Source organism: Acomys minous (assembly GCF_964271855.1).
Source record: "Acomys minous genome assembly, chromosome: 19".
Lineage (NCBI taxonomy): Eukaryota > Metazoa > Chordata > Mammalia > Rodentia > Muridae > Acomys > Acomys minous.
In genome coordinates, this window is record NC_140499.1 from 19,523,878 (window position 1) to 19,645,412 (window position 121,535).

At 43.6% G+C, this 121,535-nt stretch overlaps 2 protein-coding genes across 3 annotated transcripts; both read left to right on the forward strand.

Annotated features, from left to right (window-relative positions):
• Positions 1-25,422: 25,422 nt before the first annotated feature.
• On the forward strand, positions 25,423-100,834 carry INTU (inturned planar cell polarity protein). 2 transcript variants are annotated; one of them, XM_084768505.1, is made up of 16 exons: positions 25,423-25,524; positions 46,469-47,016; positions 57,140-57,225; positions 63,899-64,102; positions 67,010-67,128; positions 70,375-70,464; positions 71,004-71,081; positions 75,580-75,769; positions 83,391-83,444; positions 86,754-86,816; positions 87,787-88,008; positions 88,677-89,144; positions 90,246-90,343; positions 93,565-93,754; positions 95,894-96,051; positions 97,493-100,834. In XM_084768505.1, exons 1-16 carry the CDS (start codon positions 25,436-25,438, stop codon positions 97,602-97,604), a joined length of 2,769 nt encoding a protein of 922 aa, XP_084624631.1. In that variant the 5' UTR covers positions 25,423-25,435; the 3' UTR covers positions 97,605-100,834. The 2 variants fall into 2 exon arrangements, with proteins under 2 accessions (XP_084624631.1, XP_084624630.1); XM_084768504.1 differs by lacking the exon at positions 25,423-25,524 and adding an exon at positions 34,864-35,101.
• Positions 100,835-105,886: 5,052 nt separating this feature from the next.
• Positions 105,887-118,234, forward strand: SLC25A31 (solute carrier family 25 member 31). Its single transcript, XM_084769111.1, has 6 exons — positions 105,887-106,237; positions 110,966-111,093; positions 113,186-113,303; positions 114,273-114,427; positions 115,293-115,418; positions 117,387-118,234. The coding sequence occupies exons 1-6, from the start codon at positions 106,003-106,005 to the stop codon at positions 117,585-117,587; spliced, it is 963 nt and encodes a 320-aa protein (XP_084625237.1). The 5' UTR covers positions 105,887-106,002; the 3' UTR covers positions 117,588-118,234.
• Positions 118,235-121,535: the final 3,301 nt, after the last annotated feature.

Consider the following 121,535-nt stretch of genomic DNA (forward strand, 5'->3'; position numbering starts at 1 on the left):
TCTGTCAATATTTTTAAAAATCCCACACAGATATTAACAATTACAAGCACCTCAGAATTTGATTTATATAAACAGTAAAACATGAATATTATAATAGTACTAGATTCAATGTAAAATTGGTCACTGCCCTACAGGGAAATAAAATCATAACTTTGGGGTTATCTTCTTTACCAAACAGGGGGGAAAAAAGCCTAGTAAATGTAATCTCCTCCTCACATCCCACAGGGTAGCCTCTAGCTTTTCACCAGGCCATAAGATGTTTGGCCTTAATCCAACTGTAGGCATCAGTCAAGCCAAGTCTCTTTTACAGTTGGGAGAAAGACAGAAGACCCTCAGACTGACCAGAAAAATGCTGGAGCAGGAGCTAAAGTCAGGCTTTTTGCCTTATCTCCAAGTTTAGCATGGATTTCCTAAACAATAGACAATGGTGCCCTTCTGGACTAACAGAGGTACCTCAGATTTGCTTCCCACAGCTGTAAAAACAATGTTTTACAAATACCCCCAACAGTCCCACTATTGATGGACACGAGGGTTTGTTTCCAAGGTTCTGGACACTGCTGGTTCAATATCTCATATACATGCCTCAGGACTAATAATTCCATCCTGGAGAGCAGAGACAGCCAACCAAAGCAGTAGATGCTGTAAGCTAATACTCCTCCTTGCTGTCTTGTAAGCACTGTCTTGGGATGTAGTCCTGTGTATATTTGTAACCTAGTTAAAATAATCCTACCAGAATTGAAGACATTGATATGTGGAAAACTATTGCCATCCCAGGAAAAGATACCTGCGTTTTCTGCCAAAAAGAGAATGGTAGTGATTACTGTGGCTTTGTTCATGATTGATGGGCAGGGCTTTGTAAAAGGAGCACATCCCCATTTACCCTTCTATGCACCCCAGGAGCCACATGAGCTTACAGCATGAGGCCTTCATCAGATGAGGTGCCCAAGCTGGAACTTCCCAGAGTCAAGAACAGCCTCAAAATAAATGTCTCTATATAAATTATTAAACCTTGGGTTTTCTGTTATCACAACAAAAGCAGACTAGTACATCATATGACTCAACAATTACACACCTAGGTATATCTTCAAGATAAGGAAAAAGTACACACACACACACAGAGAGAGAGAGAGAGAGAGAGAGAGAGAGAGAGAGAGAGAGAGAGAGAGAGAAAGCAAACCTCATGCATAAGTGATCACAGTAAGATACAAGGGTCAAAAGGTAGAAACAACCAGATGAACACCTGACAGGTGCATGGACAAGATTTGATACAGCCATACAGTGGAAGTATGGAGTTCGCATCATCAAACCCACATACATGCCAGGCTGCCTGCCTGTAATCCCCGGGAAACAGAGACAGGAGATTCCCAGAGCAGGCTGGCTGAGAACAGTGTTATCTGGGAACTTCGGGTTGGATGAGACAGTCGGTTTCAGTGCGTGTGAAAAAGTCTGCGGATTATAAGTTTCCTATGAGTGGAATCTTACAATGTGACCTTTCTGTCTTGCTTTGCTCACGCAATGTTATGTTTTCATGGGTTATATCGTATCAGTGCAGCCTAAGCTCTTTTTCTTTTATGAACCGTGTTACGTATTAAATGATTGTCCCAGCATGAAACTGTCCCTCTATAGTCTGATGTGGAGCTCTGGGGCAGAGACTCCGCAAGCTGTACTCTGCCGCTGGTTACTCCATCCTGGTTTTTTGTTTTGTTTTGTTTTGTTTTTTGTTTTTTGTTTTTTTACAACAGGAAGTAGAAGGGAGTGGCACACGGCTGGAGACAGAGTGGGCTTCACCCTGCTGTCTATCGGGTCACTCTCTGCTCACTGGTCCCTTGAGTGTCGCCTCCCAAAGCCTGGTCAGCCCCACAGCAGCAGCTCCTCTCCGTGGCTGGAACTGCATCTTGCTTGTACTTTTCTAACATGTCCAGAAACAGCCAGAGATGCTCTCAGACTCTCAGCCCCAGCTTTCTCAACACCGCTGCCTACAAAGGTCTGAGCTATGCCTCTGTCCCGCTCCGTTTTCTATACTTTTAAGACGCCAACCTTTCTTTCCAGCCCCAGGGCTGGTGGTGATGGCTTCATGAAGTCGTCACTTCCGTGGCACCCATTCCCGTTTTCAGTTACCAAGTTAGCAAGTTTATATCTAGCTCACCATTCTGTATTTAGAGTTCCTCTGGTCCAAGAACTTGGATGGTTCATCGACACGGTCACGTGTTAGCAGCTCTTTTTACATGTGTATAATACTCCTGTGTGTGTAGGGTGTGTGGTCTCACTGGAAGGTTGGGCTGTTTGCATCTATCGGTTACTGTAAACGATGCGGATGGGAACTGACACATCAAATCCGAAAGTCCACACACGGTCTGAGTCAGCTCGTAAGACATCTCTGGAAAGGTAAATCCTTGTTGAATACTATGTGGTGATTTCCGAGGGTCAGAGATGGAAATCAGAGGGGAGCAACTAAACAGGTGTGAGGCTTCCTTCTGGGTTAAAGAAAATGTTCTGGACCCGGGCAGGATGACTATAGGATACGACGAAAGTCGGACTAGTTTATAACAAGTCTAGTTGGCATTAGTAAGCACAAACGAAGGGTATGTCTTCTGTGCCTTGATTGGATGTTGTAAATGAAGTGTATGTCTTCTGTCTCTTGATTGGACATTGTAAACGAAAGTGTATGACTTCTGTCCCTTGATTGGACGTTGACTAATGCGTGAGCCTTTCCTCCAAAAACAAGCTCACTTTTGCAATCTGAAGCATGGTGCTTTCGCCAGCCCTTGTTATCTGCAGTTCTTGTTTTCCACTCTTCCACAGGTGGCTCATTGTCTTGTCCTGGGTGGGGGGTGGGGGGCGGGAGACCCGTAGAATAGCCACACGGCACTATTTTAGTTTTGATTAAATGGAAGCTTTGGTTCTGCAGTGGCGTGACCACACTTGAAGTGCCATTACCAGTGGCTCTCGACTAGTCCTGAGCAGCACAAGATGTTTCCATCCATGCAAAAAGTTGTAGAATCTGATCTGCACCTCACTGGAGTTCTTCTGCCGTACAGCCTTCAGACCGTTCAGCATATTCCTTCAGAACCGACATGCGGGGGGGGGGGGGGGGGGGATCTCAAGACCACAGCATCACACTTTTAGTCACTTAATTCTCTCATTTCTTTAGCCCAGGAAACTCAGTTCTTACCAGTTGTTCTCTCCCTACATGCATCTCTATAACTACACAACTGTTTTGATTTCACATTAACTTTTCCTATAAAACCACACACTACGGGCTGACTTATATGATTTTTTTGTTTGTTTGTTTGTTTGTTTGTCTGTTTGTTTTTAATGGCTCAGAATGTAAAGCCCTTAGAACCTGAGACTGGATCCTCAGACGCCAGATGGAAGTGCTAGGCCCTATGGCACAGGCTTGTTCTCCCAGGGATGGTGAGGTAAGAGGTGGGCACAGGAATATCCCTAGAGCGCTCTGCTTGGCTAGTCTAGCCTGCTTGGCAGTACTCAGGTCAACAGGAAACCCTGTCTCAAACAAATGTGGAAGGCACTAGAGGTTGTCCTCTGACCTCCACATATGCACACACACACACACAGACACACACACACACAGACACACACACACAGACACACACACACACAGACATACACACACACAGACACACACACACACAGAGACACACACACACACACAGACATACACACACACAGACACACACACACACAGAGACACACACACACACACAGAGAGACACACACACACACAGAGTAACGTGTGTATACTCACACAGATACATACACGTATGACGACTCTAGGGCAAAGAATTGAGTTTGTCGTGCACGCTCCACTGTCCAGCAACAGATTCCTTGAACACTCACCAGATAGTTTGTTGGTTGAACATCTGAAGAAGCTAGTTTTAGTTTCAAGGGATCAACCTCAAACCGAACAAACAGAGCCTCCGCCAGCACAGTGGTCTCCCCAGCCTAAGTAAACAGGGGTGATTTGCAATGTTCTGCTCCTGTGCTTCTGGATTTAGATTTTTAATGAGGATACCACTTCAAACGCATTCCTAGTGGGTACAGTCCACGGGCTCCAGGAGAAGACAGTGAGCTCCCTGACTAGAGCCAGGCCACACTGTCCTTTGCATTTCTGGATCACAGATCAATTCCAAAATCAACCCAGAAGGGTACAAAACAAGCAATACCCTCCCAGAGACATCCTGTTGTGGCTTTCAGAGAAACCCCCCAAAATCAAAATGGAAAGTTCCAGTTGTCCAGCAGATGCTCAGCAGTCTTGAGTGAGTTTTTGTAAATGCACTCATATTTTAAAACATTATTCTGGCAGACACCATCAAAATCCTGTCTTCTAGCTTTCTGAGATGCACAGTACGCAATTATCATCTACAGTGTTTGCATTAATTTAGGCTCCGTGTAATGAAGTCATTCTTCCAGCAAAAAGGCAAGAAAAGCTCATTTAATGGTAAGAGTTGGGAACACATTCACAAAGTTAAGACAGAAGGTTTGCCACGAGCCTTTGGCCTCGTTGCACATAATGTATTATGTGCATAAAATATCAATAGATAAGTGTGTGAGCAGATGATGAGACACCTTGAAGGCCCAGTACCAGCTCTTGGATCTTGAACCAAACCTCGCTGGCACAGGCTCTCTTTCCTGTGCTCTCAATTACTACCTTCCCTTGCCAAGCTTACAACACTTCTTTCCTCTTTCTTTAAGCCATGTTTGGCCACCTTTGAGATTGGTAAAGTCATTATAGAAATCCAAGAGATAAACTGAGCAGATGCATATGGTCTATCAGAGCCCTCACACACCCCTGGCTGATCATTTCTGGGCCCAGTCTCTGGCCTCTGGCTGTTTCATCTGAAGATGCATCTTTCTGACTAGAGATCCTCTCCAAGAACAAAAGAAACAAAAGACGAAGAAGAGGAAGAAGAAAAAAAGAAGAAGAACAAGAATGGGGAAAAAACAAAGACAAAAAAAGAGGAGGAGGAGGATCAGGGTATTAGCTCATCTTTGCGTAGCTGTGATTATATCACAGAAACTACCGAGCAGGAAAACAGTAGAACTGAGCTTACAGTACCAGAGAGTGTAAGTCCATCACAGTGAGGAAGGCACCATGAAACAGCCCAGTCAGTGGCAATAGGGTGTGCAGCGCAAATTGCTCACATCATGACAGACAGGAAGCAGGAAGTAAGGCAGAGCTAGGATAGAAATAATGAACTCCCAGAGCCCCACCACCACGAGTGTCCTGCACTTGCCAAGCAGACCAGCCTCCCAAAAGAGCACCACTGTCTGGGGAGCAAGCACTCCAGGCAAAATCTTGAGGAAGAGACACTGCAGATCTGGCCCTAGCACTCTCCGTAAATGAGGCCCGCACCACGGGCAATGACAGTTGGTATCTGATACTCAGTTCGCTCATCCCTCCGCTGAGATACTTTAAGATATATCTTCTACGTGGCTTCCAGAATTTTCCCGTGGGATTACTCGCCAGCTTTTGGAGAAGGTGCACAGGCTCCCTTTCTTCGCTTTCCTCACTTCTCCACTGGAGTTTAACGGGGTTGCCTCCTAGATAAACTACTCTTTTGAACTCTGCTTCAAGAGCTTTTTCTGTGGACCCCAAATTAAGACATCTGTTAATGATGATTATTTGTTAATTTGTCAATAATAGGTCATGCCAGAGACAGCACTCTAAGAGCTTCGTGCATAATAATCGACGTACACCTCACACTATTAGAGAGGGTGGACGCTACAGTCACTGTTTTTGTGCCTCTGGGAAAAGCCTGGAGCACAGAGAGCTGAAGCAGCCACAGTCTGACCCTAGTCAGCAAGGCCTGGCACCTGTGTGCGGATGGGGCGCCGTGCTGTTCTGCCTCCGACGAGTCTTTGCGAAAAAAACAAGTCATACAGATGGACAAGGGACAAAATTGGATATCTTCAAGCCACCACGGCTGATTCATAAATCCTGACAGCAGAGGAAGAACTCTCCAGAACACTTTACAGATTCCATGCAGGGAATAGTATGCAGATGGTGGGAGGCATACCCCTAAATAAGATAAATAGATGTATGCCAATCCTGCACCTGACCTGTGCACACACACATGTGTACAACACATGAACACACACACACACACACACACACACACACACACACACACACACACACACACACTCTCTTAAAAAAATAAATAAAAACAAATCTTTTTTAAACATGGCCCAGCAGGTAAAGAAGCTTGCTGTGTGAGCCTGGTAAAAGAACACAAAGTAGAAAATAAGCCAAGAGGGCGGAGCTGTCTGCAGAAAGAGGATGAAGACAGCTCTACCTGCAAAGAGAGCTCTTAAGTCTAAAGAGCCATGAATGCTCCCCACACTGTGTGCCTGCTGGATGTTTAGAAAACACATGCTGAATGCCCGCTGCACGCCAAGCCACATGCTGGAGATCTGGTGGTGTCTCCTGTGAGTTACACTCTCTGGGAGTTTACACAAGCAAGCTGGCAAAATCAGAAGGGAACGTTGTCTCAGGAAGGCATTGGAGGCGCGCGGGGTAGCCAAAGGATTCTGGCAGCTGAAGAAAAGTTAATAAACTGCAGTTTATCAAGTGTAAAAAGAGAGAGAGCGAAGTGAGAAGCTGCAGATAGAGAGTAAACACCTGCAAAACACCTGGACAGCGGGTGGCGCTGTGAGGGACAGCAGGCATGTGAGGGCCTGGTGAGATAGCTGCTGGGTGCCCAGAACGCCCATTAAACATGCTGGGTGCGGTGCTGCACATTTTCAATCTCTTCAATGGTGAAACGGAAACTGGAGACAGGCAGATTCCTGGAAACTCACCTGTCAGCTATCCTAGACCATTTATAATACTCTGGGCCCATGAGAGCCCCTGTCTCAAAAAGGTAGATGGTTTCTGCAGACCAACACCAGAGACTATGACACACACACACACACACACACACACACACACACACACACACACACACGCATGCACGCATGCACACACACACACACACACACACACACACACACACACACACACACGTCAAAAATGAAGGGCAGAGGAGGTCATCGTCCACTTGGAAGAAAGCTATCAGTCTGAGTGGATACCTGCCATTTGCTGGACAAGAGAAGTTGGCGCCTGTTGCAGCTTCCTGTGCACCCAGGTGGGTATGGATGATGGAGAGCGAGCCCTGCTCTCCTTTAAGAAAATATCTCCACTCTTTATTGGCAACAAAGTCATTGCTTTACAAAGAAATCCAGGAGGGCAAGCAGGAAGCCAGTCGCCAGCACCTCAGTCAGTCAGGGACAAAGCCGGATTCAGAACCATTTCTTCTAATTCCAAGGCCGACTCTCCCCGAGGCCAGCTGTGCCTCTCCCGCTAACAGCTTCGGACAGCCTTTGGCTAACAACTCCATAGAAAGCTGGGCTGGCAGGGGGGAGACTCGTGATTAAATTGATCAGCCCCACCTCTCATCGTGTGGGCTCTGAACACTAGTTTGGACGGATAAACCTTTTGAGTTCATACGTGGAAAACTGCATTGCCTTTGGACACTGCCTTTCATTAATAAAGCACCAAGTGCTCTCAAGTACACTTGATCCTCACCCAATCCTGTGAAGCAGTAAAGCCTGGCTTTGCTAAACCCATTTATTTAAAGATGACGCTGGGGAGGAGAAGCGGCTTGCCAAAGATCATATGGTTTATAGTGGAGGGAAGACCGAGATGTGGAGTCACATTCTCTATTGGCAGCCTCTCTCCCCTCTCTCTTGTCCTTTTTATGTGTTTGTGTATGCGTGTGTGTGTGTGTGTGTGTGTGTGTGTGTGTGTGTGTGTGTGTGTGTGCATGCAAGAAAATGCTTGCACAGACTTGCCTACCGTCCGATCTGATGAAGGTAATTTCTCGACTGGGGGGATCTTTCTTCCCTAGTGACCCTAATTTGTGTCCAGTTGACAAAACTAACCAGAACACCAGCCCAATATCTTGTTTTATTTTTTGAGACCGGATCTCACTTGTCACCCAGGCTGGCCTTGGATATGTGATTCTCTTGCCTCAGACTCATGAACGCTGTGGTTCATGTTCAGTCTTATTAATTATTTTACATGTGAAAACATTTATATGACTAACTACCCAGAGTGAGGTTGTAAGCATTGCCCTGGATTTGCCTCTCTGATGACCAACACCAGGGATCACCACCGCTGTAGACAGATACTCCGCAGCAGACAGATACTCCACAGCAGACAGATACTCCGACGCTGTGCCCTGGCAGCCCTTTGCCCTCAATCTACACTTCTGTCCATCAAGCCCTTGCTCTCCTGAGGCTGCTCAGCTTTGTCCACAGTCCTCTGGAGCTAACTTTTCCAGTCGATGGTTTGCTTGCCTGGTGCCTCTATCTTTCATTTTTCCCTGTGGGATTCTGTAGTTTGAATTCCCCACACCTTGTTCATCAAGTCTCCTCCTACTGAACATGGGCTTTGCTTCCTATTTGGCACTATCCTAAGCACAGCATCAGTAGATTTTCGGGGACATATTTCCTGAGCTACAGGCGCAAACCTCCCCTAGGTATGAAAAAAGTAATGTAACCACTGGGTGAGAATTTACACATTTTCAACATCATGTCAGGCTTCCAGGTTTTTGTACAATGTGTTGTTTAACCGTCAGTGTATAAGGGCTTCTGCTTATATGTGCCTCGCTGTGGGAAGTATAAACTACCATCATACCTCTTCGTGGTTCTGTCTTGCATTTTATTGATTGCTGGTTGGGTTGATTATCTTTTGGGCCATTTTTGGTTATTTCTGGATTTTTTTTCCTTTTGTGTGGTGCCTAGTTATGGCATTAGCCCAGATTTCTGATGTGTTGTTTGCCTTTTCCTTAACAGTATTTCAAAGGGATTTGTATTTATTTGTCAGTGACTGATGTTTTGTTTTGTTTTGTTTTGTTTTGTTTTGTTTTGTTTTTCAAGACAGGGTTTCTCTGTGTATCCTTGGCTGTCCTAGACTCACTTTGTAGACCAGGCTGGCCTCGAACCCACAGCAATCCGCCTGCCTCTGCCTCCTGAGTGCTGGGATTAAAGGCGTGCACCACCACACCTGGCCCAGTGATCCTTCTTACATTCTTTCTTTACAGATTGGAGAATGATTACTATTGCCACGCTTGCCATTTAGAATGAGTGAATTTATTAAATACAAAGCAAACAAAAGTAAAAGAATAGAAGATAGAGAGGAGCAGTAGGTAAATAGCAAAACACCATCAAATTGGGAGTATACAACACTGAGAACAGATGACAATAGGCCGTTTCCTCAATTAAATCATAAGGTACAGTGTAGGCTTTGTCAGAACAATGTTTGATTTCTGTATTCACATCCACACTCAGATACATCTTCTTAGGGTAAAAGGAAGTGGGGAAATGTACAGGAGACAGTTTTAAGTACTTGGGTCTCAGGCTATTAAACCTTTTACAATCTAAGTTTTGAGTAGAGAAGAGTTAAAGGCATAAAAAATCGTAAAGAAAAGTAATATTCCTAATTGCCCCACAACTATCATGACTATTCTGTGTGTAAATGTATAGACATATATGACATCTACATATATTTTCTTACACACATATCACCACAGTACACTGTGCATCTTTATCTATAGGAATACAGCCCAACATTGGTTTTAATGAATAAGTAGTACTCCATGAAACAAACGAATTAAAACTTACCTTACCATCAGTTTTATCGCACATTTGAGTCATTTCCTTATCTTTACTGTCAGAACTATTCAATGACTGCTTCACCTTTACCTCTGTGTTTATTTTTTCTGTTACTTCATGGGTAAACATCCATAAATGTGGTTTTGTTACCTCTGTTTTATAATTTGCAAAATTCCATGGTCTTTGGAATCTTCCAGATCATTTACTTGCCTGAAAAAAAAAAAAAGAAAGAAAGAAAGATAGGTCAAATTCTTTCGACACAGCCACCCCCACCCTGATGATCAATAAATTCAAGTATTTCCAAAGTTGTAGAGTGCCGAGAAATATTTAGCCAGGTGCGGACAGATAAAGAACTCTCTAGAATCCTTTGGGATGTATACATAGCAGTCTTCTCCCACAAGGAAAACAAGACAAAGACACGGCAAAAATTCAAAGAAAATTATGCAAGACTATTAACCTGCTATTTTTTGGGTTCCACATGCCACAGAGATTATTACATCGTTTGCGAATGATGATTTAAGCTATTCTGCTCAGATAACACATATTTCTCCTCTCCAAAGACGATGACTTATATGTCTTCCCACTTGGCTTTCCTTAAAGTGCTGTCTCTGGAGACAGGAAAACAATTAAACAGGAGGCTGATTTCTGGCAGAACAGTGTGGCCTGCACTGGTCACCGCTAAGTGCACTCTGCCTTTTTTCCTCACCCCCAGTGCATAACTCTTGGGGGGAAAAACAACTAAGAGAATTATTCTCCTTAATCTTGTGTAGTTTAATTTGGAAGCATTCCTAGCTCAACACGGCACAATAATTCAGGGAAAGTGAAAAGCGTGCTGTTGACCTTGACCAAAATTCAAGTAACTACTCAAGGCTGGCTGTGACTAAAGACAGCACATGGCAGTGGGGCCAACAAGGAAGAAAGGCTTCCTCACCCCGACCTCCATTATGTGGGCCGGGACTGGATGGTTGGATGGGTCAGGGGTTTGGGATCAAAGAGTGGGCTGGTATCCTAAAAAGAACGATAAATGAGATTATAATGGCTTTGGTTTGTGGCCTCAGACCCGTCAGTTCTGACTGTCAGCTTGGAGCCCATTTTCCCTCAGAAGCAACAGGGCCTCAATAGCCTGGACGTTGGAGTCAAGCAAAGGGAAAGGAGAGAATGTTTACCTAAATTCAAGCAGCCTCGACACTAAAACTGTCAACACAAATGTACAACTTTCACTCAAAGGGAAGAAGAATTTATTCTGGGGGCTGAAGAGATGGATTGGTGAGTAAAGCGCTTGCTGTGTGCAAGCATAAGGACCTGAGTTCAGATCCCCCCAAAACCAACACAAAAGGCCAGACATATAGTAAAAGCATCTCTAATCCCAGTGTTCCTGCAGAGAGATGGAAGTAAAGACAGGAGAACCCCTGGTCACTCAGGAACCAACCAGGTTTGCATGCAAAGAAGGAAACAGCAAAGAGACCCAACACCCAAGGCTGTTGTCTGGCCTGCCCCCTGCCCACATGCACTATGAAACGTGTGTGCCCACACTCATGTGCAGCATTGTGCCAACTGTTTCCATGAATAATGACAAGAGCCCTGGGTGCTCCAAACAAACATGTGCATGAGCACGCGCGTGCGCGCGCGCGCGCACACACACACACACACACACACACACACTTAAAAGGAAAAAGAAACAGTTATAAACACGACAGTCATAAGGAGGGACGCTTATGATGGCAGGCATCCTTTTACATGTGCCACTGTGGATCTATCAATGATGAACATAACTGGTTTCACCAGCCCTTTACTTAACGTTATTTGTCTACATTTTTAGGTAGAGTAGAGAAATAATGTGCAAAGCTGAAGTACGCCCACCAAAGGACTTTTTCAGCCCAAAGAGAAAAAGCAGAACATCACGATAGGGGAACATCAGGGTAATGGAAAGCCGTGGTCACTTAGAACAGTCATATCAGCCCCACGAGGCATGGAGATCAGCCATGCGTTCCGTGTGTACGGAATGTCTCCTACCTAAACAGCCTTCTTGTAGGTCTAATAGTCACTGTTCTCGTTTCAAAACTCCAGAGTCCTGCCTACGTTACTTCTGCAGCCCACTTAGAAGACACAAGCATGTTCACCCGCTATTTGAGGTCATATTTCATAGACTCTTTTTACACACCACAGTGTACCTAGCAAGTTATTCACACACACACACACACACACACACACACACACACACACACACACACACACGATTATGCAGCCCAGGCTAGCCTTGAATTGACAATCCTCCTGCCTCTATCTCTTGAATATTGAGGTTATAGGCATACACACTTGTGTGTGTGTGTGTGTGTGTGTGTGTGTGTGTGTGTTTCAGTTATATATATTTTTAAATATTTAAAGTACTTTGTATAATTATAATAGAAACACTAAAAGTGTTTAAAACACAGAAAATGCATTAAATATGCATAATCTACATGAAAATGTTCTGTTACATACACACACACACATACATGTAGGGTATACACATAATAGGGTATACAGTATTTGCTATAATTTTTTTCACTTGACCACGGACATGAACTATCCCAAAGGAGTGCACACAAGCTCTCTGTGTAATCTCACCCGCAGTCCTGAAACCCAGTCTAAGGAATCTGTAAATTCCAATGAAGAATGTACAGGAGTAATTTTCTGTCATGGTGTTCAGAATCTTTGTGCTACTACAGTGGAAAACACATAAATGACCATGTGTGTACTAGTTTATCCTCATGTAAGAGAATCCCTGTACAGCTGAGACCTTAGTTTTTGTTCTTCCTCAAAAACGGCATCAGGCAAGTTCCATATTCCTGACGACCTTTCTGATATTGACGTGACATAAAAATGTAAGCACCTCCCATGGCTTTACAAACGAACTGGCAAAATCAATCTAAAGGCCAGACGGCTTCCTGGAATGACAAGGCCCTTGGTCCAGCACAATACTTTTCAATTTATAGCCATCACTTTTAGGACATTGATTTTCCTGTTATAGGAAGCGCATATATACTTCTTAGAAAGAATTTTAACCGAAGCGATAATGGAAAAAGAAACATCAGTAACAGTGTAATGACTCAAGAGACCAAAAGGAGACACAGCCAAAGAGGTCTGAATTTCTCACCAGGCTGGGAATGCCTGTAGTGAGCTGGCTGGGTCCACAATGTTGCTCTAGATATTGCTGATGTCAGCGTGAGGCCAGAGGCATGTTGCAACAAACATCAGTAAATATTCCTCCTCCAACTCCACCCCCTCCCTAAAAAAATTTAAATTTATGCAATTACTAGTAACTGATGGTTTGGGAGGTTTTGGTTCTGCTTTGAGATGGAGACTCGTTCTGTTGCCCTGGCTAGCCTCAAACTCATGTGCTTTAAGCATTCAAATCATCCTCCTGCCTCATCCTAATGGGACCCCAGGTTCCTGACATGTTCTACTGAACAATGCAAAAAGCACATTGTTTTAAATCTGGTTTGGAATGTTAGCAGGCTGACCTCCATTTCTGTCTAAGATGGTTTATCCTTTATCTTGTAACGTGGCGCTGGTCTATAGACTAGGAAGCCGGTTATAATGGGGCCAAGGGAAGAAAGCAGTGGAAGTTGCGGAGGGTGGTAGGTGACTGTAAGCAGATATCCCATCCACAAAAGTATGAGACCCAAGAGCCATAAGTGTTTCATTGCACTTCTCTCCCACCTGTTGGCCTGGTAATGTTGCATCAGATAAACCTGCCGCATTGGCGTCTGCCGTTCTCCGGTTCCTCTTATCTGATAGAGCTGCCCTTGCTTTTCTCTTCCTGCTCTCTATGGCCTCCACCTTCTGCCGTGCCTGGACCTTCTCCACTGGCCAGGCCACCATTGCTCAGGAGAGAGCTCGCCGGAAAATGGGGTGCTGTCAAATGGGTTGTCCTTGTTTTTACAACCAAATGCACTCAGCTGCCAGATGCCAAAAACGGCAACTCGAACCCCCAAATGACAGCCTCCTCCGTGAATCAGCATGTCTTGACAGTTTCTTAACCTCCATTAGGTTTCCACCTATTCTGAAAAATGAATCCCTAAAGGCCAGGAAGGGATATGTTCATATCATAGCAATCAAACTTGGATAAAATGTATATAAAACCACAATAATTCAAGGATAAAAATGTGAAGAAAACCTTGATTTCCTCAGCTCTTTGTTAAGCAATGTCGTTTTTTTTTTTAGAAGAGCAATGGATGCCCTCTAGTGTTTGTTGGAATCGATGGTTTAAGAACCGAAAGATAAACTATTCAAATAAGATTTCAAAACTACTTTAAAAAATAAGTATTGCCAGATGTGGTGACTCACACCTGTAAGTCCCAGTGCAGGGGAAGCTGAGGCAGGAAGATCACTAGTCCAAGGGCCAGGCTGGGCTACCGAGTTGGATGAGGGCATAGGCTATAAAATGACACTGTCTCAAACAAACAAACAAACAAACAAACAATAACTCATAAATATTAAAAACCTGAATAAGTAAAATGTTTTACATATTATAATAAGCAAGAAAAGCAAGACAGGTTGTCTTGCTCAAACAGTAGATATTACAGTATCATATGCAAGGCGGTAAAGATCAGAGCTGTACCTAAGATGTGTTTGAATATATACAGTACACACTTTGCCTCCTCTCTAGCTAACACCACTCTAAAGGAGGGTACAAGACTCATTCTCAAAGGAGCAAGATGCAGAGTTAGTCTCAAAAGCATCCCCTGTGTGTGCCTACAAAGAGCTTCTTTCTCTAAGTATAACTCCATCTCCATGGGCGTCTACTGTCCCTGGGGAGCGAGTGCCCTTGCTGGTAATGGCTGCGGTGGAGGGGAAAGAAAATGGGAAATGGATATGACTTACCTGGGCAGGTGCTGTCTCGCCTCAACTCTACATAGCAGCAGTCTTTCTAAGATGTCATGCCTAGACTAAGAAACGCCAGCCTCTTGGAGCTTGATAGCCAGTGTCCAGTCTGCCTTATGTGGAATATTCAGTCAGGGGTCACATAAGCACGTAGAGATGTTATCCTGACTAAACTCCTTCATGGCATCTCTGGAGGTAAAGAAAGCAACCGTCACAGACAAAGGGGACGCTGACAAGTGAGGAGTAAGTCAGGCCATTGGCACTTGTTATGCTCCGACCAGCATCACTTAGCTTCTTCCAAGGGGCTGCCATCTCCTGAAGGACCAGTATTTTGTGGAAGATATTTCACAATCTGAGGACCAAGGGATGGGCACAAAATACAACCTCAGTCAGGGTTTAGTTAGCCCAGGAGTATAAAGCTTGGACAAAGAAAAGGGAGGGAAAAGGATGTTCCTTAGGTGGCCTGAGCTGGCTGCCCTGCACTGTCCCCAGGACTCCTGAGAGTCCCAGCTTGTCTCTCTCTCCCTCCTTAGATTAAGCAGGATACAATACCGAGCCCTATACAATAAGGCCGTCCGTTTCACATTTGCACGAGACACGAAGAGCAATGGAGTGCTATCGTTTTGTGTTCCAATTACAAATGAATAAATCATGCAGAATCTAATATCATCGAGATTATTAGCCTTAAGATATAATTTGTAGAGATAAATTATTAGCGTGTGTTTTCTTTAAAACTATGAAAGAATACCAAAAAAAATTTTTTATTAGAGAAAAATGCTATTCGTTGCTGTCTACAGACAAAGATGTCTCCTTTCATTATTAGCTCCAGTGGTCAGGAGGTACCACCCTCTACCACTACTTTTCTGTTTCTTCCAGGACATTCACCCAATTTAATTCACACTTACTTCATCTTAACCTTTCAAATAGGAAGGGAAGAAAGGTCAATAGTACTATTTAAATCGTTGATTCAGAATATTTCAAAGAAATCTCTTGAGTCCGGCATGGAGGCTCACCCTGTAAGCCTAACACTTAGGGGTGTAGAAGCAGCAGGTCAAGTCAGTCTCAGCTACACCGTAAGTTCAAGGCTAGTGTAGCCTGCAGTGCAGGGCGAGGGTGGAGAAAGAATCAATTTTCTCTCAACATATACTGCAAAACATTCCCAATAAAAAATTAAAACACCTATCTCAGAGCCCCTATGCTAGGTGCTTGGGGACAGCAGCCCAGGGGAGGCGTGGCCTAACCAGGAGCCTGAGAAAGGAAGCATTTCAGAGGCAGTAAGTGATGACCTTATTGTCAAGAGTGGTTTCCCCACCACAGACAGTGTGAAAGGAAGGTGTAGAAGAGAACTTTCAAGAACTTCCAACACTAAAAACCAAGATCCCTTCCCCTCCAAAAAAAATAGATAATTCATAAAATGGACTAACTCCACATGATTCAGGAATTGCATGTAGAGGATTCCAAACAGCGAATGGAAATAGGGCAGTACTCCTTTTCACCACAAGGTGGAGCTCTTTTGCCTTTTTAAAACAGAAAGGGAGCAATTTTTCTTAATTTAACACGGGGTTAAGCTAATTGTTTGAAAGCTGTTAAATCATCTTTTAAAATTACTTGAATGGCTTCACATCACATTTTCAAACTTTTGTGAACCTGGTTTTCCCTCAGTTACCACAGACTGATCAAATTGCAATTTTTTTAAGTCGACAAGACTAAAGACATAATTAAATCACTAAAATAAAGTCATAGAGAATAGTGCTTTTAAAATTAATTTTTAGGGTGACATAAAAAGTAATGGATTCATCGTGGCATTTCCATCCATAACCCTTTGCTCTTACTTCTGCCCCTCCCCCGCTCTCTGTCTTCCCTTAACTGGCCCCACTTAATAATACTACTATATGTCTAATTTCTACTTCTTTTTTTTTTTTAACAAAAAGCTGAAAAATCCATTTAATCCTCATATTCAATAATCACTGGGAACACTGTCCCAAATCTTCCCCTTGCTTCATAATTATTCTCTGTTCTCCGAATGCGTCCTGTATAGGAAACCTACAGCTTTAAAACCAGACTTGAGGGCACACATGCGTGTGTGAGTGTGTGCGTGCGCGTGCACGCATGTGTGTGTCTGTGTGTCTGTGTGTATGTATGTGTGCTTGTGTGCGTGCATGAGTGTGCATGTCTGTGTGTATGTGTGCGTGTGTGCATGTGTGCGTGTACATGTGTATGTGTGCATGCATGTCTGTGTGTCTGTCTGCATGCGTGCGAGAGTGCGTGTGTCTCTGCGTGTCTCTGTGTGTCTCTGTATGTGCATGCATGCGAGCATGCTTGCGTGCTTGTGTGTGTGTATGCCTGCATGCATGTGTGTGTGTGCATACACCTATGTGCACTCTCTCTCAGCACCTCTGTTCTGTGGACCAGGCCATGGCTCCAAACTCAGGCCCTCACGATTTGAGGAAAGCACTTTTTGATCAAACTGTCTCCCCAGCCCAAGAACCATATTTTTAACAACCTCTCTGTGCCCATCCCCCAAAGGAGGCAGCACCGAACATTAACACTGTTCACGCTGCAGACCAGGACCTAGACAAGGAGATGGTGACAGCCGGAGTGTAGTTTGTTGTCTGTGCCTCAGGATGCTTTCACTGTCCTCTCAGGGAAAATGTTTTCAAGAGTGCTGTAATAATAACACCAAAACATAATAAATAAGAATAAAATCAGTGATACAGTTAATAACTGCACGTATCATGAGGTGCAGTGTAAGAGGCTGCTGCATCTGTCCTCGTCTGTTTCCTGTCGCTGTGACAGAATCCTGGCCAGAAGAAACTTGAGGAGGAAGGGTCTCAGAAAGACACAGCTGGAATCTAACAGTTGACCCGATCCAGGAGATAGGAAAGACCTTGCCAAGAAGTAACATGCCACATGAGAGTGGAGTGTGCAACAAAAAAAAGGTGAAAACCAGGGTTTTGAGAAGGAGGAATTTGTGCTTACAGCGACTGGTAGGTAAGGACATCAGATTCTACAAAGTGGACATTTTCAGCCCACCTAACCCAGCTGGGGAAGGGTGACTAGCATACCTTGCCTCCTGCTACTGTAATAAACACCATGGACAGAAGCAACTTGAAGAGGAAAGGGTTTATTGGTTACAGGTCACAGTCCACCATCCTGGTAAGCCAAGGCAGAAACTCTGGGCAGGAGCCTGGAGGTAGGAACCTGGAGGCAGGAACTCAGGGCAGGAACAGAAGTTGGAAGCACAGAAACACCACTTACTGGCTTGCTCCCCACAGCTCGCCCAGCCTGTTTTCTCATACTATCCAGGCCCATCTACTCAGGGCCGACGATGTCCACAGTGAGCTGGACCTCCCACGTCAATCAGTAGCCAAGAAAATGCCCTACAGACTTGCCTATAGGCCAGTCTGACGGAGGCGTTTTCTCAGCTGAGGTTTCTCTTCCCAGATGATTCTAGATCTAGATTATAGGAGTAGATAACACCAAGTTGACAGACGCTAACCAAGACAGTGAACACACAAGATGGGAGGAGTCTGTGAGAACCAGACTGCCAAGGGTCTTCCAACAAAACTAAGAGCCATGGGAAATGTCCGCGGTCTGAGTTAAACAGAAAGGATGCAGTAATCAGCTCAACATCCAAAGGAGCAACATGCTGGAAAACCGGGAATGCCCACTCAAGATAAACTGATTTGACGGGACCCGTTTGGTTTTTCTTATCCTTTAAAATAATAGCCAGAGAGAAGGTTCTGCAGTCGACAGCAACTGACTCACCACATGGTGTTTCACAAGCCCCTGGAACTCCAGTTCCAGGGGATCGGATGCCCTCTTCTGGCCTCCACAGGTACTGCATACAGATGGTGCACAGACTTACATGTAGGCAAAGTGCCCATACACATAAAGTTAAAACAACAGTAATATTTGACTGTCAATAGGCTGAGCTCAGGAATTCTGTGGAAGAGTGGGAAGAAGGAAAGAGGAAGCCGGAGAGGTCAAGGACACCACAAGAAGACCTACAGAGTAAACTAACCTGGGCCCATGAGGGCTCACAGAGACTTAGCCACTAACCAAAGAGCATACATGGACTGGACCTAGGCCTCCTACACATATGTAGCAGATGTGCAGCACTCAGCATGTGTGTCCTCTAACATTAGGCTCTGTCTCTGACTCTGTTGCCTGCTGCTGGATCCCTTTCCCTTAGCTGGGCTGCCTTGTCAGGCTCCAGTGGGAGAGGATGCATTTGGTCCTGCTGTGACCTGAGGTGCCTGCCTGTGTGGGTTGATACTTCTTGGGGGGGGGGGCTCCCCTGTTCTGAGAGAAATGAGAGAGGATTAGGGGTGGGAGACATGAAGGCAGGACCAGGGAGAGGAGGGAGGGGGCTGGAATCGAGGTGTAAAGAGATTAAATTAATAAATAAATTGAAAAAATCATTTTTTAAAAATGTTTTTATTCCTTATACATCCCGACCATAGGCCCTCCCGCCTCTCCTCCCGGTCCCACCCTCCCCTACTCCTCAGATAAGGGGAGCCCCACCACCACCAACACACAGCAGCACATCAAGTGCCCTCAGGATTGAACGTATTTTCTTCGGCAAGCCACCCTGCCAGAGGAAAGTAATTGAAAAGCAGGCAACAAAGTCCATTCAGAGACACCTCACTCTTCCCTTTCAAGGGGACCCACATGTTGGCCAAGCTGCCCATCAGCTACCTAAGCGTAAGGGGCCTAGGCCAAGTTCATGCATGGTCTTTGGTTGGTGCATTAATCTCCATGAGCCCCCCTGGGCCCAAGTTAGTTGGTTCTGTCGGTCTTGCTGTAGAAGCTCCTGTCCCCTCCGGGTTCTCCTGTTCTCCCTGTCCCCACTCTTCCACAAGACTTTCTGCACTCTGCCCAATGTTTGGCTGTGATCCCAGCATCTGTTTTGATCCTTTGCTGGGTGGGGCCTCTCGGAGGACAGCTATGCGAGGCTCTCATCTGCAAGCATAGCAGAGTATGTTTAAGTGTCAGTGGTTGGCTCTCTCCCACGGGGTGGGTTTCAGATTGGGCCAGTCACTGGTTGAACATTCTCTCAATCTCTGTTCTATCTTTATCCCTGCCCATCTTGTAGGCAGGGTAAATTTTGGGTTGAAGTTTTTGTGAGTGGGTTGGTGTTCCCCTCCCTCCACTGGGAGATCTGTCTAATTAGACGGTGGCTTCTTCAGTCCCCATGACCCCTGCTACTAGGAGTCTTAGCTAGAGTCACCCCCGTACTCTTCCAGGAGCCTATTCTCCCAGAGATCTCCACTTTGCCTCCGTGATGCCCCCACCCTCAGTTTCTGGTCTCTCTCCATGCTGTCTGACCTCCCACTCGCATCTGATACCCACCCTCATTTCCCATATCGAGACACCAGATTCAGACTCAGTGCGTGTGCCTCTTCATTTTAATGAGTTTCCCCCTCTCAACTCCTTTTGAAAAGTCTGAGCCTCTCTCTCTCTTCTTGGTGTAATACTTTCTTGTCCCATACCCTTTAAGTTAATGACTAGTTTAAAGAGACTGATGTTTCAATATTTCTGTTTCTGAAAATACTAATTTACTCAATACATTTCTAATCAGGACATTTCTTATGGAGTTAAGTCTCGTGTTTGTTTCATGCGTGGGTGGCTCACGAGCCCTCTGCTCTGTGCATCCAAGAGATCTGTGCTCTAGGGCTGGTGGTGCACTGGGAAGACTCCTGAGGGCTTCAGAGCACCATGACATTCACTGCACTGTGACATTCACCTTGTATTTTGACCTGGTCTTTTCACATTATTCTAAACGTCACTCTTAAGTGCAAATAATCATGAGTCCCTTAACATTAAAAATGACACATGCAGAGCAGAGAGAAAAACTCCTTTAAAAGAATGGCTTCCTGGGGGTTGGGCATTTAGCTCAGTGGTAGAGTGCTTGCCTAGCAAGTGCAAGGCCCCCAGTTTGGTCCTCAGCTCTGGGGAAAGAAAGAAAGAAAGAAAGAAAGAAAGAAAGAAAGAAAGAAAGAAAGAGAAAGAAAAGAATGGCTTCCTGACACTCCGGGCAACCACTGCCCAGGCACCTCTTCTCCAGCAAGTATGTCTAATCAATGTGTTACATTGTGTGGACGATCCATATTCATTTACTTTCAAGCTGTTGTTTATTATTAACATTTACAACTGTTCAGCTGATTTGTTTTACTTTGTAAAAAAAAAAAAAAAAAAGAAAAGTGGTTTTCATGAGTTGAAATGCTGTGGGGTTTGTTGTTGCTGCTGTTGTTGTTGTTGTTGTATCATTTTGTTGTGTTTTGTTTTTAGAATTCACTCAGTTTTTAAATCTTATGGTGCGATTTTAATTTAACAATAGTAGTTTTCAAGGATGAGATAACGTCACCAAACATCATGAACGGGATCAGATCTATTGAGGCATTTCACTATTGTGTCTACAAGGAGGTGCCAAAAAAAAGTGGTATTAAGCGGAATAAACTGTTAAATCAACTATTGTGGAAGTCACAAGATTACTTTGAAAATAAACCTGAAAACCTGATCATCTCAGTAACTTCCCAGGAAGACACAATTTACCCAATCTGACTCCAGTGGAGACAGGATGAGAAGAAAGGAACAGGTTGCTAAGAGATAAGTGATACCCTAAATCCTATGGAAAATGCCATGACTTCCTTAAATTTAGAAACACAAAACACAAAGGCTGGAGAGACATTAAGATTGCTTGCTGCTCTTCCTGAGGACCCAAGTTAGAGTTGCAACACCCACATCAGATGGCTCACAGCTACCTGTAACTTCAGCACAAAGGAATCTGGTGTCCTCTTTTGTTTTCTGGTGATGTCTGATATGTACACGTGCGCGCGTGCGCGCGCACACACACACACACACATAATTTTTTGATTAAAAAGAAATGCAAAACACAGATACCAGTGTTTCCCTTTTATATTGACAAACATGACTTCTGAGCTTACACTTTAAAAATACAAGTCAAGAAAAAACTAATAATATCCTATTTTCTGGCCATCTGTCCACACAGTAGACCTTACAAACTTCCAGCCAGTCATCTTTGTGATGACTTAAGCTGTCTGTTTGGGAGCAACCTCTTGTTTCTTTATTATCTTATTATGGAGTACGCATCATAGCTGTGCACAGAACCAGGTTATGTCATGATTTTGGCCTAAGGTAGATAGGGCAGACTTTATTTTGTAGCCAAAAATCAATATCTTGTCTAAAATCTCAAATTTCTGGACTATGCATATTGAATTAACCTCTGAATTCCTTTGCCTCATTCATGACAGAGGTGCATAGATAAAACCCAGTGTAAATTAATTTTGTATGAATTTTCCATCAGAGATATGATCATGCCTTGTCTCTTCACGCAGTCACCAGCTTATCCCGTGGCTATTAGATTTCTAGATTGGCTAGTGACCAGCAGAATCTTTATATCCATCATGGCCTGTGCAAGTTGTGGGGCGCCCACTTCCCGCTTCCTTTGTTGGAGGCTTCCGCAGGTCACAACTCTCTCCAGAGACTTTCAGTTTGTGTGTGTAAGGGTCCTCTTCCCAGTTTTTCAATTCCTCCTTCATCTCCTTTTCCTATTGTAACACCCATGGGAGTTGAATGAAATGTTTACTTGCACAGTAAACCTTCTCTTCTGTGCCTGTGGTCCCTACTCACATGTGCACCACCACAGCAAATACATAAGTCAGCGGAGATAAGAGAAATAGCCTGTGCTATCTTCCACCCAAACTCTGAACTCTGAACTCTATTATCTGGCTAGCAGTCAGACAGCTGCTTCCTATGCAGCCACTGCCTTGTCGCAGCTTGGATTTCTTCTCATTTCTTTAATTCTTAGTTAAATGAATACATGGCCCTTATGTTTACCGCTCCCTGGTGTCATTAATGACCTCCGGGTCTTCAGAGAATGAAAGCTGTTCAGCAAAGGTGAGGTGAGGCACCTCCTGCGGCACCTGTCCACCCACCCCTGCCTCCTACACAGGTTCCAAGTCCATGTGAGGGCCTGAAGGGTAGTGTGACAGGCGGCTCTGCCTACTATGAAATAGCATCCCTGCAAGCAGCTCACACAGATGCTCAGAAGCCAAACCTGGTTAAAGCATATGCGACCCTGTGCATTGAGAGTGATTCTATCAAGCAAGAAGCTGGCAACATCTAGCTTTTACTGTTCTTTCCTGCATAAATAAGGGGTTGTGAGAGCAGGCTGAGGCTTTGAAATTAGGAGGTGAGAGGGGACCAAGAGTTACTGAGAAAGGGCACAGGGTGACAAAAGACACTGGTAATACAAAAGCAAAAAGAAGGCTATGTGGAGGAAGAAAAGCACAAGGGGCAGAGGAAGCAAGAGAAACAAGACAAATCTTGTTTGAAAAGAAATGCCGTAAGAAAACCTGACTCTATGCTAAAGAAAATAAATTAAAAAGAAACTAGAGGCATCATCAGTAATCCTTTATGCCACTGAGCTGATCTCCAGCTGCTAAAAAGAAGAAGTAATTAAAAGGTCAGCAGAGAGCTCTTCCCACCTATTTTGTTCTAAAGACTTACGCACAGAAAGGATCGGATCCAGTGCAAATCATGTAACCTGTTTCCCATCATCTTTATAGGCCCCTCCCTCTTTTTCCTCCCTCCCTCCCCCCTCTCTCCTTCTCTCTCTCCCTCCCTCCCTCGCTCTCTTTATGAACATTAAATATGTAGGATGCCTTTCATTAGTCTTTGAAGTGGTAATGGTGCAACAAGAGACTGCTAAGCTGTAGAGATGCAGGTGCTCCCGTTTGGTACAAGAGTGCAAACACCTTAAGACAGGGTTTAGCACATCAGAGCTAAACGTCACCTCCTGGGAAAGACTGAGATGCTCAGCCTTATGGGGGGCTGAAGATGGATCCACACACCTACCCTAGTTAAGAAGGCGGAGATGTAGCTATGTGATAGGCGCCCTGAGGAGCAGTCCTAAAGGTTAAGGCAGCAGTGCATCCTCAAGAGTACTAATTAAACTGGGTGTGATGACGTAGCATCTGTGCCCAGGACTTGGGAGGTAGAGACAGGAAGATGGCCAGTATATATATACTGTCCTTTCAGGAGACAGGCACAACTGCATCCACACATAGAGAGAAGTCAGTGGTTAGGACACCCGCAGGCTTTCGTTTTCCTTGACTGTGCTGGGACAGAACCGGAGCTGCGCATGCGCCAAGCAAGTGCTGCCCCACTCGTTGCCCCTCTGCTTTGATTCAATATTGGACTCCATGGTGCAACATCCAGATGTTGCTATAATGTCGATAAAAACCCTCTGGTACAGGCTAGAAGACCACGGCCTAGCCCCCTTCCTCCACCACCTCCTCTTCCTTCTCTCCTCTTTCCCTCGTTCCTCTATGTTCCCTTTTGTCATTTAAGATAAATTGTCTCTCTCTACCTCAGAGTTTGCCCTCTGATCTGCCCGCCTCCATCTCCTGGGTGCCGGGATTACAGGCATGCACCACCACATATAGGCTTGTGAGCTGCTTTTGTGTTCAGTTAGAGACTGTAGAGTCTGTCTCTAATCCCTCCTCATTACCATTTGCCCTTTCCCTCAGGAACCATCCACTTCTCCTCCTGCTGAGGACACTGACAGCTGAGAGTCTCTGCTGAATCCCTAGCAACAGCCTGCACTGGACAGAACCACCTAAGCCAGTGTCTTCTCTGGATGCAAGGACCCGGCCCACTCCTGCGTTCAGTTCAGGACTACACTGCAACACCATCCCCTGCCGAGCACAGGGAACTGGCTGAAGATCTGCTGAGACTGTATTGTAGTTTAACTGTTCCTCCTGCCCGTGTGATTCCTTCAGTCCCCTCCTCCACCCACTGCAGCTCTCAATAAACTTCGTATGTGGAAGCTCCTGTCTCATCGGCCATTGCTGAAAGACCATCTGTCCCAATTGTAACTTCGGAATATAGGTAGTCTATGTCTACGTCATCAGCGAGAGACCACATTTAAAAACACCTTCCAGCTTCTCCATTCACTCTCCCTGTTGTTCTAATTTTCACTGGGGTTCAGTACCGAGCCTGAAGTCACTCGTGGGCCACCCCTCCAGCGCTCTCCCAATTGGACATTTAACTTCCATTTCCTCTTCCACTTCTCTGCCTCCCAATCATGGGGGGCATTTTCAGCCCAATTACCCAAGGAGGATAGAGGGCTCCTGTTAATCAGGCCTGCAATCACCCTCCATATTGTACCCACGGATGTGGTTTCTTGTTTTGATTTCTATGTGTTTGTTTTGGGACAGGGCCGTGTTATGTAGCCCTGACTGGCCTGGCACTCCTTAGTAGAGCAGGCTGGCCTCCAAGTGGTAACTGTCCTCCTGCCTCAACCTATGGGGCCCGAGAAAGAAAGGAGGGGGCCACCAGCACAGCTCGCGCATGGTTAAAGTGTTTAAATTCCCACCCGCTGGGGCATCTGGCTCCTCTTCCCAACTCACTCTCTCAGTCTGCAGCACAGCCCCAGGGCCTGCGCATGTGTCCAGCAAGCGCCTCCTCGCCTGGCTCCTTGGTGGCCTCAGGTGGCAGTGTCCTTCCCTGGGGCGGCGCCTGGACACCAGTGTCCTCGGTTGGGACCGCCTGAGCTCGGCAAACTCCGAGTGAGGCGCGGAGTGCGCACTAGGCGGCGAGAGAGTGCCCCTGGAGCGTGGTGTCCAAAGCCCCCTCTTGGGGATCCCGGGCACTGAAAGAGGTGCGCGGGGCCCTGGGAAGCCGGCGGCGCCACCAGAGGGCCCACCTGCCGTGACCCAGGGAGAGTCCATCGAGCGACTCAGGAGAATACGGACCCACGGTGCCACCCAGACATTCGTATCCTCCATCCCCATAGGAAGCGAGCGGCTCTGGGGACCCGCTGACTCGCGCCGCCGCCAATCGGAGGCGGCTCCCCACGGGTATGTTTCAGGGGAACAGGACCAGCATCCCTAAGCCTGCGCCTCGCAACCTGGAAGACCTGGACTCGGTGCAACGCATCCTCCTACACAGGTCAGTGCGGCTACCGGGATGTGGCCAGGCTGGGTGGGAAGGCGGCATTCGGCTAGGTGCTGGGTGCCCTCCTGGAGTTGGTGCTGAAGTGCCCGGGGTCGCTGTGACTCCAGCCCCGCGCCAATCAGCTCCACGAGGCTCCACTTTATAAAGGGAAAAGACCCTGTGAAGCAAAGTTATCCCTCAGGCTACCGTGCACTTTCTGCAGGGGGGTTGGAGAAAGCTGGGAGCTTTGCCTGGACTTCATGGGTGGAATTAGAAGGAATTTCTTCTTTAACAAATCTAGTTTCAACCCACCCCCTTAGCACCGCGGAACCTTAACTACACAGCTTAGGAGCTCTCCTAAAGAAGAGAACCCCAACTTTCCATCAGCTTATCCAACTATCTTTTATTCAAAATACACTAGCAAAGATTAAAGCCCACGCCGAAGGAGATGAGTTTATGGGTGAGAAAAGAATTCACGCGGAGAACAAATTTGACTTGTAGAGTGAACGGATGAAACGCATGACAGTGAACGTTGCTAACTCGGAAGGCCTGGCTTTATTGAGATATGATGAAGGGAGGCTCCCTCCGAATCAGAAGTAAATGAGTTTCCCTTGAATACTTTCATGGCTAGGAAGAGTAAGCCTGCTTGGCAAATATCTGCCAGGGAGGTTTACGTGAGTTCTGTCATCTGTAAACGTTTCAAGTGACCCTTTTAAGTTTTTATTCAAAACCATATGAGCTGTAAGGGAGCGTGAGGGAGGAGGGCCGCATTAAGCAGGGGGGTTAAAAATTAGATTTCTTCTTCTGAAGCTTTCTGGACCCCCGCACTCCGCCCTGCAAGACAGCTGTGACCGTGTAAAATGAAATACTGTCAAATGAGAAGCTAACTTTCCAAGGGCGATTCCCCCTTGCCCTTGATAAAATTATAGTTCAGGAGTGATCTCCAATAGTGCTCACTGTAAATTCACTCAGGGAAGTCATGGGTTCTGCCAAGCTGGGAGGGAAATTCCTTTTAAACACCCAAGATTCCACCAAGGTTTCTTCATATATTTCTTGTTTGAAATGTCAAGTAGAAAAAAAAAATCCAAACCGATTAACACTGCAGGGCCTCAAATCCAAAGCGCAAGTCGGCCTGAATGAAACGGGGTGGGGGTGGGGGGGGTGGGGGGGGATGGGAAGGGGGAGGAGGGGTGGAAAAAGTTTAAACTCTAGTCCTCAGACTGAGGTGGTCTTTTCAGAACGAATATTTCTGGAATACACCTGCTCAGCATTAGAATGAAATGCCACTTCACCCGAATTACATATAACTGCTCCCACCTGAGGGAGCAGCCAATCGAATAGGTAGGTCAGACGGTCAGTGCATGGCTAACAAGTGTCTTCTCCTTAACAGCACATGAAAATCTTTTTATCTTTGCGTTGCATTGATTTAATGTGTCCTATTATTTTGTGTTTTGTTGTCGTTTTGTTTTCAAAACACCTGTTTAAAAATTTGTGACATGTCAAAGTTTCTTTCTCATTCAATGAAGGTACATTTTCACACACATCCATACTTTTCAAGTGTCTTTTGCTTACATATATATGAAGGGTGCATGGGTCTAATAAAAACACCCTTTTAATCATATCCATTCATTTATCATCATGGTCATGACCCAGACTAGTGCATAATCTGTGTTTTAAAGGTGTTTTGGCAGCATTTTTATGTTTTCCTTTTAGAGGCATCTCTCGCTTATGCAGGCAACCCAGTGGGTCACACACACACACACTCAAAGACTTGGAAGTAGAGGGTTTTAGCAGGGTGATAATAGGGGTGAATGGAACTAAAATGCATTATATGCTTATGAAACTATTGAATAAAAAGAAATAAAGACCTTGTTAGTCACCCACAAAATCTTGACAATTGCTTTAGAGGGACCAGGGCCATAGGAAACTCAGATTGAAGAAAACTGCAGTGTATTTCATCTTACTCTTATGTTTAAATTTGAAAGCTAGGCCTTCCGGGTGTTTGTTAATTGCTTGAGTATTTTTCGTTGCAAATATGATTTTCAAAACCTAAAGCACTGAGTTGCTTTACTGTTGAGACAGATACATTTCTAGAAGCAAACACGCCAGTTCTAAACTGACAGTCACTCAGCAGTGAGTGGAGAATTCAGAGAGTCTATTGGATGGGCAGTCAGATTGTCTGTCAGGAGGAAGGACTCAGGCTTGCCTTTCTCGGTCATTTTTACTTAAGCAAGCTAATGTTTCTGTGTCAACTTGATGATTTGCAGTGTCCTTTAGTATTTTCCAAACATTTCAAAACAGCTTATGCACATGGCTTGTGAATTTAACCATCTTCTCAGAGTGGTGTTCTGGTGCAGAGTCGTGGAACTTGGTGATGTAATAACTTATTCTTCCGTGAAGTGGGTGACATCCATATCATAGGATGGTACTCTGAATTTCTGATGACACGGCAATGCTCTGTGAACATAAAGTCCCATCAAACATATGGAAGGGTATTAGTTGCTGTCCCCTGAGCTCTAAAACAAAACACAGGCGGGTGGCTGTTCTTAGAGACTCCTAGAAATTCAGTGAAGTCAGTTTGTCCAAGGCCTAGTGGCTAATAAGTGGCATTAAACATAGATCGATGATTTTTGTGGACACCTAAGACAGCAGAAAGGTGAAAATATTGGATAAAGTTCATACCCTTGCCAAGAGCAAAAATATGTATATTCAAAATGTATCAAGTATATAGAGCTTGTCCTAACATAGTACAGGATTTTTAAACGCTGAAAGTAAAAACTAAAATAAATAATAATAAAATCAAAAGCTTAGGATAATACAGTGTAAAATGTATACTGCTTGATTTTTAAGTTGTTTCTTCCTTTTCTCTTCACAAGTGGATTGTGGGCCAACAGGAATTCCCCAGGCTTGGCATTCCTATGTTAAAGATCTCCTTTCCTTTTGGTTGGCAAATACTGGTCTTGGTGACAAAGCAGCTCACCAAATCCATTGTAATTTGTAGGTAGAGATAGAGAGTGAAAACAAGTAGGAATAAATGGATTAAGCATGGGGCTTGCGTGATACGTCATCTATATAGTTCCTGGGTGTCCACATCTGAATGGGAAATAATATGATCCCATCCTTGGTTTTTGCAGAAGTGGGATTGAGCCTGCGATCTTAGCATGTTAAGTAATTAATTTACCACTGAGCTGCCTCAGTCTGGGGCTGCTTCTAGAACCTCCTCACTGTTCTATTTTCATCTAAATGATCTTGGAACAATTAAGTCCTGTCCATATGAAGGAAGGACTCCATTTTCATGTGAGAAAATTGAAACTTCAGACTGTAACTTTGTTACATAAACTTGGTATTGCAGAAGTTGTCTTTTGTTTGTTGTGATTCTGTCTTAGATTTTGGAAAACTCCGCATTAGAAAGTAGTAGTGTTTTAAATGATATTTATTGGTCTAACATCATTTTAGAAAATAGCTACTTTAAAATAATTTTTACAGGTATTTTGCTCAGTTCATAAAATATTATTCCTATGTTCACATTTAGGGCAATATTGCTTCGTTTCTGAGAACATTCCACTACATAAACTTTTGCCCTGTGCTTTGAATGAACATCATCTCCAGGGCTCTGTCTTCTTTTAACCCTCGTTCTAGCTTCTCCTGCTACTAAATAAAGAACCTTGAGCCTGCCACCACAATAAATATTTAATTATGTTCTTATCTGGAGTATTTTGTGTCTGAATTGTACTGTTTGCCTAATTGAGATGGCAGTCAATGGAAATAGGGACCCTGTGCCTCTTACGTATTAAACTAAACATTTTGGGGCTTCAGTTTTTATGTAGTTGAAAATAGAAAATGAGAACATACCCCAGTCTAAATCTTTAAAGGTTATATATAATCATTAAGCCCTTGGACTAACGAGAGTATCTTCACAAAGGCCTGAAATACTATTTTCTTTTTCTTTCTCCATCCTTTCCAAAAACATCTAAGAATATTACCTAGTAATAAAGTTAGAAATACAATTTGCTGATACCGTAACCCCAAAATTAAATAAAAAATAATTGTTGTGATATATATGAGAGTATATGAAAAGATCAAGCAAAGAAGTTACACACATATTCTCTGTCTCTGTCTATGTGTCTCTGTCTGTCTCTGTCTCTGTCTCTCTCTGTCTCTCTCTCTCTGTCTCTCTGTCTCTCTCTCTCTCTCTCTTTTCCTCCTTCATAAAATTTAGTTAGCCAGGGATGCCAACAAACTGAGAATCTAGTGCAGAGACTCTTTCTTAGACAATATACTTTTATAAGGATCTTTCTTTTTTTCTGAGTCAAGTTTGTGAAAGAAGAACCATCAAGTCATTTTGTCATGTCTCCAAGAGACTGTCATTCGGTGGCACATATGTTTATGCATACACACACATACACATATACATACCTACACACAAATAAATATGAGGGACAGCTATTCTCTAATGAGAATTTCGTGAGCTATTTGAAGAAAGATAGAAAAGGGACTTCTTACTCCGGTAGAGATGTGTCTAGAAGGCTTTTTAAAGACAGCTATTGTGTCTTAAAGGGAAAGTCATGCTGGATTTGAACAAATGTGTTCTGTAGAAGCATCAAGAGAACTTCTTACGTCCACAGCATGGCTCAGTCTTTGCTTGCAACTAGACATGTTACATGCCTAGCTCACAAGACTCCAGACACTCCCGAACAGTAGAGGCCGCTACCTGAATTTACAGAACAGCAAAGTCAACCTAGAAGAGACTGATACAGAGGTGGGACAGATGTGGATTCTGTGGAAAGATTCCGAGACAGGTCAGCCAGGCTCAAGTTCACCAAGCGAGGGTGGTGGTGGTCGAGTACTCAAAAGTGCCAGCCCTCCCGCTCCAAAGTCATGTGGGGCTGGGGCAAACCTTAGGTCATGACTTCCCAAGACTGAAGAAGCAATGTAGGGGTAAGGGGAGGACCCTCATTCAAAACAGAGATTTGGGGGCTGGAGAGAGGGCTGGTGGTTTAGACTACTTGTTCTTGCAGAGGACCCACTTTGATTCCCAGCACCCACATGGTGGTTCACAGCCATCTGCAACTCCAGCTTTAGGGGAGCCAATGCCCTCCTCTGACCTCCTCAGATACCAGGCATGCGCGTGGTGCATATACATACAGGCAAGCCATGTATTTATATGCATAAGAAGAGATAAATCGTTTAAAAACAACAAACAAAAAATTCCCTAGAGATTTCTAGGCTTCTCTGCAAAGTCTGACCCTGTTGATTTGGTAAGCCCTGGGTGATTCCATTTAATCAGACAAGTCAGACATACTTGCTTAACTTGGTTAATATATAATAGGAATTAAAGTACCTAACTCCTAGCTGATGCTCAGTTATTTGATTTGGGGAAAATGTTTTTGAGACTGATTTCATAAACCCCAGATGGCCTCCACCTCTCTACATAGTCAAAGATGACCCTGAACTTCTGCTCATCCTACCTCTATCTCCCTAGGGCTGGGGCTGCACATATGCACCAGTATGGCTGGCTTATGTAACGCTGAGGATTGAACTCGGGGCTTCCCGTATGCAGCACAAGCACTCTACCAAGTGAGCTGCACGCCCAGCCTGAACCGGGAAAACCCTTTTAAAGACTATGCAGACTGAGGACTCCATTTTCTAGTGAAGGAACATTGGAGGTTTATGAGCATGATGTAATATTAACAGATGCTCCTAGAAATAAATTATAGGCTGCTGCTCATGGGAAGAAAACTGGACATTTTGCTATTGACGATGTCTTTTACGAGGCTGGAGAAATGGTGGTTAAGAGCATTTGCTTTTCTAAAGGACCTGGGTTAGATAGAGTCTCAGAACCTACATGGCACCTGGAACTCAAGTTCTAGGGAGTCTGCAGCCCTCTTCTGACCTCTGAGGACACCAGACATGCACATTGTCCATGGACGTGCAGGCAAAACACCCACATACATAAAATGAAATATTTTTAAATGTCGTTGACATTTTTCAAGCTTCTAATGATAGGCTGCTTTTAGAAAATATGAAGAAATACAACCAGGTATAATGCTGTACATCTTTAACCAAGCCCTTGAGAGGCAGAGGCAGGGCAATCTCTGTTAGTATAAGGCCAGCCTGGTCTACATAGTGAGTTGTAGGCCAGCCTGGGCCACATCTTGAGACTCTGTCTAAAATAAGAAAACAGACAAGCAAATAAATGGCTACCTTATCAAACAGGTGTCTAAAGCACTTTTATTTTACAGTGTAGTCTTGAGTAAGTTTTATTGTTTCAGACTATAATGGTGAGAAAGTGTATATGTTTTATAAGAAATACAATTTAACAATTATGGAAAAATCCCCTTATTAGAGTGACCCCCCTCTGTCTGACAGTGGGCCATAAGACACTTGTCATCTCAGAAGGGTCCCGCCCCATCCCTAGGAGGAAGAAATGCAAAAAGAATAGATACACCCAGGCATTGCTGAGTCTTCCCACTCAGCCTGCTATGTGACCACTTTTCCATAAGGACCCAAAAGGACAAGGTTCAGAGAACTTCCAGATTGATGAGCATGTGGTGGCTCCTAGAGACAGTGAACACTGAAGAAAGTCGCTGAAACTGCATTCCCCCTCTCACCTCACCTTGTGTTTCTCCTCATCTGTAATCTTTGTAATGGTCTACAATACAATAGTAACTGTAAGAATGTCCCTGCATCTTTGAGCTGCTCAAGTAGATTAGTCAAATTCAAGGAGTTATGGGAATCTTATTTTGTAGACAGTAGACAAATAAAAACAAGCTGGGGCTTGTGACTGCCATCTTAAAGTGTACAGTCAGGAGTAGCAGTCCTGGAGAATGATTCTTCAACGTGTGGGGTCTGATCACTGGGGTAGATGTCTAGTGGGTTACATAGACGTTGCTGATGTCCACTGGATCAGATGGACACTGTTGATGTCCACTGGGTTACATAGACACTGTTGATGTCCACTGGGTTACATAGACACTGTTGATGTCCACTGGGTTACATAGACACTGTTGATGTCCACTGGGTTAGATGGACACTGTTGATGTCCACTGGGTTACATAGACACTGTTGATGTCCACTGGGTTAGATGGACACTGTTGATGTCCACTGGGTTACATAGACACTGCTGATGTTCACTGGTTCAGATGGGCACTGTTGATGTCCACTGGGTTACATGGACACTGCTGATGTCCACTGGGTTACATAGACACTGCTGATGTCCACTGGGTTACATAGATACTACTGATGTTCTCTGGTTCAGATGGATACTGTTGATGTCCACTGAGTTACATAGACGCTGTTGATGTCCACTGGATTAGATGGACACTGCTGATGTCCACTGGATCGGATGGACACTGTTGATGTCCACTGGGTTACATAGACACTACTGATGTTCTCTGGTTCAGATGGACACTGTTGATGCCCACTGCTTGTTTGCTTGTGGGAAGAAGTCTCCCTATCTTTTGAGGTCACGAGCATCTTCACTGGTGATATTAGGTGAATAATTGAGGCTTTGTAACCCAGTGTTGCTCATCCTTCTTGAATACAATCTTTGTGGTACTTGGTGGCTTACCTTCTAGCCAGTCAGCTACTGTAAGTGACTAATGGGTGAGTTAGATATACAACGTGCACACACTGGACAAAGAGAAGATTTACACCACATACGATGGAGCAAGACTGTGTGAGAGTTCACCACATGACTGACCCAGAGTGACGTACATTCTAGAACACATTGGTCACTTCTGGAACTTAACATTTAATTAATACTTTCTCACCTTGGCAGATCTTGGAAACCGTGACCACAGATAAGGGGAGTATTTCCCAGGAAGAGGTACCTTATACACTTTACAAGACAACTATTTTAAACTGTGGAGATGTTGTCCTCTTATGGAAATGAGTAGATAGCAGAAAGAGGAGCCTCCGCTTAAGACATTCTCTCAAGACCTCAGGGTATTCATGCTGTATTTTTCTATTCATCTTCAGGGTTTTCTGTTTCAAGTTAGAATTCCTGGTAATACCATGAATGAGTTATTCTGAGTCACACTATTTCTTTTCTTTTCTTTTTTTTTTAAAGGAATCTAGCCCTGTTGCTATGGATTAATGACTTCTTTTAAAAGCCAGTGGTAACTTACAGTGAGTGACTGGTAGTGGAAGGATTCAGCCACTATGTACCCAAAGGCCATCTGTAGTTTCAGGGTAACATTTTATGTGTAGTTAGAACTAGCAATTACAAATAATTGTGACCACCTTCAACCATCAGTATGTAACATGGTTTTTTTAGTTGTCATTAAAAGTTAGCAAAAAACCCTGCTTAAGTCCTTTCTAGAAGCTTAATAGAATACATTCTTAAAGTTAAGGTCAGTCTGGTCCACAAAGAGAGTCCAGAACAGCTAAGGTTATACAGAGAAACCCTGTGTCAAAAAAACAAAAATGTAATAATATCAACTTTCTGTAAACACTGCTTTTGTAAATACTACTTTTATGGTATACTGTAATGATTTATTTCTTGATTGACTTTGTTGCCTGCTAGCTGCATAACCATTGTTACCTCACTAAGCCTCAGTTTCTCATTTAAATATAGAGAACTATTTACTTCATTGCATGCAAATATTTATAATATTTATTTAATATTATTAATATTAATATTTATTTATTTATTTAGAAATATTTATGAATGCAGACCGGATGTAACTGAGTCAGAATGGATGACTCAATGACAACTATTATGTACCTTTAAAATATTTGATGTAAGCATTCACAACTCACAAATAATTTTTTTAAATTAAGGTATTTGCAATAGCACCTAGAGGTGCATGAATGCAGAGTCTCTTTACCTCTAAGGCTCTGTCAAACAAAACAACCGAACAAAAACTAGCCAAATGGAACCCATCCTTTTGGATCACAATTAAAAAATCATAATCATAGCTGGGTGTGATGGCACCCGCCTTTAATCCCAGCACTCAGGAAGGCTGAGGTAGGGGGGGCGTCGCTGTGAATTCGAAGCCAACCTGATCTACAAAGCGAGTCTAGGATAGCCAAGGATACACAGAGAAACCCTGTCTCGAAAAGCAAAAAAAATTAACAACAGCAACAACAACAATAACTACAACTACAAGAGAAAGTACAAACTGCAAAAGACTCAATAGAGAAAGAAAAAATAAAAAGGGAAAAAGAATCTCTGCCAGCTTGCCTCCTGGAAGCCCTAGGGAACTGCCAAGCAGCTAAGTTTGCACAGCTTGTGGAAATGGCACTCATTGGCTCCCTTCAAAGCGCCGCGTCTTTACCAGGACGCTTCTCCGTCTCCCGGGCAACCGGAGCCCCAGCCAATCGCAGCTGAGCATCGGGGTCACGTGGCCCTGCCTGGGAAAATGGCGGTGCAAGTGGAGGTGCGGCTGGCGCGCTCTGGGGTCTGAGTGTCCCACCCCGGAGCTCTCGCGACCGTGACTATGGCGGAGCCCACGTGGAGGGACTCGCGTGGGCGCCCGGCCGAGCTTCCCGAAGACCTCTCCTCACAGGAGGAGGAAGAGGAGGAGGAGGGCGACTCCGACGCCGGGGCCAGCGGCTGGGGCTCCTGCTCCTCAGCCAGCAGCGACACGTAAGGCTCCTCGGTCGGTCCGCGAGCGCGCGTGGGGAGCGGGGCGCCAGCCTGCTTGCTGCGGTGTCCGGATAAGAGGGTCCCCGCCTCCTGGTGGGTTCTGTGCCCTGTGAAGGATGTCTGTGGTGCTCCTGAACCCATCTGCCTCACTTGTGGCTTAGACTCCAGAGCATTCTTTAAAAGGGTTTGTTTTTATTTTATTTTTTTACTATGTGTACCTGTGTGTCTTTGTGTGGGTGCAGTGCCTACAGAGGCCAGAAGAGGGCACTCGATCCCTGAAACTAGAGTTTCCAGTGGCTGTGAGCCACTGCTGTGGGTGCTTGGAACTGAACTCCAGCCCTCTTCAAGAGCAGCAAATGTACCTTTTTCGTTGCCATTAAAATAAGGGCGGGCGGGGAGGGGGACCCCGCTTAAAGCCATTCTAGAAGCTTAATAGAGATAGATTGTAGAATATCATTTTTTTTTGTAAGCTGTTGTTGTCATCTTGAAAATGATTTTAAAATCTGTGGTTTGTTCTAGTTTCATGTCTCTTGCTAGGATAAGAAGTTATGACCAAAGGCATCTTTATGTGTGCCTGTGTGTGTGTGTGCCTGTATGTATGTGCCCGTATGTGTGTGTTTACGTGTATGTGCACATGCGTGTGTCCTTGCTCACAGTTGCCCTAACACAGTATGGAGGTCAAAAGACAACTTGGAAGAGTTGATTCTCTCCTACCACATGTGTTCAGGGCCTCAAACGCAGGCCATCAGGCTTGGCAGCAAGTGCCTTTACTTGCTGAGCCGTTTCTCACTCTTGTAGTAGATTGTTTTGGGGTTCTTATGGTAGAAGGAGGTTTTAGATGGAGGATGCCGTCGTGTCTAAGCCTGGCGTGGGGGTATGACCTCAGAGAGGCTTCAGAGACAGAACTGCGAGGGAACAGGGTTAAAGGGGCCACTCAACGCTTCAGAGCTAAAGTGCTGGGAACCAGGTATTTCCTTAGCAGGGAAGCCAGGCTTCTTTGCCTTGGTCTGCAGGTACCGTTCATTGAAGCAACATTGATTAGTTCATGTTGGCCAGAAACTGTCAATTTTATGACATCGATTTTTAATTTTTAACTGATTTTTTTTGTCATTGTTAATTTTATAACTAGGCCTGATAGGCAAGAACAGGGTGACTGTAAAATAGATTTTAGCTGAAAAAAAAATCTGAGAAATTTTTCTACCTAAAATAAAATTTGCTAAAGAAGAAAGCACATACTTCCTTTAAACCTTGCTAGAGATTTTAAACCACTTTATTGAGGCATATGTGAAAACCTGCACATACAGCCGTAAATGTAACACATTATATCTCACCCAGATATTTCCCCACATGTCTAAGACTGTGTGTTCACTCTCTCCCCATACCACTTGCTTTCTGCCACTCTACATGGCTTTGTATTTTCCAGAGTTTTGTAAAAATGCAGTCATTGAATCTTTCTTTTCTTTACCTTTTTTATGTTGTTGCTATAGTAATTCAAATCTCTTTTTTTTTCTGATTAGAATTCCATTGTTTGTCTAGATCAGTGTTTAACATTTTCTTGGGTTTTGCTATGAACAAAATGACTTACAGGATCAAATTCATGATGTCATATTATTATACTCTGTTCAAGGTAATATTTTCCCCCTCCTCCTGTTATGAACCCAGCTTTTCTTTTAACTAGTTCTTTTATAAGCTTATGTAGTTTAATAAAATAAGTAGCTTGGCAGCTGGTTAATAATGAAAATGGTAACTTCCAACTGCCACCTCACGCCACACCTAGCTCGCTGTGTTAAAGAGGATTCTCTTCCTTCTTTCTGGTCCATCCTCTCAGCGCTGTTTTCTTGCTTTCTGTCTTTAGACTTGATTGCTGTGCTCTCGCCCTTTCCTGTACCCCAGCCCTCACTCCTCTCCCTCTCCACACTGCATTACCACAGAGGTTTACCCACCCACCCCCCCCCCAACGCGCACGCGCACACACACACTCACACCATGGGCGTCACTTCTAACAAACCTGGATTCTCTGCCTCTATTTCCAGTCATTCCTTCATCCCGCTGCAAGAACTTACTTTCTCAAACACAATACTAAAGATTGGAGGGATGAGTCGGGCATGGTAGTGCACTTGGGAGGCAGAGATGGGTGGGTTGCTGTGAGTTCGAGGCCAGCCTGGTCTACAAAACAGGTTCCAGGACAGCCAGAGCTGTTACACAGAGAAAGAAACCCTGCCTCCAAAAACAAAAACAAAACAAAAGATTGGGTGGTTCAGTGACTCCGAGCACAGCAGCGTGACATGTACTGCTCCATGAGAGGCCCAGAGTTTGATTTCTAGCATCCACCACAGGCATAGTTCACAGCCATGTGTCACTCCAGCCCCAGGGAGATCTGACGCCTCTGACTTCAGCAGGGACACACACATACACACACACACACACACACACACACACACACACACAGAAGTCCCCCTCATTCTCCACATTAGTGATCCCTTTCTGGTTTCCTGGATTCTGCAGGCACTACAACAGATCTAAAGCTTTGCCACTGAGACCTATAAGATCAAGCGAGTTGCCAGATGTGGTGGCGCACATCTTTAATCCCAGCACTCGGGAGGCAGAGGCAGGCAGATCACTGTGAGTTCGAGGCCAGCCTGGTCTACAAAACGAGTCTAGGACAGGCAAGGCTACACAGAGAAACCTTGTCTCAAAAAAACCAAAAAACAAAACAAAACAAAGATCAAGCGAGTTAACATTCCAGCATGGAGGTGGAATAGGTTCATGAATCCTGACCCTACTGAGCTGCTATGGTTGGTTGATGGTTTCTGGGGAAGGGTGTGAGCCTTCTGGGGAAGGTGGACTGTGCTCCAGTGGATGGCTCCACATCCAAGAATGTATAGCAATATCTTGATGGGTTCTTTTGATGATTATGATGATGATGATGATGATGATGATGATGTTATACAGGTGAGGGTGGATCTGGGAATAGTTAGGGGGAGAAGTTGGAGTGAATATGATCAAAACACCGTTATGTGAAATTATCAAAGAATTAATAAAAGTGTAGTTAAAATAAATCTTTAAAAGATAGCACACTTCTAAACCATTTTTCCTGCTCTACTCAAAGCTCAGTGGCTCCCCATCCTTAGCTTCCTTAGAATAACTTTTCCTGGCTTATATCATCATCTTTGTTATGTGTGGTGTGGTGTGTGTCCATGTGTCCATATACTCACTAAGACCAGTGGTGAACATTGGGTGTCCTGACCTATCACAAAGGGCCTCTCACTGAACCCAGAGGTAGGCTAGCCGTCAGCAAAGCCCAGCAATCCTGTTTATTCCTTACAGTGCTGGGGTTCTGTGGTGGTTTGCATAGGTGCGGCCCCATAGACTCATGTGTCTGAATCCTTGGCACTATTAGGAGGTATGTTGGAAGCCTTGTCGGAGGAAGTGTGTCACTGTGGGGGTAGGCTTTGAGGTCTGCTATCCTCAAACTGTGCCTACTGTGGCACACAGTCTCCTTCTGTGCCCATGAATCCTGATGCAGAACTGTCAGCTCCTGCTCCAGTCCCATGTCAGAGGCCACCTAGCAAGCCACAGAACTTGGCAGTTCTCACCACATGGTTCTGGCTTTAGAGTCAAGGAGAGGAAAGTGGTTGTGGAATCTCCTCCAAAACTACGGAAAGCCACTGAGGCCAGGTGGAGACTCAGAGAGGCCATTGCATGAAGCTGTGAAGGTGAAGCCTGGGTTGCCTTGGAGACCCCAAGAGGCTAGAGATGCCAGAGCCGTGGGACACCTGCTGAGGAGAGCTGCTAACAGGTGTGGAACCAGCCCAAGAGAGAGAAGTGTGCTGCAGTCAGCAGAGATGAAAGGGGTTGGAGATCTGAAGAGCACTTTGACATCGGACATGGAGATGCAGAGTTTACAGTTTCTCAGCTGGTTTTTGGTCTTGCTTTAGTCCAGTCTTTCTTCACTATGCTGCCTTTTAGAAAACAGTAATGTATATCCTGTGCTATTCGTATATGAATTGCTTTTTTATTTTGATTTTACACTTCAGATATTGCATGAATCTCAGAAGAGACTTTGAACTTTGGACTTTTAAACATTACTGAGACTGTGATAGTCTACGGGGACGTTTGCAGGTGGACTAGCTGCACTTTGCATTATGTTATGGGTACAAGCCTATGTGGGCCAGGGAGTGGAATGCAGTGGTTTTAAATTGTATGGCCCCGTAAACCCATGTGTTTGAATTCTTGACCCATAGGAAGTGGCACTGTCAGGAGGTATGGCCTTGTTGAAGGAAGTGTGTCACTGTTGGGGTGAGCTTTGAGGTCTCCTATGCTCAAGCTACACCCAGTGTGGCACACAGTCTCCCACTGCCCACAAATCCAGACATAGAACTCTCAACTCCTTCTAGAGCACCATGTCTGCCTGCATCCTGCCTCACTTCCCACCATGATGGACTAAATCTAAGAAACTGTAAGCCAGCACCAATTACATGTTTTCTTATTGCTGTTAATTTAAAGATGTAGCCTAATAAATGTTTTTTATCAGCCCTATAATTTTCATTACATCGGTACTTTCTAACCCGCCATCAGTCAATAAAAACACAGACACCTGTTATCTTTTAAAATAGCTTTGGTTCACCTGGGGCAGGGCAGATATTAATCCCCTAATCTACTTCCCATGTTGGGGCAGGTATCCCATACCCTGCCCCAATCCCATGCCATCTGCTTCTGCTAATTTCTGTTAAGCTGCCTCCCATCCATAGTCCCAAATACTTGCCGATTCTCTTTGTCTGGGCCGAATCCTCCATCCATGCCCATTAAGTGCCCCCACCTCCACCTAACCTGTAGTGGCCTTCTTCCTCTCTTCCTCTCTCCTCCTCCTTCCTTCTTCCCAAGATCCTTCACTTCCCCAGCGCCCTCCTCCGACCCCAATTCCCCGAACTTTTGCCTTGCCTACCTTCTTCCAGCCCTGCCCAGGTATCAGCTTTCTATTGGTCAAACAGGGAGGCAAGGTTGCAAATATCATTTTGAGGTAAGTGAGTGTCTGCTCATTTTGGCAGCAACCAGATCTTGAGGGACGATAATTAGCATCAGAACACATAGCACCAGACCAACCCCCAACATTTATAAGAATTGCCATGGTCATGGTGTCTCTGCACAGGAATAAAACCCAAACTAAGTCAGGCTCCAAGCCTGAGTGGTCACACCATCTCCCCCGCAGCTCCTTTGGATTCAAATTCAGGTCTTCCTGCTTGTGACGCAAGCACTCTCGTTCACTGCCCATCTCTCCCCCAACACCACTTCATTTTCTAAGCTACCTGGGCTCCACTGCACAGAATTGTCTGCCTGCTCGTTCATGCCTACAGCTGTGTACACTTTCTTCCTTGAAACCTCTTTTCCCTCTCTACTTGTCAAAAATCACTGGAGGGGCCCACCCAAATGCTACCTTTTCCTAGATCCTAACTGGCCTCTAGTGTGTGTGTCGGCGGGGGGGGGGGGGGGGGGGGGAGCTGTTGCTGCTGTTTGATTAGCTCTCTGTCTCAGCTGATATCTTCAAAAGTATAGGAAGGCCAAGCTTGGTGACCCATGTCTGTAATCCTGACAACTCTGGAGGCTGAGGCAGGAGAATTGCAATTCTAAGCCTGTCTTGTGCCACATAGCAAGATTTCATCCCCAAATGAATAAAATAAGATACAGCAAAGCCTTAGCATAAGCACAAATGTGCTACTGGTCTATGGTTTTTATTCTGCCCATATTAGGTTATAATGTAACCTAGCATTATGTAGGTGTGCCCCATTGGCTGCAGGGTGAGCGGTGAGAAGGGGGTCATTGCCGGCATTGCTGCAATGCTCCTGGTGCAGAAATTAGGCTACATGCCCTGAGTAGTCATGGCTCAGCTGTCTTCTCTGGCATGTCTTTCTGTGGTTGCCATGGCGATGAGGCTAATAGAGCATCAGCACAGCTGAGATTGACACATTCTAGCTGCTACAGCATCTAGTATGGTGGTTTTCCTTTAGAAGACTGTCAGAGGTGAAATCCAGATGTTATCAGGAGACAGAGGACCAAGGAGACAGAAAAGATTAGGCAGACTGGTGCCCACTGAACATGTGTTAGATAGATTTCATATTGATTTCACGATATATTAGCTACTTGTCTCACTACTGCAACCACACACCTGATAACTTAAGGGAGGACAGGTTTGTTTGGCTTATAGTTTGAGCGTAGAGTCCATCATGGAAGGCAGGTCATGGTAACATGCACTTGAGGCAGCTGGTCTCATTGCCCACACGGTCCAGGATCAGAGATCAATGACTGCGCTGCTAGCTTTCTCCTCTTTGTTTAGTCCAAGCCCCCAGCCTATGGTAATGTTGCCATCCACATTTACAGTAGGTGTTTGCACATCAGTTAACCTAATGCGGATGATCACCCAGAGGCTAGTCTAGTCATTCATAGGCATGACTGGAGACTTGTCTCCTAGGTGATTCTAGCTCCTGTTGTGTTTTGAATATGAATTGTCCCCTATAGGCTCATGTCTTTAAACACTTGGTCCCCAACTGCTGATCCTATCTGGGGTGGTTATAGAATCGTTAGGAGACAGAGCCTTGCTGGAGGAAGTATGTCACTGGGGGGGGGGGGGGAGAGCTTGAGGGTTTATGGCATGACCCCATTTCCTGTTCTCTTTCTGCTTCCTGTGTGCAAATGAAATGTGATCCACCAGCTTCCTGCTCCTGCCTCTATGCCTTCCTTCTTGTTGCCATGGCATCCCTCTCTGATCGACTCTGTCCCTCTGGAACTGTGACCAAAGCAAACCCTTTCTCCCTTAAGTTGCTCTTTGTCAGGGTGTTTTATCATAGCGTCAGAATGGTCAGAGTGCATCTAGGTAAGACCTCACCCCCACCCCCTCATCAAGTTGACAGTTGAGATTAACCATCGCTCTGTCAGTTGTTGGTGTTATTGTTTCCATTCTGTGTGGTTTTTCTCTGTGCCTAGGATTGTCCTGTGGTTACACCTGTAATTATCACGTACGTACATGGTGACTCCTTTGTAAAACACACTGTGCTTTTTTCAAAAGGAGGATGAGGATATAATTATTTGGGATAGTGCATGTGTCTGTTTTAAATGGGGAAATGTATGGGTCAGGCTCCATACTGTGTGGATGATCTTGGGGTGGTTAAAGAAATTGCCATGCTATTTTAGGTAATGAAAAAAAAAATCCTGCCGTTAATGAAAATGAAGGCCTAAGAGAGTTGTGTAACTTTCAGAAAGGGAAAATGAGAGGTTTCCTATAAACCTAGGGTTTTGGAATACATTAGGAATTGGCAGCTATTAACATCATCTCAAGTTGGTTTCCTTTGATCCGTTATGGTACAACCGTAAGTGAACGTATTGGTTTTCACATTTTCTTCTTCCTCCTGGCAGTATGCTGCTCCTGTGTACTTTATCCCAAGGGTCTTGGAAACCAATCAAAGAACCCTCAGACCTTGTAAGCAGCTTGTAAACCTAGGTTGTTTCTGACTAGAAAGAAGTAAAATCAACAACGGTGACTTTTCAGAAAACATTAACATGGTGAGAACGTCCTAGCTTGTACTGTGGAGTCTCAGGGGTATTAAAGGTATGCTACTGCTGACTTGAGATCCATGCACTACAAAACTGTGAATTTAGTTCCTTTTCTAAAAGAATTTTTTTTAATTTTTTGACTTATAGAAAGTGGCAAAGGTACTCCTGTGCTCCCATAAAACCGTTCCCCCCATGTTAACGTCTTACACAGCTGTTACTCGCTCGTCAGTAAGACATTAATGCTGGCCTCTGCGCTGACTCCAGACTTCATTTGGATGTTGCTGCTCTTCTGTTACTGTTCCGTTTGGGTTCCAGGATTCCACCCAGCGTGTCGTGTTGCTGCTCGTCATCAGTTCTTCTTATTCCCCTGTGGTTTGTGTAACAGTTTCTCAGCCCATGCCTGGTCTCCCAGCATCCCTCTCTTGGTTAAGGCAATGTCTGCGCTCTGCCCTGTTCTGTGAAAGCCAGTTGTTAAGTACTCTTTTTCTCTTTGGCTCCCTAACCCTCTCCCACCATTTGTCCTTTATGCCTCTGACTTGTACCTACCATATGCAGCTTCCCAGTTTTTCTTCCCCATAGAGCAAAGGTGTTTATTTTTTAACTTTAATTTTATTGTATTATTATTGTGTTTATTTGCAAGTGTGTGTGTGGATGTACATATGTACCATGTAGCATGTGTTGAGAAAAACAACTTTGTGGAGTCCGGTCTCTGCTTCCACCATTCGGGTCCCGGAAAATGGACATAGGTTGTCAGGCTTGGCAGCTAGCACTGTGATCTGCTGAGCCGTCTTGCTATCACAGCAGAGGTGTTTTTATTTCCCACAGTGGCGGGCCTTGTGTATTTGCTACATTCTGCCCACATGGATCTTTAAAGCATAACCAAAAGGTGAATTCATACTTAAATTGTCATGATTAAGATGAAGCAGCCTTATATTTAGCGAATGGAGCGGTGCTCATGAATCTAAGATGTCTTCATGGCAAACCGAAAGGGTGAGGTGGTGAAACAGACAAACCATGTGTTATTGACGTTGACACGAAGCTCAGTTATTAAGCGCCAGTCACTTTTCAGCACTCGACAAGTAGTTAAGCGAGGAACAATTTATTTTGGCTCCTGATTTCAAAGAAATGTTTTCCTTTCTCTGTTTCGGGACCTGTGGGAGAAGCAGTACATGATGGCAGAGAGAAGCTGCTCTCCTCGTGGCAGCCGTGAAGGGAGGGGGACAGAGTGTAGTTTGAGAGCATGCTCCTAGCAGCCCTGCCATCTGGGAATTCGTCAGTGGATGGGACCTTTGTGGTCTCCTCTCTCGAGCCCACTGCCTGGGAAGAAGCATTAGCACATAAGTGTTTTGGAGACACCTCATAGCCGAGCCACAGTATGCCAGTTAAGGTCACCTAAAGGCTTGCAGTAGGCACACAGTTATGTGAATCTTCAGAGTAGAGCTACAGAATTGTTCAACACTGATTTCTGTGAGGCTAGAAGGTGAGGTTGAAACTGTGGCGTATGTGTCTGGTGACATGTGGTGAGTGACCCTAGGCATCTAAAATGATGCCAAGTTTTGGAAACCAAGTAGACCAGTGAAGTATTAGTTTTGGCATTTTAAGCCACCTGTGTCTTTCTTTTTCTTTTCTTTTCTTTCTTTTTTTTTTTTTTGACCCATGAACACTTGAATAATTAAATTATTAATTAGCTATATAGACCAGGGCAGTAATAGGATAGGATATTTTGGGAATTAATTTTCATGATATTCAGAAAGCATCACTTGACAGAAATTTAGGTTAAAGAGCCAGAGCTGCTAATAAATACTTTAAAAGGCAGAGAAAGCCTTACTGTTTGGTTGAAAGATCAGGACACAGATTATACTGGTGGCTTTCAACCTCTGGGCCGTGAGCCTCTCACAGGGGTCACCTAAGACCATTGAAAAACACATATTTACATTACAATTCATAACAGTAGTAAAATTACAGTTATGAAGTAACAATGAAAATAAATTTATGGCTGGGGTCGTGGGGGGTCACCACAGCATGAAGGACTGTATTAAAGGGTCACAGTGTCAGGAAGGGTGAGAACCACTGGCTCGCGAGGTGCTCAGCTTCAGGCTGTTCCCACATGGTGGGTTCACAAGACAGGCGTCACTTCAAAGAGCATCAGCTCAGAAGGCAGACTGTAGCTCCAGACAGGACACAGTGTGAGCAGGGAACTGCCACAGTATGGATGTTGTTGCTATTTGATGCTGTTTCAATAATTTGAATGGCAATAATTTGGGCTTTTAATAGCCAGCGCCCCATCTATCCTCTTTTACAGCCACAGGGTGAAGTATGTAAAGTGTTGGCTTTACTTTTCTTCCTATTACTGCTAATGAGGAGGTGTGCAGAAATTATACGTTACAGCTAGGTTCGTTATGAACTACGATTATAGCTGGGTTGTTTCAGCTGGGGTTGCAGTTTGTGGAAAGGTGAATGCTGCTTTTCTGAGAATTGTACCTGAACACAGTCCATGATGTGCTTAGCCTTGTTCGAGCCTGAAGCTGTCCTAGTAACTCACCATGCAAATGGGATGCTTTCCTGTGGTTTCCATAGAACTGGCTTCTATGGATGCCATCACACTCTCAGTGGCTAATATGAATTCTAACATGTCCAAAATGAGCTGTAAGCACAGAATGGCCGGATTCGTGGTGTGTGTGTGTGTGTGTGTGTGTGTGTGTGTGTGTGTGTGTGTGTGTGTGTGTGTGTGTGTGTGTTCTATGTACATGTGTGTGCTTGTGGATGTAGATGTGGTACTGGACTTTATTGCACTTTACCTTTTTTGAGATGGAGTCCCCACTGAATCTGGAGCTCACCCTTTAAGCTAGACATGTGCTACTGTGTTGTCATGTGAGGGGGTTTTCTAGGAAGACACTTATATACCTACTCGCCCAGAAGGGGGAACCCATGGTAGAGTAGACAGCAGCATCTAATGTGGTAAATCAGTGAGGTTTCGCTGGAGTTAGTAAGGAGTTCCTTACAAGGGACAGGGACAAGTTAAAAGCCAGTGTGTCACCCCAGCAGTGGTGAAGCCTCAGCCCTAGAGCCCTCTGCACAGCTTGTCGCAGCTCCGTAGGCCCAGGCGCGGGCTCTCTGCAGCAGCTGGTCAGTGCCTCTTCCCAAAAGTGCCTGCTCCTTCTGTAAAGCTGGCCTTCTAGAATAGTCAGGTTTTCACCTTTCCAGATGTGTGACATTTTCTTTATCTCCTGAATCTTAGGGTCCTCCCCTTCCCTCCCAGAGGGGACATTTCAGTTCAGAGGACACTAGTATGCAACGTCCTCCCCAGTCTGTCTTTTCTGTGAGTGCTGGGGGTCTGAACCCAGGTCCTCACGGGTGTGCAGCAAACTGTTTGCCCATCCAGCCATCTTCCCAGACTCTGAGGTGGTTTTGCTGCTGCTGTTGTTATTGTTTTGGTGTATTTTGTTCTGTTTTCTGAGGCAGAGTCTCACTCACTCTGTAGCCTGAAATTCACTTGTAGTCCAGGCTAGTCTTAAAGTCATGCAGTCCTCCTGCCTCAGTTTCCTAAGTGTTAGAATTACAAGTGTGAGCCCGAATAAGTTTTATTTGTTTTTTTTTTTAATACAGCCTTCTGCACTATAAAGAAGGCTCTCTCCTTCTCCCCTTTCACTGATTTTCTTTGGTATCACTCTGCCTGTTTGATTCCTTCCCCCCATTCTTTAAAACTCTACAAAAACATCCCCCTCCATCTCGACTACCAGTCCGTCCCCCCCCCAACAGGGAGAGGAAGCTGTCTTCCTGGTGTTGCATGACCACTCAGGTGACCTCTTCTCTCTCACACAGTGACCTGGAGCCTGAGTGGCTGGACAGCGTGCAGCGGAACGGAGAACTGTTTTACCTGGAGCTGAGTGAGGGTGAGGAGGAGAGCCTCCTTCCGGAGGGCCAGGCCGTGAACCATGTGAACCACGTGAGGTTCAGTGAGAAGGAAGTCATCATCGAAGAGGACGATTCCAGAGAGAGAAGGAAGTATGAACCCAAGCTCAAGCGCTTCACCAAGATCTTGAAAAGCAAAAGACTTCTGCCGAAGCGCTGCCACAAAAAGGACAGCAACGACAACGGGCCAGTATCCATCCTGAAGCACCAGTCCAACCAGAGGCCCGGAGTCACCGTGCAACAGCGGTACAAGGATGTGACTGTCTATATCAACCCCAAAAGGCTCACTGTCACCAAAGCCAGGGAGCAGCTCAAACTCCTGGAGGTGCTGGTGGGAATCATCCATCAGACCAAGCGGAGCTGGAGACGGGGCGGGAAGCAGACGGATGGAGAGAGGCTCGTGGTGCACGGCCTGCTGCCCGGAGGCTCTGCCATGAAGAGCGGACAGGTTCTGGTCGGTAAGTGCCGCAGCCAGCTCCAGGCCTCGTTCTCAGACATACGTGGTCAAGGGCAGCGCCTGTGAGCGACAGGGTAGGAGACAATTTACAGCCTCCAGGTAAAGTTGGTACAAATGGTGCCCCACGTGCCCTGGTGTCAGAAGAAGTGCTTCCGTGTCCCAAAGACACATGCAGCTAGCAGGGGACAGCCAAGCTAGTCTCCAAGTTTTGAATAATATAATTTTATTTCGCCTTGCTTATTCTTGCTGACAAGGAGAAGAAAGTTAGTTGATTATACAGTGATCATTTATGCTGTAACAGCTGTATCCAATAACATGATACAAAGTGTATAATTTATGAATAAAAATACTTTTAAATTGTATGTTTGCACTTGAGGACACCAAGTTGTTGGAGCACTGCAGACTGTTTCAGCTGACCTTCTTAAGGACAGCGGTATTATACATAAGCTCCTTTGTAAGGGCGCTTGTCTAAAATAGGCCACCGGTGTGGGGCAGAAAAATACAAGTTATTTTGAACACATTGAGTAGTTTTACATTGCTGATTTTAAGCTGTGTGATATAATGTGTGAGTTAATTAGCAACTTTATTCTACTTTATAAATTTAAAGACCAATCAAACATGAAAATATATTCCTTCTTATATTTAGTTATTTATTTGTGCCTGGGCACATGTGCCTGGCCATGTGTGGAGGTCAGAGGACAGCCTGGGGCGGCGGGGTCTGGGCGTGGACCTCAGCTCACCAGGCTTGTTGGCAAGTGTGTCTGCCCAGAACATCTCCCTGGCTCTGAAGACACATTCTTAGCAGAACTTCAAACGTGTAACCATCCTAAAAGGTGCCAATCTTTTCAACAGACCCAACCTAAGACAGAAATTTTAGAAACATTTTAACATGTGTCTGACATGACGTCTGCATCTCAGGGTTCGTTCATTGATCCAGACCACATTTGAGCATCTACCAAGTGTCAGGTGTACACAGATTGCGGTGATGAGCCGACTGCTGTGTGAAGAGCTCACATGATAGTAGAAGAAGCACGTCAGAAGTAGGCAGACAGTATCACAGCGTGACAGGCAACATGACAGATCATCACAGAGGTAACCCTCAGGAGACATGTCTGAAGCATCTCTGGCAGAGCTGGGTTCCAAAATGTATCTCCACATCACCATGCAGTGAGATGTGGCCTGGCCCAAACAGCAGGCATCCAGGCCAGTGAGAGGCCCTTGTCTGAAGGCAGTAAGGCAGAGGGTGATGGAGGAAAACAGCCAGCTTCCTGTTCTGGCCTCTGCATAGACAGGAGCAAACACCCACACACTCATGCATCTCTCTCTCTCTCTCTCTCTCTCTCTCTCTCTCTCTCTCTCTCTCTCTCTCTCTCTCTCTCTGTCACACACACACACACACACACACACTCATACTTCTCATGGGGAAAAAGCCACACAAGAACGGCAGAACACTGAATTCTGGGAAAGCATTTGCCTTGCAGGGCTCCATTTGTCTGCCCTGGCACCCATTCCTCCTGATAACAGTTCTAGGAGCTTTTAATGCATGAAAGCCTCCTTGCCGGGCATCCAGCAGAGTTACTCACTGCTTGTGACGCGCATGGCAGTATACATAGACACTGTGGCAACAATAGTGCTGTCCCGTCATCATTGCTGTTCTTCCAGGCGTGTGCTGCATGTGGAATGGCTTTCCACGTACTCAGGGGAGAGCTGAGGCTGGGAACATTTAGTGCGGAATGCTCGTGTTGGTACATGTGGAGTAGAGGAGCTTCAGAAACAGCAGCCCCATGCAGAGACTGCATGTGAACTCCAAGGGCTGTGCCCTAAAATAAGCCATGTTCATCACGATTCAAGACCCTCAGATGCACTCGTGATCGTGAAGGAGGGCCACATCTTAGGGACAACTGCCAAGCTGTTGTCCATAATCTATCCTTGTAGTATCCTTCTTTATAACCCAGATATTCTTTTTAGCTTTCAGGAGGTTTTGTATTTGATTCTTTGGCTATTTTTCGCTCTACTATTTTAAAGTGGCAACAGTGTTTTATATGGTTTATTGGGTTGGTTGTGTGTGTGTGTGTGTGTGTGTGTGTGTGTGTGTGTGTGTGTGTGTGTGTTTATGTTCCAATACACTCTTATCCATGATCTCTAATCCTAGAGGTATAAATTATATAAATCCCCTTAGAAAGAATCAATTCATTAATTTTCACAGTAGACTCCAAGGGAATGTGTTGTTACTAAGTTAGTTTCACATGCAAAACATTGGATCATCACATGTGTACCCAGTGCTGGCCTTGAACTCCTGATTCTCCTGCCTCCACATCACAAAAGCTAGGATTACACACATGCCATAAACCCTGGCTCAGATTTTCCTTAACAAATATAAAGGTATCGTTTTCCTATGAGGTTTCCCAAGATCCCAGCTCCGTCCGTAAAGGACTGTCGGCCTTGTTATTTCAGATGACCACAGTTAGGACACCACACAGCTACTGACTGTGGTGATGTGCACGTAAACACCCTGCTTTCTGGCCTCTCTTTGTGAGTGTGGCCTGTCTGCTCACAGCTGTTCTAACTGTGCCTGTCATTAGTAAGACAGGCAGACCAGTGATGTTCTCCTTACAGCCTTTTATGACAGCAGAGCCCATCCTGCGTTTTCTTCGCTCAGATCCTGGAGACTTGCTGCCCTTGCAGGATGGTGCCAGTTTTTGCTGCTCCCATACATATCTATTGCTGAGTATTTTCTTAAAGTTTGGCAGTCAGCTGAAAGCAGGAGCCAGCTGGCATCTCCAGACTAGAGCGAATAGAATTTACTCTTTTACCTACATCATGGAAGCTGCCTGTTTCCTTGGTAGGGCTTTTTTCTTCAATATTATTCATTTTTGGTCATCATAACTGGGTTCCCCTGCCCAGGACTAAACATGAGTCTATTGGCCATGGCTCCTTGAAGGGTGTATTAGTCAGGGTTCTCTAGAGTCACAGAACTTATGGAAAGAATGTCTGTCTGTCTGTCTGTCTGTCTGTCTAGCGAATTTATTGGAATGACTTACAGACTTCAGTCTAGCTAATCCAACAGCGGCCAGCTATGAATGGAAAGTTCAAGAATCTAGTAGTTGCTCAGTCCCACAAGGCTGGCCGTCTCCTACTGGAATCCTAAGGACAAAGGCTCCAATGCCAGTGAAGGAATGGATGTACTAGCAAGGCCAGGGCAAGTAGGCAGAGGGCAAGAGCTTTCTTCTTCCATGTCCTTATTTAGGTTTCTGTCAGAAGGTGTCTTTCTGCCTCAAGGTCTGCATTAAAGGCGTGTGTCTTCAAAAGGTCAAACCATCTTTCTGTCAGGCCAGCTGCTTCAGGATGGTGGGGAACATGGTAAAACCAGTGGAGTCCGTCATCATGGGCCCACTGTTGGCCGTGAAGTCAGTTCCCTGGTGGTCAGAAGCAGTACTGTGCAGAATACCATGTCAGTGAGTAGGCATTCTGTAAGTTCATGGATGGTGGTTTTGGCAGAAGCATTACATGCAGGAAAGGCAAATCCATAACCAGAATAAGTCTCTACTCCAGCAAGGACAAACTATTGTCCTTTCCCAGAGAAAGTGTCCCAGTATAGGCAGCCTACTACCAGGCCACTGGCTGGTCACCCCGGGAAATGGTGCCATATCTGGGGCTCAGTGTTGGCCTCTGCTGTTGGCAGATCTGGCACTCAGTAGCAGCTGTGGTTATCTCAGCCTGCATCAGTGGATGTCCATGTTGTTGAGCCCATACAAAGCCTCCATCTCTGCCACTATGGTAACATTGTTCATGGGCTACTGGGCATGACGGGGGAAAGAGGCTGACTGTCCACAGAGCAGGTCATCTTGTCTACTTGATTATTGAACTCCTCCTCAGTTGAGTCACTTATTGATGAGAATTTACATGGGGCGCAAGTATCTTCACATCCTTCGCCCATCTGGAGAGATCTGTCTATATACTTTTTCCCCAGATGTCTTTCTCACCAATTTTCCAATCCAGCTCTGTCCAAGTCCCTGTTCGTCCAGCCAATCCATTGCCTATAGGCCATGAACCATTGAACAATGGCACATCTGGCCCCTCAGGACAAACTGTAATACCATGCGTACTGCCTGAAGGTCTGCCCACTGTGAAAATTTCCCTTCGCTACTGTCTTTCAGGGTTCTTCCAGAAAGGGGTTGTACTACACTAGCTGTTCACTTCTGCCTACATAACATAGAAAATCATCAGTAAACCAGGCCCTAGTCTTCTTTTCTCAGTCAGACAGTCATAGGGAACACACAGTGAGGCCTCAGCACGCTTGGCAGCAGATAGCATTGAAGCAGGAGTAGAAACCATAGGCACATGGGCGACTTCTTCATGTAACTTGCCTGTGCCTTCAGGACCTGCTCAGGCCCAATCTTGGATATACTACTTCCCTCTGAAACTTCACAAGGCAGGCCTCCATCCTCTGCACTGCTCTCAACATTCTTATTTTCCCAGCTCCTACAGAACACCCCACTGAGCTCTCAACACTCAATGGCTCTTCTAGCCCAGAGTTCCAAAGTCTTTCCGTGATCCTCCCCAAACCTGGTCAGGCCTGTCATAGGAATACTCCACTACACTAGCCACTGATACAAGTCCACACCATGGTAGACGAACTTGCAGGAGATTTGTTTCCTCTTCTGATTTATGCCCGCCGTCTTGCTGCTGCTGGATGGGTGTGAGTAACTGGAATTTTTTAAGAATAAGAAGAGAGAAGGAAATGATACATTAGCTAGCTAGTTAGATATCAATAATTTTATTTTTTTAAGACAAGATTTCACTTTAAGTTCACAGGCTGGTCTCAAACTTTTCATTCCCTTGCCTCTGCCTCCCAAGTGTTGGAATTTCAGATATTCACCTTTGTGCCCATTGCATACATTCATTCTTCAGATTAAGATTTTAATTCCATGCTGTTCTTTATAGTTTAAGTCCTCAACTGTAGATTTGTTTTCTATGACATACGTGGAGTTTTTTGTTTGTTTGTTTTGTTTTTTGCATTTTCTTTAAAGTTTTTGAAGCTGCATGCTCACTTGGCAGAAATATTTTTGAGGTATAGCATTCATTCATAAGTGTACATTGATCATTTTGATGTGTGCTTTGTACTGTTTGCCTGCCTCCTTGGATCAGGAATCAGCATTTTCAGTACCCAGGTCAGTCAGCATCCTTCAGCCTTCTGTGAACAAAGTGGATTTAGCTTGTTCTTCAATTTCACGTGAATGGGGAGTGTGTGTGTGTGTGTGTGTGTGTGTGTGTGTGTGTGTGTGTGTGTGTGTGTGTACATATATCTGTATTCTCTTGTGTCTCATATATTCTACATCTTTTCTTAACTTTTTAATGGTTCTTTGTGAATTTCACATTATGCACCCCAATCTCCCTCTCTCCTTGCACCCACTATCCACCATTACAACCTCCCCTGTAATGGAGGGGGGAAAATCTCATTGTGGAAGCCCTAGTGTGTCACAGTGTGTCCCACAGTGTACCTTTTTGTGCACACTTCTTTGCTTGCAAATGTTCATTGCAATGAGTCATCAGTCTGGTTTGAGGCCTCTGGCTTCTGCTACACTACCAATACTGGAGCCTCACTGGGACTCCTCTCAGATACCCTGTTGTTGCCCTGTGTCCTGGAGGTCCTGTAGTTTTGGATCTGCAGGACCGGCTTTTTCAGGCATTCCAGCAGATCATCGATGGGGTAGATGTTGGGATGGGCCAATTCAAAGCTCTAGATCTGGGCCTGAGAGGTATCTGAACTTCTTAGCCTGGCAGCTCTCCCGCTCTCATGCCCCCAGGGCTAGCTTACCTGCAACCCCCACGACCAGACCCTGCTCTACTCTGCAGCTAGCTAGGGGCAGGATCAGCCCTCCTGAGCCCAAGCAATGGTGGGACCAATACTCTCAGACATCAGCAGTCCCTGGGCAGGAGCCCAGACCAGGGAAGTCCACCTGGCCTTTGGTGGTAACAGACCCCTGCTGCTGCAGGGTATGGACCCAGGTGTGGTCCCCAGTGGCAGCACAGGCCAGGACCCCTCTATGGTTCCAATGTCATCACTGGCTACTCACATTCCTGCCTCTCTTCACTGAGCCCACATTCTTCTGTTTCTCTTCCATTTCTCCATCACTTATTTGCTCCTCTCAACAGTGCCTGGGGTCTCTGAGTGTCTGTGGTTACCTCAGGAGTGCTATGCCCTTCTTGTGTATTATGGTGCAGGTCAGGGGTCATCTCGGACATGGTCTGCCTCCCCCCCCCCCCCCCCCCGCCTCCCACCCCAGCCCTGCATGGTCCTGGACTAGTGGTCATCTCAGGCTAGCCCCCTGTCCGGGCTCTATGACACCAAAGTGGTGGTCATCTCAGGCTCCCTTTCTTCAGGAAGTGTGAGACTACTAACAATTTAGCCATCCACACGACAGAACACTGAGTGTAGACAGCCTTTGTCCTCTCTGCCACCTCCTGGTGTACATGTGAAGCCGCAGCCATGCCTGCCGTGCCTCTGGGGGCAGTTCTGTGCCTTTTCCTTAACTCAAACTACATCCAATGAGAAGTGTTCCTGTTGGGCTAGGGAGGTGACTCAAAGTTCTTGCTTCCTAAGGTCCTGTGTTCAGATCCCTAGCGCCCATGAAAAGCCAGATGCAGTCATATGTGCAGGTAATCTTAGTGGCCCCATGCGAGGAGGGGGGACGAGGCAGCAGTCCCTGGAAGCCCACGGGCCCGTGAAGAACAAGAACCCTGTCTCAAGCAAAGCAGGCTAGGACCAATCCCCAGATGCTGTTCTGTGCCCTTCGTGTAGACTGTGGCCTGCATGCTGCCCCTCACCCACCACACAAAGATGCCTTTTTTTTTTTAAAGAGAGAGAAAGGGAAATTCCATGTGCCCGGCATGTAGAATTCCTTTGTGTTGTCTGTTCTGGTGTTTTCTTGAGACGGGTTCTCATCGTGTAGCCCAGGCTAACCTAGAATTCACTCTGTTGCATAGGCTGATCCCAAACCTACAGTCCTCAAGCCCTGGAGTGCTGTGATTACAGGCATGTCCACCGTGCTCGGCTAGTATTCTGTTCTATATAGACTACTTTTTCATTCCGTTGTTGAACTTTTTTTTTTTTAAACAACTAAAATATTTGAAAAAAAAATTTTTAAGGTGGGTTTGGTTTTTATAAACTTGAATGTGTTACTTTCTAGATATGTTCACTTTCTCTTTGGAATAGATTTTTATTTCCCCATTTGTACTCTTTTTCTTTTCTTTTTTTTTTTTTTTGTTTTTTGTTTTTTGTTTTTTGTTTGTTTGTTTGGTTGGTTGGTTGGTTTTTTTGTTTTTTCGAGACAGGGTCTCTCTGTGTTGCCTTGGCTGTCCTGGACTCATTTTGTAGACCAGGCTGGCCTCGAACTCACATCGATCCACCAGCCTCTGCCTCCCAAGTGCTGGCATTAAAGGCGTGCATCACCACGTCCAGCCTCTTCCCGCGTTTCTTGTGGGCAGTGTCTCTGCTGCGTTCAGTCTCCCACCAGTTTCCTTCTCTTGCCTTTCTGCTGTCAGAAGGAGGCTGGAACCCAGAGTCTCTTGGAAGGACAGAGTTATAGTGCGTCCTCTCTGGGAAGCCGCTGCTGCATGTATTTTCCTCTGCAGAAGTGGACAGAGGGGTTAACAGCTGCTACTCGGGGCAAACTGCTTGTTACAGGTAGACCTGGGCCCATGAGTTCTCACTCCCACTCAGACTCTCTGACCTGCTGGCTTGGTTGCTTCAGTGGACAGAGACAATACTAAAGGACTTACTTCTCATTGATGAAAAAAAAGAAAATTTTCACTCTATTCAAAATATAATTTAGACATAAGTATCACTCTGCAACCGTGTATAATTTGATCCCGTCAATTCATTCCTGGACATTTATCTTGAAAACCCATCCAGAGCTGGCAGGTCACCTCAGGCTTACTACCTGCGTTTATATCACCGGTCAAAAAGGCTGAAGTAATGCATAGCATAGGAAAAGTATTTGGAGCCCAAACAAAATATTACGGCACACAGCTTTACCTGTTTATCTGTTGTCTGGCTGAGTTCAAGGTGGATCTTGTGGGGAGTGTTGAGTTAAACACAGAGCATTTATCCACCGAAGCGTGACATGTTTTCTGTATGATCCTTAACAGAAAAAGTTTGCTAAGCCTAGATCAAAACAGGAAGGGGAAAAAAAAGGAGCTGGGGACATGAAGCCCTGAGTTCAAATATCCAGGTTCTGCGTTCTTATATAATATGTACTGGCTCCAAATTCAGTAAGAGTCTGACACAAGGTAATATGGCAGAGTGTGATAGAACATCAGATTCCGTCCTCTGTCCTCTTGTTCACATGAGCACACAGACCAACATATATGTGTGCATATATCACACACACACACACACAAGTGGAGGAAGAAACATTATGGGCATAAAAATGTTTATTGAGACATTTACAAATTAGTGTTTTAGAGTTTTAAAGAATTAAAGTGTTAAGCACGTGTATGGACATTTACGTTATGTCATTTGACCAATAAAATTACAATTCTATAAACTGTGTAATAGCACAAGCATTTCCACCATGTGAGAGGCTTAAGAGAATAAAGACGTTTTATTCTTCATACTGGTGGACATAGGAAGGACCAGACTTAGTGTTCAGGAACAGCCACAGCCTTGGCGATAGGGCAGCGGCCGTTTCCAAGGACCTGTGCTCAAGAGAGAGACATTTAAGCTGCTTGCTGTACAAATATTCTTGAGAAGGTGACAGAATACAGGCCCAGTGGCTTGGTCTGTAAGACACGCTGGCACCTAGGGGACCTGTAGAGAATCATGCACCATGTTGTTTTCCCACATGCATGTTTACTGAGCTTCCTGAGAGTAGAGCACTGGTCCTGATCCTCTGCTGCAGTGGTTTTAGAACAAGGCGTGGCTTGTACAGAGAGAGTGCACTGAATGTATTCATGTTTCTGTTAACACAGCTCACTGGGGCTTTGACAGCACTTTTAGTTATGTTCTTGTAAACTGGAGATCCCAGAAAAAATGCTACACACCTTTGGCCTAAGAGTCCCCAAGGCCCAGGCCAAGTGACTGCTTGGAACTTGATGATTGAACAGATTTGAGATGTCACAGATGCAGACCTGAGTTATCTTAGATGGTCATCACCCACCCCTGTATCTGTCTTTTAGGCTCACATAACTTTCCCACTTCGAGCCTTTTGACAGTCAGGTAAAACTTGTGAAATAATTTCTTAGCCAAGCATCAGCGTCCAGCAGCCCCACAGTTCAGACTAACCTGATGCCCTTGGAGGCTTGCCCTGGTGTGCTAGCCCACCTACTGGGATCCTCACCAGGACAGTCAGTAACTGTGCTGCTTTTCAACTTCCTTACAGTCTAGCTCACATAACCACTTCCTCAGCAGAACATGTTTGGGGCTCCCTTAATCCTGGGTTGTGATCAATCATTTGGCTCAAGAATAAACTGACTCTTACTCTCTCTGGGGTGAGAGCTGTGTTTTGTATCAAGAGTTTGAAGTAAAATTTCATTTTAATGGTGACCCTGATTTTGAAATTGGATGAATACAAGCATTTGAAGAACAGTCATGGGAAAGAAGATTTTGACTGAAATGTGCCAGAGACATTGATATTGTCGGAAGCTGTGATGCAAAGCCTGTTGTATAGACACCAGGGAGTGACGGTAGCAAATAGCACAGTGCATTGAGATGTACCATGTGGACTTAATTAAAATTTTGGCTGGATTTTTTTTAAACTATTAGTCTGAGTGGTTATATTCAATTTTGGTAAATGCAATCCTTGGTTTATGCTAAAAAAAACTTTTCATTTGTCCTCTGGGTTCACATAACTCTCCCAGTTATACCAATACTAGAAATATTCATATATTAAAGTATTCATGGGTTTCAGAGAGTTATGGCACAGTGTTGGTCAGCATAACAGATGAGTTGGGAGATTGGCTGTGTCACAAATGTGTGGTATAACCTTGGATAAGTCCCCGAATGTACCACATTTTCCATTATATCCTTGAGGAAGTCTGGGTAGCTGTTTTCTCATGTTGCAGTTCTGGAGCTCTTTGGTTTGGGATATTCACACAATTATCCTTTGTTTTTCTGTTTTTAGGCGATGTCCTTGTTGCTGTGAATGACGTAGATGTGACTTCTGAAAACATAGAGAGAGTTCTGTCTTGCATCCCCGGCCCAATGCAGGTTTGGACGTCCCTTCCCATACAGTATATAGTGTGCGTGTGTTCTGTGCTGTTGTTTTGTTCTGTTTTTTGTTTTTTTACATCTTGAAGTTAACTTCCTGAGTAATGGGTGAGTAACACCAGTGCTCGAGCACCAAGGGCGGTTTCACTTCTTGCTAACACTTAGCTTTGGACATTGTTCTAAAAGGAGAGGGGTATCTACAAATAAGACTCACCTTAAGTAAAGAAAGCAGCAGCGGTAATGAAAGTACACATGATTGCCCGCTTACCCTTAGAGCTCCTATGTTTGCCAACCTTTAATGTGTGTGAGTTTGAGGCCAGTCTGGTCTACATAGTAAGTTCCAGGACAGCCAGGACTATGTTGTTGCACGGTTTTTCCTCCCTGCCCCAAGCTCCTAGAATAACAACTCAAACTCAAAATATATTTACAAATACCTAGGCCATGCAGCTAGGCTCATTCCCTGACTTGCTCATAACTTAATAACCTATTTATTCTAATCCAAGTTCTGCCATGTGGCTGGCTACCTCTGCTCAGGCGCCATGCATCTGTCCTCTATCATGTCTTCCCGGGTGCCTGTTGGATGTCCCACCTTCTATTCTACCCTTTCCCATTGGCTGTAGGTTTTTTTATTTGACAGGTGTTGCAGGCATACAATGCATGACATATTATCTCTACATTATGTAGAGACCCTGTATCAAAAAATAAGTAAGTAAATAAACAAGCTGTGAACTTTGTATTCTAAAAACCCCTCATATTAAGAAGTTTTTGGGTGGGCATGGTGGCACACGCCTTTAATCCCAGCACTCAGGAGGCAGAGGCAGGTGGATCACTGTGAGTCTGAGGCCAGCCTGGTCTACAAAGTGAGTCTAGGACAGCCAAGGCTACACAGAGAACCCTTATCTCGAAAAAAAAAAAAAAGGAAGTTTTTGGTTTTTTGACTCTCTCTCTATGTAGACATAGCTGTCCTGGAACTCACCGAGATCTGCTGTCTCTGCCTCTCAAGTACTGAGACTAAGTATGTGTGACCATGCCCAGCTGGAAGGGCTTTTGTTGTTTCTTAATATAGTATTGGTTATTTCAAAACCTAAGTGTAATATTTTCTCTGAGGCCATGCAACCCAGGAGTTTATGGAGTCAGGGGAGTAGAAAGAGCACGTGCTCCTCTTGACAGTCAGACAACCGTCTGTGTGCACTGCTGATGTCACTTCCTGTCAGCTTTGTGTCCCGTGACACAGTGTCTCAGGACAGCAACTGTGAAGGTGGGAAGAGTCATCTTGGCTCACTGGTTTCAGAGGTTTCAGTCCATGGCCACTTGGCTCTGGTGTTGGTTTGTTTTGTGGGAGAGGACATGAGGGGAGCTTCTTTGAGGAAGGCAGAGCCTTGTTGTAAGGGATAAGCACTAGAACAAAATGGCTGACTTCCTGACAGCCAGGAAGCAAACATTCCTCCTGTGACCCACTTCTCCCCATGCCCTTAACAGGCAGCACCACCTCCCAGCGGGGCCGAGTACTGGCAGCCAGTCTTCAGCATGTGAACATGGGGGAGGCATTTAAGGATACATAACATTATGTCCTGTATCCTCAGGCATGTGCCCATGTTACAATGCAAGTGCAGTTAGTCCATCTCCAGAAATTTCCAAAGCTTTAACAGGTCCTCGTTGCTCAAAAGCCTGAGTCTACATAGTCCTCAAGGCCTAATGAAAACTCAGTTGTGAGCACCCATCAAAATGAGAGTCAACTGCTGTTTTCCAGGTAATGCCATATGCACTCTCATTCCATAGGAAAAGACAGGGAAAGAATGAGGAATTATCAGGCCTAAGCAAGACTAACACTGAGCAGCCTGGCCTGCCACCTGGGATATGCAGGGGGCACGGTGTCCTCCAGAGGCCGTGGCAGTCCTACCCCTGTGGCCTCGCTGGCTGCAGCCCACGCAGCAGCTGTCTTCTGCTGGCTCTGCTGGCTCTAGTGACCGTCTGCAGCTTCCTTTAGTCAACGTTCCATGTTCCTGGTGTCTCCTGCTTTCTAGGTCCCCCATTTCGGCTTTGGCTTCACTCTCCTAACTTCATGCTCACCTGTCAGGGCTACCCACGGGGACTACGAGTGTGCTCCTCCACACAGTACGGCCTCCAACTTTGAAATTTTGGTTGAAGCCTCCAGGGCCCCACAAGCCTAGCGTTCTGCACAACTACAAAACTAGCGTCGCACGGTCTGCCATCCTTCACAATCTTGGTAGGCCCGCTTGAGCCATGGCTGCAGTGGCTCCTGCGTGTTCTACCAGCCGAGCAAGATAAAGAACCCTAGTCAAGCAGTACCCTGAGCATACCTGAGCACTCTGGGTTTTCAGAGCTGTCCTCTGGAAAGGAGTTGTCATTTTACCCTTTTGAGCTAGCGGGTAGGGTGTAGGGTTAGGAACGGGTCCTGGTCAATTCCCAAGATGTCCTCAGAATGTTTTCCCTACTGTCCCAGCATAAAGTCCTTGGCCTCTTTTTAACAGTACTGATCTCTCCATATTTATTGGCAATAACTTTAATTATACTTCTTTTCTGGCTAAAATACAAGTCTTTAAATGTTTGTGTTCCATTTCTTGCTCCCTATTCTCACTGTTAATCTGGCGAAAATCAGCAAGCAGCGCCCATGCCCAGCCTGAGTGCCGTGTGGCCGTGAGATTTCCTGTTGGATGAATTAGTGTGCTCCCTCTAAACACGGCCTCTCACAAAGTTTTCATGTATAGGTAAAATGTATCCGTGTGTTCCCCGCCACATAAACAGGCTGATCTGTCACCCAGTTACCAATAGCATCCTAATTTCTGCCTGAAACCTAATTAGCCTGGTCTTTGCTGCCTGCGTTTTCCATTTCTGTCAGACTTCTGGTTTTCTAAGCCTTTAGCAGAACTGCCTACCAAGCTGCTTAGAGAAACCAGGCTTCTTAAGTCTCTTCCTCAGTCACTTCCCGTGAAACAGCACCCCGGGCTCCTGAGACACGTCAGGTATAGTTGTCACAGTAAAGAACTACTTCTTTTTAATGTTGCTTAATTAAAAAAAAAAAAAGAACTATTCTTTAATTATTTTATAGATGAAAAACCATGTGTTTTTCATCTCATCCTAGCCTAGTCTCCTCCCCCCCAATCTTCCTGGACTCCCCCGCACAGCGTATCTCCCTCCTGACCTCATGCCCCTCCCAGTCCAATGAGAGGTGCTTGCATGCGCATGGATGTGAAACATGGTCAATGCACTATGACGCACACCAATGAAGAAAGACGGCTCTCCCTCCCCCAGTGGCCATCAGCTGCCTGTAGCTCCGCAGGGAAGAGTGGGGTCCTTGTGGCTCCTCTCTCATCCACATGGGCAGAACAACATGAACCCTAACTACTCAAAAATCTGAAACTTTTCAAGCACCACATTGATGCTCAGAAAGTCTGGAATTTGGTCGGTGGTGGCACCATTAATGCCAGCACGTGAGAGACAGAGGCGGGCAGATAGATCTCTGTGAGTTTTAGGCCAGCCTGGTCTACAGAGTGAGTTCCAGAACAGCCAGGGCTACACATAGAGAAATCATCTTTAAAAAAAAAAAAAAAAGTTTGGAATTTTACAGCATTTCAGATTTAGAGAGACCCAGGAACTTTCCAGGCTTTGCCTTAAGCAGCTTGGCGAGATTGCCCAAAAGGAGAAGAGGTGAAGGAGAATTTGCTGAGCCAATTAGTCTAATTCCTTGAGCGTTATTCATGAGGAGTTTTTGAAGGCCCCTGTCACCTGCCAACTGAAAGAACAGGTAAGCCAGCAGAGAGCGGTGGGGCTGTGGGAAGGGCTGAGCTGACTCCCGGGTGCACGGCAGGCCACCTTGGCCATGGCCTCAGGTCCTCAGGGCCCCACAGTGTGCAGCTGTGAGGAGGGCTGGAGCTAAAGTGAGAGGGGGCTGTTTGATAGAGGATGAGGATGGATTGCTTTTTGCATGGCGTGGGTTGAAGACAGAAGTGGGGAGGAGATAACCAAAGCCACAAGTGACGGGAACCAGGCCGTCATTACCGAGCCTGGAAGGGACAAGGATAGGTTGGGCAAGTTGCACAAGTGAGGAGGAGGCAGGAGATGTGAGCTAATGAGCGTAAAGCGTGTTAAAGGCTGTGGAAGAACAACAGAACTAAAGGGAGTTTCAGATAAGATTTATTAGATATTACTTAGAAACGCTTATCCCTATAATCACATAGTGCCCTTAGTACTTGGTTTATAATAATCCTCTTTTTTTATTTCCTCATCTTTTTATTTAGTTATACTCTTATCATGTTATCAAGGCCACTGAATTTCTCAGTAGTAATGGTTGCTTACACATAGCACTTTAGAAATGTCTTTCTGAAGTGTAATTTTCTTTGCATGACAGACCCAACCCTTTAAAAATCAGGATGGTGCTAAAACAGCCCCTTAAAGAATTTCAATGGACAATCCCATGGGAATGTTTTTGTTCGCGTTTGTGTCCTGGCAAGGTGTAAAGGTCCTTGTACCACAAAAAAGAGGGGGTGGCTTTTGCAAAGTATAGTATCTAAGCTAGTTTTAAAGCACATATGTCAGTTTCCACAAGCATGGTGACATGGTGTTAAATTTTAGGTCATTGCTTCTTCCTAGAATATAATGAGTGAAATGATCAGCCTACCACCTCATTTCCCGTTTGTCACTTTTTTGTGAGTCACACCCAGTCTTTCAGTCTTCCCACCCACAGCCACCTCAGCTGGAGAAGATTCCCCAGGGTATGAGCCGTGGCTCTTTCTCTGAGACCCTTTCTGTGAGTCCTCCTGCCACAAGCTACTCCCCCACCCCCACCCCACCCCCCAGTAATGATCAGCTTTGACACTAAATACTGCTTACTCGTGTGGTCTGTTTGTGACTGAACCACAGACCAAGTCTTATTTTTGTAGCATTTGTTTATTATGCACATTCATTGGGGGGCCGGAGGTGACTTGCAAGAGTTGGTTCTCTTTATCATGTGGGTCTCAAGAATCAAACTTGGGTCAGCAGACATGGAGGTAAGAAATGCCTTTACCCACAGAGTCCCAAAATATTAATTTTACATCTAGGATGACAATTAAACTGTACACTCTCAACTCTGTCTTACATTAATTATATGTTATTTTTCATCAGCTTGAAAAATAAAAAAACCTTGATCATTCTTACATAGGGTTGTTATTTTTTTTAATTTTTGTTTAGTTTGTTTTCTCTTTCTCTAGCAATACATTAATTTTCTCCTCAGCCTGTTTTGATAGTGTCCAGGTGCCAGTGTTAGCCTTCTTCAGCTTTCCTAGCACTGTACATCCAGATGAATCTGAACCCTTTTTTTGCTACATGTAGATGAGCATCTGTAGCTATAATAAATATCTGAAGCATTGACTTATGAAAAGGTTACTTTGGCTGGTAGCTTTAGAGGGTCTAGTCTATGGTCAGGTGTATTTGTTATTCATCTCACAATTGGGACAAATACCAGACCCAACGCAGCTTATGGGAGGGAGGTTTGAAAGGGGTAAGTCCATCACCGCAGGAAGTGTGTGGCAGAGTTCATGGCCACACAAGTGTACCAAGAAGAATCTTCGTATCTGGGCAGGAAGTAGAAAGACAAATGTGGGAGCTCAGCTGCTTTTTTTTTTCCTTCCCTTTTTATTCAGTCTGGGACTCAGTCCCATGGGATGGTGCCACAGGGTGAGTCTCACTGTACAGTCCTGACTGGCCTGGAACTTTCTATGTAGACCAGAGCTCCACTTGCACCTGTAGGGATACAGGGAACAGCCATCATGCCCAGCTTACTCTCATTTTGAAAGGTATCGTTTGACTCTAAGTTTAAAAGTGTATGAATTATTCCCTTTAAAGGAAGCATTCCTTAAATATAAACATTCAGAGCCCTGTGTGGCTTCCCAGCTTATGATGATGCCGTCATTACCCAGTGCTCATTAGGTACTCACACTGGCGTATCTTTGAAATGAGCATGTTGTCGCTGGCTGGCCGGCCCTGGGCATGTGTCTCTGTTTCCAAGGGGAGGTACCCGAGAGGTGGAAGGTGTCTCACAGCCAAGAACACAGCCCCACAGTCTGGATTCTGACCAATCTTGACGTCAGGATGTGAAATTTAAACTATCCTGATAAAACTGAGAGATGATCTCCTTGAAGGTGCAGAGTCCCTCGTGCCAGTGGCTGTCCGTCTGCTAGCACTGTCTTTGGCGCTTCTTCAAAGGGCTACAAAGACTGTCTGAGAGAGGAACATTGGAAACCTGTCACATTTGGAAGGAAAGGCAGTTCCCGATGTATGAGGTTGCCCTTGGTCCCCAGTGTCTGCCTCTTCACTTCACGTGATGAGTCAGCGCTGTTAGCATGCAAGATGTCCTCTGTTCTACACTCAGGTGTGGATTCCTGTTCTTCCGTGGCGCTTTTTCTTTGTGTTGTCAGTGGCTGTGTTCTCGTAAATGAATTATTGCATGGAGCATTGTACTTTTCACCCAGTAAACATTTGTTATTCTATATGTGTGCCCAGGTAGATACAGATACAAGCAAACCCCTGTTCTCACCATTCGCCCTTGCTCTGAGGTGCCATGTCCATCCTGTGACTCCTACTGCATGTGTCAGCACATGCCTTTCTTTGTTTAAAAAGATAAAAATTATATTTGCCGTGTTGAAAAACCAACCCCCCCCCATTTTTTTTTCAGGTGAAGCTGACATTTGAAAATGCATATGCTGTGAAAAAGGAAATGGCCCAACCAAAAAAGAAAAAGACACAGTCGAGCACAAATGAGATGGTGAAACTCCTCTGCGGGTTAGAGGCTGAGGGTGGCCAGCACAGTACCCTGGATATCCCGCACATCACCATGTACCTCACGCTGCAGATCCAGTCAGAGGCAGCCCGGGAGGAGGTGAGTGTCAGCTCACGCGTGTGAGGAAAGAGGGAGACCTTCCGTCCTCCCACTGCAGACTTAAAGAAGCAGAAGGGAGTTAGCTGTACCTTACCATGTCTACATACCGTGTTATGCTGGATATTGTATGAACTAGCTTGCCTTATCACCCTTCTCTGTGTATCACATGGTTTCCCAGGTGTTTTAAAACAAAGGAGAAAAACGTGGATGCAGTTTTCAGCTATTCTAAGCAATAGGGAAGGACCAACAGCTTCCTCCGTGTCCTTCTGTGATGTGAGGCATGCATTTCCTTACACTGTTTTCTGTCCGCTTAGTATGAAATTGAATGGTAAAGATTAGGTTAATTGCAGATGTACTTATTCCTTGGCATTTTCTGTGTCCTGGAAAATACATAGACACCCAGCGGTAATAATTCTAATTTCTTACACCTTGCTGGCCTTTTAGAACAAACTAGACATTTCAGCATTTATTTTTTAGTCCTCCTAAGTTTGAGGGTCCCATCCTGACCCTTTGTAGTTGGGAGGCTACAGAGCACACATGTCACTGCCTGTCTTTCCCTGGGAAGATGTGTGAATGCCTCGCAAATAAACCAGTTCTTGTCTGTGGCCAGTTCTGTGTCAAGATCGTAATTAGGAGAGGGTCTTTATTCTTTCCACACAGAGTAGCAGCTTCTGTAAGTGTAGGCTGCTAACAGGGCTTTAAAATACAGCTAATTAAATCGGCTGGGCGCTGCAGAGCCTGCCAGCCCTTCAATACCAAGGCTCTTAAGCCGACTATGGAGACATCTTTAAATGGCCTTTTCTTACTAGTATGTTACTGTACAATGAAATGTCGCAGGGTCATTTCTTTCCGTGAGAATACATAGTCGATACAGAGCTTGCCTCCAAATTACAACATTCGCAATGGAAGAAACAAGATGGAGAATTATAAAAAGCTGGTCTAAGACTGTTTAAAACAGCATTTGGTATCTTTAGAAAATAGAATGAAGTATTTGTTGGACGTGGATTAAATTTATTAAGTCTACATCGCAGAAGATTTTAAACTCATGTTTGACTTAATTTCTAGAGATAAATAATAAAAATTTAATAAAGTACATCTATTTTCACAGTGAAAATTGAAATAAAATTTGAATCATTATTCAAGTGTATTTGGCAAACATCCCATGGCATATATTAAATAATTTGCACATATTAGGTGTTCTTAGTAAGTATAAACAGTGGGCATGCACAGTGTATCATCATCCTTCTGTGACAACTTAACTATTTCTCATAAAGACGCCTAATTTAGTCAGAGAGAGGACCAAGGAAAGCTAGGGCAGTGTAATACAGTGGGAGTTTGGACTTTCTGTTGTATCAATTATAGCCATTAGAGCAACTGGAAGTTACTCTGAACTCTTCATGGTTTCTATCTTGAAGTTTTAATTTTGTCCAATCTTAATTTGCCGTGTGAGAAAATAGATGCTGCCTAAGTATCAGCAGGAAGAGTGAGGCTCACACTGCCCATCCTGCTGTAGGAGTGTGAGCACACTGTGGGTCCCACTCACTCACACTGCCCATCCTGCTGTAGGAGTGTGAACACACTGTGGGTCCCACTCACTCACACTGCCCATCCTGCTGTAGGAGTGTGAACACACTGTGGGTCCCACTCACTCACACTGTCCATCCTGCTGGAGGAGTGTGAGCACACTGTGGGTCCCACTCACTCACACTGTCCATCCTGCTGGAGGAGTGTGAGCACACTGTGGGTCCCACTCACTCACACTGTCCATCCTGCTGGAGGAGTGTGAGCACACTGTGGGTCCCACTCACTCACACTGCCCATCCTGCTGGAGGAGTGTGAGCACACTGTGGGTCCCACTCACTCACACTGCCCATCCTGCTGGAGGAGTGTGAGCACACTGTGGGTCCCACTCACTCACACTGCCCATCCTGCTGGAGGAGTGTGAGCACACTGTGGGTCCCACTCACTCACACTGCCCATCCTGCTGTAGGAGTGTGAACACACTGTGGGTCCCACTCACTCACACTGCCCATCCTGCTGGAGGAGTGTGAGCACACTGTGGGTCCCACTCACTCACACTGCCCATCCTGCTGTAGGAGTGTGAACACACTGTGGGTCCCACTCACTCACACTGCCCATCCTGCTGGAGGAGTGTGAGCACACTGTGGGTCCCACTCACTCACACTGCCCATCCTGCTGTAGGAGTGTGAACACACTGTGGGTCCCACTCACTCACACTGCCCATCCTGCTGTAGGAGTGTGAACACACTGTGGGTCCCACTTGGAGATTAATTATTTCACTTCTGTTAAAGCTCTCTGTTTCCTTGAAATAGGGTCTTACTGAAAATAGAAAACATTAATTATTTTGTAAATTATCCTGTAAATTAGCTTTTTCTGTAATTTAGAATAAAATGTGCCTTCCCATGTAGATTAATTTGTGCTGTTTAAACCCTCCCAGAATTGTCAGAGATTTTATAATCTTGTTATATTTTTCTTCCTATTTGTACTTTTTCAGTTTAGTATTCTCACTTTGTAAATATAATTACATATTTAATAACATTACCAAAAATGGTGATTATCTTTTAAGATTCAGTATGAAAGAAATGAAAGACTCCTAGGGGTTATGTGTGGGGATTAAAGCTTAAAATGCTACTTGAAATCAACTGTTTCAGTTGCGCAGACTTTGCTCTCCTGGCTGGTGTAGTCTCTAACCTTACTTTCAAGTGTAGCATTTGAAATGCTTGTTGAAGTGTTAACATACCAAGCATAGTTCTGTCCTTGGGTTTGAATGAAACTGACTAGAGCTGAAAGGATTCCCGTTTTGTTCTTGGTACAAAGTCTGAACTTTCCGGAGAATGTTGGTTGGAGCATCTGGGAGGCTGATTGTCTGTTTCCTTTCCCTAACAGCAGGAAATTCTTTACCATTACCCAGCGTCAGAAGCATCTCAGAAGCTCAAGAGTGTGAGGGGGATTTTTCTCACACTCTGTGACATGTTGGAAACCGTAACTGGGACACAAGTCACTAGGTAAGAGTGTTCCACTCTTTCTTCACGTTCTCACCTTTACTTATCTGTGGTAAAAACTGTCCCTATCTGTGACAGCGCACTATTGAGCCGTGCATTTGTTTCAGCCAAATGTTGATTTTTATCTAGAGTGTATGTTTTTAATTCAGCTACACGTCTCAGATTTCCCAGCACTATTTAATTAACAAATATGGCTGTTGACCCGTGGTTATAATTCTTAATGAAAATGTTGTCTTTGGGATGGCAAGATGGCTCCTGGGTAAAGGTGCTTGCTGTCAAACCTGTCAAGCTGAGGAGAAAACAGACTCCTATAAGTTGTCCTCCAAGCACCACACTCAAGCTGTGGTACATGTGCACACTTGTGCACACCATGTACACACACATGCACACACACACTGTAATTACTCTAAAAGAAGGTTTTATCTTTTATTTTGTTTTGTTTTCCTGGGACAGGGTTTCTCTGTGTAGCCTTGGCTATCTTGGACTCCCTTTATAGATCAGGCTGGCCTTGAACTCACAGAGATCCACCTGCCTCTGCCTCTGAGTGCTGCAGAGTTTTATCTTTTAAACATGGTATTAATATGCATCTTAGTGTCCTTGTGTTTTTACTGTGATTGTCAAGCCTCTAAGAAATACGCTGAAATTTTCACATGGTTAGAAAATATCATAATTTTACAGTAATGATAGAGAAATACAGAATGTGCCTTAGGAGGGATATTCAGAACTCAGTGTCAAGTGAACTTTATATGGCAGAAAGACCAGTGAAACTCTAGTCTGCACAGGGTCAGTGGCCTTGGGTGCATCACTAGCGCTGAGGGGAGGAGGCTGGGCGGGGAGGAAGGAGAGGAGGGAGAGGGAGGACGAACTCAAGGCACCTAGAGAACGCGCTCCACACTGACTTCCCCGACCTGACTTGGATGCCAAAGCTAAGTTATGGCATGAAGAGCCCAGAGCTTTTGAGTTTTGTCTTTCATAATTATTACAAATAATTTTTCTACTTTAATATTTTAGTCATCTAAACTTTACCAAAAAAAAAAAGGTTTGTTCAAATTTTAAGAGCTCCTGTGTTACTGATAAGATCTGAAATGGGAATTTCCAGATTTTACCTTTTGTTTTCCCATTTCTTGGTAAAAATTACACTTAAAAGTTTTAGAAGGTGTAGGATGTATAAAATAATGGAAAGAATTTACTTGTTTTCCTAAATAAAAGTTAAGCATAAATCTGACTTTTTATATATAGATAAACTGATTACATATTTGAAGACAGTGGTACTTGAGACTTCATTTCATACGTAAATTTAAAATATAAAAGCAGCTTTGTCAGACCTCTATTTATTTATTTGTTTGGTTATTCTTTCATTTGTTCATTGCAGGGAGCAAAGTACTAGACCTGCCAATTAAATACTATATGCCACTGAGCTATGCCCCAACCTCTCTTTTTATTTTTTTGACAGCTTCATTTAGCTATAGTTCATAATTCATACAATTTACTGAGGCTTAAAGTGTATAAATAGAAACTGGAGAGATGGTTCAGAGGTTAAGAGCACTGGCTGTTCTTGCAGGGGGCCTGGGTTTGGTTCCCAGGACCCACACGGTATCTCAAATAATCTGTAATTCCAATTCCATCTTGGGGACACCAGGTGAACATGTGGTTACACAGACATACATGGAGGCAAACGAACCATACACATAAAATTAAAAAACAAACAAACAAAACAAGTAAGTCTGGGGTTTTGTTGTTGTTGTGTTGTTTTGTTTTGAGACAGAGTTTCCTTAAAGAACCATTTTGGCTGTCCTGGAACTCTCTCTGTAAACAAGGCTGGCGTTGAACCCACAGAGATCCACCAGCCTCTGCCTCTCAGGTGCAGGGATTAAAAGGTGTATGCCACCACACCCAGCTAGTAAGTATGCTTTGTTTTTGTTTTTGTTTTAAGTGTACAAGTAAAAAGTTTAAAGTATATCCATAAATAACGGCCATGGTCAATGCCAAAGTATTTTTATCACCTTAAAAAGAAACTCTGTGCCCTTTGTCAACCTGTAGACCACAGCTCAAGCCCTTGGCACCTCCTGGCTTGCTAGCCTTGCCTCATAGATTTCTGCAGTAGCCATTTCAAATGAATGAAATCATAAGATGAGTGCTCATTGATTTTTTTTAAATTTTAAAATGTTGTGTTTGTGTGTGCCTTTGTGAACATGAGTGTAGGCGTCTACAGAGGCCAGAAGCCTCAGCTTCCCTGAAACTGGCGTTAACAGGCACCTGGATGTACCTGACATGGGTGCTGCGAACAAAACTCACCGTCTGGGAGAGCAGCAAGGGCTCTTAACTACCAGGCCATCTCTGCAGCCCTTACAGTAATGGTCTTTAGAGAAGTTTAAGGTTTTTCATGTAGGCTTGTTCTTTGTCTTTCTCCGCTGTGTAAGTTAGATGCTGTTTTACTTAATAGTTAGATTTTGTCAATAATGGTAACACATGAGGTAACTATGTGCAAGCAGTAAGGGCAGCTAGGCAAGCCTTTTTGAGGAAACAATAAATGAAAAATGTTATCTTCAGAGTTCTTTAACAATACGTGTTTCTTGCTGCATATTCTTTTTTTTAAGTTGTAATATTATTACTATGATATAAAAGAGGCTAATATTTGCCTAAACATAAATGTACTTTTAAACCTTAACATAAAAATAAAGTTTGAAAAAAATCTGCTTAATAATTCATATTTAAAGTAACACTTGTGTTCTCCACATTTCCATAATTGGTCACTGTTTTCTTTGTAATCTTCTTCGTGGTCATGTCTATACATGGGCAATCCCACAGGGCCTATGGAATTAATAAGCTAGGATGGAAAGTCTTTTAAAACTACTAAACTGTGCGTAGGTACAAAATGTTTCACACACAAGCGAGTTTGAGACAGGGTCTCACTGTGTAGCCCTGCTGGCCTGGAACTCCGCATGTCCCTCAAACTGGCTTTGAACTCATAGCAAGCCTTCAGGCTCAGCCTTGTGAGCTCCAGGGTTGTAGGCATGTAATGCTTCTACATTTGTGTGTCCTGGGGGTTTGGAGATAATTCCAAATGTATTCTTTGTTGTCACAAAGCCCTGTATTGTCTGTGTGGTAGTGAGATATGTGCCAAGAATTTTGCTTATTAAGCAATTCAGTTCTTAAATTATACCATGTGTAACCTTTTAAGGATTTTTTTATAACTTCATAACACTTAAAAGATATTCTAACCACATACTGAATTTTTGTTTTTCTTAGCTCATCCCTCCATTTAAATGGGAAACAAATTCATGTTGCTTACTTGAAAGAATCTGACAAGTTGTTGTTAATCGGCCTGCCTGCTGAAGAGTGAGTTGCCATCTTTTTGTTTATCTTTAAATAACATTTCTGTAACTATGGTAACAACAAAAAGGCAAAATAATGATAACAAAGCCTGCCTCGTTACAATTATGCCACATTTATCAAAAAGCAAACTCCTGGAGGTGGGTTCATGATCTCAGGGTGCCTGCCACACTGGGGAAGTAGTGACCAGTGTCTTTAGGGCTGCATTACACACAACAGAGGTAGCTGGGTGGGGCGTTTTCTTCTGCTTAAACTTTACAAGAATGTGGTTTGGGTTTCGTGTGCTCACACTGTATTCAAGCTAGAGAATTTGGGGGTCAAGGCTCAGCACAGCCCAGATGTTCAATATCTTTGGTAATTAATACAGTGACTCTGCAATGTCGAAGTGACATCCTGCCCCTGGGTGACCATTCACTAGTGCTGCGAACACCCTCTACAGCTGACTAAACTGTACACAAACATATAAGCATAAAGGCAGCTTGCTCCTTTGGGGTCTGTGCCATTCGATCATGTCACAAATGAATGACTGCTTTTTTTTTTTTAAGAGTTCCTCTTCCTAAGCTAAGGAACATGATTGAAGATGCCGCCCAAACCCTAACGTTCATGTACGGTTCTTTAGACAGGTAAGTGTTCCTCTGGAGTCTATTGTGTTGAGGCATGGTTCTGTGTCTTCCTCTGTGCCTGGCAGTGCTTCTCGCTTAAGAAACAAGGCTTTTGGTTTCCTCGTGTTTTCTTCCTTTCTTTCATTTTTAATTATTTTCATTCCAGACAGGGTCTCTCTCTGTGTAGCCCTGGTTGTCCTGGTCCCACTTTATAGACCAGGCTGGCCGCGAACTCACAGAGATCTGCCTGCTCTGCCTCCTGAGTGCTGGGATTACAGGTGTGTGCCACTGCAACAGGCTTCACTTTTTATTTTTTATTTAATTCAATTTTGAATTAATTTCTGGGCCAGGATCTTGCTGTGTAGCTCAGACAAGCCTGGGCCTTGCTCTGTAGCCTGGGACGATGAGAGCTTGTGATTACCAGGTGCTGGGGCTGTAGGTGTGAACTGCCACACCTGGCTTTCAGGGGCCCCATGAAGCTATTTCTGCTTCCACGTTATACTCCATAGTGCACTGTGTGGAAACTCATGAAAACAACTAATTACTACAGGATATAGTGATTACAAGTTCTATATTATGAAATACAGTAACCAGTACATACTGGTAGTAGGTGTTCTCCACTAACAGAACGAGCCAATTCAAGCTGAATTAAAGGTATAAAAGCAGGTTTATTTGGGGCCACTCTCAAGTGGACCCAGTGGCGTCAGAGAATAGGGCCAGGGAAGCCACCATGCAGACGAGATGGAGAGATGTGGCACAGAGAGAGAGAGAGTGCATGCTCAGAGAAGAGAAATGTAGGAAGAGAGAGAAAGAAAGGGCACCTGGTGCACCTGCAATAGCAGGTGATGATGTAAGCAGTTGCTAGGTTTCTGAGAGCAGGCCAGTGGAATTGCCTGTATACTAACAGGTTTACAGTTAGTAGTCCCGGGTTTGAAATCCAAACAACCAGTTCCTTTCTTTAGAGGCAAATATAGGATATTTCTGTATAGCATATAGACAAGACTAAAATTTTAGGTACATTTTTGTGTTTTCTTTGCTATTTTACTTTCCCCAAAATGTTTCTTTATTCAAAAAAATTAATTTAAAATGTACATTTAGCTGGGCATGGTGGCTCACACCCATAAGCCCAGCATTTGAGAGTCTGAGGCAAGAGGATTACCATAAGCTCAAAGCTGGTCTAGGCTTTGTAAGGAATTTCCAGGCCAGTCTGAATTATAGACCTTGTTCCCCCCCCCCCAAAAAAAAGCAAAACAAAGTAAACAAAGCACCGTTAGTAGAAATCAAGAACACAGTGTGGAATGTTAAGGTGCTGTGTTGTGTGTCCCTTCACGTATCCTCTGTGAAACATGAACGTACTTTCCAATTTATGCATACTTTCTGTTGCTCCTTGTCCGTTCTTTCTCCTTTGGCAGGGTCATAGGTCTGTAGTCATGTTCAATCCTCATTACTCTCCCACCTCCTCCTCCTTCTCCTCCTTCTGAACCCCTCTTTCCTCCCAACAAGCCCTTCTTACTTTCATGTCTTTTGGGCAACCCACTGAGTTTGTTAGGATTGCTTGCAGGAGCATTTGCTGGGAACTATTTCCTAGAGCACGGGCAACTGATCAGTGGCCGTCATCTGCCAGCACTCCCTCAGGGCACCGCCCAGCTAGGCCCAGTCTTGTTCAGGCCTTGTGCAGGTTGAGTTGAGGCAAGGTCACAGGTGCCGTGGCCCTGCTCTGTGCAGAAGACGACGGCTTTCCGCTGCAATCTCCCCCCATGCCCTCTGACTCGCACATTCTCCTGAGATGTCTAAGTCCTGGAGGGAGGGATGATATAGATGTCCCATATAGGGTCGAGCATTCAACCATCACTTTTTCTTTGCACTGTAGCCTATTGTAGGTGCTTCTTGGTTTTTAATCTTACAATATAATGTGATACATATTTCCTTATTTGAAGGGAAAAATTGAGGTAACTGTTAGTCATGAATGTACAGTTATGACTCGAAAATATTTTCTCCAGTGAAATTTCTTCAGGCTTTAGTGCCTTTGGGGCCTTAGTGATACCTCTGCTGGAGTATACTAGTATAGAAACTAAAAGACAATTTATGCCTTTTTCCAACATGGTGGTATCTCTTTCTGATTCTCTGTGGTGAAACCTCATTGGTCGCTGTGCTCAAAGCACCATAGATGAACTTCTGTGATTGTGTCAATCTAGAATGTCATTTTATTCATCCCATTCTCTGCTGGAGGAACCTGTGAGGAGGCAGGTCTCTCCCAGGCTTGATTGTTTACCAGGAGCTTCCAAATGAATGAGGTGCAGAAGGCTGGTCCTCCAAACACAGCACCTTGTCCCTTTACTAGTAGGATTTTAATCAGTGAGGAATGAGATGGTGGTGTTAATTGCCTTTTTAAAGTTATGTTAGTGTGACAAACGTTGCTGAATTATGCCCTAGTTGAGCTGTTTCCACAAACTGAGATTATCAGATATTAACTTTCTGCAAGAGATTGCATGCATGTCAACAAACTCCTGAAGTTGTTGTGTGGTCCCCAGAGTACGTTGAAGGCAGAGGGACCTTGTTTCTCTGAATTTCACCTTCTATTGATATGAAAATATCTCTATAGCCTCAACAAATTTAATTAATTTTTCCTTGTTAAAGCAGGACTTTGAAGGGCAGACTAAGGAACCAAATGGAATATGGCTGTGCTCTTTAAGAAGCACAGGGATGGAAGCAGTTACTAATAGACATTTGGTAATGACTTCTAATTGAGCTTTTTTCTATAAAACAATTTCAAAAAGGTTTTTAGAGGTCCAAAGTCATAGTGATTAATTAAAAGTTGGGAGCTAGTTCCTGTTAGTGTTATGATCAAAATACAGCTGTATTTCCTTTCATTGTCCCCCACTAATCCATCAGCAAGTCCCAATCTCTGTGTCTGAAGTGCATCTCCACTCGGTCCATTCCTCTCTGTGTACCATCCTCCTGCTCAGCAGCTGCTCCATGGTATTACCGTAGCCTGCTGCTGGGTCCCTGGCTTTATTCCTGCTACAGTAATAAGCTAATGTGAAGCAGGTAGAATGGCCAACATTATATCTGGGCCCTACCTACATACCTACCTGATCAGATCTCAAGCCACACCCACCCCTCCCTTATACATTGACAGACTTTGCCCCGCCCTAGACTCTACATTTCCCTCCTGCTGGATCTTCTTCATACTGGGTTATTCACTTAAATGGCCACTTTTCAGTGTCTTTCTTAATCATTGACTCCAAACGGCAAACCGGCTGGGCATGAAGTTGCATATCTATAGTGACATCTCTTTGCGAGGCCGCAGGAACACGTGACCGCACAAGTTCAGGCAAGCCTGGACAGTGTCACAAGATCCTACCTTTAAAGTAAAAATATAAATAAAACGCCTGACCAGTCATACCACCTGTCTGTCATCGCCTTACTTCATCGGAATGCGTGCTCAACAGGGTTCATTGTCTTTTGTCTGATTTTATTGCTGTCCTACCAGCAAAGAGCACAGTGGCGGGAACAAAGTAGGCGCTTACATATTTGCAGGATGAGTCAGTGACTATTGCTTCAGCAGGATGTAAGCCAGGCATTGTTTCATCCTCTGAGCTGTTCTAAGGAATAGTCGTGATTAATGCTGGATTGCTTCTGCATGTCAGAAATCAGCTATTTTATCTCAGTGCCCTCCCTCTCTCTGTGTCCCCTTTTCCTTCTTCCTTCCTCCCTCCCTCTCTCCCTCCCTCCCTCCCTCCCTCCAATGCTTGTGCCCTCCATTGAAGAGAAGAAGAACTTAGCTCCTTATTTTGTATTTCCTGTGTACTCATAATAGGCACAATAGGATGTGTGCAGTGACTGTTAGGTGATCTGAAAGTCAGTTGGATCACGTTAACCCCAGCTTGACATGGAGACCAAAATTCAGAGAGGCCTGTTGATTGTTCTTAAGACAGCTGCCTAGTAAGGACTCAAAGCCAAATCCATTTACTACAGAGGTCAGAATCCCTTTCCTATCCTCTGTTACCTGAAAGACACTGGGAGTTGTAACTGACCAGAAGACAGAAGAAGGAAGTTTGTGCTTCAGCACTTCTCGTGCATGTGGCCTCTATGCTGGCCCAGCAATTCTTCCCTGCGGTCCTCTTAATAAATACAGGAAGTTCATTTCTTTTTTCTTTTAATTTTATGTGTGTTGGTCTCTCTCTCTCTCTCTCTCTCTCTCTCTCTGTGTGTGTGTGTGTGTGTGTTTGTCAGATCCTGGAGTTACAGTGTTGAGCAGCCACGTGGGTGCTGGGAATTGAACCTGGGCCCTCTGGAAGAGCAACCAGTGCTCTCAACCACTGAGCCTCCTCTCCTGCCCCCAGAAAGCTTATTTCTTAATGTCCTCCTTGAGTCACACTACAGCAGCGGCTGTAACAAGGAGAGCAGCAGGAAGAGGTGCCAATGCTGGGCAGAGGCAGCCCCCTTCAGCTAGTTAGCGCCTCAAGTCATGGACCTCTCCACAGGTTTTACTCACTTCCAGCTCCCGCTTCTCCAGTGCCTTTTGCCAGGTGGAGAACACTCCTCGCTTGGATCATTTCTTCAGCTTGTTCTTTCAACGAGCTCTTCAGCCTGATAAATTACATCTCAGCGCCAGCCCCAGTGCTCAACAGTATGACGCAGCCAGTGCCGTGCTTTTGGACAACCTCCCGGGAGTCCGTTGGCTCACACTTCCACAGGAACTCAAGGTAATCTTAGGGGTCCTAAGTAAGAGTCAAAGCTATCTGCCTTGTTCTAAGCTGTGAGTTTTCTCAGTTTTTTTTTTTAATTATTTTTTAAAATTTATTACTTGGAGCAGGCCTGCCACTGTGGTGTGTACAGATCAGAGGTTCCCTCCCTCCACCTCTGTCCAGGTTCCAAGATTGAACTCACTGCCCCGCCCCTGTGTGTCTCTCTGTGTCTGTCTGTCTGTCTGTCTGTCTGTCTGTCTGTCTGTCTCTCTCTCTCTCTCTCTCTCTCTCTCTCTCTCTCTCTCTCTCTCTCTCTCTCTGTGTGTGTGTGTGTGTGTGTGTGTGTGTGTTTCAGGGTTATAGGTGAAAACTCAAGGCACTATTCAAGTACGAGGTCCATGACATAAACTTCAACAAATGACCCTTAAAAATAGGAATTGGTTCTCTCATCATATTTTATATTTAAGCTTTCTTTTCAGAAATATAAGATGTATGTCTTACTTGGCAATTTTGTGTGTTTATGATTTTATAGGACAAGGTCAGTTTTTATTTCTGTACAGATGAAAGGAAGAGATATAGAGATAGATGATAGATAGATGATAGATAGATAGGATATATAGATATAGTTAGATGTATAGATATAATTTATTCACTTTACATCCTGATCATAGCCCCCTCCCTCCTCTCCTCTAAGCCCTACCCCCCCTTTTCTCTGTTCCCCCCCCCCTTACTTGCTCCTCAGAAAAGGAGAGCTTACCGCCACCACTAACGCACGCTGGCACATCAAGTCACATCAGGACTGAGCATGGCCTCTTCCCCTGTGCTTAGCAAGGCAGCCACGCCAAAGGGAAGTGATTGAAAAGCATGCAACAGAGTCCATGTCAGAGACAGCCCCTGCTCCCTTACTAGGGGACTCACATGAGGACTAAGCTGCCCATCTGCTACATCTGTGCAGCGGGCCTAGGTCCAGTCCGTGCATGGTGCTTCAGTCTCCATATGCTCCTGGGTCCTGCTTAGTTGACTCTGATGGTCTTGTGGAATTCCTGTCCCCCCCTTGGTCCTACTATTCCACCCCCACTTTTCCACAAGGTTCCCTGTGTGCCACCTAATGTTTGGTTGTAAGTCTCCGCATCTGTTTTAATATGCTACTTGGTGGGTCCTCTCAGGAGACAGCTGTGCTAGACTCCCATCTGCAAGCATAGCAGAGTGTTGTTAATATTGTCGGAGGTTGGCTCTCTCCCGTGGGGTGGGTCTCAGGTTGGGCCAGGCATTGGTTGGACATTCCCTCAATCTCTGCTCTATCTTTATCCCTGCACATCTTGTAGGCAGGGTAAATTTTCAGTTGAAGTTGTGGGTGGTTTGGTGTTCCCCTCCTTCCTCTAGAATTTCTGTTTGGCTAGAAGTTGGCCTCTTCAGTCTCTGTGACTCCCACTACTAGGAGTCTCAGCTAGAGTCAGCCCCACATCCTTCCAGGAGCCTACCCTGTCAGAGGTTTCCAGCTTGTCTCAGTGATGCCACCAGCCTCAGTTTCTCTTCATCTGATCTCCACCCTCATTACCCTCCACACTCCCTCTCCTACCCTGATCCCTCTCTCCATCCACTTCGGCTGTCTATTTCGCCTTCTGAGTGGGATTCAAGCATCCTCCCTTGAGCCCTCCTTGTTACTTAGGTTCTTGGGGTCTGTGGATTGCAGTATGGTTATCCTGTACTCTAAGGCTAATATCCACTTATAAGTGAGTACATACCATGTGTCGCTTTAAAGGTAGATTTCTCTTGGACAGAGAAGCAGCTGTGGAATACTACTTCTTCACTTGGTGCTAGTAAAAAACTGTGACTAAACAAATTCTTTGATGATCGCCATTAACTAGCATTTATTCTTAAGAACACAAGGTCATCCAGGCATGGTGGTGCACACCTGTAATCTTACCACTCAGGAAGCAAAGACAGGTGGATCTTTGTGAGTTCGAGGCCAGCCTGGTCTACAAAGTGAGTCCAGGACAGCCAAGACTACACAGAGAAACCCTGTCTCAAAAAAAAAAAAAAAAAGAAAGAAAGAAAGAAAAGAAAAGAAAGGAAGGAAGGAAGGACAGAAAGAATACAAGGTCCACTGACAGCAAAATGATTCTTTTGTTTGATGCTGGGGGTTGAATCCTCACCCTCTTGCATCTAAAACATGTGTTCTACCACATCTACAGTTCCTTTCCATGAGCATGTGTGTGTAGCTTTTGGTTTAGGGTTTCATGGTGGTTAGGTGTTTTGCATTTGACTTCACCACTGCCCACCAGAGACAACTCACACAACTGTCATGACTACTTGAGAAACCTTTGGCATGGCCCCCCATGTCATTCCTTTACTTCCAGCATTTTCTCAGTATCAAATGAAGTGACACTGTATTGCCACTTCTCTGCTCATGAAGAAACCCAGACTGTGTTACTGGAAAAATACTCAAGATCTTATTCTGCGTGAAGCCCTTCAGCACACGGCTAAGTGACTGACCGCTTACTCCTAATCATGTCGGTGGTTATGACACAATAAGTGTGGCACGGGGAAAGTGGTAGTGTTCACTGCACCCGCAGTTACAGTCGGGAGGCTCCGGTACATGTTTCCTAGTTGAAGCTGTGGCATCAGCTCAAGTATACAGGACCATCTGCCTGCTGCTCTTTCATTTCGTCCTTGGTTCTGTGAACCGTCGGTCTCAGACTACAATGACCATTTTCTTTTTCTACTCCTAGAACTTGGGCCTAGGGGCCCATGTATGCTGGCCAGCCATTCTGCCACTGAGCTGCATCCGCAACCTCATTTTTAAAGATCATATAAAACTTAAAAAGTATCAGACCTATCAGTTGGCCTCACCAGTGCTTTCGTGAGAAATCACAAGTTTTTAACATAGAAAGTTACTAGATAATGTTGCCTTTAAGATAGCAGGACTGACTCCCTGACTCCAAAGCCTGTCTCACATCAACTGGGGGGTCTTTAACCTGGGAGAGGCACAGCCCCCCACCCGGGTCCTTCATAACCAGAAGGTACCAGTGAGAGCTGACTTTCTGGCTAAGAGTCACCGCAGACTCTTACCCCCACCTCATAATTGCCTTATTGAGGATATGGTCTCCCCACTGTACAGTCCCTCCTGTGATGGTGAAGTAGGAGTGTTTTTAGCAGTACTATGTTTCACTTACATTGAACTTCTGGGTTAGATGGTGTGCTGGAGCTGGCTCTCTGTAAGCTAGAAGAGGAGCAGACTCTTGTTCAAAAACAGAAAGAGAAACGCTTCAGATACGTACAGAGGGTGTGGTAGAAGAGCCGGAAGAGATGAACAAGAGGGACGGAACCCTAGGAAAGCTTACTAAAGAGAGAAATTAATGAATTGAGATGAAAATATGAAAAATTCTTATGAAATCCAGAAGATAATTAGGATGTACTTTGGAAATCCATATGCCAAGAAACTGGAGAATCTAGAAGAAATCATTCACGTCCTAGACGTGTATGACCCACCAAAATGATTTTCAATCAAAGTGATATACACACGAGCGCAGGCGCCCATGCTGTCTTCTACTGCTTCCTTTAGTGTCCTTTGTTTCTTTTGTTGTCAGCGCGTTTCCACCGTCGCAGGCTCTCCCCTCCCTGGTGAGCTTTGCTCCCCTTACCTTCCACTCTTAGCCAGCTGGTTATTGCTGCACAGGGAGGCTTTGATCCATGCATCTTAGTTTCCAACCCTGCTACTTTGCTGGAAGCGGCCTATCATTTTAAAGCACTTTCTGGTAGAGAGTCATTGGGGTCTTTGTAAGTACAGAATCATGTGACTTGCGGATGGGGATGCTCAGCTGCTCTCTTCCCTGTGTGTATGCCTTTGGTTTTTTTGTCTCGACTTCAAGTGCCGCAGTAAGAGTCATGAGAATGGGCGCCCTTGCCTCATTCCCACTTTTAGTACAATGTTGCCAGCAAGTTTGTTGTCTGCAGTTTTTGTTGTTGCGATACGGCTCTTCTATTCGTAATTGCTTCAGTGTTTTTATCAGGAAGGGATACTGAACTTTATAAAAGGCCCTTTCTATAGCTAATGCCACGATCATGTGATTTCTGTCTTGTGCTGGATTTCACTTACTTTCACAACCTTAATTCCTGGGATGAAAGCAGTTGGTCACGGTGAGTTCAGAACTCAGCTTGTGGGAGTCAGTTCTTTCTCTCCTCCGTACAGGTTCTAGGGATTGGACTCAGGTCCTCTGGCTTGGCAGCAAGCAGTACCTTCACCTGCTGAGCCAGATTGCCAGACATTCTTAGTATTTTGCTGAGAATTTTTGAGCCTGTGTTAGTCTTAGAAGTTGGTTTGGAAATTCCCTTACTGTTGTGAGAGAGCCAGCACTGGCCTAGCGAGCATGGCAAGGTCCTGGGGTTGTCACTAGCACTGTAAAATATAGTGTTGAATTTCTCTTGAGGATTCTTCTTTTCAAACCTGTGTGTCGTTATGGATAGCTGTATTAATAGCTACCATAAACCAAAACTAAGAGAAAGGATAGTCATACTTGGTGTAGGTTCCCTTTGCTGCCATTGCCCCACGTTCATTTGTAGCCTCCTGTTTGCTTTCTGTCGTGTGCAGCTATAATCTTTGTACAGTTTTTGCTTTTGCTGCTCTAAGGGCCACAGTACACCTTTACTGCTAGCCCCACCCATGCTAAACAGCACTGCAGGGCGCAGGGGTCCTAACCTCAGCCACCTCCAGTTTCCAGCTCTGCCCTCAACGGCCTTCCTCATTTCTGCCGCAGTGGCAGTGCTTTCAGCGGTCTCTTCCCGCTGGTTCCTAGGAGCTCCATCTCAGCTTACCTTGTTGTCTTCTTTCCTGCATGGTGTCTCTGTTGCTGTCAGCTTAATATATGGCCTGATAAATGTTTATTAGGAGGCTTATAAATGTTACGGTGTTATTATCTAACCCGCTTTTACAGTCAATAAAGACACAGGCACCTGATGCATTTTAGAATAGCCTTTTTCACCTGGGGCAAGGCAGATATTACCTCCCAACCTTTCTTCATTTACATCCCAGCCTCCGTCCCTTGACATCTGCTTCTAATAATTTCTATTTGGTTTACCTCCCATCCATAATCCCAAAATACATGCTAAGGTTGCTTATTTTGGCCATCTCTTTCCATGTGAGACTTCAGAGTTTCCTCCTCTGAGCCCCTCTGGCAATCCTCCTTTTTACTCCTCCTTCCCATCTGTCTCTCTTTCCCAAGAGTCTTTCTGCTCAAAGCCATAAACCTTTGCTCCGCCCCTTCCTTCTGCCTTGCCCAGGTGTAGGCCTTTTATTCAGCCAATCACAAAGGCAAGGTTCAACTAGATCTTGTGAACCAGTAATTTGCATCAAAATACACCGCATGTCTCAGTCATTTTATTTTAAAATTTCTGGCTGTTAATTCCAATGTCTTAGCCATGTCTAGTCTCAACCACATTTTATCTGACACATTCTATTCTGAATTTGTGGGTTTGCTCTTTGATGTCCTGTGACTTTTTTTTCCTGGTCGTTGGGCATGTTATAAGTGTGAAAGGACCACTAGCTGTAGGCACTGCTAATGAGGTGGTCAGGTGTGGAGAGCGGATGCCTTCTTGGTCTGTGGCTAGGGCTCAGCCTTCCAGTGAGCCTGTGTGTTAGTCGACCGTGGACCTCAGTGTCGTTTGTCAGGTTCCTTCTCCCTCAAAGCTGGGACTAGCTTGTTGGCTAGCGTGAGCTGGAGTTGAGCATTTCCCTCCTCCTGCATAGGAGCTTCCCTGGTCCTCTTCTGCGGTGAGGAAGGCTTGCTGACTCTGTTTACCCCCAGGTCTGCCACATCCCATGGGGTTGGTCTATAGTTAACTAGTTTCTCCATAGAGCCAGCTTTGTTAAGGAAAACACATTGCTCTAGAGTGTCAGTCAGGAGGGCATTTTACTATGGCAACTTGGTTAGGCTCCTGGCGGAGAAACTCACAAAAGCTTGGGGGACCCACAGCCTGGGTTTCCATGGAGTTTTCAGCTGTAGAAATTACCCACATGGAGTCTCTGGCTACTTGCCAACAACAGTACAGGTTTCCTATGTGGCCCTGCCTGTGGCAATGGTTTCTGTTCCTGGTGGTTTATGCAGCTATGATTACCTGACTGCATCTGTCTGTCTGTCCGTCCATCTGTCTGTCTCTCGAGTCCTGAGGATATCAGTTTGCTGGGTTCTCGGCCTTCTTCCAGACACGGAGGAGTTGATGTTTTGTGCTGTTTTGATATTTTGACTTGTTTGGGTTGTGGACTTATTTTATGCTTTCTGCATACATAACCAGAAACCAGACTCCCCAAAGTTTGTATTTTACCAATAAGTGCAAAGAATGTTTTCTTCCTTTCTTTGAGATTTTTTTCACTGTCTTAGAATAGTAGCTTTTATTGACAACATACCTTCTAATGAAAATGGCAAGGAATTTAAAACCATAAAAACTTGGGTTTAAACAAATTGTTGTGAGGCAACTTACAGTTGGCAAATGTTCAGTGGAAGTATTTGGTTTTAATTTGGAAATAGTTTAAATTGTTCTGTATTTAGTATTTGATGAGGGTTCCCTTTGATTTTTCTTTCCCAGGTGTTTGAGAGCCTTTTCAGTAATGCTTTCCCTGGGCAACCTGGCATTGTTAAAGGAACAATGTTTTACCTTACTTAGTTGTATTAGTTTCATATCAGGCCAGAGACCCAAGTAGAGAAAACTTCACAGAATAGCCCGAAATAAAAAATTACAAGTATTTGGTCTCTGTCTGAAAGTTTTTCACAAGGTAAAGGGTTCTCACCAAACAAGAGAACACAAAAGTATTTGCTAGATGCCAGAAAATGTGGGTCACAAATGAGTAATAAGTCACACTGTGTGAAAAGCATGGAAAGGCATGACTAACGTCTCAGGAGCTTTTGTGGCTCTGTACAACGCAGCGTGAGACACAGCCCTGCAGAGAATGCCTTAGCCTTTAAGGGAAAAAAGAGAAAAAACGTACAGGGGAACCCTTATTTACACAGTGTGCGCTACATATTTAAGTAACTATTTTTGTATGTATACTTACTTATGCATTACAGGCTAGTTTTACTTTCTCTTTAGTTGTGGATGCTTTAAAGTAAAGTTCCAGCAATTTCCATGGAAACAAAAGCCAAATCCTATGTAAAAGATTTTTGTCTAATAACTCTGTGGGGAAGTTCAGCTGTGCCAGATCCCAGGAGAACGCCTGCCTTGGTGTTTTAATGTGAATAACGATTGGCAACGCTTTATTCAAAACATTGTTTCTAGGAGAGGGACAAGGAAGAATGTTGGTATTTTACAAGAATGCAAAATACACAGGAAGTAGGAAAACAACCTGAAATACATTGGCCACATAAATAGTGATTTTCATTTTGCTTTAAGAAGTTTAACAGGTTAAAAGAATTGAACTTTAAAAAGAAAGCAGTTTTTTTAATCTCATAAATTGTGTTGATTATAAGGTTTCTAAGATTTTGCAGCAACTTCTAATAAAAAGCATGTTAAACAAGTTGATGTTTTATATTTGCAAAACTTAAAAATAACATGTTCCTTTTTGAGATATTTCTTAAGTAGTGCGACAGAGAGAGATCCTTGTTTAATCCTTCAGGCAGTTCTGAGGCTCCTCGTTGTGTTTACATAGGTGGAGCTGGACACAGCGTTGAGTGACCTTGAGGCCGCAGACTTTGCAGAACTGGTAAGAGGAGGGGGATTTCCACGGAGGCCGTTGTGTTGACTCTCATCAGTCATTCCGAGTGCTTGACAAATGGACCTATGGCATTCGGCCTCTGTTTTGACACTACAAATGTCTACTTGCCCAAAGGCTTTCTATTCACCTGCAGATGTTGGCTGTACAATGTGTGTTCTGAGGTTTGAACAGTGATTAGCTAACAAGCACTGGGGCTTTGTAAGGACAGAAATGGAGAAGCTTTGATGACTTGAGACCACTGTGAGTCTAAACTTAACTTGGACCTGTCAGTGTAGCTTTTAGCTTTTTAAAGTTTCTATTTCTTTGGTCCCCGATGAAAAGACCAGCAGATAAGTTGTCAATAAACAATAGGTATTGTTAACACTCAAGCCACTGTGTATAAACAATAACCCCCACCAAAAGGAGCTAGGTTCCTCAAAGACATGGAACGTTCTAGAAGCTTTCAGAACTGATGTGTGTGCTGGGGCTGAAACTGTCAGACAACAACTCAGCACACTCTGTTGACGTCCATAAGTCCACTGAAGTCTGTAAGTTTTCTTGTTTTGAAAGAAAGGCAACCAAGTCATTTTTGTGAAAACTTATGATAAGTAGGGAAGAATTGAACATTTATTTATGCCACCATTCTTGTCTAATCAAGGTGATCCCACAGAGACAACAGAAAAACAGTAGGTGGCACATTGCCTGTAATAACTGCCTTAGTGTCTTCATCTTTTGCTGAGATAAACTATAACAAAAGCAACTCAAGAGAGGGTTTGTTCTGCCACATAGATCAGGCTGCAGTCCAGGCTGGAGGAGGAGTCCCAGCAGCAGGAGCATTTGGGGGCTGGTTACACTGTGATGAGTCAAATGGCAGACAGTAGAACATGCAGGCATGCAGTGCTCAGCTCCTTTCTCCGTTCATACCTCCTGGACCCCTGCGTAGGGAGTGGTCCTGCCCACTGTTCAGATGGGTCTCCTTATGTCAGCTGAGATACTAAAGATCATGCTGCAAGCATGCCTAGAGGCTTACCTCCCATGTGATTCTGGATTCCTAAGTTGACAACGCACACTATTCACAGTGCGGAAGCATACAAACCACGGGGAAATACCTGGCTGAAGGGTTGGCTCATCTAACACTGTTAAGCAAAGGGCAAATCAAGTGACTATTTGTGAAGGGGAAGTTATCATCATTGACTCTAGACTGGGAAGCATGGGAGAGTTTCTCTAACAAATAAATCACAGGTGGGAGGCAGAGGCAAGCAGAGAAGGATCTTGAAAGAGGCTTAACCATGTGAACCGAGTTTAGTGTGCAGTCTTTCATGGCCTCTCATTCAAACAAGCTTTTAAAAACATCATCGAGGCAGGGCATCAGGCACTCCTTTAATCTCAGCACTAAGGAGGCAGAGGCAGGTGACGCTCACGTTAAAGATTGAGCCCTTTCTCCAAGTAAATAAAGACATAAGTAGATACCTGTAAGACAGTTAAGGAAATAGAGTGTTGGTGGATGTGTATTAGGCAAGAATAAATCTTTAAACAATAGCATTATGGCTATATGTATTTCTAAGATTTCTTCTGTTTTAGAGTACATTCTCTTTGTTTTGTATTTTGAGATAGTTGTTTCTCTGTTCCTCTGTGTACCTGCCTGTTCTGGAACTTACTCTACAGACCAGGCTGGCCACAAACTCAGAGGTATCTCCTGTTTCTGCTTCCCATGTGCTGGGATTAAAGGTGTGCGCCACCACCACCCAGCCAAGTACATCCTTCTTTTTAATTAATTAATTTAATTTTATGTGTATTGTGTACCTGAGTGTGTGTATGTGTACTACATACATTCTTGATCCCATAGAGGCCGGAAGAGGTATAGGATCCCCTGGAACTGGAGTTGCAGGTGGTTGTGTTCCACCCCTGTGTGCTGAGACCTGAACCAGGGTTCTCTGCAAGACACTTAACTGCTGAGCCATCTCCACAGCCCCTCAGAGTACATTCTGAAGTTATTGTCAGAAGAAGTGTATCTGGGATTTGTTAGAAATAATTTAGTAAGAGAGAAGGAAAGCGCAAGATGTGAGGAAACAAGATGAGCCGCGCACTCACCTATTCAAATTCAGGTAGTAACCGACGCAAAAGAGCTGATGATGTTGTTGTCTTTCATCCAACTTGCGGCCCCCACCCCGACCCCCACCTCAGCCTCCTGAGCTCTGCGCATCCAGGCATGAGCCACCATGCCCAGCACTGTTCAGTCCTCTTATTGCTGGGTAGTAGAGCATCTTATGGTCATTTCTGATTTTCCATTTCCTCCATGTTCAGTCGAACATTAGTAGATGCATGTTACAGGAATTGGCAAAGACAAGGATTTCTCTTCATCCTCTCCTGTGGCATCCTGGGCATCCCTGCTCTCAGAGCTTGGAATGGATATTTCTAGACTTTTCTGTATCCTTACATTCCTACACAAAACCCCACATGTATAAACATACATGCCACCTGTAGTTGTGAGAGAGTTCATTCAGCAAAACCCACATGCAGTGATGCTTTCATCTGCTGAGCAGTGCGTCCTGTAACTTTTTTTTTTTTTTGGTTTTTTTGTTTGTTTGTTTGTTTGTTTTTTTGAGACAGGATCTCTCTGTGTAGCCTTGACTGTCCTGGACTCTCTTTGTAGACCAGGCTAGTCTCGAACTCACAGAGATCCGCCCGCCTACCAAGTGCTGGGATTAAAGACGTGCACCACCACTGCCCGGCTAAACATCCTGTACCCTTTACAGCTAAACTATTCTACTGCCTGTGCTAGTCCCCAGCACAACATTGAACTTAGCTAGCTAATCATCCCTCCATTCCTGAACGTGGCACTGTGTCTAACCTCTCTGTATTCCAAATAATTCACTATTGGCTTTTGCAAAATTGCCTTGATTTACTCAGTCATCTTGTAGATTCCTGGAGGAGGGATTACTCAACTAGTATGTACGCTCAGGGGTTTTCTAGTACCACTCACTTGCCCACAATAGATTGTGCTAACTGTGCTTTCAGAATTGCTGCACGGTAATATTACACATGGTAGATTATGATAGGAGCTTTCCTGTCATAACTGAATTATTTTCAGAGTCCCTCATGGAATAGCAAATGTTGTGTGCTCTGCTATGTTGTAGGAAGTAACGACATTGTTCTTTCATCTCCGTTCTCTAGCATTTTGATTTTAAAGGTACATAACAAGTTGTTTCTAATGATTATAATCTCCACCTCAACAATTGCAGCTTAACTAGAATATTTTTACCTTATACTTTAAATAAATAAGTACTGCATTGTAAATCAACTGTGAATTCCCTCCAGTCTGAGGACTACTATGACATGAGACGGCTGTACACAATTTTGGGGTCTTCTCTGTTTTACAAGGTAAGTTGAATCTTGAAATATTTATCACTATTGAACTGCTATATTCATAGACCTAAAGTAAATTTTCTCAACCTTTAACACACATGGAAGAAATCTTACTGCTTTGCTTCTGTGTGTAGGCACAAGACTGTGCTCTGGAAATAAGACCTCATAGATTTGTAAATGCAGTAAATATTTATGTTTTACTGTATACTAAGGCATTTCTAAGTGTGCAGAAGTGAGAGGGTACTTAAAAGAATAAGGTATATAAGAGAGAGGAACAATACATTCCTTTTTTTGGAATTTCAAAAATTACACTTCTTTACTGTGTGTGGGTGTACACGTGAGCCACAGAGCATATGTGGAGGTCAAAGGACAACTTAAGGAGTGTGCTCTCCTCCTAGAATGTGGGGCCCTGGGACCACACTCAGGCCATCAGGCTTGTGGCCCGTGCCCACTGAGCTGTCTCCTGCAATGCATTTGTAATTTCCTTTTGCAGTAGTGTTCTTGCTCTCTTTAGCCTCTTCCTCAGAAGTGGCATAGTGCATCTTACAGCACTGAGGAACTGCTTCCACTAAAGCATTAGGAATCGAGTCAGTTAAGTATTTCACTTAAAGATATCTTTACAAACAATAGGTAACTTATTTAGCACAGAGTCAGAATACTCAGGAGGAACACAGAAAAGACTAAGTCTATGCTCACTGGGACCCGGCCTCTCTTTCCAGTCCCAGCTTTACCAAGCATTCAAGGTAATCCTACTTGAGATGATCGTGCTTTGTGAAGTAGCCTGTCGGCTGAGTCCCCTACACTGTCAGAGTTGACCTGCAGCTTAACTCAGATCAAAAGCATGGACTTCTGTATAATCTCAGCTTAATCCCTGTAAAACTACATGATTTTAAGCCTACTACTGAGGTGTTTATAAACTCTTAGGAACACCGGATCATTGCTCTATGCTACTAGCTGATGTTGGCTCTTCGTGGTTAAATCACAGGGTTATCTGGTGTGCAGCCATCTGCCTAAGGATGACGTTGTGGAGATCGCTGCGTACTGTCGCCAGTACTGCCTGCTGCCTTTAGCAGCAAAGCAAAGAATTGGCCAGCTGATAATATGGAGAGAGGTGTTCCCACGCCACCACCTCCAGCCTCCCTCAGACTCAGACACTGATGTCTTCCAGGAACCTGAAGGGAGATATTTCTTACTAATTGTTGGGCTGGTGAGTTACGGACTTCTTTCTTGAATTTCATTTTACACTTTTTAAATCTACTTGCTTAAATGTATGAACAAACATGCTCATTTACAAGTATGAATATGTTAATTACTTGTATTCAAGAAAATGTTATGTGCCACTCTATTCTCTTTCTTATGTATCTATTTAATACTCATGACGAAATATTAGTAAAGTCCAGTGTAGGATTTAGTTGGGTCTGAAGATCTTCTATGGCGGTTTTGTCCTTTGGCTTATTTAGGAAAACGTGAAACAATATGTATTCAAGCCCCACATGGTGATGAGCCCTGTAACCCCAGCATTTCAAAGGCAAGAGGGTTGCCAGCTTGAGTTTGAAGGCAGCCTGCGCTGTACATAACCCATATCTGAAATGATGGTGGTGACAGTGGACGCTATTGAAAGTTATCTTAGGAGCTTCTGTAGACTAAGAGAAATGATTGGTGGTGAACTGACGCGGTGTCCTCGTGAAGCAGTGTGAGAGTGCTTCTGTGCCGGGTCAAGAAGCTCTGAGGATGGTGAAGAGAGAAAGAGGCAGGAGAGATTTTCCTAACTCACTGGGTATTTGAGTATATGTCTTCAGTATTCACAAGCTTGTACATATGTACTGTGTTAGATCTTTTCACAACAGCTGAGCCTGTACCAATCTCTCTTTTCAGCGACATTCTATGTTGTGCGTGCTGCTGGAAGCTGGAGGCTGTGCATCTAAAGCTGCCGGGACCCCTGGTCCAGACTGTATCTACGTGGACCAGGTCAGAGCGACTCTTCATCAGCTGGAAGGAGTGGACTCCCGCATGGAGGAGCAGCTGGCCACACCCCTGGGGCCCTGCTTGTCTTGTGCTGACTGGTTCCTTGCTGCACCACGTGAAAAGGCAGACGGTCTGACCACTTCACCTATCCTCAGCAGGCTCCAGGGGCCTTCCAGAACAGCAGCCTCCCCAACATGCAGAAGGACCCTTTTCAGTGACTATTCCTTCAAGGCACGGAAGCCCAGTCCCTCCCGGAGCAGTGGAGGATGTGAGCCTGGTGAAGGAGAAGGTGTCGGTCTTAGCCCACACACTACCCCAGATGCAGTACGGAAGCAAAGAGAGTCGGATGGCTCAGAGGACAGCGTGGCCTTGCTTAAGGTGTGTGTCCATTCACCTGTCTGCATTGTGAGCAATAAACATTGGACAATTTTTTTTTTTAGTTGAGAGAGTGTTCCTTAATTAAAATGATGGGTGTTTTAGTCACTGCTGAAAAACCAAAGACTTAGAACCAAAAAGAGAAAGAAATACCAAGTGCCAGCACATGAACCCCCATTTCACAGTGCCTCAGCCGCAGTCCACACTCATTGGCCTTTCTTCTGTGTTGATGAGGATGACAGAGCATCCTAGCTGTGGGGCAGTTTCACGGTCAGTCTGACTGAGTAGCCAGTAAAATATTTAATAGAAACAAAATGATCAGAATGGGGAAGAGGAGATGCCTCTGTAATGAGCTAAGGTTCTTAATCTATACTTGTGAGTGTCACAAACATCAAAAATGTGACTGAAGCAAAGGATGCTCATACTTGAGGTTATGACTTTCCTTGACTTTTCCCATACCATAAGATACCTAAATGGTTGTTGAAGTCACCAGTGTCCTTGGGAGCTTTGCACTTAGACCTGTGATGCTGAGGTCTCTCCAGCCAGTTTTGACCCTTGCCATCAGGAGGACGGAGATGATGCCAGACAGGCAGAAGGAAGGTTGGATCTGAAAATGGCCTCCAGTGCTTCTGAGTGGTGTGACGTGCACAAATGTAGATATTCCCTCTCCTGCACACAAGCAATGGGATGCTGCAGCAGCCAGGAACAGAACGTGTTTATCTCATGTGTGGTTTGCATCCGTGCTATAGCCTAATATCTCGGTTGGTAAACTTAGTAGGAAACAGACCGAGAGAATTATATATAGACAAGTTCTGATCAGCTGCCAAGGGTAAGATGCAGACCTTTGACCTTGGGGACTTCAGACAGCAGGGAGAGACACAAGTACACACGTGTGTGTGTGTGTTTGATGATGGAGCTGCTGAGGATCTTCATCTTGACTCGGCCCTGGAAACCTCCTTAACAACAATAAGGGATAGAGATTAGCATCAGAAATATTTAACGGAAACATCACAAAAGTAGTGCTCTTAGAAGGTTTTAAATTTTGGGACCATTTCCACTGTTTGATCCTATTCTTAGACACAGACTGACCTATTTGTTTTCCAGCTCGCTAGAAAGAAGTCGACACTTCCAAATCCATTTCATTTGGGAAATTCGAAAAAAGACGTTTCAGAAAAAGAACTGGAAGTCTGTAACATGATGAAGTAAGAAACTTCTAGCATGCCTTTTCACTTAAGCTCCTCGTCTTTCCGGAGAACGTACAGAGACTGTTCAACCAGCATGATTCTGATACAGCTCACAGATATGAGGACATATTTATGGGGTTTCTGTCATGCTTCATTGCCCATTGGGGAAATGAACATATTCATACTCTGATGAAAACAGCAAAAGTGGTATTTTAAAATGTGAAAGTCACTCTTTCCCTCTCACCCACAGATAACACACTTTTGGGATGTCTACTTTTTCAATTAGCGTTTAAAGACTAACTTTAGATTGCAGTAGATACCTGGTTGTTCTTAGCCCTGTGCCTGGAAGTGATATCTGCTAATGGCGGCGTGCAGCTTAGAATGCTCACTTCTAAAGAACAAAGGGTTGGCCATTTGCCCAAATTCAAGACAACTGTGCAAGGCCATCCAAGCGTCCTGGTTCCAGGTGGTACACGCAAGGCCTCCGTAGCAACTGCAGCACAGTTGAGCTTCTCTCTCTGGCGTATCTCTCTTCCATCACTCCCTCCTCTGCTGTGCTTTCATAGAACGCATCTCACCAACTTCTCCCTGTGTGTCTCCCTCTCAGGACACGGGTCCTAAAAACTGGTCCGGAACAAATACATATAACTCCAACTTAGATTAAATAAGGAATTCTAAGGTTTAAAAAGAAAGAAAAAAAGAAGAGATGTGTAACTACCTTACGAAGTAGTCTCTCTTCCCTCCCTCCCTCCCTCTCTCCCTGCTCCCTTCCCCGCACCCCCCCCAGCGTGTGTGTGTGTGTGTGTGTGTGTGTGTGTGTGTGTGTGTGTGTGTGTGTGTAGGCTAAAGGATGACCTTGATTGTCATTCCTCAGGAGCTGCCTGGCTTGTCTTTTGAGATAAGGTCTCTCGCTTCCTGGAGTTAACTAAGCATGCTAAGCTGCCTTGCCGTGAGCCCCAGGCCTCCTTGTCTGCCTCCGACAGCTAAAGCTGCACATGTGAACTGTGCCCAGTGTTCTACGGGTACTGCAGTTTGAACTCTGGACCTGATGCTTGAAGGGCACCGCTTTCCCAACATAGCTAAATCTAACCCCACAGCCACTTTGATTACGTTTGTTTTGTGCTTATCTACCTTATCTGCCAGAATCTTCTTGCCTGGTATTTAATTTTGATGTCATATGTGGGACCAGCTGGTAAAACTTAATTGCACTTAAGCAACGGAACATGTAGAAACAATTCACATATGCAGGAAACATGGGTGCATAACTCTTAGGGGCAAGTGTGCAAATAGCAGTTGCCAAGAAATGCTTTCTGTCTGAAGTTAGGGCAAAAATAAGATAACTTATCTGATTAAAATAGTGCTCTGAAAATCTAATGTGTAAAAGTTTATATTTAATACCACCATATGTGAGTGTTTAATTTTTAATAGTTAAAACATTTTTTAAGCAAATATACTTGAATCCAACCTTCTATGGTTAACTGGGACCCTTTTTGAAACTCTACTTTTCCATTTAGCAATTAACTGCAAAATTTAAGATCATTTCATTACTGCCATACCTTATTTTTAAAATATATACATTTTATTTTAAAAGAAACTTTATTAAGCTTAATAGCTTGTGCAAATCCACACATAGAAATCACAGGGTTTCTTCCTTTAAAAGATAGCAATCATGTACAACTTATTCATTAATGATAGGGAAAGTTCATCATAAAAGCATACTGCTAGAGTAATGTATTACTCTAACTTGTATATACCACCTTTGTAAATATATGATGTAAAAAATATCTTTGACACCAAGCATTACTCAATGCCAAAGTTGCATCTACTCTGTATTTCAATAATCTCAACCTACCCCATCCCCAGGATACCGCTTTGCATGAAGCATCCTCTTTCCTCCCTAGTTGTGTTGCATTGGCCTCCCAGCTCCTGACACCCAGCTGTGGAGACGAAAAGATAGGATCCAGGGAACACAGGCTGCAAAGTCAGCCAAATCCTGCAAGGCCGTGCAGCTAAAATCAGGTTTATCCCAGTGCAGGACACTACTTCCCCATGGCTAACAGGAGCACAATAATATTTAGTATCATGAATGATCGCTATGAAATTTGAAATTAAGATACTTTTAAGCATACACTGTGGCACATAGAATACATTCATTCATGGTAACTTTTATTATTTCTTGCTTTTTTGTTATTCTTTTAACTCTTCTTCACTTGGGAAAACTTAAGCATTATTTATAGTCTCTACTGACATATCTGAGATTAAAGATCAGGGGAAGAGATAGTAAAGAGAAGAAAAACTGAAAACAGTAAGCAAATATTGTTGGAACATGGCCCAAGAATGGAGTCATGTGAGAAAACTCCAAGGAACCAAGACAAGAGTCTTGTGACCTCAGTTTCTTCAAAAACATGGAATTGTTTTTGGAATGTGCCCCTCCCAGGTGCAGCAGTGAGGAGTGAGTTTACTTCATATTATTCATCACAACTGGCTATTGTTACTTGCTTATATGGAAAAACGTGGTTTTGCCGCATGTGCTTGCTTACCCTTGTGGCTGTGCACTTTATGACCCTCGGAGTATAAGCTGTCTGATGCTCTGAATAAAGTTGACTATTGCGTGAGACTTTAGGCTGCCTCACTTTTACGCTGCCCTCCACTGGGTTCTGCTGCCCTTAGAGTGGTAAACAGAACATCCGTGAGATGCAGGTTGGAGTAGTACAGAGTACTATCAGCTGTTGGCACAGGGGTAAAGATAGTAGTCTAACTTGGTAATTGCTAATAATTGTGTATTTCCTGCATTGTTGTTGCCATGGCAAAACATTTAGTCCTGCTGATTTCCATGAGTTTAGTTTGGTTGAGATAATATTGTATGTGCCCTGTGCTGAATTAACACCGTTTTTATGGCTTGTTGAAATATGTGCCAAACATGAGCTCAGCTACTCATTACGAAACAAGGAAAAAGAAGGCTTATCCAGTTTGGTTGTTTAGTAAAGAGAGTTCAAGACACTTGCAAATGAATTGGTGTTTATCCATCCACAGCTAGCACTGTATGTCTCCATGAGGGAATTAGTGAAGGCCTACCATGCACTTTAGTTAAGGACAGGGAATTGAACATTCGGCTCAGCTTTCTGTCCATAACCGTACTGCTAATACTATTTCAAATAACCTTGTGAGAACTCTACAAAATCCAAAATGAACTAATTCTCCTAAATTTACTTAAATTTCCTTTTTCTCTCCTTCCCAAGATTGACCTCTGGTCCTGAGAATACACTCTTCCACTACGTTGCCTTAGAAACAGTTCAAGGCATCTTCATCACCCCCACCCATGAAGAGGTGGCTCAGCTTGGTGGCTCCGTCCACTCTCAACTCATAAGGAACTTCCATCAGTGTTGTCTGTCTATCCGTGCAACTTTCCAACAGACAATGAAGGAAGAGGTAAAAATTTAAACATAGGTTTCTGCCAGATCTTTCATTAGCATAGCCAACAGTGTTTCCTTTAATTCAGTCTCGTGGCCTGGAGTCTTACCTCTGGAAAATGGTGGCCCTGGTGTTATAGCAAATGACAAAAGGTAGTTTATAATATCAGCCACTCATACCTAATATTTGTGGTTTAACCATTTGTTAATTGGTGGCTGGTGTTTCAGTCTGGGATGAAATTTCATTAAATATTGCACCCCGTGGTTAAGTAGTAGTATTATAGATAACCAAAAGACCAATTGAATTCTTATAGTGACAGGGAAAATTGGTATTGATCTCTCATTCTAGGAAAATTTTAAGAGGTTTATAGCTAGGTCTGCAGCTTAGTTGGTCAAATGCTTACCTAACATTCAGGAAGACCCAGGTTCCATCTCCTACCTGAATAAACCTGTACAGTGGTGCCCATCTGTAGTCCCCATACTCCTGACTTGGAGGCAGGAGGATGGGAAATTCAAAAACTCATCTCCAGACTCATAGTAAGTCTGAAGCCATGCTGAGCCTCAAAAGAGGAAGAAGAACTGGAGAGGTGGCTCAGCAGCTAAGACCGCTTACTGCTCCTGCCGAGGACCTGGGGTTTGCTTCCCAGGACCACAGCTCACAGCCACCTGTAACTTCTGCTCCAAGGGATCTGATGGCCTCTGGCCTCCATAAGCACCTACACACATGTGACACATGTAAACTCACATGGGTGTGCACACGCACACACACACACACACACACACACACACACACGCTCATAAATAAAAACTAACTTTAAAACACTGGAAGAAGGAACAGAGGAGTTGTATCTGATCTAACATCTGTCCAGGAGCATCTCTCTGAGGAAGACACTTGTGATGTACGCAGCTACCAATTTGTGAAGAACCTGGATTTAAAAGAACACTGGGCTGGGAGTTACGGAGCCCTGCTCTTCCTGTTTCCTCAGCTGTAAAGTGGCCCATCTGGCTTATGTCACTTCTGTCCTCCATGCTGTCCTCCAGTTCTCAGGAACTGTTCTTAGCAGGAGTGCTATGCCTGACCAGGAGCCCTCCCTGCTTTCAGTTCTGGGGCTCTTCCCTCCATATTCACATAGTGGTGGATGCTCAGGGATTGTTGTCACCTTATTTGGTCATATTTAGCAACAGAAATTGGCCTTTTTCATTAAATGTCTCTGCTCCAGACACTATTCTGGGTGCTAGAAAACAAACTAAATCCTTCCCCTGAAGCCTGCCTCCTAATGATGAGGCTAAATAAATTAACAAATAGTAAATCCAGTAGAGCAGGTGCCAAGAGGGACTCTAATCATAGTTAGGCTGAGCCGTGTGGGTGTCAAGCAATTCTTGAATGGATATGAGTTAAGAGTGAGAAGGCTGTGCGGCTGTTTGGAGAGCACAGCTTCTAACTGAAGGACAGCCAGCCTCTGCAGGTACTCACTGGCATGGGACACACACACACACACTTTTAAAAAGAATTTTTAAAAAGATCAAACACGATGAAGCGCATGTCTTTAATCCAACCACCCTAGAACAAGAGACAATAAGAGTGCCACAGGTTTGAGACCAGCTCCAGGCCAGCCAGGACTATATAGTGGGATTCTGTCTACAAAAAAAGAAAAAAAAGGGGGGGGAGCCTGGCGTGGTGGCCCACTCCTTTAAATCCCAGCACTCAGGAGGCAGAGAAAAGTGGATCCCTGTGAGTTCAAGACTAGCCTGGTCTACAAAGTGAGTCCAGGACAGCCAGGAATACACACAGAGAAACTCTGTCTCAAAACCCCCTTCACCCCCCCCCAAAAGAAAAGAAAAGAATAAAAGAACAGTACTTGCTCTCTAGAGTGAAAGGTTATAATGCATCTTAGGAGATGGTAATGTTTAAACTAAGAACTGAGGAAAACTAGGGATTTTCTGGAGCTTGACAGGAAGACACTTCATACCAGAGTCAGCCAACATTACCTCTCAGACGTTTATGTGAAACTGTTTTATTTTTCTAGTTTTGGGTCTCGAACCCGGGACTCTGAATGCTATGCAGGCAGTCTGTCACTGAGCTACATTCCCAGTTCCAAACATTTTAATGCAACCCCGTCAATACTAGTTAATACTCATGACAGATGTTAATTTGCAGAGAAAGAAATTGCTAAGTGGTGGAGATGATTCAGAGTCTGCAAATTCCCTGTGTTCTCTGAGCCATGTGAAAGAACATGGTGTGTTGTTCGAGTGTTCACCTGAAAACTGGACTGATCAGAAAAAAGCACCACCAGTTATGTCTTACTGGGTGGTAGGGTAAGTGTGAGTAAAGTGTGTGAATGTAAAATAAAAGGTTAGAAATGTGAGGCAAAGTAGCCGAGGGTGCCTGGTGCCTTAAAATCTCCACCTGGGGTTGTAATCAAGCCAAAATCTTTTCATATGTTCTAGAGTTTTGATTTTTTTTTTCCTTCCTAAATACCTCCCTTGTGTCCTTCCAGTGGAGGTAAGAGAGGATATCAAATAATGCTGAAGTTGAGGAAGGAAGGAAAGAAGGGAGGGAGGGAGGGAAGGGGGAAGGGTCAGGAACAAGGCTGCTCAGACACCTTCTCAAATTATTAAGAGGACATGCCCCACATCTCCTTACTCTTTTCCCCATGTCTTCCTTTTCTTTTGTCTCTCCTTTCTTTCCCACTTTCCTTTTATTCTTCCGTTTTCTACACACTCCTTGCAGACCCACCTGCCTGTGTCACCTGTCTGTCCATGTGGGCCAGCTTCCTTGGCATCGCGTAGATTTTCCTGCCATGGTTCCCCCGTGTATATCCATCAGCACAGACAGGTTATCTCCTCAGAGAGGACCGGGAAGAGTGTCCTTCCCGACTAAAGCAGCACTCTGTCATTCTCTGCACCACCCCCTATGCTGATGGGGGGGGGGGTGCTTATTGACTTTCCCTTCCTCACAGTGCCAGCCTTGTGGAATCAGGATTTTTAGTTGTCTTCCCCACCGTTGATGCCTGTACTTGCACCTGGCACTCAATAGCAACTTGATAAAATCTGAAGATGTAAGAGATGGAGTTCTATGAATGGATGAGTGAGTAGAGTTGTGAACCCAGAGACAAAGGTTTAGTCATCGCCTCCAAGCCTTACGTCTTGTAGAAGAAATTTGAAACATATAGACTCATTATGTGTTTATAGATACAATATTGACATATACCTATGTATTTATATGTAAATAAGAATATCTACATATATATGTATGCACACACAGTATACTAGACCATACAACTATAGTACAGGAACCCTGAAGAAAGCAAATGTAATGCTAGCATATAAGTGGCAGTAGAATATTTAATGGCTACGGTGCTTAAAATGATACACGCAATATTGCCTAGATGATAATAATAAACAGGCTTAATATTCAAGACTGAGGAGCATGAAGATGTGCACTGATTAAACAGGAATGTTTACCTGTAGGACAGTAATATTAATTAAGACATACATTGATTATGTAGAAACTCAGTTGTATTCTATTCTCTGTAGATTTAGGTTTGGGATTTTCTGGTGGTGTTGATGCTTTTTGTTTTCAGGTTTAATAATCTGCTTCTCCCAAAACTGAAAGAAAACAAACAGAAGGGGTTTTATTGCCTTTGATTTCTGAAATGGCCATTTTTTCTGTTTTGTTTGTTTGGGGGGGTTTGTTCACTTGGTTTGGTTTTATTTTTATTTTGTTGTTTTGTTTTTGTTTGTTTGTTTCCTGCAGGAGGCTCTTCCTTCACCCAAAACCTCAGGAACTGTACGTCTGTTTTCACGACTCGGTCTCAGAAATTGCCATTGAAATGGCATTTAAATTGTTCTTTGGATTGACGTTGTAGCTGTGTTTGTGGTACTCAAAGCAACACACAAACGGACAATGGGACAGTGTCAGAATGGCCAAGACCGACATACGGAAAGAAGGCTCGGTGTATTCACTGTTAGTATAGAACATGTCTTGTTAATACCGAGATGCAGTGCTGTTGGATTTGGTGGACCAAATATGTGTAGCATTATATAAGACATCTGAGTTGATACAGAGACAAGATTGCTAACTTATTGCCATTTTGGTGTTCCATGCTAATTTATTGAATAGTTTTAAATAATGTGAATTCTTTAATAAAAAATTTAATATAGGAGATGTTTATTTGGAGATCATATTCAACTAATTATTTTTCTTGCTTTTTGTTTTTGTTTGTTTGTTTGTTTGTTTGTTTGAGATGGAGTTACTCTGTGTAGCCTTTGCTGTCCTGGACTCACTTTGTAGACCAAGATGGCCTTGAACTCACAGAGATCCGCCTGCCTCTGAGGGCTGGGATTATAGGCGTGGGCCACCATGCCCAGCTTGTTTTTCTTAAAACCAATCCTAGTTGATATCTGGTGAAGGAACCATGACACTGAGGAGATGACAAGGTTCTTAGTCTGTTGGTGCTGTGTTGTGAGTAAGCTCTTGCACCAGGTAGACCCCCAGAGCATCTGGACTAATCCCAGTATTAGTGCATTGGGAGTTTGAAAGGCCCAGTTAAGAAAAATGTGTTGCTTTTTTGTTTTGTTTGTTTTGCTTATTGGTCAGTGTCTAAATTTGCAATATCTGTGTTCTGGTTTCTTAGCAAATCAAAATCCTTTGCCTTAGTTTAAGCATTTTAGCAGCTATCTCTCTGCAGAGAGGGAAGGGTGACAGAGTTGGCTCATATTTATTTGCTTCTCTTTATTCTCTGTGATAAGCCTTATTTGGATTAGGATGCGTATTTGAAATCATCTGTAAGCTTCCATTGCTTGCTTTCTTCTCATTGAAGGGCATTCTGCTTCACATTCATTTATAGCAGCTCTACCAAATCACATTAAAAACACTGAAAGGGGACTGGGGTGGTAGCTCAGAGGGCGTGGACAGCTACCTCACTGGAAGAGACCTGAGTTCGGCTCCCATCTCCCACAGCAGGCATCTCAGAACCACCTGTGACTCCAGGAATCCTTTGCCCTCAACTAGTACCCTGACACACTATTAGAAAATTAAATCTGCTTTAAAACGCTGGGGGGAAAAAAAACCCCACAGGCTAAAGCTTTGGTCGTTTCTATGAAATACTAATTACTCTCTTACAGCTCCGCATCAGTCTATATTGGGTTTTCCCAAAGGGAGAGAGAGGGTGCTTTAACCTGGCAGAAGTTCATGCAAGTTTCAGCAGTACAGAGGCTGGCTACACAGATTTTCTATGGCCATAAGAATTTAGCGTATTTAAAAATATATAGTAAATACTCCATTTATTATAACCACCTACCCAGGTCATCCCACAGGCTCAGTGTCCCCCACACTTTACAGTTCTGGTAGTTTGTCCTTCAAGGATGATATACCAAGCTACCTAAAGCCTATCTAAAGTTCGTCTCTGCATTTTCCTTCCCTTAAAGATGAGCCCTCCAACTTAAAACTAGGAAATATATGAGTATACCCCCTGAACCATTTAACCATTTGGCCTTTTAAAAAATGCTGTTACCTCTGCGTCAGTGTAAACGGTTCTCATCAAGGCATGAGTGACAGATGCCAGCTGTTTGTAACACCAGTGACTTCTGGGCTTTCATTAGGCCCCTTGTGTCAGAAAAGGGATTTATGGATTGTAAAATGTAGGAAATAGTTTGAAATGTCTTCCCTGGTAACACAGAATCGGATTAGTTCAGACTCTCTTCTGTCTCATCAGACTGGCTGTGTACAAAGGTATGTGTTCTGACATTTGCAAAAATGTAGTTATTAAATGTCTTAAATTTCTGGCTATACCCACAAATCTCCAGCTGTTTCTGTTACTGATCATTATGGTGAATGTACCTGTTGATTGTTTTCAAACAGAACAAACTAAGACTTGAGATTTTAATACAGGGAACTTTTTTCCCACTTAAATTTTGATCTGTTGGTGCTTTCTTGGTGTCAGTTAGCCATGAGAGCACTATTTTAAAATGTGATGTAAAAAGAACAACAGACCAGAGAACTTAAAGATGCTCCCTTTGCTGGGTGGTCCATGTGCGCTATACTGTCCATGTGGAGGAGGCATTGCGTTTTTAAGGAATGAATATTGTCTGCATCTTCATTTCCAAGTGAATTTTGAAGGTAAACTTAGCTGACCGTCTCTATAAATAAGTTCAGATTCACATCCAAAAGTCAAACAGTCTGACTGCTGGACAGTAAAGTCCCTGTCGATCTCTTTTTCAGGGAGTGACAAGCGCAGATCCCATAGCAGTGGGCTCTCAGAGAACCTTCTTGGGTCGGGTATTGCTCGCATCCTGGTAATAATGTCCCAAAGAACATTACTGTATGAAAGTAAAACACAGCGTCTGCCTGGTACTCTTAGAAAATCAGACACAGGCAGGCATGGTGGCACATACCTGTAATCCCCATAGTCAGGAGGCTGAGATGGGGTGTAACCAGTTCAGCAACAGGCGGGCTACACAACAAGACCCTACCTCAAACAAGTATAAAACCACAAGTACTGTCTTACCACTGTCACGTGGTTCTTAGCCCCAAAGAAATGATAGGCCCTTGCTTTCCCTTTCCCTCTTCTCCCGCTTCTGTATTTCCTCAGCTGCCTTTTGTTTCTGGGCCCGTGGACTATGGATGATGATGCATACCTAACAAAGTGGAACTTGTAAAATAATCACTTTTAAATATTTCTGACACAAGTTGAAAAACTGTGAAGCCAGTCTGTTATGTTTCTCTGCCTCAGCCATTGTTTGTTTCTGTGCATTCCCTCTAAACCTTTTGTCACATGTTATGAATTTAAGAAGTGTGAGCTGTGGCTGCCATTTATCATCATCACATGGCCGCTGCTTGAGAACCAAAGGGCACCGCTGTGCCCTACCTATCACTGCATAACGCGACAGGAATGATCTAAGAGAATTACTTCTCACTCTAGTTTTGCAAATAGGGATTTATATTTTAGATTTTTTAAAATGGTAAGTTCTATTAAAACTTGAACCTACACACCAAACCGTATGAACTAATTTAATTATGAAGAGTCTTATTTCTGTATGTAATTAAAGCTATTTTTCTACATTATCCAGAGTTTTAAATAAAAGTGTTTTGGTGGTTTGTTTGTGGTATTATGTTTGCCTTTAAAAAGTATTTTATTTGTGTGTGTGTGTGTGTGTGTGTGTGTGTGTGTGTCCTCACATAACAACACCATGGTCCATGTGCCAGGCCACACATGAGGTCAGAGTACAACTAGAGTTCACCATCTCTTCCTACTTTTTGGGTCCTAGGGATGGAACTTGTGTCATCATCTTGACAGTGGCTCCTTTAACCCACTGACCCATCTTGCTATCTTACACTGCCTTGACACACACATACCCAACAAATGTTTCCTGAACTTCTAACCACTGCCATGCACTGCATGTGCAGAGGTGAACAAAATAACTAAGGCTTTCTGCCCTCACAGAGTTTGTGTTCCCATGGCAGAGGGAGACCACAAGTAAGATAAGGTATATTGCAGAATGCTAAGAGAATCAACAGGGAAGTAAGAAAAGGTGGTGCCGTTGGCAGACAGGGTAGCCCTGGAAGGGTTTGCAGAAGTGACCTCAGACGAAAGTGAGACAATGTAACCATGCTGACTCATGAGGCGAGAGAGCACAGAGGCCCTTAGCCCAAGTTCTTTTATACCATTGTCACTAGATCTTCAGTCAAGTCAGTTTCAGGTCTAGACTTGAAAACCTGACTAAGTTCCCTTAGTGTTAAAAGGCAAGGCTCCTGGGTAAGTCCTTTCTCAATGGTCTTGTTCCACTAAGTGCAGATGACATCACAGAGGAACAAGCACTAATATTGCCAGAGTCAAACACAAGCAATGAGGGTAAGGCAGAGGCAGCGACACTGAGGACAGCCAGCAGACTCGTGTTTCTGTCCTCGGGAGATACCACGTCCCCTGTGACCAGAGATAGATCCTTACCTCAAAAACACAGGCTTGGAGAGTAATAGATACCTCCTTCAACTCCTGCTCACATTCTTGTTGACACACTTCATTGCTTAGCAGAGACTGAAGTATTTCACCTTACAGGTCTTGACAAATAAAAAGCTGATCACTTCTGAAGTGTGCAGTAGGCTTCACAAAGGATTTTGAAAACAACGTGATAAGAAGACTGATTTAAAAAAAAAACACACATATAGGTGATGATTATAGTGGTTGCTTCGGGAAGATTAATCTAGACACAGTATACTAAATTGATTGATGGCACTGGCTGAGTCGGTGAGTCATTGGGGAGGAGGCAGACGGAGATGCGTGGAACCAGAACCTGCCAGCAGAGGTCATGAGCAGTAATCAGAATATTAACAAGCTTCCTGATGTGCAATCCCGGCCTAAATGCTTCTTCACTAGACACAAAATTAGAAAAGCTTTAGCATGCTTGAGATACCAGTGAAAAGTTAAGTCTTTGCGTTCAAAAGCTGAAACCCATCCAGCTCCCGATGAAAGTGTCTCAGGGTTCTTGGTAGGTCATACCAAATGAAAGATACGATGGACCAGCTACTGAGAAATACCAAACGTGCTTTAACAAAGCAATTAGGATATTTGTATGCTGCCGTAGTGGGAGCTGGTATATGGGATGGAAGAAAAGAAAAAAAAGCCAGATAGAAGACAGAAAGAGGCATTCTCAAGCTAATTCTTACCAAAAGAAGCTTGAAAATCGTATCGGCTTCTGAAGAGGCCTCAACTGTGGGGTAAGGGCTGGCTTGTTGAACTGAAACCTTAAAACTGGTTTGTTTGTTTGTTTGTTTGTTTTTCTGTGGGGCGGGGGTTCTTTGGTTTGGTTTGGTTGGTTGGTTTGTGGGGTTTTTGTTGTTGTTGCTGGGTTTTTTGGGGTTTTTGGGGGGGGGTTGGTTTTGGTTTGGCTGGTTGGTTGGTTTTTGGTTTTTTGGAGACAGCATTTCTCTGTGTAGCCCTTGCTGTCCTTGCTGGACTTGTTTTGTAGACCAGGCTAGCCTGGAATTCACAGAGATCCACCTGCCTCTGCCTCCCTGAGTGTTGGGATTACAGGCGTGTGCCACTACACCTGACTTCTTTTTTTTTTCTCCTTTATTTTATGTGCATTGGTGTTTTGCCTGCATGAATTTCTGTGTGAAGCTCACAAAAAAGTTACAGACAGTTGTGAGCTGCCATGCGGGTGCTGGGAATTGAACCTGGGTCCTCCGGAAAAGCACGTTCTTACCTGCTGAGCCATCTCTCCAGTCCCCTAAAACTGTTTTCTTAATGGTGTTAAGATTGAGTTAAATTTTTTCACTTTCATTCTGTCCTAATGACACAATAAAATCAATTTTCTAGGGGTTACATGTGTGATGTTGCAGAAAAGCAAAAGCATGATGTTTAATCCAACTGTCTTTTGTCAAGTATTACACACACACACACACACACACACACACACACACACACACACATATGTAGTTTTAGGCTTCCTCCCTGACGGCTAGCCTCCGTAGTGCAGGAAAGTGCTGTGCAGGCTGCTTGGGGAGAACAGCCAGCAATATTGTCACCCAGCTGTGAACCCCATCAGTTACAATGCCAACCTGCCAGACAAGATGTGCCCACTAGCGTAGTAGTGACTTGGTAACTAACTGCTTTCTTCTTGTATTTGAGGTCCACTCTGCCAGACCTGGGACACTGCCAACCTGGTCAAGAGCCCATGGCTGAGGGTCATAGGCCCTAGTGGGGGACCTACTGCTGTTGTTTTTGCTGAATGGACATTTTAAAAACTTTTCAAAAGCCTCATGTTTTTACCTATAGATCAGTGCTGCTCCCAGCCGTTTTGTAGCTACAGGTGGTGGTGAGTACGAGACAAGCTCCGAACTGATCTAACTGCTAAGAATAAGCGACAGTGCTTGGCCCTAAGTGAGGTATCTATATCACGCCTCCAAAGTTCAGGGAACATTACTGAAGAAGGGCCAAAGAGTGTTAGGGTCAGAGGAGAAGGCGGTATGCCACAAAACTCCGAGTCTTCCAGACACGGACACAGCTTACCACTGCATTTGTGAACTCGCTGCACTACAGTTCACTGCAGTAAGACTGCTCAGAGCAACTTTGCCTCTTGGATTCTGGAAGAGGCTCAAGAAGCCCCAACCTCCCCTAAGAGTCAAACGGTAGTTAATGGCTTCTGGGGGTGAGGTGCAGCCACTGAAAAGCAGGTCATGCTTTGGTGACTAAAACTCCCCACCATGTGTACACAAACAACCCTAAGCACACTCAGTGGAAAGCAGAGAGAAGGGGAGGGAGGGAGGGAGGCCATGGCTGATGAGAAGTTAACCAGGTATGTGTTGGCGGGGCCACAGCAAGACTTGAGACTAGACAGGTTTATTCCAAGCAATCAGACCATTTATATCCTTAACAAATACAGGATACACAATGGCTGTCTCCGTTACATTAGTAGCTAGGATACTATGATGTTTGCAAGCAATATAGCCATAGGAGATGCGTGGTTAAGACCAGTTGTACTGCCGAGCCAAGCCTCTGTATGCTTCACTGACTTCAATGAGCACAGAAACACAAGGTGGCCTGAACCCTTCACTGCCTGGGCCACTGCCTTGGCTTTTCAGAAAAAGAAAGGCACACAAGTGCGGGGGGGGGGGGGGGGAGCCAAGGACTCTAATCTGAGAAACTAATGATGCACGCCTCTCAAGGCAGCTAGACCAGGCCAACTCAATGACTCCCTTCAAGTAACTAGGGTGAAAATGACTAAAATTCACAAAATGTATGAAACTGTCAAATAATTTAAATATATATATATATATATATATATATATATATATATATATATATATATATATGTTTAGCTATGCACAGTGGCTCCCATTCCAGAGGCTTAAATGGGAAGTTTGTGGTAAGTTGGAGGTCAGCCAGGGCTGGACTGAGATCCTGACTTACAATTTTTAAAAATGATAATTCAGAATTTATTGATGTACTTTGCAGTAGAATTTTCACTATTTTAAATGGGTACGTGTACATCTTAAAAGATCTTTCATATGGCACTTTTCAGCGTATTTAACAGCAATTAACAACAAAAAAGTTTCTGTAGTCTTTAATACATTCTAAGAGAAAGGTTCTGGGGAGGGAAAAAAAAAAGCTTGTGAACTGCTCTCTTAGAAAGTCATTAGTTCTTAAACCTGCAAAGCAGAACTCCCCAGAAGGAGCCCCGGGCATGCTGGCACACTCCCAAGGCAGAGGCAGGTAGCTCTTTATGAGTTCGAGGCCAGGCTGGTCCACAGGAACAGCTAGGGCAACACAAAGGAACCCTGTCTCAAACAAAAGAAAAGTTTTCTCTGGAGGATTTAAATATTGGTATTAGATTTCATTTCTATAAACCCTGATTTAATGATTAGGCCCTTGCTTTATACATCAATTTAAACAAGCTGGGTATGGTGGCACACGCAGTTAAATCCAGTACTTGGGAAGCTGATCTTCATGAGTTTGAGGCCAGCCTGGTCTACAAAGGGAGTTTCAGGACTAACAGGGCTACACGGGAGAAACCTTGTCTTGAAAACCCAAAAATAAAATTAAATAAATCAACAACACAACTCGCCACTGTCCTATCGCCCTTGAATGTTCAGTCTCAAGCGAGAATAACTATCCAACAAAAATTTCAGTTTAAATAAAATATTACAAAGGATCATGTTAACTTCTGAGGAGGAGACAGCGAATCCAGATGTCCAGGGTGACTAGACAAATGGTCCCTGCTAAAGCAAACTGTGAAATCTATTTAAGCCAGATGCTCACGTAGCCCAGGCTAGCCATGAGTCTGCTCTGTAGATGATGGTGCTTGCACCGGCCGGGATTACACCCATGCAGCACCTGGCTAGAGTGTGGCTCCTGATAAGGAAAGCGGGAGGTAAACAAACTGTAGACTGAATAAGATTCGATTAATCACAGGGTATGCGTAGGTCGAAGAGATCCTTTCTAGCAGGAGCAATCGGTGAAACACCCCCTCCCCCCAAGACCCCCTCCCCTAACTCCCCTCCCCACCCCCATCCCCCAGAACAGCAGCGGTGTTCTGCGCATGCGCATCAGGAAACACGTGTTGGCTCACATGCCTCACGTCAGGCGGCAAGGCCGTTGGGCGCGCCTGCGCAGCTCTTAGGGCCCGCGCCGGATGCGCTGTTCTCCCAGCATCCTTAGCGCTGCTTTCCCGCCAGGATAAAGCTGAAGCGGTTTTCCGGTTTTCGGCATTGCCGCTTGGGTGTTGGCGTGGTGCTGCCGCAGTCGGGTTGTCCGTCCCCTGTCCAGCATGTCGAAAGAATCCTCCAAGAAGCAGCCTTCGAAGAAGGCGCTGTTCGACCCCGTGTCCTTCGCCAAGGACCTGCTGGCCGGCGGCGTCGCGGCGGCTGTGTCAAAGACCGCTGTGGCACCCATCGAGCGAGTGAAGCTGCTGCTGCAGGTGCAGGCGTCCTCCAAGCAGATAAGCCCCGAGGCGCGCTACAAGGGCATGGTGGACTGCCTGGTGCGCATCCCGCGTGAGCAGGGTGCGTATGGCGCTGCGCTTGGCCGTCGTGTCCCAGACACGGGTGGGGGTGACGGGTGACTCCGGAAAGGGTGGTCCGAAGAAAAAAGGGGTCACCCAGAGGAGGAGGTGACATTGAAAAGGGGGAGGTAGGAACGGGAAGATAAAAGTGAGGGATTAACAATTGAGATGTAATCTGAATGAATTAATAAAATAAATTAAAAAAAAAAAGAGTTCCAGAAAGGGTGACGGGAGAAAAGGGTTCATTTAGAGGAGGAGTGACCTGAGAAGAAGGTAATCTAGAGGGAGAGTGACACAGCAGAAAGAGGATCATCCAGAAAAAAGGAGTCACTTAGGTGGTAGGGCAACACCAGAAAGAGTCATCCATAGGAATTAGAGGGATTATCTTCCGGATTACGGCGTCAACCAGAAACGAGGGTACCCAGAGGAAGGGGTGATCCAGAGGTAAAGGGGTAGTGGACCTAGTGGAAGGGGGAGTCATCCAGAGAAGGGGTAACCCAGGGAAATGGGGGTCACCCAGAGAGGGGAGTCATTCCACAGGTAGGGTGACACCAGAAGGGTTGGTGCAGAGGAATTGGGTGACTCTGGAAAGGGATGTTTTCCAGAGAAGGAGTCACCCAGAGTAAAGGGGGTGACCCAAAAGAAAGGGAGGTTAATCAGAACAGGGTGTACAGGGGGAAATAGCCTAGCAGATGTTTCCTTTTGTTTTTGTTTCTTGGTTTGTGGTGGTGGGTGACAGTGGTATTATGGTGACTGTGCCGGAGCACTGGTTTTTGTCTTTGTTTTTTGTTTTTGTTTTTGTTTTTTTTTTTTTTTGAGACAGGGTCTATGTAGGCCTTGCTAGCCTGTAATGCTCTATGTAGACAGGCTGGCATCAAACTTGAGTCGATCCTCCTGCCTATTTTGAGAGTCTTGGGATTACAGATCTGTTTTTTAACCTGCCAGAATTTAGTGTCTTGACCCATCGAACAGGCATTCCCAACGCCAAGAAGGTCTTTAAAGTATGCTGTGTGCAGGTGGGACCCTAACCTGCCCTTTCCCTCTGGGTATTTGTACCTGAAGTACACCTGTGCTTTGTGTTAAGTAATCCACGTGGCTTAGATACTTCCTGAAGTGGTAAGCATCCGAGAAGTACAAATGTGGGTGTATCATGGCCTCTGAGTGCTCTGATGCTTAGTCAGTAGAAAGCTCTCCTTATTTTGGAGAACCACTGAATAGCAGGCCGTTCAACAAGGCAAGTCTTCTCCACACAGAATGTAAGAGAGGTCAAAACTCAGTAATCGTGGCAAATGGTGTTTTAATTTAACTCCTCAAAACATTTTAAAATGTGCCTTGTGTGTCTTCATGTTTGCATTCATGCTTGCCATGGCTGTATGCAGAGTCAGAAGACACTTTCAGAAGTGAGCTTTCACCTTCACTCAGAGCGTCCTAGCGGTGGAACTCAGGTGATCTGGCGTGAGCCTTCTCTTCAGCCCTAATGTGATAAGTTTACATCAGAGTTAAACAGAAAATAGCAACACTGAGCAAAATACAAACAAGTCACAGGATCAGTATTCCTTTTTTTTTTAAGCATTTTTGTTTTAGGTATGGAATTTTTGTTAATAGTGAGATGATTTGGCAAAATCAATAATGAAAGCCCTTTGAATCATTGCTGAAAATGGTTTCCATATTAGCTAATCAGCCTATCAGATCTTGTATTCAGTCAGATGGTTGGGTGCTATAGAAAATCCTATATAGATGTTTAAAAGAAAATAGTTATTCATTGTTTATCCAGAACAAGAAATGAAGTAGCTTCCACTCCAGATCAGTCCTTTCTTTTGCTACTAGGTCTGTGAAAGAGTTTTCTCAAAACAACTGTTTATCCATGTGTGGTATTGCTTAAGCTCAAATGTGAGGAACAGTCTGGCAGCATCTAAGATATACCACTTGAAAAAAGAAAATGGGGGTTGAGGAAGGTACATTTTTTTCTAGAGATATGGTTGTAACTGGTTGTAGCTGTTGAACAGACTATAGGAGATTAAGGGTGAAGTCTCAGGCACTAGCTAAACTGTGCCTAGACTACACATCTTCAGAGCCAGCAAGGTGGCTCAGGGTTAAGAGCACTTGTTCTCTGAAAGGGCTCAGGTTTGGTTCTCATCATCCACATGGCAGTTCACAACCATCTGTACCTCTAGTCCTATGGGTCTGATGTCATCTTCTGTCTTCTGTGGGCACCAGGAATGCATGGTGCACATTCATAAATACAAGCAAAACACTCATACACTTAAACAACTTTTTTTTAGATAGGTTCTTAACTGTACATTTCTGGCTGTCTTGGAACTAGCTCTGTAGACCAGGCTGACCTCAAACTGAGAGAGATGCCTGCCTCTGCATGTGCCTCCATGTCCAACTTATAACTAAATTTTAAAAAATAGAATGCCTATATAGAGGCTGTCACAGGATGATACAAGTTCAAGGTCCTGCCAAGGCTAAATTTGGAATCCTGTTTCTCAAAAAAGGGAGATTGCCTATCTATTGTTTTCAACTTACCTGCTCTAAATATTTAGGTAGTATTATAGTCAGACTGTGTTTCCCAGTGCTAATGTCATTGTATCTTAAGTATTTTTAGGTTTTTTAAAATTTAAACAAAAACATGTTCCTTGAATTTTAAAAATATTTCTCCTGAAGTTAATGCTATATATTTGTCTGGCCTCATTGTCTTTACCTTTCAAGATATAGTCATAGGCAGAACTTGGGAATGTTTTCTATTCTTACATGTGAGTCATTGTCACTAATGCATTGGATACATACAGCCTGTGCTAAGGGACAGTCCACAGCAGGGAGAGGATTGCCATCTAGAGGCATTTTTTGAAGCCTTATGGGGAAATTTTTGCATGTACCATTGAAAGAAATAGAATCATAATAGCATGAAATGCAAGGTCAACAGACTTCAGCAAGTTCAAAGTTTGTCTGCACTACTACATAGTAAAATCCTCTCTCAGAAGAAAAGGAAAGAGGGAAAAAAAGACCCACCTTTACTTAAAAATGTGATGCTCTATCAGGGTCTCGTGTTAATTTAAAGATATTTTTGTCATGAAAACTTTCATTCGTATTCAGTATGCTAACCAAAGCTCTGCTTTGTGAGATGAACATCTGGTGCACTAATCATTATTATAGAATTACAGTGAATAACTCATGGTCTACATTAGCCATTTCTAATGTGATCATTAATGTGTGTGTAAGCCATGTACAAAATGGGAAGACTAGAATACCAGTTCTTCCTGGCTTTTGTTGTTGTTTTGTTTTTTATTGTTGTTTTGGTTTGTTTTCTGTTTAAATGTCCCTTGCTCAATTAGAAAGACTCCTACCAAAAAATACTTTCTGAACCTTTTAAAGTTGACCTTGTCCTTTGCCAGTGTAGTGCTACTGTGTTTACTATGGCTGTGGGCCAAAAGGTTAAATTTATTCAGCATCATTACACAGTCATGGTTCACTGTCTAAATTCTCTCTTATAGAAGTCAGACTCTAAGAAAATAAATGTGTATCTCTGTTTTTGAACAGTTTTATTAGCTAATAAGAATTAGTCATTAACAATACTCCAAATATTAGAATTATTGCCATCATCAGTAATTTAGCCTAATTCTCACTACCAAGCAATACTCTCTCATAATTTGCTTAAATTCCACATGTTTAATTTTTTTTAATTTTACTTCCATTTGACAGTTACTCCTGCCCTTTTTAGAACCTGTCTCTATGTGACTGTAGCTGGCCTCAAATGCTAGGGTTAAAGATGTGTACTAACACACCTGAAAGTTGGCCTTCTTAGTAAAGCAAGTATATGCATGATTACAGTGTTCATGGTCATGTGAAGTATTTTACAAGACTGCTTGTGTTTCAGTTCTAATTCTCTATAGTTACAAGTTATACTGAACAAATTCCCTGTGCCCTAAAAGCTGTTCTAATGTAATACTTCACCTGGAAAGGGGGAAATGCTACTCCTTAGTGGGTAGGAATTAGTGCTACATGCGTTAAAAGAAGTATCTAGCAAATCACTATTTTTGTTGTTAATATTGCCTCACAAATTACTTTTCTAGCTTTCTTGAAGTGGGGATTGACAGATAAAAATTTATGCATTTACCATATATGTGGAATGTTTTCATTTTATGTTGAAAACCACAATGAAGCAAAGTAATATATTCATCACCATATGTAATTAAGACATTTCATATGGTTTCAGTGGTTTATGGCATATTCTTTTAGGAAACTTGATGAATACTGAGGAAGGGAAGTTACTTGCTTCATTAGACCAGGAGAGACTACCTTGAAATAAAATGGATGGATTCCTCTTCCCCCATTAACAACTCCCCTCCCTCTTTGGTAAATTCCAGCCCTCTTTCAAAACAGTTCCAGAACATAAGCAGAAGGGGACATAAGTTTCTGTCACCATCTTTTAATTCCCATGGCTGTATCTATGATTCAGTAAGTGGATCTGCTTGTTTGGTCCAGTAACTCATACATAGCAGATTTACTACTGTAGGAATTGGCATCAAGCTTTGGGGCTGGGGCCAGAGGTTGCTAGTGAGCTCTGCTTTTTCACTAATAGCATCTTCTGATAAGTCCCTTAGATTTTCTGTTTGAAATGAACAAGATTGGGGTGGGCCGCATAGTTGATGCTGCATTTTCTTCGGTAGAAATGTGTTTTGAAAAATTCTTTACTAACGAAAGTGGATTTATGTGTTTGATTCTATAGGTTTTTTAAGTTATTGGCGTGGCAATTTGGCAAATGTTATTCGATACTTTCCAACACAAGCTTTAAACTTTGCTTTTAAGGACAAATACAAACAAATATTCATGTCTGGAGTTAATAAAGAAAAACAGGTAATTATGTTTCAATATGTCTAAAATTTTCTAAGAAACTATTGAATTTGTCTTACCTATAATGTCTTGTTTGGAGTGAAGGTTCTCTGGTAGTTGTAAAAATAATAAAAATGGACCATACTAAGTGTTGACAAATTAGCATATGTAATTATCGTATCTTCTGATCTATAAGATAACCCCCCAGCTTTAACTTTAACTTTTCTAATACAGAGTTTGGAATATACTCAACATATAAGACTATCCCTCTTCCACTGCACACCCTGTACAGCATGTATTTTAACTGGATGAGTGGCACTTTGATTTGAGCTAATGGCCTCTCAAAGGACCAAACAACATGCTCTTTCTTTCCTAAATCATCTGGGACTTTCTACTTAGCTGCTTTTCATAAGTGTATTTGCTCTTTCTCAATAGTGCTCCCCTATTTTAATAGTAAATAGATATGTCATAGAAGTTGTGTACATAACTTACATGTTTATAATTTGAAGTTGAGTGTTGCAGTGATCTTTGATGGCCTTTCTATAGGTCAGAGGATCTTAACCTGGGACCCATTGTATGTCAACACTATTTGAAACACTAAATGTGTATGTTTGTACATGCATGACCCCCACCCCCCAAGAACAGGTCAATTGCTACCTTTAAAAAAGTCTCAAGTTTATCAGATATCAACAAACTAATAATGTTTCCATTTCTAGTCTTACTAATTGCATATACTAATGTTTCATATCATATTTCTAAGAAAGTCTGGCCCGGCTCATGTTTTTCTGCCAGATTTTTGTGGCTTAGTTACCGGTCACTTGCAATCTTTTGATACGGTTGTCTGCCTCTGATTATGTAACATGATACACAGTAGTACAGATGCATTTGACTTAAAGGAGCCATGAGAGTCTGGAAATAGTAAGTGGCATTACCTATATACTTCATTAAAATAACTTTATTGAACATGTGCCTCTGGGCAAAATCTCATGACTTGTTCTGTGGAAAAAAAAACATTATCTAAGAGTCTTGTCTCCAGCCAGTGAACCAACAGATTGATAAAATCAGATACATCCATCCATATAGCACTATCATTTGGCAGTTAAGATGAAGTGTAGTAGTAGATGTTGCTACATGAATGAACCTTGAAAGCAGCAAATGGAAAGCAAAACTACTATGGATAATTGTATATAGTGCTAGTTTGTTCATATGGAATCTCTACAATTGACACTATAGAGACAGAAATAATAGAGCTCAAGGAGTTAAAGAGGATGCAGATTGACTTATAAGGGATATACGATCTCTTTGGTGGTGATAAACATGTTTTTAAAACTATGGTGATGTTTATTTAACTTTGTGACTCTTGTTGAACTGTATTCAAGGATAAATTTTATGAAGTGCAAATTGTAATTAAATGTATTAAATAAAAATAATCTTGGCCTCAAGAGTTATAATCTGTAGGTATGCAAATAAATAACCACAGTTACAAAGGTTTTATGTGCAATTTTAATAAAAGTCTGGAATCAGGTGACACATTTGGTTTGGTCCTGTGATTCACCTTGATTCCCTGACATAAAATGTTAGTAGAAAGAGGCTGTGCCTATAAACAGTATTACAGGGCTGGAGATGAGTGGCTTAATAAAGGAAGCAGAAGTTAAAGCATGAAGCAACAACTGTGTTTGTTTTTAGAAAGCAATAGGAGGAGCATTCTAGACCAAGATAAAGTTAGGAGTTTCAAAGCAGTCCAAGACTTAAAACTAACATTAGAAATATTAGCATTGAACATAGCAGGAAACTGTATTTGACTAGGATATTTTTCACTTTGCTCTTACTTTGTAGTTACAAAGACTTTCTGCCCTGCATTTTCCTTAAACAGCCCCAGTTTAGATGATCCGTTCTATTATAAGCCCATGATACTGTCCTGGGCTCTGTTCCCAGCATGGGAGGGGGTGAGGGGAGAGGGTATGGATATGAGAGAAATGTTTTGCATATTGTCATAGTGTTTATAAGAGCAGCTTATGAATTTTGGGTTTATTTTTAACTTTGTGAAATTAGTTCACCAGCTATTTTGAACCATCAGGTTCTATAGTTTAATCCTTTTAAAATTTGTGTGTTTCAGTTCTGGAGGTGGTTTCTAGCAAACCTGGCTTCTGGAGGGGCTGCTGGAGCAACATCCTTGTGTGTGGTATATCCACTAGACTTTGCCAGAACCCGATTAGGTGTTGATATTGGAAAAGGTACAGAGGTTTCTGGGGTGGGGGGGGGGGGAGTATTTATTGGTTTTGGTAGTTTGATTTTCTGAAAACGGAGTTTCTCTGTGTAGTCCTGGCTGTCCTAGAACTTACTCTGTAGACCAAACTGGCTTAGAACGCAGAGATCCACCTGCCTCTGCCTCCTTACAGGGATTAAAGGTGACACAGATCTTTCATAAGTACTAATTATGCCTTTGTGCTTTGAACCATTTGTGTGCCAACATTATTATCAAATATTACAGTTTTTGAGATTTATTTATGTGTATGTGTCTGTGTGAGCGAATGCCATTGTGTATGAGGGTGGTGGTAGAGTCCAGAAGAGTTTTGGCGCTTGTGAGCCATCTAGCATGAGTGCTAGGAATTGAACTCGTGTCCTCTTGAAGAGCAGCAAACGCTCTTAACTGCTATGCCTTCTTTCTAGTCCCTAATCTACAGAATTTATTCTGAACCAAACACGCTGTCATCGGGCCTGGAGTAACTGCTTTTTTCCTTTCCCTTTAAAGGAGAAAATGGAAATGAGCATATAACAAGAGTGAACCCAAAGCTTGCTTGTAGCTCTTTTTATCCATCGATCCTTCTGTATGTGTGGCTTGTTTATAGTGGTTTTTCTCTGAGTGAGATAAAACAACTCTCACTCTGGAAATTTTGTTTGTTTCTTCCTAGGTATTTTTTTTTGCATAATTTCTGGTAATTTGGATAAAATATTTCAAGTCAAATTATTTAAATTACTTTTGTAAGAGATTAATACTTTCAGTTCATTTCTTGTAAAATACTTCTTGAAACCGTGAATGAATGGGAAGATTATTTGTATCCTTGGAAATTTTTCTGGTTAGAAGTTTCAGATCATTTGAATCTTTAAAATGTTTAATTATTTTGATTACGATGTTTGATATAAATGTTAGTTATAATTGTTTGATATAGATGAAACGTACAGTTTCCGTTACTTTATTTTAGGCCCTGAGCAGCGGCAGTTCAAGGGTTTAGGTGACTGCATTATGAAAATAGCGAAGTCGGATGGAATTACTGGTCTGTACCAAGGGTTTGGTGTCTCTGTTCAGGGCATCATTGTTTATCGAGCCTCTTATTTTGGAGCTTATGACACTGTTAAGGTAATTTGGTGACTTTATATGAACCTACTAAATACATTATTTGTTCTTTCTAATTAGTGTATTCTTACATGTAATTACTTTATATAAATCTAAATGAATAATAAAATAGGAGAAAACAAGTTTTATTTAATCCATATGACTGCCATAATTCAGTTAAGTTATAACTGTGTTATGACTGACTTTACATGATCATTTTGTCAGCATCATACACAGGATGTCTTGTTAGGCAATATCTTCTATCTTCAGCAGAGAAAAATACATGTTCTAACTTTTTCTGGCTTACATTAATTTTATTATCAGTTTATATGCAGATGATCAGTATGGAAACTAGAGAACAGTTAGTTAAATGTAGTGTGGTTACCGACTGGCTGTTGTTGGGTTCTATATGGTGTTTTCCAGGTTGGTTTACAGTTTGCCTTTTGAGTTCAGACTTTAATAGTACTTCTATAATTCAGGAGAAGGGAAGCCTATAATAATTGCTTCCATTTTTAATTGTTCTTTAGTTTTAAAAACCTTATTAAGTACTCTACAACTTCATGTTATTTTGTAAGTTTAAAGACACATCCTTTGAAGAAACATAACTTAAGATTTGTTAATAAATATATTTATTAAATGACAAGTAAAATGTCTTTGCTCTTAATCACTGTAGCATGTTCCCAAAGGAATTGGGATACCAAACCCAGGGCCTTCTGCATGCTAGGCAAGCGCTTTACCACCAACCTACTTTCTCAGTTCCAGATGTTTTTTTCGTGCACATTAAATATTATTTCATCTTCATTCATGTATTTATAAAAATATCCTTTGAATTAAGAATTTAAGATACTTTGGAAAACTAGATTATTACGTGATACATTTTTTCTTCTAGGGCTTATTGCCAAAACCAAAGGAAACCCCGTTTCTGGTCTCCTTTATCATTGCTCAAGTCGTGACTACCTGCTCTGGAATACTTTCCTACCCCTTTGACACAGTGAGACGACGCATGATGATGCAGGTAACGTGTTTGTCAGTGTAACTGAGTCAGCATCTTGCATGCAAAGGTAACCTGTTTGAATTTCAGAGACATTTTAGCAGAAAGGCGAAGTTCATTTGTCTACTCTACTCCATTTACATTGTTACCTAATATAAAAATAGCCAGCAGCCAGCAAAGCTCCTTCCTTTCTGCTATGAAAAAAAAATGCCTTCTATTCCTGAATTTCTCAGAGTGTGGGGGTGGAGATAGAGATTGGTTTAATATATTAATCTTTTTGGGTTTTTGGAATAGTTATTATTTGATGTGTGTGGATGTTTTACCTGTGTGCCCAGGGAGGCTAGAAGAGGGCGTTGGATCCCCAGGGACGGGGTTTATAGGTGGATGTGAGTACTGGGAGTCGAGCTTAGGCCATTTGAAGATCAGCAAGTGTTCTAGCCACTCTCAGCCTCAAACTCAGCTACAGGCCACTAACATAATTTCCAGTTGTGATATATTTAGATAAAAGTACATAACTTTCAACTTCAATAACTTATGTTCTAAATAAAAATGCCTAAGTTTTATTCCATGGCATTCATTTCTTCAGTAAACATTTGCGTGTTTAATCTACAATAAGTTCTGGTGATACAAATATGATTGAGGCTGCACCCAAACTCATAGTATAGTATTGATGACACAGTTAAGGAGTAACAAGAATGTGCGGAGGATCCAGGAATGCACACTGCCTAAGGTGGTCAGATTCAGCTTCCTGAAAGCAAAATTTCAGTGGATACCATGGACTGTGCTGCTTTCCTTGTGGCAGTGACTTTGACAGTTGCATTTCTTTGGTTCTAGGAGTTATTTCCCTGAAAAATATAAAGTATGTTGTTGGTAGGTTTACTTTTCTGATCTCTGAGTTTTAAAAGTAATTGTCATGAAGTTTGCAATGTATTACTCTAAAGTCTCTAACCCTTTGCACTCATGCTGTCTTTGACATTTCTAATGGAGGCCACTCTTCTCTAAAACATTACCTCCAGAACATCCTCACAAATATTTCAAAGAACCAATTTAAACTTTTCATGTTTCTGTTTTCATTTTCTTTTGTCTTAAAAATACCTTTTTGTGTTTGTGCTCATGCAAGCATGTGTGTGAAAGTCATAAGATTAGGTGTCAGGCCTCACATTCTACCTTGCTAGAGTCATAGTCTCCTGTTAACCTGCTAGTATAAGGGTAGCTGGCCCCTGAGTGTCCAGTAGATGCCAGTCCCCACCTCCCGTCTCACCGCAGGAGCAGTAAGTAGCATTACGGGTGTGCCCTAAGACTTCGGCTATAAGTGGGTTCTGGGCATCTGCAGTCAGCTACACACACAACAAGTCCTGATCCATCTCACCATTACACACTCTGTTGTGTTTGTTTTCTACTTCCTTTATGACTTGTGTTTAATTACCTATTCCTACTTTTTGTTTGTTTGTTTCCAAGACAGGGCTGGAACTCGCACTGTAGGCCAGGCTAGCCCCTAACTGAGAGATTCGCCTGCCTCTACCTCCTGAGTGCTGGGATCAAAGTGTGCACCACCATCGCCCAGCTGCTGTACTTTTTTTGTGTTTATTTTTTCTAAAACTTTTAAAGCTCATCAGTCTTTTCCTGATGTTCAAGTAGTTAGCCCAGATTTGATTTAAAGACTCTTGGGTTGTTTGGTTTTCCAAGGTTTTTTGGTCTCCAAACAGATTATTTTTCTAGTGTTAATTTTGCTCTGGGTTTTTCAGTTAATTGAAATGTGGTGATTAAACCATGATTTATATCATGTCATCCCTTAACATTTGGCAAACCTAATATATGGTCAGTTTCCAAATGTTTCTGAAAAGTATGAACATTCTTCACTTCCTCGGTAGAGTATTAAGTACATTCTCATTAACTCAACACAGCATTAGTTTTTAATCTATAGTACTGATGTCCTAAAATGTCCTAAGCAATAATAAATTAATAGAAAATTTATTTGTCTGTTTAACATAGAGTGGCGAGTCTGAGCGGCAATATAAAGGAACCATAGACTGCTTTCTGAAAATATATCGTAATGAAGGAACTGCTGCATTCTTCCGCGGTGCCTTCTCCAACATTCTTCGTGGTACAGGGGGTGCTTTGGTGTTGGTGTTATACGATAAAATCAAGGAATTCCTTAACATTGATATTGGAGGTAGTTCTTCAGGAGATTAATATTTCTAATGTAAAAAAATTAAAATTACATAGCTGCCATTTGTATATATTTTGATAGTGTATTACTACTGTCAGTGTCTCTTACAATGTTTATTCTGCAATAAAGAAAAGATTTTTTTCAAGATTTTAGTATTAAAAGTCAGAACAAAATGGGTTTTCTTCCCACTTAGACCCTGAGGCATTTTATTATAGGTAGTGTATGTTACTTCTGTTGAAAAAAAAATCTACATTTGTGATGAACACAATATAATGTGAAATCTGATAAATGAAAATATCTTTAAATTTCTATTTGCTTAATACAGCTGTAATTCCATTTTTTTTTTTAGGAATTGTATGGTATAACAAATAGTTCCTAAACATCTGTCAAGGGTCGTCATCAGTATCTCTTACATAATCTTCTGCCACATCTGTTAATGCAGCTCAAACATGACTGTGTTAGCTCTTACAGTTTCATAGTTTTTGATAAGTACGAATTACATCACTAAAAAGTTGATAATGACTTAATGGCACTGTCAAACTATTTGAAAGGTGTAGAGTGAGTTATTTGCTAATGTTTACTCTTGCTAATGTGCCTATATCTTCAAAAAAGAAATCTCTGAACATTAGATTTTGTATTCTGTATTGGTAATAAAGCAAGTTCAAATCTATTGTAACGAGCCTTTTCTGCCCAATGCATGTGCGCATGCACGCATGCACAAACACACACACACACTAGTTTTATCTATAAACACACCACAGTAACACTTTGTTGAGGTGGAGCTAGCTTACAGCTAGCCAACCAGCTGGGCATGTCTGAAGCTGTACGCAATGGAGCATGCACATATCCTAGCACTGTAGGAACGGACACAGGAGGATCCAGAATTCAAGCCTGTCTGGCTTCATAGACTGTCTTAAAACAAACATTTCTCTAAGGAGAAGGGTTAAATGCTATTTCCAAAGTTTTGTAGGAGATTCTCATATTTTTCAGAGATGTGAAATAACATTCATTCAAAATACCCAAGATCTTAAAGTTTGGTGGGTAAAAGAATGTTAAGCCAGTGGAGACAAACTACTGAGAAATTTTGTGAGGCTCCAAGTTAGCATAATAGAGCAGAAAATTGTCCTGGTGCTTGGGCCAAATGTACGTCGGTGACAATAATTTCAAATACATGATGTTACTCAAAGGAAACAATAACTCTTAGGAACTTATGGCCAATGTAGCGTAGAAGTCAAAGAAACAAAGGGGAAATATTTTCTTCCAGATCAAAAAAAAAAAAACTAAAAAAATTTGTACTAGTTTCCCACATAAAGATGACCTAAATCATTACTACTTGCAGAGCCATGCTTAGAGGAAAGAAATCTTGGAAGTTCTGAATGGCACAGGTAAAGAAAAACAGAAATTTAACCACAGAATTACTGGACTACAGTCAAGGTTATTGTCAAGAAAGAAAAGTTAGATATTTAGCATCTGAGACTGAGCCTAACCCTGTATGACATTATTGTTGAACAGAGATCACTTACAATGAACAAAATAATGTGGACATCATAAGGAAATAATCTTGTTGATACCAAGACTGATGTTGGAAAAGCACAGCAAAAATAGGCTTAAGGTAGATACCTAATTATCAGTGCTGAATTTCATATGGTCTTGTTTAGGAAGTTTCTTTACATTTCTTTTCTAAAACCCCGTAGAAGCATTTTTTCATAGAGCATTTTTTCATAGAATATTAGAATCTATGCTGGCTGAAATTTAACAGTGAATTTAAACTAATATACAGTTTCTGTTCATGTGTGTTCAAGTTAATAGGACTTAGCAAAATTCAATTTATTCATGTGTTATTGAACCTGTGTTAACAGTATGTGGGCATTATTATTTCAATCCATTTTATAAAATATCACTGTGGGAGGCAGAATTTCTTTTTCTTCCAAAAAGGGGTCTTTTTTTTTTTTAACAGAGTTTCATACATCAATATAATGAGTTTGATCAAATGCGGTCCCCTCCAACTTCTCTATTCTACCATCTTTTTGTCCAAGTGTTTTAAACCCTCTGCGTCCATTTAGTGAGCATGAGTGTAGGAGAGTCTACTGGAGCATGGGTAGCCTTTCAGGCTGCAGCCCTGAAGAAGCTGGTCCTCCCGCCCCCAGCAGCCACCAATTACCAATAGCTCTTCAGCAGGTGGTACTACTTGAAGAACTCCCCAACCCCAACCCCACCCCCAGACCCCCACCCCCACCCCGACCCCGTGCTGGTTTCTCACACCACTGTGAATTCATCTGGCAAATACTGTTTGTGCTGCAAACTTCTACTACCTCTGCCTCATACAGTCTCTCCAACCCTCTTCCACCACGATCCCTGAACTACTGGGTGTGATAATATGTGTCTCATTTAGAGCTGGGGACTATAGTCTCCTTACACATTGTGTAGGTCTCTGTATTAATTGCTTTCTACTGAAAAGGGTCGAGAGATACACTAATCTGTAGGTCTAGAGAGCTAAGGTGCAGTTCATCATTTTCATTTAGCTGAATAGTAGGATGAGGCTCTTCTGCCTGTGATGGAGCCAGCAACAGGGTTTTGGCCCAGGTAAAAGGTATCAGGCATGAGTTCTGTCTTGGGAAGCTGGCTTTAAATCCAGTCAGAAAATGCTTACTCCCCCTTTCCTTGAAATCCACCCTGCCACTGCCCCTTACTAGGTTCCTGTCTTTGGTGGGTACTCCAATTATATATTCAGACTTGAAAATTTAAATCCAGCAGCCATGTCTGAGAGAGAACGCAAGGTCTTCCCTTCCTACGTCTGGGTTATTTCACTCTGAACATTTCTAACTCCATCTTTGTACTTGCAAATGTCATGATTTTATTTTCTTCATAGCAGAATACTACTTCATTTTGTATATAATAGTACATTTTAATTATCCATTCACCAGTTGATGGACATCTAGGTTGTTTCCATTTCTTGGTTTTTGTGGATGCATCTGCAGTGAACGTGGATGAACAGGTATGTTTGTAAGAGGACATACAGTCCTCTGGGGAGAGGAATGGTATAAGTAGAGCATGTCATATGTAGATGTCTTTCTAGTTTTTTGAAGAACCTCAACATTGATCTCCATAGTGGCTGTTGCTGCACCAGCAGTGACTGGGTTCCTCTTCTCCCACATCTACACTGGCATTTGTTGTCATTTTTAAAATCTTGTCACTCCTAATTTAATTAAGATAAAGAAAATCTCAAGAATAATTTTAATTTATATTTCCCTAATGACTAAACATGTTGGACTTTAAAAAAAAATATTTCTTAGCCATTTGTATTTCTTCTTTTGAGAACTATTTCATTCCATACTCCCATTTTTATTTTGGTTATTGATGTTTAGCTTAGGCTTTACCTTTTATCTTCTTGATTTCACCAGTGACCCACTTATCATTCACGCATGTATGTAGTCTAAATGAGTTTGTGTTTATATTTCCCCCACCCCACCCCCGCCCTGTTTCCCTTGCTGTTGCCGTCTCCCTGTTAGTCCATTGTGTCTAGGTAGAATGCAGGATGTCATTTGTTGCAACTTGACTCGTGTTCTAAATATTTGATCAGCTTTGGAGAAGGTTCTGTGGGCTGATGAGCTGATGTGTATTCTCAAATTTAGGGTGGCATGTTCCGTGGATGCCTTTTAGGGTGGCATGTTCTGTGGATGCCTTTTAGGGTGGCATGTTCCGTGGATGCCTTTTAGGGTGGCATGTTCCGTGGATGCCTTTTAGGCTTATTTAACTCTAGTGTTTCTGTTCAGTGTTTGTTCAGATGACCTGTCTTTGATGAGAACAGAATATTGAAATCATCCAGTATAAATGTATTGGAGTACAGTTTTTTAGTGAAATGGGAATTGTAATGTCCTCTTGGTGTATTATTATTTTGATGAGTACAAAGAGACCTTCCTTATCTCTTCTGATTAGTTTTTGTTTAGTCTGCTTATTGTCAGATGTTAGAA

What these genes read in the sequence shown, in the direction of transcription:
- INTU (XM_084768504.1), top strand. Translation starts at nt 34,953, where the DNA reads ATGGCGGAGCCCACGTGGAGGGACTCGCGTGGGCGCCCGGCCGAGCTT. An exon ending in CAGAGGCAGCCCGGGAGGAG is followed by an intron (nt 64,103 to 67,009) that starts GTGAGTGTCAGC and finishes TTTCCCTAACAG; the next exon opens with CAGGAAATTCTTTACCATTA. An exon ending in CACTTCCACAGGAACTCAAG is followed by an intron (nt 75,770 to 83,390) that starts GTAATCTTAGGG and finishes GTGTTTACATAG; the next exon opens with GTGGAGCTGGACACAGCGTT.
- SLC25A31 (XM_084769111.1), top strand. Translation starts at nt 106,003, where the DNA reads ATGTCGAAAGAATCCTCCAAGAAGCAGCCTTCGAAGAAGGCGCTGTTC. An exon ending in AGGTGTTGATATTGGAAAAG is followed by an intron (nt 113,304 to 114,272) that starts GTACAGAGGTTT and finishes ACTTTATTTTAG; the next exon opens with GCCCTGAGCAGCGGCAGTTC. An exon ending in GACGACGCATGATGATGCAG is followed by an intron (nt 115,419 to 117,386) that starts GTAACGTGTTTG and finishes TGTTTAACATAG; the next exon opens with AGTGGCGAGTCTGAGCGGCA.